The following is a 112,125-nucleotide window of genomic DNA, read 5'->3' as shown; positions in this document are numbered from 1 at the left end:
AGGCTTAAACCTTTTGATTATTTCATATTTTTATTTTATAAAAGGTATGCGAATAATTCATTTTAACTTTTAGATTGGAAGAAATATTTATTAACAATATAGCCTTAATTTAATTTCATTTAGTGTCAATAATGTAACGAGCACTCAATATTTAAAATAAATATTTTTTAATAATGTATAGTCCGCGCCAAACTGCTAGTCCGCTCTGAAGTTGTTGCGAGCAGGTTATGTGTTATGGCGACGCAATTCATTTCTATATTCAGAGGGGATTAGCAATTTTACGCGGACTTTTCTAATTACATTATATCATATATTTCCTGCTATCGGGAAATACCATCTCGCGTATATTACGTACATATAGCGTTCTAACTTAGTCCTCTAATTGAAATGTATCTTTGAACGACCTCATATGACCTGTTATATTGTTTGGTCGGTTAGAGATGTCGATGGGCTGCAGTGACCATTCATAACAACTAGGCTGCTAGATTCATTTTTATAAATATAAAGGAGACAATACACTTGCAGTTCATCTAAGGTTATGTTAACTGGTACACATGTAAATCTGTGGTCAACTTCAAATAGGATTGAATTTCTACCTCAGATCGGCTATAAATGTTACATTTGAAGACTAAATTATAGTATATAGCATGATATATACATACTGACATATTGCATACCCTTACCAAAGTTTAATTTAACCAAACCAACGTTAATACCAACGTTTACCAAAGTTAATAGACAATTTCACAGAATAAAGTATATTCGAGTAAAAAAAAACTGTGTACATACCGCACAAAATAATATTTATATTACATTATTTAAAAATATGTATATATTTTAAAATACGAAATATAAAGTGCTTGTTACATTATTAATCTTAGTTAAATTCAGCATTTTAATAGTAACACTATAATATTTAATAGTGTAAATACGATTCAAATTTAATAATTCAAATTTTATTCATAATAATTAATTTTATTACATCTTTACATTAACCGAGAGTTAATGTTTACAATTCAAGATAATATTAATTTAGAAAAAAATGCATTTACATTCCAAATTAAATTATTTCTCGCATTTCAATGAAAATTATTTTTCAATACTTAATATTAAAATGAAAATTTATTTTCTATTTTCAAATTCAATAAATACGTTTCAAAACAATGTTGATTTATTAATAAAAAAATGAATACATTACAATATAATAATATTTGATAATATTATACATAAAATAATTTTAAATTTAAATTCGAATGAATTTTCTGGTACCTTTAATTTGAATTGTCAATATGTCAATTAAGTATAGGAATAATATTGGCCGATCATACCATGTTAAGTCATTTACCCATGGACACCTGTTACCAACTCGAAATAGAAAATCGTACCGAAAATAGATCATATGCTTTGCTACCCTGATGACTAAGTTGGAACTTCATACTAACATTTACTAAACATACTTTATGTTGCCTTACTATCCTTAAAAACAGAACACACCAGCTTTTCACTGTTGTTATAAGAAAAATAATATTTGCCCTGTGCTGCTACAGTCAAATCTATATACTTAATTGTATTTTTTTTCTAAAACCAAACATTTTTCAGAGTACTCCTAGAAGACATGTTGCAAACGATACATGAGAAGTTCTAACTTAGTCCCAGGGTACTAAACTTAGTCCTGGTAATAATGTCATAGAATTTACAATCACAATATTAGAACGAGAGCTATATATTTATTTCTTCAAAAAAAAATGATATACAAACGGGATACGTTATACTATTCCTATTTCTTTATTTTCTCGATGACAGATAGACGACCATGCAATTTTGTGTTATTAACGTTAAAATGTCACACAGATAATAATATACTTCTTGGACAGGTAGTGATGTGCTACACATAATGATTACTATAGGAGCTATAACGATAAACGTAACACGATAACAGACCCTTTTTTTACAAAATGTAAGAAACTGAACTACTGCCGGATACTTTTGTACAACTTTATTAACTATAATAAATATTATATTATACATACTTATAATATTACATTTCATTACAAGACGTTACGCGTATAAATTTTTGCTTAATAATGCCTACTTCTTTAAAATTTTCGAAGCTGTTGTAAAATAAGTAGGTTTTTCTTTTTTGTTTTGTTGTTTTGTTGTCCTTATTTTTCTTACGGCGTAAGCTTTGTTGTATTTGTCTTTGTTCAAAATACATATAATAAATATATGCGATCGATATCATTGCTTATTTGGTCACAATACTACAAAGAACTATCATCGAGAAAATAAAGAAATGGAAATAGTATAGTTTATTCAAAAAACCTTTTGTCTGTCATATAAAATAATGTTCATGTCTCCCTGACTTAATACCAAAATAAATACTTTTAATAGTAGTAGTTAGTTACTAGTATCGGATTTTTTCTTACAATCTTTGTAACAGGTAAGCAACTTTTATACAGTTTGTTTGAGTTTTATGTTATTTTAAATATGTTCTCATTAAATGCCAATAAATATAGTTGTAAGCAAAAAATAGCTCTCGATCTGTATTATGTACTTCAGTATAACATTTTTTGAAATATTCAAGGACACGATTTAAACTAACCCACACATCGGTCTACATCTCTCTCTGTCACGCACATACGAGTGAATGAGACAGATATACTCGTTCTGTCATTCAGTAACACCAGTCTACGTGTATTTCTTTCACTTCCACACGAGTGAACGAGACAGATATACTCATTCTTTACGTGTAAAAGAGCTAGATCTAGCACTTATGCTGTACCTTGGAGCCGAACTCGTGCAGAATATCGCAGGCCATCTCGAGATCGTTCCGCGTGATGCCCAACGCTCGCACCACGATGTCTTTCGGATACCCTTCCCCCACTAAACGGGCGATGTAATCCAAATTTATATTTTCGTACGACACATTGTCGCCGTACTTGCGACCGTGCTTGTCGTGTGTTAGGGGGTTGATTTTCTTGGCTGGAAAAAGGAAAATTCATTTTAGTTTAGGATATAATTCGTATGGGATTCAGATTTGCGTGTGTTCTTGTATTAAAAACATAAAAATAGTGCCATTACTGATGAGTTGTAACAGCTAATTTCATACTAGTGTCTGTATTCGTGAAATCGATTTTATTTTCTTCTTTACCTATAATAGTGTTCTTAATTGGTCATTAGAAGCTAACAAATCGATTTTCATATTCATACCAATAGTAAAATCTGATCACAAATGCATATGTAATTCAAAATTGACGTAAATAATCTGTCAAAGAAACGGTATCGGTGTAGAGTAACAGATTAATTAGTAACTTACGAGCCACAGCCAGTTCATTCTTCTCCGCCCCAACATTCTCATACGGCGGGTCCTTTTGCTCTTCCGACGGGAACTTCGGCATGGTCGTAGATTTCGTCGGCTGTTCAATACTGCCACTGGTCGTGGACGGCAACGACCGCTGTCGTGGCGGCGCACGACTGTCGCGATCGCGGTATTCCACACGATCCTGACGGTTCTCGGTCAGTATGTTTGTGATTCGGTCGTCGGGGTCTGGAGGGGGTGCGGGTAGGGGGCGGCTGTTGGATTGGGGGGTGCAAGCTCGTCTGGGTTTTTCGAATGCTCTAGGGTCTGGTGGTACCTGCATGAAACATTTTTAATGTAAAAAATGATGAAGTGGTGTTATATGGTGCACAAAGATTTTTATACGTAACAGAATAGTGTAGGATCTAATCGCAATTTTGTAACTTCAGAACTGAGAGGAACTCTTGTGCTACGACATCCATTATTTCCTACCTTTAGTAATATTGTCAAAAAGACATACATAGACCTTTTCATATATAAATAAAATATTAAAAAGTCTGGCATGAAATTTTAAATTACAAAAGGTTATAACAGCCTGTAGGCAATGACAACTCTCAAGGCAAATAACATATAACGAAAAATCGACGAAGTGTGAGTAGAGCTCGTACTGAGGACTTCTTTCGTGTCATAACACCAGTTGATTTTTATATTTATATTTACTTCTGTAGATAAAATAGACTAAAGTTTATAAGCCCTTGTTTCAATATCAGCAAAGTGAAACAAACCTCATGTCTGGTATCAATGAGGCCTGTGATGGTTTCCGTGGAGCCCGTGATAACTGATGTGAGGCGATGTCGAGAGTCCGGCTCTGGTTCTAACGACGATCGACGTCGCGGTTCTGTAAGTAAATAGTTTATTTTAATACTACAAGAAATATATAGTCCGGAAACAATAATATAATTAATTAAAATGATAATAGTAAATAAAGCTGGAACGCCTCGGAAACGTACATCTCTCTTACCAGAGCCTTCAAACCAGAAGCAGCGCTTAACACTGCTGTTATTAGGCAGTAATCGGTGTCTGATAGAAGAAAACTCACCCATAGCTATAGCGAGCGAGCTAGCAGCAGCGATATCCTGCACACTGGACGCCGCTACAATAGTCTCAGCTGGGGACAGGCTCTTCCTCGGCGGCAGGGGCGGAGCCCGGAGCTCTCCGTACGCGTTCTCCGCGGGCGCGGGCGCTCGGCGGGCCGCCCGGGGCGAGTGCCGGGGCGAAGCGCCCGCGGACCTCACCCCGGGGCGGAGAGCGTCGATTGTAGATGTCGCTGCGTTGAACTCTGCCCAGTCCTGGAGGGAATTTGGGCTTATATTCCTTTTGTGTATATGAGGTTTGACGTCAAATATGATGTGAAATAGTATCGAGGCCTAAATAAAAATATAACAGTTATATAGTTCGCTGAGAACTTTGGTTTGGAATTAGTTTCTGATCAATTCGGAAAAATGCACTTAAAACACAGAAATAGATGTCAATTTACTTTCTTTGAATTAAATAACTTATTAAAAGCAGAAAACTTAAATACAACACGGTTAGAAGAAGACTTTTAAAAACTCGGAACTTTTAAAGACTTAAGACTCGTTAAGGGCTTAGTGCGTTATCTAGGCCGGGGCAACGATTATCTGGAGGCACGGCAGAGCCTTCGCCAAGTCGAGCCAAAAAAAGCGGCACGGCCGTACCATTCTTTTCTCGAAGCAATTCGGCCTACAAATTATTCAAAATATTATGGAGAACTTTGCTAAAGTTCTACATAATGATAACATTTCAATGTTTGAAGACTCACCTTTTATTAACACGAACATAACATTATAATATATCCACAGTTTTGGTCAAATTCTCATTGGATATTTGTAAATAATGGATGCAAGGTTACCTAAGCTTAGTATTTATATTCATTAACTGAGGATTTCATTTATTGTACTATATTGATATAAAAATAGACTACTACTACTTGAAAAATATTATATTCACGTGTCGGCCGATTGCTAAGTGTAGAATTGGCAAGGCCACTACTAAAAAAATATTCAATTATGTATGTATTCATATACAGTCCAATTTATCATGCGTCAAAATCCCATGCAACATGCTACATTCATGTCAAAATGCAAAATCATATGCGTTATTAAAATAAAACTTATTAATCCTTTCAATTTAATTTTACTAGAATAAAAAGTCAAAATAAAAAGAAAACAAAAAAGCACGTCTCAAAAAAGCGTATATTGTCAACATTAAAAATTTCACTTACAAATAAATAATTTATTGTCAAGGACAAAATATAAAAATAATTGTCGATATAAGAAAATATGCAAATAAACATAAGCTACAGAGCAATATTCCATGATCCAGTAATTGTAAAGTCAAATTAAAATTAAAATCATGTAAAAGTTTTGAAATTAATTTTTATCACACGAAAAAATGTTTCAAATTTCCTACAAATAAAAATAATCTTTATTAATTTTGTAGACAATATTTGTTTTTTTTTTCATAGAATATTGAATTATATATATTTATTGTATTAAATTTTATTACACATATATATTTTTTTTATAAAATTAGTTGATGATGATACAATTTTAATAAATATTTGTATTAATTTCAAAACCTCTACATATTTTTGTCAAAGCACATTTATATTACACTATAAATAAAACAAAATCAGAATTAAGTACTTTTCTTAGAAAAATACGTACATTCAATAAGAGTACACCAGTGGTTCTCAACATTTTTACCATGAATCACTATGATATTATAGTATTCGATCGTTCTATTTACGAATATTTAAGTAGTATTCACCGCACGGCAGTGTAACAATTTATTTAAAAAAAAAAGTCGATATGCCTCTTTTACTACTTATAGTGCGTGGACTACAGGTTGAGAGCCAATGGAATAGACGAACAAAATATATTATTTTGCGTAAAAACTATACACATACCAGCTAAGTTCATAAAATAACGCATTAAAAATTCCTAATAATTTTTGATCATAATTTTAAAATCACTGGCAGTAAATATAATTTTTATAATAATAATTTCATTAATGTTATTGCATTGTCCAATATGAAAATAATCAAAATAATACTAAGGAAATTATTTAAAGATGTGTACATTTATAATAAATACCTTGCCCAGAAGTGGGACTTAAGAAGGGTTGCAGAAATTTATAATCATTACTAGGATTTTAAGTGGTCACTGCCGCTTATGGACATCTAGATTTTGGCTTCAGAATAGCACCGAAGAACAAAAACATATTAAAATATTTAAAGAAAATCCTGTTAAATTTTCAAGAATTTTTCTATATAGTAGCCGTCACTATACCAAACTGACAGGCAGTCATAACATAATAAATAAATTAATTAAATGACGTTTAATTAGATTAATCTTCTGGGTCTGAGTGTTTGTGTATGTGGGTAGCATCCATGACGATAATCACGTGGGGCTATGAGGATAGAAAGCCAGTTTTTTTTTATTAAATATGTACGCATCTTTTAATTTCGGTTAAAGTAAGGCGAGCATGAATGAATATCGAATGCTTATCGTAATTCCTGCATTATAGAAATAGTTTTTCGTGGTAGTGGCACATACATATGTTACAAATTTATTTTAGATATCGTAGAAGTAAAAAACAAGAATGCAGCTGCTGGTAAGTAGCCAATGATGGTACCACTAGATGGCAAGTAGGACATCTACAATCAATCCCAGATAAGATTGAATCCTACCTGAGATCGGCAACATTTGTATTGACACCCCTGAGAACTAAGTTTAAGCGTCTCGGATAAGTATATCTGCAATACCTTCAAACCAGAACACAGCAGCGCTTAACCAGCCAGAAATAGGTGTGGCGGTGATGCCGCTGGAATCAAACAAAAGGTTCTACCACCTTTAAATAACATATACGCATAAAATAGCGGACAAATAAGATTACTCATGATGGAAACGAAACGATAGCGTTATCATAAAGCATTCGATAACCATTCATGCTCAACCAACTTAAGACTTTTTATTTTAAAGTTTAAATATTTCATTCTTGTAAGATCTTAACAATTAAATCATGTTTGTTACAACCTTTAAATTATAAATTAAATTAATACTTAGTTACGGTCGTTTTGTAGGTCGATGTCAAAATATTATATTAATAAATAAATAATATAATTTCAAATTAAAAAAGGCACCTAATTAAATAAGATGTATACATAAGTAAAAAAAAACATATTCAAAAATTATGATATATTTTGGGTAAAATATAAATACCCATTTGGATAAAAAATATTTTAAATTAAAAAAAAAACAAATTACTTGTTTGGGTCAAACTTCATGCAATTGGCCCAAAGGTTGACCAAAAATGATGTATAAACATAACACATTCAAAACAAAACAAAAGCTGTTTTTAAATAGAATCATACTTTAATATCGCACTACAAAGCGACCATAATTACGAACGAACACTAAAACAACGGAATGGAATTAACACAACGAGTCCCAAACGTCACCGACGCACTGCAACGTTACAACATCACGTATCATCACACATCATCACGTATCATTACTTATCATCACGGATTATTACGCGCCATCACGGATTATTACGCGTCATCACGTATTATTACACATCATCACGCTTTATTACGCATCATCACGTATCATTATGCCTCATTACGTATTATAAAACGTAGTGAAGTGCAATTATCGTTATCACGTTTTTCAACGTACCATTATAACGTCAACGTTACATAGCACAGTGCAACATGTTGCAAAGTTGCAAAATATTCTGCAATATTGTGGAAAACAAGGGCTTAATTTTTTTTAAGTACGATCCGAGTAACTGTTTTAGTTAACTGTGTTTAACTAACATTCTGAATATACACAAAAAACTTTCTTCTGCACGAAAACGCATAAAAATACCACAAGTGTGCTATCGAATTGAATGTCAAATATTTATTATTTTTTACCAATCGATCCACTAATACGATATGATACAATAACGTAAAATAATATGGAATTAGGAAATATCAGAGATTTCAAATAAGGACTTCGTGCGTAAAGAGTAAGTGGATGTGATTTGTTTTATATTGATTCATTATATAAAATATCAGACAACATTATGAAAATATATAAAAAATCAACCATCAGCAAGCAACATAAGAAAAAATTGCAGTACATTTTGCAACGTCAAGGCATACGTCACTAAAGCATAACATATCTTTTTTTTTCTTAAATAACACCATGTACAATGTTATATATAATGTTGTTTAATATTATTAACATTGCTCACTATCACGCATTAACAATAATAACGTTAATTCATGATAGTGATATTTTTTATCAACATTATATTTCCAAAATAATATAACATTGTACAACGTTATGTAACGTTATAACGTTATAAATAACGTTGCCAATTATAACGTAACGTGTAACGTGTTGCTATACAAGCACTAAGCATGCGGTGATTTTCTCTCGCGTCTCTGCAAAATAAACATTACAAAATTGAATAATGGTTCACATGCGGTCAGTTGGAACTTATCTGCTTTCGATACTACGTTTTTTTAAATATCTTGGAATAAAGTTTGAGATCCTTAGTTGTAAGCAGATAAGCTTCAACTGAACATGAAAATGTAACAAAATAAATAAGGCTGTGCACGCACGGACGATTACATGACCGGTAATAAAAAAAACGCGCCACAATCTATCACTACATTATAAAAGGTTAAATTGCCTCAGCGGTTATTTAAATGTCGGTGATTTTAACAAATAAATAATTAGTATTTTTTAAATGGAATTCGCTAAAAAAATCTACAAAATCACTATTGTTTGAATATTTTCTCAATTTGAATATCAAAAATTTTAAAAAGGAAATCAATATCAAACCTCGAAATGTTAACTTTAATGCGAAAAATCAAAAATGAGCTAACCCCTTATCGTGCAGAAGGGCGAAAATTACGATCAGAATTTTGATTCGTATGTAAAATAAAGCTTTTAAAAACTTTTTAATTAATATTTTTTGAAAACATTTCGACCGCCCGTGTGTGCATAGCCTTATAGATGACACATACAAATGACGTTAAAGCGTTTCATATAAAAAAACAAACATAAGTCCCAAAAAATGGCATCCCAAACAAAAGCATGCCAAAACGATCAAAAATGCAACCATGCGTGACACGATACAAGACAAGAACAGAACAACACAATAACTATACAATACCTAATACCTGAATAACTTTTATGTAGTTTTAATAAACATTTTATTTTGATGTAATTAAAATCATTCCTTCTTATTAAATTACATTTTACCTACAACTAATACATATTAAGCAACTAATAAATATATCTTTTAATTCGTACCTCTTATATTTGAGTCTCAAAAAATTTAGTTAGCAATTTTTTTAGTTTTTAGGACTTTTTTCTACTGAATCACTACTTAGCTAATTTTTCGTTTTTTTTTTCCACTTAAAACGTACTACTGTTAAGTCACGCATATAATTATGTGAGAATTTCGAGTATGTGTTGGCCTGTGTACAATGGTACACATGTGCGTACCTAGGGGCATTTTTGTTAGTATTGTCTGTGAATTTGTTTTAAGACATTTTCCCCACTTCTAGCATATTTTACATATGCACATGTGTGAACTTAAGAATAGGTACTGTACTGTGTACTATGGTACACGTGTACGTACAGAGCGGGGTTTACCTTCGCGTCATTTCACTTTCGTAACCAAATCACCTAGCCACGCATATATGCGAGAACTTAGAGTGGGTCCTGGCCTGTGTACTATGGTACACGTGTACGTACAGAGCGGGGTTTACCTCAGCATCGTCGATATCGTCCGTCAGTCCGTTGAAGGTGGTATTTCTCGATGACCAGCCGTTAGCGCCGCTTGTTATCGTTACGTCTGAACCTGGAAATATAAAATGGAGTTACCGGTTTGTGAACTCACGTATGTGTTAATAATCTCCTATCAATAGTTTATTCTGAATATGCTTCTTTACATTATACCATGTGACGAAAATACCATTGGAAATTACTTGTCAGGACCCAATTTTGGGTTATGTCTGAACCTAAAATATATAAAATAAAATTATCTGTATGTGAACTCATGTACATAAATATGGTATAACCTACTGTCAATAGTTTATTGTGAAAATATATTTGTGTATAAAATTTTATTTGAGGAAAAATGCTGTAGGGAACTACTTTTCAACATAAATTAACAACATAAATTTACATTTCTTCAAAGTTACTTATCGTATAAACTTCGAAAAAAAAATATGTACTTTTTGTTACTATATTTGCCACTACGCAAACAATATGGATGTATTAAGAACAGTAAGCATATTTCAAAATCATACACCTATTTGGTAATTTTGCTAAATGTACGTATGTAGATATGAATCTATGTATGTTCTCATACATTTGTGTATGAAAGTATGTATGAACTCACTTGAGCCATTACAACCGGACGAGCCAGACGAGCCCGAAGAGTTCGACGATACCGCCTTCACTGCAGTCTTTGTGTTTGCCATTCTGTAACATTATTGTATTAATTAAGAGAATATTTGAATTTCAATTTAATTGTGAGCATCAATATGCTATTTAACGCTTTGCGCAGGATTTCAAATTAGAAAGTGTCGAGAAAAATCTCTATAGCACAATATTTACCAAATTAATAATAATGTTAATAAACAATAATTAATGAAGGTGGTAGAACCCTTTGTGGTTCGACTCCGGCGGCACCACCGTCACACCTATTTCTGCCTAATAACAGCAGTGTTAGACGCTGCTGTGTTCCGGTTTGAAGGGTGTGGTAAGGGAGACAGATTTTTCTGAGGCGTTCCAGCTTAGTCCGCAGGGGTAGCGGCGCATCTGTGGCCGACCTCAGGTAGAAATATCTAATCCTATCTGGGGTTGATTACAGATGTCCATGTGCGGCAGTAGCCACTTACCATCAGGTGGACTGCATGCTCGTCTGCTACTCTTGTATTACTTATTAATTATTATTAAAAAAAAAACAAATTTAATGAAGCCAGGAAAAAGGTCGTATTATGAGACAGTATTTTGTATTTTTTTTTGCTTGTTATTTGATTTTCGTTTCATATTTTTTTACGTTCATCAGTATAAAAATGTGCGACTGAAATTTTATTCTTAATGCGGTATACTTCACACGAAAACGACAGCATAAAGTCAATAAACATTAATTTTTACACCTTTTTCTTTGCACATAATCTATCTGGCATATTTAGTATCAGATAGACTGTATCTCCTATTATTTTCCTAATATAATCACAAGTCATAAAGTATTCTATTATCTCAGACTATTTGGCCATATTTTATACATTTTTTTTGATGTGAAACATCTATAGCCGCACGTAAAACTGATTTCTGGCGTGGCGCTATACGATGGTATATATATACAGTCTATATGCAGTAGTGTGTACGGTGTGGCGACGCGTCGCCATGCGCAATCGAATTCAATAAATAGTCATCGTTATCTGGAAAAAAATCGTAGTATTTTATTTTATCATTATGACATATTTAGTTCCTATCATAATATGTTCTTTTCTGCATATTACTTTTACAAAATAATGTCGATGTTTCACATCTGCCAGGCGTCCCGTGACGGCTCACATTTTTTTTATTTTTATTTTATACTAACTTGACACATTTGGTCATACATTTTATACGAATTGGTTACAATTCATACTAACTTGACATCAGATGTGGTGTTCGGCGGTCGCGGCGGTACAAACGCATCGACCACCACCTGTTCAGTGCCCTTTATTTCCGCGCGGCAGAAAGGACACCCTTGCCCTTCGGAGTCCTGGAAAAAAGGAACACATTCTTTAAACACTTAAAATTTTGCTGAGAAGAAATTACGCGTCAAAAAATATTATTGCTTTAGACCAATCAAAACTAGTTTTTGAACCAAATGAATCAAAAGTGTAAAATAAATGAGTTTGTATTTGGCCGAAACCAACCGAAACTGCGGCCTAAATTATTTGTATTTGGCCGAAACCAACCGAAACTGCGGCCTAGATTATTTGTATTTGGCCGAAACCAACCGAAACTGCGGCCTAGATTATTTGTATTTGGCCGAAACCAACCGAAACTGCGGCCTAGATTATTTGTATTTGGCCGAAACCAACCGAAACTGCGGCCCAAATTATTTATATTTGGCCGAAACCAACCGAAACCGTGACCTAAATTATTTGTATTTGGCCGAAATAAACCGAAACAGCGACCTAAGTTAGTCTTCAAGCGAAACAGCAATGGCAGTGCTACAGTTTAGTCCAAAACTGGCAGAGACCAAACTAACCTAGTTATTTTAAAGTTTTAAACAAACCAAAACTACGTTTGGTTGTAACTGACATAAACCAACCGAACTAGATAATACTCCAAGTTCTAATGCAACTGGCCAAAACTAGTTTCAAAACCGGTTTAAACCAACCGAAACTAGTATACACTCAGAAATGATAGGCAAAACTTTAGATAGATTGAATATTAATAACTAGTGTGAGTTATTAATATAATTATTCAATATATCCAACATTTTGCCTATCATGTCGACATTTGACAAAACTTCAACAGACATTGTTAAATTTAGATCTTTGGTAGGTAACGATGGATAGATCGATTATTAATAACGAGCGTAAGTTAGAACATAAGAAGGAAACATTAAAATACTCACAATCTGCCACGCGGTAAGACAAGGTGTACACAAGAGATGCCCACACGGCTCTATCCTAATGTCCTTGTCGTTTTCAGCGCATATCTTGCATAGCTGGAACGTACTCCCTGTAACACGGAAATTTATGTGTTACAAGTATGGAATTTTGTGTGTTACTACAAATTTGAATTGTAAGTGTTACGACAAATATGGAATTTTATGTGTTACGACAAATATGGAATTGTATGTGTTACAATAAGTATAGATTTTAATGTGTTACAAACAAGTATAAAATATTATTTGTCACAATAAGTGTGGAACTTTATTTGTTACAACAAATATAGAATTTTATCTATTACAACAAATATGGGATTTTATGTATTACTATAAATGTGGAATTTTATGTGTTACAACAAATATAGAATTTTATGTGTTACAAATACTGTTAAAATACTACCAGATAAAAAATTTGGCCACCTAATTGATCGATCATCAGGAATATTTGAAAATGATGATTTTTCTTTTACTTTTTTACGTACTTTCATGTAACATAATATTACATAACATTATTTTGTTACCAATAAATGAGAAAAAATATAATATGACGACTAAAAATAATGTATAAAAATAGAATATATTTTAATACACATCTATCCTCAATATGTTTTCCTTCAGTATATTTGCAGTAAATTAGTTATTTAGTAAGTTAACTAACCCATTTCACAGTACAACTCGTATTGCTCCTGCGTGACTGTGATGTGATCCTCCGCGGGCGATATTATAGCGCTGCTGAGGTCCGGGTTCACATCCCGCCCGTCCGGATATAGGTAGCTGGAAAAACATAATATATCATTTAGTATGTTACTGGCACGGTTATAAATATAAAAAAAAATAAAGTATTTTTTATTTAAATATCTTTCTTCTCTTTCATGTGATGAAATATGTCTTTACTAAAAGTCCATGAAAAATCCTCTCAAGCATCGTCCAATCATTGAATCTCGCTGTCTTGAAAAGTTTAACTACAAAAAAATGTATTCAATTTTTTTTTAAAACAATATTTTTAGTTTTTCGTATTCTTCTTCGAACACCCTTTTATTTAATGGGTGTATAAAAAATAAATAATTAAACCAATATACTAGAAGGCCAAGCATATTCGATTTACAATGACGTCACTGAACTATTCCTACATTTTCATCCAAGCCAAATTAAAACTACATAATTACAGCTCAATCGCATGGTATTGACCGATTCAAAATTAGTCTCCAAGATTTCACTCCCAAATACACACGAACTAAAAACGAAAAATAAACAAAACCTTGTAACAAACATATACTCACAATCCCTCTCTGTATCCGTCTAGCAAGGCCTGCACCAAACTCTTATTCTGCGGTATCGTCTGTAGAATTTCACCGTCCACCGTCACATAGCCTATCGCCCATTGTCCTAACCGCGTACATGACAATCTGAAATCATATTAATAAAAAAATATTACAAGTAGAATATTTGTTAAAAAATAGTGGTCTCGACCTGGGTTCGACTGAAAGGGGGATCCGCGGTTCAGGGCGGCAAGAGTGGGCGCTCGAACTGTCCAGGAAGCGACCCCGTAAAGGACGGCGGTGTGGTCGCATACCGTCGTAAACATCATGGTGCGGCAGGAGTTAATGCTCCCCCCTCCCGCCAGGGCATAGCTCGATTGAGGAATCGCGCTTGGAGGACTCCGTTTGTGTTCCGTCGGAGATCTCCGAGTTCTCTAACAAGCGTTGACGACGGCCACCGGGGGGGTTTAGTGCGGTAAAAAAAACATATAACCCGGCGAAGCTGCGAAGCGGTCAGGTACCTTTTGAACGTTTCCCCCTCGTAAACAAAACAAAAGATCTCGAGGACCGGAGAGTTATCGTTAGTATGAGAGTTCTGGGTTGGATCCCAGTTCGATTCGATCAGCTGAAGTACGGACAATGTCGATTTCTTTTCTAGGTCTGGGTATTTGTGTATTTGCCGTAGACATGCTTTAAAAAATGTGACTGCAATTTCTATCGCTATATTTTGGGGCTACAAAATAGATTCTCAAAAGACGTTGCATATTTTTAACTTTGTAAACTTCTGATCTAATCTGATCTAAATGGGTACTCACCTGAACACATAACTGCCAGCCTTATGGATGTATTTCTGTAAGCGCGCCTTCACTTCATCGTACGTGAGAAACGCCACGTAGCCGGGGTGGGTCACGGCGAGCAGTTGCCAGTTCCTCAACAGCGTACTCCACGGCTGGAATAACCTGGAATTGTACAGGAAACTATGGAAGAAACTGGAATTTTCGAAGATTTTCGAATCTATATTAGTTGTAATAATACCTATAGCATGCGGTTAAGTTAGGTTAGGTTAGGTTCTTTTTCAATAATGCAGGAATTGTATTTGGTGGTAAATAATCTGCCGCTCAAGGAAATTTTCAATTAATCTTATAGGAATCTTACTTGAGTTCGTCAAGTAACGCGTTGTAACTTACAACAAAATGTTTAAAAAAAACCATTTGAAACGCTTGAGTCTTTCCTAATATCGGTTCAAACACACACACAAGACACAGACAAGAAACACATAAAAATATCATAAATGTACAAATAATATGGAAAATGTGTCAATTTTTTCAAAGCACAAACTAAATTTCTATAGATATTTCTCCACAAGACATCTTTCATAATTGCCTACTAATCGTACATCATACATAGATTACTCATCCAAGATGCACCGTGGAAAGGTGTTACGCACTACCGGAGATTACGTAGCTAATTTTACTTTCACATCAATCATTGGAATTACAACATGTTACACCCAAGTATCTTGCAACAATGTTGCAGTAACATAGGTTATTCATTAGTGACTGTAACCACTTAATAGTGGTATAGTCCGCGTAAAACTGCTAGTCCGCTCAGAATATAGAAATGAATCGCGGCGCCATTGCAAATTTTATGACTACAACTGCTCGCAACAACTTCAGAGAGGACTACCAATTTGGCGCAGAGTATACAATCCTCTTTGATTTGATTTTGGTGGTACGTGCAGCCAATTTTTTGTCTTACAACAGCAGTTTTAAGCACACCTCTGTTCTGCTTTAAAAGGGTATGATAAGGGGGAGGTGTTTCAACTTAATCCTCAGATAGCAACATCAATGCTTCTGTGGCTGACCTCAGGTAGGATTCCAATCCAATTTGGGATCGTATACATGATATCAATAGGCAGCAGCGACCTCTTATCATCAGGTGGATTGCATGTTCGTTTACTACATCTATTTTATATAAAAAAATGTATGTTTGTCGTAAAATCAAAAATACCTCTGTCATTAACAAAAAAGGTCGAAGTTTTAAACAAATTTGATTTATAAATCTCATCATTTTACAGGATGATATCGGGCATTTTTAAAACTATTTGGCTAGCTTACTAGACGATTCGAACTGATCTTCATTATATATGGAACTCCTGCATAAAACGTCAAATAAATGTTTTAAATAAGATAATGGCATGAAGTATGAACATACCTTGTGAACACATCAAATTCGAAATTAGATATGAAGTCGTTGCAGGTCAGATCTATCGTGGTCTTCAACGCCATGGTCTCCAGGCCAGAGGATATCGGGTGCACGTTGTTCAACTCCTCGCGGAAATGCTTCCAGGGGACCAGGGTGCTGGAACAAAAGTCATGGTTAATTAAGTTTGAAGGTTGAAGTCTTTGTGGCTCGACTCCGGCGGCACCACCGCCACACCTATTTCTGCCTAATAACAGCAGTGTTAAGCGCTGCTGTGTTCTGGTTTGAAGGGAGACATAGTTTTCCGAGGCATTCCAGCTTAGTCCTCAAGGGATAGCGGCGCATCTGTGGGATATCAGGTAGGAAGCTAATCTTATATGTTGTAGATGTCCATGGGCGGCAGTATCCACTTACCATAAAGTGGACTGAAAGCTCGTCTACTATCCCTATATTATTAAAAAAATTAGCGCCAGGTCACATTAGATTCCTACCTACCTACCTACAGTCGGCTACAGAATCACCGCTACCCCTGAGGACTAAACTGAATTGCCTCGGACATGTTTGTCTCCCTCTTACCACACGAAAAATTAATAGAAATATTTCTAAGAAAAATCTAATAACGTTGCAAAGTCCCAAAGGTCTATACAATACTGGCAATACACTTGAAAACTTTCCTAACATTGTTCGCAATACGTACTTTAATTACCCGAGCCCTATGGGAAATTAAATCGAGAAACAATTCCCCACAACAACAACAACGACAAACAATCAGGAGTCCTTCGGTGTTAATGCTAATTGATAGCGCTGTGTGTGGGTTTCAGGCTTGATGCAGACATGCGATTTCTCGATTATAACGCTAATTTTCGAATTTGTTCGACGAACACGGATGTCTGTAGAACATATGGTTTTGTGTTGCTAATTCTTAATTGATATGTACTTTAATGACCGACTCCTATGGGAAATTAAATGGAAAAACAATTCCCCACAACAATGGGGACACGACAAACAATCTAGGAGTCCTTCGGTGTTAATGTAGCCGCGTGTGTAGGTGTCAGGCTCGCTACAAACGTGCGATTTTTTAAAATTTAATAGCACATTTTTGAATTTGTAAAGTATACAAGTATGTTTATAGAACAATTGTTATTATATATTTTTTTTATTTACTGACGATTATATAATTTGACGTCTTGAAGATGTTTCTAACTATAGTCTGATTCATAATTAGGTGTCCAAAATGTAAACAAAGAAATGTCACTGTCAAAATTAACAAGAAATTTACATTTTAAACACCTAATTATGAATCAGACTATAGACCATTTTATTCCCTACTTTAAACTTCCCCTTTCACTTATCAAATATATACTCATATCTACACCCACGATTCATGGCCAGCGCTGATTTTTTTTAATAGAAACAAGGTATGTAGATTATGTTCCTACTCAAGTCAATATAATATGATTCATTATACAATTACCTTTACCTACTAACTATTGTACAATATAATTACACATAGCAGTAGAAACCATATCAGATTTAATTCCCTTATTAGATAGACATCATTAGGCATCACTTAGCACATTGTTTTTTTTTTTTTTTTTTTTTTTTATAATATAAGAGTAGCAGACGGGCATGCAGTCCACCTGATGGTAAGTGGCTACTGCCGCCCATGGACATCTGTAATGAACCCAGATAGGATTAGATATTCCTACCTGAGGTCGGCCACAGATGCGCCGCTACCCCTGAGGACTAAGCTGGAACGCCTCGGAAAAGTCTGTCTCCCTTACCACACCCTTCAAACCGGAACACAGCAGTGCCTAACACTGCTGTTATTAGGTAGAAATAGGTGTGGCGGTGGTGCCGCCGGAGTCGAACCACAAAGGGTTCTACCACCTTCAAAATTATGTTATATTGTTTATCGATTAATGAGCCACAAACGGAAACTGATTTCCTTTTGATTTGCATCTGGATGCTAATAGACCAATCGGCACATAATGAATCGATACGTTGTTTAGATTAGTGTATTAACTACTGTTAGACTAGCGATAGGCACGCGGATTGATCTATTGCTAACTGTAAACAAATTTAAAGTATAAATACGATTTTTAGGGTCCCGTACCCAAGGGGTAAAAACGGAACCCTATTACGAAGACTTCGCTGTCTGTCCGTCTGTCACAGGGTTCTATCTCTGAAACCGTAAAAGACAGACATTTGAATTTTTTACGGAGTATGCATAACGGTGGCCGCTATAAGAACAAATACTAAAAATAAAATAAAGTTGTATATTAAAGGGTAACAAACATACCATACAACAAACCGGTATTTTTCGGCAATTTTGTTTATTACTATAGCTGCTATTATAATAAATACAAATAGGAACAATAAAACATATTGTAATATGGTTATTTTATAAAAATAAGTAAAATATAACGGACATTTGGTGGTACGGAAGCCTGCACCTGCGAGTTCGACTCATACTTGGCAATTTTTTACACTCACAGTCCTACATTAGAATTCCCTGTGTGGTGGATGCCATGGCCGCACACAAAGACGAATAGAGAAAAAAACCCAGACCCAGAAGAGATTTCCAAAATACATTCAGATGTCTGTCTGACCGGAGATCAAACCCGGAACCCTTTGCTCGTAAGACCGGTATGTACTGCTCCAACAAGCAGGTTGGGGGGGGGGGGTAGTGCGGTACAAATCCCACATAAACCCGTGCCGCTCCCACGGCATGACGGCATAGGGTACCTTTTGAAGGTTTCCTCTTCGTGAACAAAAAAAAAGGTTGTAAGTAGGTACTGATATTTTTATATGGTAGCAGACGCTCATGCAGTCCACCTGATTTTAAGTGGCCACTGCCGCGCGTGGACGTCTCTAATCAACTCCAGATAAGATTAGATGTACCAAAGGTTGGTACAGATGAGTTGCTGCCCATGAGGACTAAATTAGAACGTCTCTTCCTAACGACACACTTCAAACCAGAGCACAGCAGCGCGTAACAATGCTGTTATGTAGTTAGGTAGAAATAGGCGATGGTGCCTCAGATGTCGAACCAACAAAGGGTTCTACTACCTTCAAAAATCCATTACCTACAATAAAGTGCTGTATAACAACCATTTAAGAAAACGATTTAGAACGAGATTTTTCTTTGGTGTTATAGCGATCGATAATTATATCTAACACACATATAAATTTTAAAACTGGCAAGAGATTCAACTTCCAGTGTTTTAAGTGCTAAATTAAATTTATAATGACAACACTGATCTCTATTTATTATTATTTACTTTATTACTGCTCTTTCACTACTAGGTATTTCTTATATCCACGTTAACAGAATTTTCCCAGCTTCTAAACTGGGTACGGACTACGGAACAAAATACGATTTGTGAAAGTGGGTCGCGTAAAAGTTTCCAATTTGAGCAAAATCACTGGATAGCTGTGAATTATTCTTGTGGAACTTCGTATTTGCGATCTCAGGGGGTAAATTTATGGGTACATTGAGTACATACCTATACAATACAAATCAAATCATCTATTGTTTATATAAGTTAGGAATAGCAAAGGACCGTGCAGTCCATCTGATGGTAAATGGTAAGATTATTTTATATGCACGACCTTTTGTCGGGTACAATAGATTGTCCTGACATACTGTCAAGTATTTCGTTCCGAGTGCCACCCTACCGCACACGGCACACGGCCCTTCTTGACGTTTGTCAGGCAAAGACAAGGTATGCTGCAAACTCTGCTCTTCGTTACACTATAACGTTAACTAGATACACTCCTTCTTTTGTATACTATTAAAAAAATGCATATACACAATCTACACACACACGCACACTCACTCACACACATACACCCACACGCACACACACACACGCACACTTACACACACACACACACACACACACACACCCATATGCACGAACGTACGCATAAACGCACACCGTCAATTGTCTACCTATATCTACTAATTGTGTAATCCTGTTTTGGCTTAATTTAAAACATACTGTATACAGAAAATATGATATCTATCGCTGTTGGATTACCTAATAAATAAATAAATAAATAACAAACGATAAGGCAGGCGGGCTACCTGATGGAATACAGTCACCATCGCCTTGGACATTGTAAGACCTGAAGAGTCGCCAATGCATCGGCTCTGAAGAACTCTTTTCTCAAAGAGCCCCATCTTATAGAGCTCAGGGAATATTTTGGGAGGAAGTCCATTCCATAATTTGCACGTATGAATGAATGACCGTGCAAATCGAATTGTGGAAGATCGCGAAAGTTTCTATATAGAGTATAAACGTAAAGGTGTTGTAGGGTGGTAAAACTAGTGTAGTTGGACTGGGGAGGTACCACCGCCACACCTATTTCTAGCGTAAATCAGTTCTGCGTTTCGTTGGAATGGTGTGGATGCTGATACATGAGACGACCATCTTAGTCTTTTTTTTTTTTATAATATAAGAGTAGCAGACGAGCATGCAGTCCACCTGATGGTAAGTGGCTACTGCCGCCCATGGACATCTATAATCAACCCCAGATAGGATTAGATATTCCTACCTGAGGTCGGCCACAGATACGCCGCTACCCCTGAGGACTAAGCTGGAACGCCTCGGAAAAGTCTGTCTCCCTTACCACACGCTTCAAACCGGAACACAGCAGCGCTTAACACTGCTGTTAGTAGGCAGAAATAGGTGTGGCGGTGGTGCCGCCGGAGTCGAACCACAAAGGGTTCTACCACCTTCAAGTCTTCAGGAATAGCAACACATCTCTCATCAGCTTCAGATAGAACCACTGATAGATATCGAGCTGGTTACAGATGTTCATTTTTTTTATAAAATAGGAGTAGCAGACGAGCGTGCAGTTCACCTGATGGTATGTGGCTAATACCGACCTTGAGCATTTGTAAGCATCCTCAGGTGTGACTAGATTTCTACCTGATGTCTTTCCGCTGGAAAGATGAAGCAGTAAGGGGGGCCACGACTCACCTCGGGCCGATGAGCCACCGGAATAAGTAAGTAAGTAAGTAAGTCTACCAGAGGTCGACCATAGATGCGCCGCTACCCCTGAAGACTAAGCTGGAACGCGCTTGATACTGATGTTTTAGGTCATGTGCGGCAGTGACTACTTATCAGAAGAACTGCATTATTTGCTATTTAAACTTTACAAAAAGTCTCGTTAAACCACCACCCCAATATGAGCATCCATTACGATTGCAGTATCAAAACTCAAAGCTTAACAGCCAAGTTCGCAAAGCCACCATTTGTATGAATCTCAGTCACAATGAAAGAGTAGTCATCCAGAATATTTTAGCATTAAACATCGTATAGTTAGGGTCATGTTTAAAACATGCTGAGTTTAGAGTTCCCTAGTAAAATTTGTAAACCCTAATAAATTCTTGGAAAAATATATTTTTTTATTAAAAATGCTTTAAAATAAGTTTTTACGTGATTGTGGGAGAGTTTTTAAAGTGTATGTATGAAAGAAAGTATATACCTATGTATCATTACTTTATTTTAACGTAATGGGTATGGTATATGGCAGGTACAAGGGATTTGAACATATGAGATGTCGTTGGATTTGTTTAAATTGTTTTAGTGACATAGGCTACGGTACTTCTCTTTTCATATTATTATTTATTAAGCAGTGATAGTCTAATGGTTAAGAAACTCGGCCTCTCGATCGAGGGGTCCGAGGTTCAAATCCCAGGCACGCACCAGGCACCTCTGATTTTTCTAACTTATGTGGGTATTAGAAATTAATGATCACTTGCTTATGAAGGTGAAGGAAAACATCGTGAGGAAACCTGCACAAGGGGGAGATTTATAAAAAAATAACTTAACAGTATGTAAAGTCTACCAATACGCACTTGGCCAGCGTGGTGGACTATGGCCTAATCCTTCTCATTCTGAGAGGAAACCACTGCCCAACAGTGATACAATAATCGGTTGATGATGAATAAGCGGTCTGGATTCTTGTTTTTATAATAATCACAAGTTTCACTCATATACCAAAGGTAATGGTGCTAATATCATACTAAATATATTAGAACAATTTTCTTATAAGAAAACCAATAATTACGAGTATATCCAGTACGCAACTCTTAAAGAACTGTAAAATAACGAGCCCGTCTCACACTTGGCAGACACAATTCAACTTGACAATAAAGCGTGACGTCACTTTTCATCAGACAAAGTGCTCTCCATGTGCTTTCAACAGACAGTATTTGTAGCCACCAAATAACTATAAAAATAATTCAAATGGGTGTCTTTTTTGTTCGTTTAAAAATCGTTGCACTTTACCGACTTCGAAAAAGGAAGAGGTATATATACTCGTACTATTTATTGAATAGAAATATTTAAAGGATTTTTTTATTATATTAAATTAGTAAACTAGCATACAACACTAAGTTGCTACTGCCGCTCAAAGAAGTCTGTAATCAATCCCAGATAGGATTAGATTCTTACTGGAGGTTGGCTACAGATGCGTTGTTGCCCTTGAGGATTAAGTTGGAATGGGTGGGTTGGGGAAGGATGGATCTTCCCACACTTCAAACCAGGAAACAGGAGCACTTAATACTGCTGTTAATAGATAAAAAAAATTTTGCGGTGGCACCTCCGGTATCGAATTATAAAGGATTCTGCCACACGAAGTATAACACAGTCGTGTATACATATATATACACACAATATTCTTAAAACTCACAAATATTTTCCGGAAATATACAACAAAACCGACATTACGACACACGATCACGTTTTTCGATATTAAACAGTATGTTTGTTCATCTTCCCCCAATCTCCCACACACGTAGGCAGAATCCTATCAAGGGTGTCCCCAACCCCTTTCCCCAAAATTAAGTTTGGAAAACGTTGTAATTATTTGCTTACGCAAAGGAAATGTGATTAGGAATACTTTTAATGACTTGTTCTACTATGAAACGCGAAACGATAAGCCATAATCACTTATTTATGTTTGGTTTTAATAATTCCGCAGATTTACATAGATTTAGAGATAACAATTAATTTACAAAAAAAACGTTGCATCACTACACCTACAAAAATGTTGCAAAACGCCTATTACTTCTACAAAAATAGGTTTTTGATTATTGAACAATTAATTGTATTAAAAGAAATCCGAATAAAAATAAAGGCAGGGCAGAGTTCAGAGATAGATTTCCGACCTCTCTGGTCATGGTCTGGTCTGGTCTGGTCTCTGGACATCCAAATTATTAACGTATGCATACCTACCTACGGCACGAAGAAGCTAGTGTAGCAGATTTTTTTTTAATATAGGAGTAGCAGACGAGCATGTAGTCCACCTGATGGTAAGTGGCTACTGCCGCCTATGGAAATCTGTAATCAAACCCAGATAGGATTAGATATTCCTACGTGAGGTCGGCCATGTATGCGCCGCTACCCCTGAGGACCAAGCTGGAACGCCTCGGAAAAGTATGTCTCCCTTACCACACCCTTCAAACGGAACATAGCAGCGCCTAACACTGCTGTTAGGTAGAAATAGGTGTGGCGGTGGTACCGCCGGAGTCGAACCACAAAGGGTTCTACCACTTTCAAAATATACAGATACTGTAGATACTGTAAGTATAGTCAGCGGTTTTTTTTTACCGTACCTACCGTTATTCGTCCATGGTGGAGAAAGTTTATTTAACGCGTGAAAAGTAAATCCTTACAAGTATTACATTGGACTTTGTTTAATTGAATTACAATTAAAACTTTGCATAACATTAGGTACCGATTCCAAAGTAGGTACCTATTTATACTGTACTAGCAGTACCCGCGGATTCGTCCGCTTTTTGTTCAATCATAATAAAATATAGCCTATATATAGCCTAGCACTCCTGAATAGTGTAGCTTTCTGATTGTGAAAGAATTTTCATGATCGGTTCAGTATTTTCGAAGATTAGCCCTTACAAACAAACAAACTAAGTTACAAACTTTACCTCTTTATAATATAAGTATAGATTTATATAAACAACGTTTCAATTCTGGAGGTTAAAATACCGCTTCAGAGTTGATATGTATATAGGACCTATCTTGACTTCGTCAGGAACCACTCATATGCATCTCATAACGGCAGTGTTAAGCGCTGCTGTGTTCTGTTTTGCGGGGTGTGGTAAGTAGAGACACTATTACGAGATATTCCAACAGTGCTTCCAACTTAGTACAGTAGCACTACCATGAGTTGGCATAGAAACGCCACTATAGAAATTGTAAATAGAAAACTATTGTCATTTTGCTAGTGAATAACATAACTACTATCGTTACGGTATTTCTTGACAACGTCTGTCAAATTAATGACTCATGGGACCGAATTTGTATGGCAATAGATCATAATGACATTCGCTAGCGATGTGATTTCGATAGGTTTTTTACGTATCGAGTTACGCCACTACGGATTTTAGTTCTACGAGTAACCACCAGAGGCGCTGTACAATTTTTCATATATTTATTTTACGCAGTCGCTAGCGAGTAATACTTTTGTAAACTCATGGTAGTGCTACAGAAGTCGCTATCTACAGTCCCAGCTCCACACTAGGATACCCCGTGTCGTGAGTGCCATGGACACACACAAAGACGAGTACACAAACACCCAGACCCAAAACAGATATCTAAATTAATCATCTTTGTGTGTGTCCATACCACGATACAGGGAAATCCTAATATGGGGCTGTGAGTGTAAATAGCGTTTATTTTTTAATTTATTATAATTAAAAAAATGTCAATAAAAATCTTATTAGGATTCTATTTTATTACTTCGTCCATGTGAATTTTATAAACCTACCTCATACTTACACGTGTACAGATCTCTTGTATCTGAAATAACATAAGCTTGTACAAGTGGGCTGAGACGGTAGAGAAAATTAAAAAAGTTTCGAACCTTTCGACGTAAATAGACTTACACGCGTTTCAAAGGTTTTCTATACATTTTCTCTTGGAGCTTTCGAGGTTTTATTTAAAAGTAAAATATATCAGTTTTATATTAGGGTTCCCTGCGTATGAAGACACTATGAAAAAACAAAACACTAGTACCCAAAACAAAAGATTTACATTCATAATTTTGACGTTTGGCTAGCCGGGGATCGAAGTATAAACCCTGATAGAACCACCACGCCCTATAATATTTCCTTCATTTTGCCATTTTTTTATCTTATATATAAAATTCTCGTGTCACAATGTTAGTTGCCATACTCCTCCGACATGACTTTACCGATTTTCACCAAATTTTATATGCATATTCAGTAGGTCTGAGAATCGGCTACTATCTATTTTTCATACCCCTAAGTGATAAGGGCTGTTCACCCTTACCATTTTTTATTTATATGGCAACACAAAGTTTGCCGGGTCAGCTTGTTCACTATAATGGCACACCAACCTAATCCTCAAGAGCGGCAAAGCATATAACACCTTTTCGTTATGGGAACCGACCTCAACTTGTTATCCTGAGAGGACACCTGTACCCTTAGTATGAGTTTTTAAGTTTTTACAAAAATGAATGTTTTGGTGTTTGTTTACGTATTTGTGGATTGTATCAGAACTGATTGGAAATCTATGGGAAATACGTAAATAAAATAAAAAAACAGTAATTTTTGTTAAAATGTAAAATCTCCTACTAAGGGTACTGTGCTCAGCAGTGGGATAGCAATGGCTAGATATATCGTTCCATTGGCTATTGTTTAGACGTCCATGGGTAGCAGTGACCACTTACCATAAGGTGGATTTCATGCTCGCTGTCTACTTCAATCCTATTTAAAAATGATAAGAATAAACATAACCTTTAATATAGAAAGTAGAGTTAAATTTAAACATATGTTTTACAACCGCAATTTTGCATATTAATATAGTCTCTACCTCTCTACTTTAGAACTCTACGCCCCTTTATGAGGTACTATAATTTATGCGAAAAATGTAGGCTTGCACGTACGTAATAATGCTCTACATTTTAAAAGGTATAAAAGGTAGGCGTGAGCGTAAAAAATCTCATTATTTTTATAACGTAGTCTAAAAATATTTCTTCAGAAATCAAATATCGTAAAGTATGTTTTATTATTTACGTAATGATCATTTTGAGATTTCAGAACATGTAGACCATTGGTTGTAGAACCCATTGCGGTTGGATTCCGGAGGCAACCACACTTATTCCTACCTAATAACATTTATTTATTTATTATTACATCATATTCACTAACATTACAGGAATGCCTAATTCGTTAGTAAATGTAGTCCAATGTGTTAGTATACATATATTATTAATTACTTATAATATTCATTCATTATCATTATATAAAAGTTTAATCGTTTTAGCATTTGTCAATATTGAGGTATACCTAAGTCAAATATAATATAAGTCAGTACAAGTTAAATCAAATTATTAGTAAATTATTATTGGTAACCCACAGTCCAAATATAATGTCAAATTATCAAATTATGTCAAAGAACTATACCGAGAACATTACCAATTCAGATTAATAAAAATACATTAAAATAAAAAATATTCAAATTAAAATTAAAAGTTAAAATTAAAATTAAAATTGTGGTCAAAGATAAATTATACTATTTAATTCTTATAACAATATATTAATGTCATTTGATTCTATTCAAAATTATTTACCTATTTAATAAACAGATATTTCTATAATTTCCCTGACCACCCTGGTGAACTCGTTTAGTGTACAGCTGAAAAGGTCAATGCGTTGCGCTACGGAATTAAGGATGCACATCAGTGTTAAGCTCTGCTACCGCTTTGAAGGGTGCGTTAAGGGGAACCATAGTTTTCCGAGGCGTTCCAACTTAGTTTTCAAGGGTAAACAACGCATATGTTGTCAACCTCAGGCAAGAATCTAATCTTATATAGGATTGATTGCAGATGTCCTTGGGTGGCAGCAGACACTTATAAAATTTTTGCTGTATTATTTAGCAGACATGTAAAGAATAAAGTATGTTATTAGAGTTGATTGTGTGTGTAATGTTATTATGATGGCTAGGTATGCTTCATGTCCCAGAGCTTGCCCTACACACACACACACACACACACACACACACACACACACACACACACACACACACACACTTTACGGCCAAATACGACCTAAGTAATATTAATCAAAAGAAACATGCAGTGGAAAAAGGATGGCAATAAAGGTTCCTATAGATAAATGATTCTAACACTAAGTAGGTATATACCTAGTAGTAATAATTAATTAATCAGCCTTTGAGGCAAGCATTTATCTTAGGAATCATCAGTCACTCAGCACCTCCCACAAAAATCAATCAAATCAAATGAATGATCAACGTTTCAACCTTTTCCTTCAGGGTGTTCTGTCATATATCAGCATTGAATCAGCAAAAGTAATCTCAGTAATTACTTTTATACTTTTCTTTTTTTTATGGAGCTCTATTTACTGGTTATCGACAATATTCAAAGTTTGTGGTTACCATGTAACACGAAACTCTGCGCTGACCACAAAAATCTTATTAATCGGATTTAATCAAAACATTATACGGATTCAAACATCATCATCACTCATTAAACTCATCAATATGTATGGGAACTCCCTTCCATTTCATGATATTTTTCTATTTTCACTTTTCTATGTATGTTCTATACTATCATACTTTCCTTCTTCTGGCTCATGGTACATCATACATATTTTTGGCTGTATAGCGTTAATTCACTTCTACGTTTTAGTTTAATCATTTTTCTTCCACTTTAGCTTAAACATTAAAATTAAATCGCTGTAAACAAACAAATAAAGTGCACGATTACTATTCAGCCCATAAACAGTCGTAGCGACACGCAGTCCCATCAATCCGACATAATCACCATATAAAGGCGATCGCTCATCAATATGTGTGGAAACTCCCTCTCGCATTAAGGATTTGGGTTAACGACGTGCAGTGTTTACTTTAAACGGCGTTGTGTACTTCACTTAACCCCCGTTTACCAGTATCGTGCTGTTTGCATATCTAAGTGGTGTTTAGCGATATAGTAAACGGTTGTTGGGTGTCGTTTATGATAGTGGGCGCGTTTACTTGTCTCACATGTGTGTGTGGCGTTTGTTGTCTATTGCACTGATAATGCTGAGGTGTAAGGTAATTTAAGCTTCATCGCCAAGCCATTATTATTCCGTTGTTGGGCACACGTCTCTTCTCTGAATGAGAATAGTTCAGATATTAGTTAGTACGCTAAGTCTGGATTTGCAGACAATCATTTGTAACATATTTTACAAACGTAACTTTTTACATAGAACCGTAAGATAAGAAAGATATGAAAGATCTGACGATATTTTTATTCGCCATTACAGTAATGAAATCTGATAAGCACATACTTTCGAAAAATCAGTAGTGCACGTCTAAAATTCGAACTACGGACCTACCGAGACCGGCTTTCAAACCAATAGTCTATTCTAGTAGAAACCAATACAGTGCGATTAAATAATTAAAATTGTCAGCGTCTTCTTCTATCCGTCCAAAATGTATTAAGCTCTTAATGTATGTATAGATGCCACATTTAGGATTCCGCTATAAAATCAAAAGACCACATTACACGCGTGCAGATTACATACCTACATGAAACATTATAACTATATTCATGAGTTTTACGGACGCCTGAACTCTGTCAACACAATTAATTGTCAACGTGTGATAAAAAATTATGCACCTGGGTATTCTGACCTGGTTTTAGGGTAGAACGCTTCTTGATTCGAGTTCAGAGGCACCACTATAATATACCTATTTCTGCTTAATAACAGCAGCGTTACGCACTGCAGTATTCCGGTTTGAAGGGTGTAGTTAAGAGAGACATGCTTATCCAGTTCCTTATTATCGGAGTTTCAAAATAGTCCTCAGGGGTAGGTAGTAACGCATCCGTAGCCGACCTTTTTTTTTTGTTAACGAGGGGGAAACTTTCAAAAGGTACCCGGTGCCGTGGGTGCGACACAGGGTATTATGTGGGATTCTTACCGCACTAAAACCTGCCCGGTGGCCGTTCTCAGCGTTACTAAGAGGACTCCGGGGTATCCTACAGAACGCAACCGGAGTCCTCTGAACGTGTTGCACCTTCGGGCTCCGCCCAGATGAGGGCTTCAGGGCTCGCCACACCGTCTAGTGTCTACGACGCTATGCGACCACACATACCGCCGACCTTCCCGGGGCCGCTGACTGGGTGGTTCGAGCTCCCACTCTTGCTACCCGCAACCCCGGAAGCCCTTTAGTCGCCTCTTGCGACAGGCAGGGGATACCGTAGCCCTATTCTGGTCCCGAAACTACAGGGACATCACAAGTTTTACCTACCTCTGAACATTGTCAACATAATTACTGAACATGTGACACAATATTTGCACCTGCGTTCTCATACCAACAAAACCAGTTCCGAGTTAACAAGAACATCCATCTTAGAGTCCTTGACAAGTATATCGTAGGAAAATTGATTAATGCATGTGCATTAAAGTAGTCACTTTAGATAGTTAAGTGTTGCTATGAGAACATTTTGTATCATTAAGTGGTGGACTTCGTGTTTGGACTGTACTGGCACCATCGTCGCACTGATTTTTGTTTTTAACAGTGTAAAGCGCATCTGTATTCTGTATTTCAGGGTGACTTGGGGTAGACATTTATACGTGATATTACATTAGGGTTATAATACACTAGCGACAGCCTACCCCGGCGACCACTGCCGATGGTCGGCGGCAATTTATACTTCAATTAGCGACCGTTAACATGATTAATCATAAATAAATATGATCACATCCATGGATGGTGGTGACCATTTATCATCAGGTGACCACATACTCGTATGCTACATCTATATTATAAATAAGGGTGCAACGCACGTTCGATTGTTCCTTTAATTTCATAAAAATAAATTGAAATTAATTAAGTTTAAAATTAGTACAGAAGTTTCATTTTATATTTACAATATTACAGCTCAAAGTCAATACAGTACTCGAGAGTAGAGATAGTTAGGGTAATAATGTAGCATCATTGTTTAAATTGTGGTCGAGTTCTATTTCTGAGATGGAGTAATATTTCATTCAAGTTCGTACAATATCAAGATAGATTCATTTATAGTTTCCATTCATATATATTAATAGAATTGTAAATGATTTTCTTCGGGTAATTTTATCAATATTTGTACGAAATTCGTGTTGTTTTATTTAAACGCGTTTCAAGAAAATACGATTTTGACCACAACTTTCAATATCTTTAGATATAAATAATACGCTTTTCTTTTAAACACGATTTTATTAGCTTGACCTGCATGTATGTATGTTTCTTGTATGTATGTAACGGAATCTTTGAACTCGTTTTTTACCCACTTTGGACGCTCCGATTAATTTAAAATTTTGAACCAATCTAGAACCGATGACACTACACGATTTAAATAATTTTATCCCATTCACCTCATCATCCTGAAATCCGTCAGGAATCAGGATTAACGATTTTCCTTGTGCGATTTTAGCGTGGTTTTAAATTTTTAAACTATAATAATTATTCAGAATCCGTTTCGCGTAAATAAAATCAATATCGGATATCACACACCAAAAACACACTTAACGTATCAATAATTGACCAAGTGCGAGTCGAACTTGCACCTTGAGGGTTCCGTATCTCAAAATTTTCATTTAGTTCTTATATTTAGTATTTGGTATCAAAACAGCCATAGGAGTGAATGCATTGTGTATATTTGTACTGTCTACATATTACGTTTCAATAGATAAAGCGAAAAACGCCGAAAAATAGCGGTTACTTATATGGCGACGAAATAAAAAAATAGGGTTTTTTATTTTTAGTATTTGTTTTTTTTCTTATAATATAGGAGTAGCGGACGAGCATGCAGTCCACCTGATGGTATGTGGCTACTACCGCCCATGGACATCTGTAATCAACCCCAGATAGGATTTGATATTCCTACCTGAGGTCGGCCACAGATGCGCCGCTACCCCTGAGGACTAAGCTGGAACGCCTCGGAAAAGTCTGTCTCCCTTACCACACCCTTCACAACGGAACACAGCAACACCTAAAACTGCTATTATTAGGCAGAAATAGGTGTGTCGGTGGTGCCGCCGGAGTCGAACCACAAAGGGTTCTACCACCGTCAAAGTTCTGACCAGTTCTTCTTGTTATAACGGCCACCGTTATACATATTCTGTAAATAAATCAAGTGTCTATTTATATACCTATTATAAATCCAGAGTATCGTATTTTGTTGGGATTAACCGACGCCTACTAATATTATTTGTAAACTGCGTAGTTATTGTCATTCGATTGATTGATCATAATAACACAGTAAATGCTAAAATAGAAATAAATAACACTATTATTAAAAAATAATATAGTGACAACCTTATTCTTCAATGGAGTGTAGGTAATTATTTTATCAACTAGGCTTAGTTTCCATACTGTTCCATATTTCTACCGCGCTTGTGACATACGGATAGACCGACAGACAACGAAGGCTAAGTAATAGCGTTCCGTTTTTACCATTCGAGTACGGAACCCTAAAAGCGTAGAGCTAATTAAATTTCCGAAAATATCCCAAAAGTAGACGCACGTGGGTATTACGTGGAATTCCGATGTCACAATGGTATGACAAATCTGTGACTGATAGATTCCTACGCTGAACCTACGCAGTGTGAGTAAACGTACGCAGGGAAAAGCGTTTGAAATTATTCTTTGGAATTAGTACTTTTGCACTTTCTTAAAGTAAAGACACTACATTACCTACCACATACACACACACACACACACACACACACACACACACACACACACATTCTACACTCACAGCCCCACACTAGGATTTCCTGTATCGTGGGTGCCATGGACATACATAGACAAATACACTAACACCCAGACCCAGAAACAGAAAACTAAATTCATAATTTAGATGTCTGTCTGGCCGGGGATCGAACCAGGGACCCTCTGTGCGTCAGACCGGGGTGGTGACCGCGCCGCCACGCTGGTCGTCAAAATAATATACGCTTCCTAAGGATTTTTCCGTACATTTCCGATATAGTACGAAGATCACCAACCAGGTAGGCTAACTAGATCAAAGACAGCGCCATGCGTCGGCAACGAAGAATCATCTGGGAGGAGATATTTAAGCTCAATTTTTATTATTTTTTGAAGGTGCTAGAACATGCTTTAAGGTTTGACTCAGGCGCTACACCTATTTCTGCCTAATAACAACAGTGTTAAACGCTGCTGTGTTCTCGTATGAAGGGTGTGGTATAGTTACGGAGGCATACTTATCTGTGGCATTCCAGCTTAGTCCTCAGGGGTAGCGGCGCATTTGTGGGCGAGCGCAGGTAGGAATCTAATCTTATCTGGGGTTGATTACAGATGTCCATAGCCGCAGCAGCTACTTACGAGTACTATGGGTACACTGCATTCTCGTCTGCTACTCCTATATTATAAAAAAAAACCATACTTCTTACCAGTTTCTTCTGACTGATTTTCTAATAAGGAAATGAATGCTACCAACATACCTACCTCACATAAAATCCTATGACAGATGGCATGTTCCACTTATCGACACCAACCTCCGCACAGCCTCCACACTAGCACTATATACCTACCTTAAATCGAATATCGAGCTACAAAACTAATTTGCATACGCCCACACAAATTGTTCAGTTGCAAGTGTCGGGTCAACGATTATCGATCTATTAGCTAATGGACCGCTTTATTTGTGATACTTTAGACCAGGGGTTCCCAACCAGTGGTCCACAGAAGCCAAAATATGGTCCGCAAACGATTTTAAATTTAGCACGCGGTGAGAAGCTTGAAGGGTAAATGATGATTTGTGTGTAGCTTTGAGTTAACAATATTAGTCCTGAAATAGCCAGTGAAGAAAGTGCTAACTCAGAAATCAAATTAATACATAATTACAAAATTTTATCCTATAATATTATTTTATGTATGTTCCTAATGAGTTTTAATTACAGATTAAAATGATTATTAAGTTTCAGCTTGATTATTACAGTTTATTTTTATTTCACCTACATAGTGGTTTCTGGTAACAGAAATTATGTAAAAGTGGTCCCTGACCAAGAAAAGGTTGAGAACCCCTGCTTTGAACTGATTTAGATTACTGTTTGACATTTGGAGTTTTTTATACGAGCATGCAATCTACCTGACGGTAATTGAGTATAGCTACACATGGATATCTATAATCAATCCCGGATAAGATTAGAGTCCTACCTTAGGTCGGCCACTAATGGATCGCTTTCCGTGCGGGCTAAACTGGAATGCGTCGGAAAGTATGACTCCCTTACTGCCCTTCAAGCCAAAACAGTAGCGTTTCATACTGCTGTTATACCTCAGAAATGGGAGTGGCGGTGGTGCCGCTGGAGTCGACCCACATAGTGTTTTACCCTTAGTCTTGATATGAATAAATATGACGTTGAAATGACTAAAGTAACTGACATGATACCTCCTTTTTTTTGTTAACGAGGGGGAATCCTTCAAAAGGTACCCGGTGCCGTGAGAGCGACACAGGGTTATGTGGGACTCTTACCGCACTGAAACCCCCCGGTGGCCGTCCTCGGCGCTGCGTAGAGGACTCCGGGATCTCCAACGGAACGCAACCGGAGTCCTCTTAGCGCGGTGCCCCGTCGGGCTCCGCCCAGGTGAGCATACCTCAATCTTAACTATATGAAACTCCCAATCAAGTTTAATATTAAGACTCTTAAATTACTATTAGACATACGAGTCTCGTCCAAATTATGTAACCGAATACATTCCCATAAGAAATGAGATATTTCTTGTGTCACATTACAAGTGATCGATATATAATCTAGACATAGGATATGTACTCGTATTATGTAAGATTATTTGATATTGACGAATTGTGATACAGTTACGTTTGTAATTTAAACCAAAGTAGATAAATTAAATTTATATTATTTTTTTACAAGATTGAAATAGCCATTGCCACGCAGTCATTTGGTAATGGTTAGTAGTCACTGCCGCCTGTGGACATCTGTAACTAACTGTCATAGATTAATAAAGTTTACTCACTCCTAACAAGAAAATGTAACCAGTTTTGACAATTAAAATTGTCACTGTCATCTATTTTAGTGTTTGAAAAATATTTAAAAAATGTAGTTTTTAGATAATTTACGAATGAAACGATATTTCTCCGCACTTTTTCTTGTGTTTTTGCACCACTTAACTGCGCTTGTTGGCATTGTTCCGCGTAAATCACACCATGACAGCCATTAGATGGCTGACAGAATTGTCAGCCGCTTAAGCCATTTAATAGCTTCCTTCAATTACAAGGCGGTGCTATAATCTATACTGATCTATGCTAACTCTATATAGGACTAGAAATTATCCATTGCAATGGAGAACAATTCATTGTTAAATTTCGATGCATTTTAACTTTGTATTTTTTTTTAATTGTGGACAAATTTTGACCACTGTACCGGGAGATTAGTATCGTCGTCTCGTCGTATCGTCGTCTTTAAAGTTACAAAACTATTCCAAAATTTAATCATAATCATAATCTTTATTGCATCATGCAGTTATCACATACATATAAAGGTTTTACAAATTTTGATACAGTGGCATGAAACCCTGTAAGGGTGTAGCAATTTAAATTAATTATAAGTAAACATACTAAGCTAATTTAACAATAATTTAAAATTTTCAATTAGGATCCGTTAATAATACAGTTTACATTTTCGTATGGTGATACTTGGTTATAGTGTCAATTTCAAATGCATTAAAATGATAAAGAATACAATGCCAAAAGCAATAAAATAAAAAAGGATACAACGTCAACAGTTTTAGCTCAATCAGTTTCGTAAACATACTTGAAATTTTTTGATACATTTACATTTTAAATCTACATACAAAGGTATAATACAAGACCAACTTACTCGTATATCAATCCTAATACAGCCGCGAATAAACGGACCGTGCCTGTGATAGAGATAAATATAATAATGTCTGACTCGATACGTGTCTGACACGTTCAGTGCCTGTAAATATACAATGGGCAATAATTGTAAGATTTTACTCATCCCTCGCAAACTCGCAATAAATATTACATTACCGTGCCTTTTACCGCAAAAATTTTCATCGTGGATCTCAAAAACCACTTAATTGCATGAAACGAGATAGGCGACGGTCTCGACTTTCGGAAAATTAACAAGTTTTAATATTATATTCGGAACGAGACTCTTCCTTGGTCTATTTTTGGTTTATGTGATTTTTTTTTTAATAATATGTGAGTAGCAGACGAGCATGCAGTCCACCTGATGGTAAGTGGCTACTGCCGCCCATGGACATCTGTAATCAACCCCAGATAGGATTAGATATTACTACCTGAGGTCGGCAACAGATGCGCCCGCTACCCCTGAGGACTAAGCTGGAACGCCTCGGAAAAGTCTGTCTCCCTTACCACACCCTTCAAACCGGAACAATAATAGCAGCGCCTAACACTGCTGTTATTAGGTAGAAATTGGTGTGGCGGTGGTGCCGCTGGAGTCGAACCACAAAAGGTTCTACCACCTTCAAATAGACAAAGGTACATACATACTCTTGTAAAAGAATTGTATCAAAAACTAAATTATGTAAGTTGTTATAACAATCTTTTTTTTTTCTTCTCGAGGGGGAAACCTTCAAAAGGTACCCGACGACGTGGGAGCGACGCCGGGTTATGTGGGATTTTTACCGCACTAAAACCCCCCCGGTGAGCGTCCTCAACGCTTGTTGGAGAACTCCGGGATCTCCGACGGAACACAACCGGAGCCCTCCAAGCGCGATGCCCCGATCGGGCTCTACCCTAGGGGAGCAGTTTTCGCTCCTCCCACAACATGTAGTGTTTACGACGGTATCCGACCACACATACCGCCGTCCTTCCCAGGGTCGCTAGCTGGACGGTTCGAGCTCCCACTCTTGCCGCCCGCAACCCCGGAAGCCCCCTTTTAGTCGCCTCCTACGACAGGCAGGGGATACCGTAGCCCTATTCTAGTCCCGGAACTACAGTGACAAATATAACAATGTACCTACTTTAAACTTCGAGATGACGTATATATTAATTTACTATTCTCATGGTCTTGTTTAATATAATTATGATTTCTAACAAAGATAATATTATTATATAAATAAAATATATGAATGAGATTATGAATTACGTAAATTATAACAAAGGAAATCCCCATAAAAGATATAGATTAATCCCTCTATCGATTACCTATATCAAAATTACTTACGGAAACTGTCAGTCATTCACAAATTACTTATCTTTTTAGATAAAAAGTATAATCATATAAATCCTATGAATATGATATACTAGCTCTTTCCAGCTGCTTTATGGTGCATTTCCACAAGAGATGTGGAATTACAACCTGATTTAGATGTGTGAAGGACATGGGGTAACGTAGGAGTGGTGGTCCCAAAAAATTCAGGGTTAAAAAGAAAAAAAAATCCGTCAAGTCTTGCAAAAATTTTGAAAAAAAATAAACTGCGATGATGAATCTGTTCTGCCACATTTTTATATACTTACATACTTACGTATAGATAACATATCACTGAGTTTTCGGTATTATTTTCAAGCAAAGATAAGCGGATGAAGTGTTGTCCATTCATCGCTTTTGTTATAAAAATATTGTTGTAAACGACATTAAGGGACTTATTAGGAAATTCGGATAAGAACAAAGAAATACTTCTGTACAGCGTAGCTGCAACTGTTTGTACTATTAAATAGTAGTAGCAAACAGAAAGAAAGAAAGAAAGAGAGAGAGAGAGAGAGAAAGAAAACATTTATTAGCAAATAGCAAACGAAACACGTAGGCTACTTCGTAGGTCACTGCTGCCCACGGAAATCTGTAATCAAACCCAGATAGGCTTGATATCCTACTCGAGGTCGGCAATAGATGCGTAGCCACCCTTGAGTAGGTAATAACTTGGAGTGCCCCACTTTAGTGACTTTTTACCACATCCTTCATACGAGAACACAGACTTAACACTACTATTAAGCAGAAATAGGTGTGGCGGTGATGCCTCCATTAGAAGAGTTCTATCATTTTAAAAAATATACATGTGACTAGCTGACCCGGCAAACGTTGTGTTGCCATATAAATAAAAAAATGTTAAGGGTGAACAACCCTTATCACTTAGGGGTGTGCAAAATAGATAGTATCCCATTCTTAGACCTACTAAATATGCATATAAAATTTGGTTAAAATCGGTAAAGCCGTTTCGGAGGAGTACGGTTACTAACATTGTGACACAAGAATTTTATGTACATGTTATTATAAAAGACAAAATAATATAATTACATTTCATGTAGAAGTATAGCACTTAGATAATTCACGTCTCGCAAATTCAAAACATCAACTCGCCATCGAATTTAGTTCCGACGAAATCTAATTATTGTATCTTCGTTATCCGAAATTCTCGGAGAAGCAAGTCAATGTATTTTACTCAGAATTTGCAACAGTATTTCGAGTCAGCAATAACCCGAATTAGAAGAGCCCGGATACTCGGACTCGCTTGTAGTAGCAGGAATACTATAGTAGTGAGAAAATAGAAATTTATATTACCTTGTGATAAGGTAGATTGAACACAGTCAATATGCGAGTTGAAAATTGACTAGCTAATAAATATTTCAGAAGTTGGCGCATCCATAAATTGCTAGCGCATTAATAATATATTCGATATTCTATGTATTTAGAATTTGTTTATACAATATTATAAGATTACTAGCTGACCCGGTAAATGTTATGTTGCCATATAAATAAAAAAAAATGTTAAGGGTGAACAACCCTTATCACTTAGGGGTATGAAAAATAGATAGTAGCCGATTCTCAGACCTACTGAATATGCATATAAAATTTGGTGAAAATCGGTAAAGCCGTTTCGCAGGAGTACGGTGTAACTAACATTGTGATACGAGAATTTTATATATAAGATGATATCAGTTTTTAATCAGACATTTATCTACCGATATTAAATATAATTTATACCATATAAATATAAGTTTCAAAATATTAACACAAATACGAGTACATAATTTATTAATATTTACGTTAAAATAATAACATCATTTACGATCTTGTCGATATGGAGGGTGGTATTGAGTGGTGGAGGATTGAGGGTGGTAGAACCCTTTGTGGTTCGACTCCGGCGGCACCACCGCCACACCTTTTTCTACCTAATAACAGTAGTGTTAGGCGCTGCTGTGTTCCGGTTTGAAGGGTGTGGTAAGGGAGACAGACTTTACCGGGGCGTTCCAGCTTAGTCCTCAGGGGTAGCGGCGCATCTGTGGCCGACCTCAGGTAGGAATATCTAATCCTATCTGGGGTTGATTACAGATGTGGACTGTATGCTCGTCTGCTACTCCTAATTTATAAAAAAAAAAATGGATAAATTTATTTGTATAGAGTCCGCGCCAAGCTGCTAGTCCGCACTGAAGTTGTTGTTACAATATTTGTTATGTCGATGCGATTCATTTCTATATTCAAAGCGGACTACCAATTTTACGCGGGTTATACCTGCATAATTAGTTCATATATTTTCCTTGTTAGTGTCACTACTACACTATTCTAATTACAAGGAAACTAATTGCTTCGTTTCATCTAGCTTGATTGCAAGTGTGCGAGCAGCTTAATGCTTAATGGATTCCCCTAATAAGTATTAATGACGCTTCTAAATTCTCTATTAACTTTCAATTAAGCCATCGATCTACATTAGTGTACATATATACCTTATTCAATTTGTTAATTAAATTGATTTTGAAAGTGATAGAAAGCTTTGTGGTTGGCCCCCGAAGACACTACCGCTGTACCTTTTGCTGTCTTATAGAAGCAGTGTTAATTATATGCCTATCGTAAGAGGCTACTGAAAGGGGACTGCCGGGGTTGAGGGCGGACGTATGTGTGGAAGCGGTACGTGTGGAAGCGATACGGTACCGTCGTACACACCAGACGGTGTGGCGAACGTCATGCTCCCTTAGGTGGGGCAAATCTGTACAAATAAATAAAAATGTCTGTTCATAATTTCGAAATAATGTTTTCATTACTAATTAATTACATATATGAAATTATATACAATACTTAAAACCGAAAATTATTTACTTAAAATTTACCTGTCTGTTTATTCCAGCTAATATCGGAAGGCGCTGGATCGATTTTGACTTTCACTGGCTATAACCTATTTTTATTAAAGTAATAGGAATAACTTAGGATTCTTTGTAAAAATTATTAGGGACCCGCGGATATAAAGAAAATCAAAGCCCGTGAAACCTCCCGAGGATATAAAATTCAAACTGCAGGGCACAGCACATCCAAAATAAAACCAAATCCAAATCCGGGTTCCTTTTCCAGTTCCCAGTCGATTACCTCAAAGACTAACGGATTTACCTTTGATCAGAAATTCCATGACAGCTTTTGAGAACATTCAAAATACTTGTAGTTCTATTTCCGTTTTCATATATGGCAATTCGCAATCCCAGCGGTGTTCCAAAATCTGGATTTAGTCCACAAAATAAGACTGAGCTCGATGTTGTGGCACTTAAATTGGAAAATATTTCAGTAGCATTTTCTTTTGACAGGATTTTATTTGACGACCCGCGTGTAGGGACAGTCACCTTACCGATCTGACGCGCAGAGGGTTCCAGGTACGATCCCCGGCCAAACAGGTCTGAATGATGAATATCTGTTCTAGGTCTGGGTATTTGTGTATTTAACTTTCACAACACAGGGAATCCTAGTATGGGGCTTTGTGTGTAGTATTCGTCCGTTATTTTTAGTGTCTAGTTTTTAGTATTTATCTTATATAATATGTAGGTTTTAAGATATAGAAGTTTAACATATCAATCTTACATTTTAATTTCAATCCTCGGCCACGGAGATTGCAGACATAGTTCTGTTAAAGGTCTGAGTTTCAGAATACCAGAACCTTTACGTCCATAGCACCCATGATACAAAAAAAACTATCGTGGCATAGAAAGTGTCATTTATCCAGCTATGTTATTACTTAGAAATAGAATAGCGTCAAATAGCACTAAATTTATTTACAGCAATATCGCATTCTGCAATTCGCAATTTCAGCATCTTCATCGCAACTGGAAGCCACGGTAGTAACTCGAGTAATCTGCGCTGCCTTCAATTGGACAAGAAAATTTAATTTAGTCTCAGATTACTTGATGCTATTTCTATTTTAGTTTTTGATTTTTTTTAACTTATTACATGTTCGGTATTTTTATATGGAACACTGATCTCCTTTCAGGGTTTAGGCTATAATTAGTCGTGGGTCAAATACCTACAGATTGGTAGATTACACATACCTTTAATAAATAACAACAAAAAAAAAACAGAACTTTTACGCAAGTACTCCGGTCTTTTATTTATACAAAATGAATCATGAGTTTTTATTTTCTCATTTTATTTTTATGGTATCCCTGTGGGGTTGGTTTTTATTTCAACATTTTTTTTATAATATAGATGTAGAAGACGAGCATACTGTCCACCTGATTGTAAGTGGCTACTGCCGCCCATGGACATCTGTAATCAACCCCAGATAGGATTAGATATTCCCACCTGACGTCGGCCACAGATGCGCCGCTACCCCTGAGGACTAAGCTGGAACGCCTCGAAAAAGTCTGTCTCCCTTACCACACCCTTCAAACCGGAACACAGCAGCGCTTAACACTGCTGTTATTAGGTACATATAGGTGTGGTGGTGGTGCCGCCGGAGTCGAACCACAAAGAGTTCTACCACCTTTAATCATCATCGGTTAAATCTTCCTGATAAGTGCATGTAATTTCGCTTATGATGTTGCCTATCATGGGACATGCAAATATAAAAGCACTTATGAATAATAAAGAAAATAAGACTTTGTAACATCTTACGGAGGGCATTTAGATACTTCGGTTTCCTTACTACGTCTTTTCTTCACCATTAAAAGAAGCGATATCTATTTCTACCGTGCACAAAATATAAAAAAAAAACAGAAACAGTTTTGTGTCTATAATTCCAATCCCGAAATCCGACACGACGCTTACTTAAGCAAGAACCACAAATTAAACATAAACTTACTACTTAGATATTCCTTAGACAAAATTGATAAATCGAAAATATCACAGGAAAGTTTATTTTCAGCTACTTAAATACCAAATCGTTTAATAAAGGTTTGGGTATATTTACCCATTTCACGCTTGAAAAATAAAATCAGGCCTAGAACGTTTTACGCTTGGAATTAGGGCTCCTACCTAATAAGGTTAAATATTATGAGCGCTGAAACCTTTCAAGGGAAATGTCAAAGTTATTTAAACTTGTTTCGAAGGACGTAGTGATATGAATTCTGATATTTTCTTCAAGAGCATAATGGTTTAATGTTTAGACTGCAAAGTTTCTAATTGGTTCTTGCATGGGCAGTGTCAGCATAGCCTAATGGTATTCAACTCAGTCCATCAAACGTAGGGTCCGGGGTTCAAGTCCCAGGCAATCACGTCAAAATTTACAGTTATTGCGTATTACAAATTGATTGGGAAATTTTAGGGTAGGAATCGCCGTCACACATATCACAGCATCTGTTGTTGTCGGAGGGGTGTGGTTCGAAGACACTATTACCAGTCGTTCCAACTTAGTCCTCAGGAGAAGCAACATTTATAACCGATCTTAGGTAGGTCCTCAAACCTATCTTGGTTAATCACACAAGTCGACGATCAATAATTTACCCATCAGATTGACTGCACGCTTTTGCAACTTAAATTTCGCAAAATTAACTACAAAATCACACTTGTATAAGGCAGTTCCTCTATATAACAAACTAGCTGACCCGGCAAACTTTGTACCACCTCAAAATATATTTATCAAATATATTTCATATAAAATATAGCCTATGTTACTCGTGAATAATGTAGCTTTCGAATGGTGAAAGAATTTCCAGTCGGTCCAGTAGTTTTTGAGCCTATTCATTACAATCAAACAAACAAACAAAGTTTTTCTCTTTATAATATTAGTGTAGACAATGCAGTTGTATATAATTAGTTGTATATAATTGTATATAATTATAATTAAATGCAAAGCTATCAACACGTGCCTTTAATCTTATCTCCTTTCAGGAGCATGGATTATCCCACACCGTACTTCCGTGAGCTTAGCTAGAGTAATGTATTAATTAAATTTGTAATTAATTTCCTTTTACGCCTTTAATTAACTTTTAATGTGAAATTAAAGTACCAAACGTGATGATATACTACCCACCATGAACTTCCACATGCACATGAAAGCGAAAAGAAGATTCGTGTGGCGGAGCGGTCACCATACCGGTAGATGCGCAAAGGGTTCCAGGTTCGATCCCCGGTCAGACAGACATCCGAATGATGAATTTGGGTATCTGTTCTAGGTCTGGGTGTTTGTGTACTCGCTTTTGTATGTGTCCATGACCACGACATAGGGAATCAAAGTGTGAGTCTGTGAGGGTAGAAGGCATCTTTTTAAATATAGAATTTTGATTGTATCATAGGTCGGTTTTGAAGGTGGTAGAACCTTTTGTGGTTCGACTCTGGTGGCACCACCGCCACACCTATTTCTGCCTAATAACAGCAGTGTTCGGAGCTGCTGTGTTCCGTTTTGAAGGGTGTGGTAAGGGAGACATACTTTTCCGAGGCGTTCCTTAGCCGTCAGGGGTAGCGGCGCATCTGTGCCCAACTTTAGGTAGGAATATCTAATCCTATCTGGGGTTGATTACAGATGTCCATGGGCGGCAGTAGCCACTTACCATCAGGTGGACTGCATGCTCGTCTGCTACTTCTATATTATAAAAAAGGGTCGGCCACGAATTTGCGAGAATTAAATTATAACAACATTACGTATAAATAAGTATAGGTCTGGCTAAGGTAAGGTAAGGTAAGGTAATTGCCGACCATGAAAATTAGAACTCAAGATAGTTTAGCTCAAGTAACTCAAGTTAAGTTGACTTTCCTTGGTTCCATGAGACCAAATTAGCGTCTCTCTCATCCTTCAAACCAGTTCATAACCAAGCTGCACATCTACAAGGCATCCATATAACTTTTATTAATCAAACTATGAGTTACCAACTCAACATTATGTCCCAAGTTAACCACTCACTGTTCATACTGCTATCTAATTTAGTCTAGTTAGTCACGTATGCAATAAACAAGAACCACTCTAAACTTTGCCTAAAGCCCGCAGTATTACACTCTCGACCTAGTTCCGAGCTGGGTAAGACTTATGTTCCAATTAATATTATATAATGAACCTTACATTTTCCGGGTGGCGACCATTTTTATATCCCAATGCTGGGGGCTTGCGGTTCGATTCCAAAGGCACCACTGTCACACTTGTAATACTGTTATTACCAGAACACAGCAGCGCTTAACACTGTTGTTAGTGCTTCTGTGTTCTGGTTTGAAGGGTGTGGTAAGGGAGACACATGTACACGAGTCGTTTAAGCTTACGTACTATTAGTCCCCAGGGGTATCAATGCTTCTGTGACCGAGCTCTGCTAACTCTTATCTGGCTTTAACAGATGTCCACGATTGGCAGTTGCCACGTATTATAAAGCGCTCTGCGTACCTGTTTCCTTCGTCTTATATATAAGAAAAGAACTGCTCTATAACTGCGGAAGACCGCACCGCACCGTTCCAGCGAAAATTGGTGCATAATAGTGGCCAACCATAGTAAAACATTTTTAAACCTATGCCTTTAATAAGGTTTATCTAATGATAACAACAGGGACCAACCGATTAGGGCACTCCGAAGAACAAAAGCGCGCGTACCTACTAACGGTCACCCATCCAACACACGACCGCGCCCAACGTTGCTTAAATTTGTAGATCGGACAACCTAAGCCGAGCTCCACGCCTACATTTTCAGATGGTATTGTTTATTCTCGTCACGATGTTCATCACCAGTGTTTGTTTAATGCAATTAGTTCGGCCCGATGTCAACTTAGTCTTAATTAGGGCGACATTGCCTTAATTAAAGTTTCACGTTTTAAAAGTGAATGGGTATAATGGTCATTTATGAAGCTTGCAGTTCATTTATTAACAGACTTTAAAAAGGAGGTTATACTTCGATCTTGTACTTAGTATATTCATAAAACAAAATGGCCCTTGTATATGTTTCACACACATAATAGAAAATAGCGAGAGGAAAAACTCCTCTCCCATTTCGGATTACAATATTTGAAAAAAGTTATATGTATAACGTATATGTTTAATAACCATAGTTTCTTAAACTCACGAACCCCTATTAGATTTTAAATATAACGGCGAAAGTTCAAAAAGCTGACTATAGATAGAACAAAATAAGGTTCTAGAATAACACACAGTCAAAAGTAACAATTGACTTGTGCATTAATGAACGTGTTTGCAGCCGCGAATTCCATCGTTTTTATTTTTAACCGACTTCCTTATAGAAGCAATTTTGCTTTGTTTTAGTCTCCTGTTGCAAATGCGAGTGAACGAAGTAGCCGAATTTACGTTTATTACTATAAACTGCCGTACCCCAAGGAGTACGCGCACACTTTGAGAAACCTTTCTTTACCTTAAAAATAAACACAATTGAAATTAATGGCCCGCTGAAATAATTGCACAATTATTTCTGCTGTGTATTTAGGATAATGATACAATTGACTTTGTAATTGGCGTCAATTAAATTGATTCAATACAATTATTAAGTAATTCTATTCAGTCATACCATTTTAAAGTACTATTAATTGGATGAAAAAGTGACATAATTATTAAAAAATATATTGGTTAAGTGCGACGTATGTAAAGGGGGTTCCGTTATTTAGGTTTAAGTGGGAATTTGAAAATACTTTTGTATATTTTATTTATAATTTTTGGAACTATACAGTTTAAAATTGCAAATATATATGTAACATATTTTTTTTTCATCAAAGCACCATTATGTTATAGATTTTGCCACTCATAGACTCTACCAATGGATATTTGTAATCGATTCTAAGAAGTCTCATAAAGCTTCTCTCTAATGACACTCTTTAAATCTGAACAGAGCAGCACTTGACGCTGCTAATAGGTGTGAAGATACCGCCAGAGTAAAACCCCAAACAACCCTTAAAAACCCAACCAATTTAAAAAGTCCATTCACATCCCTAACAATAATCCGAATGCAATTGTCTAGAGGACCACCAATAAACTTCAAATCCCTTACATCCCTTAATCCCTCAGAGGCATCTCATCCAATCACATCTGACAAGTACCTACCTAGCATTGGGTGTCAATGGAGGCCGTAAAACCCACCCCAAAGTAAACACGTGTTTCGGCCTTAACAACATTTCTACGCAATTTGTTGCGCAATAAACTGAATGAATGGATTCAATCTCGTTCATTCAATGGATGGCCTTAAACATATATGTACGGTGAATATTACTGTATATTATTTTTTATTATGTAATAAAAACATCGAATGAGGTTTCAGCTCATTTTATATTATATGTTCATTACCCATGAATTTCGCCTCAAAAACAGCAGAAGACTTATTTGAGATCGATCTTAAATTAGTCAGTCTAAATCAGAACATCCCAAATGGTTTAAAAGTCAAATGGTTTTCAAATCAAATAAAGCTTCGTGGTGGTGACACCACTAAGGCAACGTAATTATAGAGCCCTGTGAACGATGGGCAGATATCCGAAGCTTAGTAATAGGGACCCGTTTGTTTTTTTTGCTAATTAAACAATTGACCAAGTGGGAGTCAAATCAAACACAGAGCGTTCCGTAACAATGTTTTCATTTTTTTATTTATAGTATTTGTTATCATAGCAGCCATAGAAGTAAGTGCATTGTGAAAATTTGAAACTGTCTACCTATTACTGTTCAATAGATAAAGCGGAAAACGCCGAAAAATAGACAGTCAGAGGCTTAGTAAGAGGAGTTTGTTTTTACCCATTTCGTTTTTTCAACTAGGTTTCTGATTTTGTTTAAGGGAACTCTGTTTAACTAGAGAAGAAGCGTGCTAAACTATTACGTGTCAAAGGATATTTATATTGAAATGTGCGTTGCGAAAATTCCGTGAATGTAGGTGTGGCTCCATAGCCCTTGCTATGGCTGACAGATACCATTGAATCAACATGAGTCAGAACACGAAAGTGTGCCGTTCTAACAAATATGGATGCGTGATAACAATTCCTGAGGCATACCAGCAACCTTATACAGTTGTGGACTATGTACTAACTACTAAAAGGGGCTGGAAATGAGCCAATATCGCTTTAAGAGTAAACGTACTGAATCCTTGTTGTCTATATAATTATGATACTAGCTGTTACCCGCGACTTTTTAGGCGTAGACGATTGCATAACGTCTATTTTATCGGTTTAAGGTTTATTTGCAAAAACGTTCAAACAATTGATTAATTATTTATAACCAGAAAACCAAACACGTACAAATTTTTAGGCCTACTTGCAAAATTGGCAGATTTTCAAACAAAAATCCTTTCTTAGTGAACTGAAAGCGTCCAAATTTCATGGTTCTAACTTAAGTAGTAATTAACTTTGCGAAGATTAGTCAATCGATATGAGTGAGTATCCTTTCACTTTTATATACACAGAAGGAGACGGTTAGAAAGGTAGTGAACTTCTTCGTGTTTCGATGCAAGAGGTTCCACCACCATTTATTTGTATTATAACAGCAATGTTAAGCGCTGCTTTTAATTTAAAGGGTGAGATAAGGAAGAATTACATATACGAGGTGTTCCATCTTAGTCCTCAGGGGTATTCACGCATGCTCACATGGGCGGAGCCCGACGGGGCAACGCGCTAAGAGGACTCCGGCGTTCTCTGGAGATCCCGGAGTCCTTTACGCAGCGCCGAGGACGGCCACGTAACTAGTGCGGTAAGAATTCCACATAACTCTGTGTCGCTTCCACGGCACCGGGTACTTTTCGAAGGTTTCCCCCTCGAAATAAAAAACGGGTACTCACGTATCTTAAATTAAACTTAATTATGAATGTTGTCATATTTGAGGTGGTTGGGTATTTCATGATTCGTATAAAAAAAGATAATGTCGAAATAAGGCAAGGTTAAATTGTCACATTGTCACAATATGTACGTAGATACTAATACCAATGTATTTATAATCCTTAATCTTATTTAATTACCAAACAGTTTGACATGTAGGTGATATATATTTTTTATCACTGAATGCTTATTTATAATATCGTACATTCGTAATAAGTTCATAAAAAAGTGTTAATGCAATTTTTTGCAACCATAAATTGACCTGACGTATGTACTTAACTCATTTAAAAATATGCTTTTGTAAAAATTCAACCACGTTACAGGGTCGTACGATTTAAATTAGTAATTAGTAATTTTTGTTTATATAAAACAAAAAAAATGAGTCCTTCGAAATAATTAATTGAAAAGGGAATGATTACTACTATGTCACTCACGGAATTTAAATAAATCCAACGACACCTCATATGTTAAAATCCATCAAGCAGTTTGGGTTGCAGACCATACTAAAGAAAGAGACATACATACGCTCAAAAAACATTACCCTCCTCAGATGGACAAAAATATGCGTACGTATCCCATAGATTAAGGATTGGTCCACATGTCAAGATTATTAATTTTCTTTCTTTATATAAGAAACTGTCCCTAGATTGTATCTCGCCCTAGATGGCATTCATTTTCAACTCATTAACTTGAATACTGTCTATAAGTACCCGTTGAAAATAATGACTTTGTACAACATACATCACGAAGAATGGTTCAGTAAGAAAAAAAACAACATCGGAGAGATATACATACGAGTATATACGAACTTACTCGGCAAACGTTGTTGCCATATAAATAAAAAAAATGTTAAGGGTGAACAACCCTTATCACTTAGGGGTATGAAAAAAAGATAGTAGCTGATTCTCAGACCTACTGATTATGCATATAAAATTTGGTGAAAATCGGTAAAGCCGTTTCGGAGCAGTACTGTAACTAACACTGTGACACGAGTATTTTATATATAAAATTTAATAAATACATGTCCTACAAATATAAATTTAACAAAAAAAAATAAAAAGTATAATGTTGATGACCTTCAATAAAATAAATATGTGAACACATTATAATTTGCATACACTACACGTCGTGCCTCTTAATTATTCATTAACACATGCATACATTTGTCATACATATGTGGTATGCGTCAAAAAACTCGCATTTACAATAAAAGGAGTTCGTTGACATTTGAGCTCGAAATTTAGTATTCAACTTTATGTCGTTGTAAATTATTTTATTTGGATACTTAAATACCTTTTATATTGTCTCTATCAGAGATCTTAGTATTTATGTTCTAGTCGCAGTGGTCGAAATTCAATCATTATTTAGAACATGTAAAAAAAAACACTGAATAACACGAATTGCCTTCAATTTATTAAATTAAATCAAATACAATTTTATCTGTTGCAAAGGTAATATATTAATTAGGTATATTTCGTCATTGCATTAAGTTATTTGAAAAAAGAGCACCATATAAAGAGAAAATTTAGATTTGTAAAAACAATATTTTTTTGACTTACACTATAATACCATACTATATTAGAGTATGGATGGTAATCCTACTCCCAATCTAATATATAAAATTTTCGTGTCACAGTTTTCGTTGCCATACTCCTCCGAAACGGCTTGACCGATTTTGATGAAATTTTTTGTGCTTATCCGCTATCTATGAGAATCGGCCAACATCTATTTTTCATCCCCCTAAGTGATAAGGGTTGTTCACCCTTAACATTTTTTTATTTATATGGCAACACAACGTTTGCTGGGTCAGCTAGTACCAAGATAGTTTCGTCTAAAGAACGAAATAGTAGATATAAAAAATGAACGCAGTGGAATAGGCGGGGAGATAATTTTGTGTAAGTGAACTTGCACAAAAATATAGGTATATTTTCTCACAAGTAAGCAAAATATCAACTGCTAGTAACCTACAATATGAAAATATGAAGAAAAAAACGAGATATACATACATTGTCTTGTTACAGTATCAGTCATTATAATTATCATCATTTTAATTACACTCCACGTCAAAAAGACTTACATGTTACAATACCTGTTGTAACACATCATAATTATACCATACGTCTAAACAACTTATCGGGTAAATCACATAGTTAAACGTTGTCGTGCAACTGTCAATTGGGCAGATCGTGATATTACTAGATGCTTATATTTTACGAAATAAAAAGAAAATATTACTGAAGAATACGTAACTTTGCTTTTTAAAACGACATTAAGAGCTCTTTACTGTGTGTGTAGCAGGGCATTCGTTAATGCTTTCTTCTTAAGAAACATTCGTCACAGTAGACACTTCTTGTTCAACTGTAGAAGCAACACCGCCTCACTTATAGCAACAATGTTAACTTATAACAACAATGTTAACTTGTAACAACAATGTTAAGAGCCCTAGCACCTAGATACTTTTAGCATAGGTGATCGACAGTTTACCTGCATTTCGGAAGCTCGATGCAGTAATCGAACGCTCCACACCGAAGCATTAAAACGCCTGTAATGGCGATCGGCTATCTTTGGTCACCACTTCTCCGAAGGAGATCGAACGCAACTAGATTGCTTGAAAACTTGTTATTTGTTGAGTTTCTCTGGCATATTTTTTTCATAGCATTTTCACTAAATATCAGTACGATAATTTCAGGTAAGCTCCACTCAACATGAAATCGATTACAATTAACATGTAACGTTGGTATTAAAGCACAACAATTATAAGTTACGATGGGACATATTACCATTCTCCCCATACTAGAGTACGACGGCAACATAAACTGCCATAGTTTATTGATCGAACAAGCATCGATGCTAAGATGCGCCAGCGCCGGTACAACGGGACCGACAATTAATTGATCCGGCTTAACGGATAACGGCCTGCACCGACACTAACGCTGAATTTACTGCTACATGCATACATGCATAATTCATATACAACTTCTTTTCTTTCTTTTTGAACTATTGGACTAGGATGACATAGGTAAGGGATAAATTGTATGCTCCTTGCATAACATTTATTATTATACACACGGAATTTAATTATTATGTGTTACATGTATCGGAATAAAGATTTTATACTTTCTTTTTTTTTCAAATTACGTGTAAGTACTTATTAATTTGGATTTCGACTTTTTAACATTCCTATACATTTAAAGGTATTTCTAGATACATGGATACATATATTTTATTGATCGAACAAGCATCGATGCTAAGATGCGCCAGCGCCGGTACAACGGGACCGACTATTAATTGATCCGGCTTAACGGATAACGGCGTGCACCGACACTAACACTGAATTTACTGCTACATGCATACATGCATAATTCATATACAACTTCTTTCTTTTTGAACTATTGGACTACGATGACATAGGTTGTAATATAAACCCTATATCTCGGCAATAGCATTGTAATATTATTGCGTTTTTCTTGTGCTATTATATGCTTTTTGTAACGTTATTTAAATGATAAATTTAAAAAAAAAGGTAGGTAAGGGGTAAATTTTATGAAAGGACACACGGAATTTTATTATTATGTGTTACATGTATCGGAATAAAGATTTTACTTATTTTTTTTTTACAAATTACGTGTAAGTACTCAATATATTAATTTGGATTTCGATTTTTTTAACATTCCTATACATTTAAAGGTAGGCATTTTTAGATCCATGGATACATAGTTTTTACTTCTCAATCTAACGTGCTTCGTAAATTTTGAATGATTTCCGTGGAGTGGCTCTACAAAAAGGCATAATTACTAAATATTCCTATTTTCTACGCAAAAAAAATATCTTTAAAACTTTGTTTTATGAATGTAACTACAAAATTTAAAACTAACGATACGACAGTATTTTTTATCTACGCCATTTTACTTACAAAGCTGCTGAGCGTTCAACAAAAGGTGGACAGAATGCTCGTTTTACATAAAATTTACATTTACGTAATTTACATTAAAAATGCACAACGCCACTGCAATGCGGGTCTTTAGTGCACAAACATTACATTTCATAGTTCAAAGGCAGTCTCACATACATAAACAAGAGGCACTAAGTTCTGCATCCTAACTCCTTAATTACTCGTATATTCGTACGATTTCTTGATTGCGAGTGAGTTTGGGTATGGAAACATAGTTGTCTCCGAAAATTTATCTTTATCTTCTTACTAGCTGACCCGGCAAATGTTGTGTTGCCATATAAATAAAAAAAAAGTTAAGGGTGAACAACCCTTATCACTTAGGGGTATGAAAAGTAGTTAGTAGCCGATACACAGACCTACTGAATATGCATATAAAATTTGGTGAAAATCGGTAAAGCCGTTTCGGAGGAGTACAGTAACTAACATTGTGACACGAGAATTTTATGTATAAGATTTATCTTCTCAAGATGAAGTTCCCTTGGAAGACATGATACATAGAGCGAGTTCACATTAGTCTGCCCGATAGTTTACCGTTCGTTGGCAGTCGCTGTTCACACTAAGCTACAAGAGCGGCTTTTGTTCACATAGGTCTTACCGACAGATTGATTGTCATTACTATGTGAACAGCAAGATCTGTCGGCGAACGGTAAAACTGTCAGACGAGCCTTATGTAAACGGGCAAGTACGAGCACTAACTAAGAAACTATTCTTATTAATAATACTAGGATCGGAAAGCCCTGCCTATTAGAGTTCCCTAAAGAGCTTAGTCTTCATGGATCGAAATCATAACTTGGATGTATTGTTAACAATTTTTACTTTAAAATTTGAGGATTTTTTTTTTTTTTTTTTTGTTGACGAGGGGGAAACCTTCAAAAGGTACCCGATGCCTTGGGAGCAACACAGGGTTATGTGGGACTCTTACCGCACTAAAACCCCCCCGGTGGCCGTCCTCAGCGCTGCGTAGTAAATTTGAGGATGCTGTCATTTTTTTAAACAAAAAAGTATGTTAAGTAACAGCACGGATGTGCTATATGCTGCTTGGCTGTGTTTGTGTGCGTGGCTTATGTACACCGTATGGCACCTACGTACACCTTGGCTATATATCGAATTTTAAGTATTAGATGATTTAAAGTTTGAACTCACGAAATACACGAAAATAGGTTAAAATTGTATGTCCTTGCAATAAATAATGTACACAGGCAATTTTCATTAAAGGCTTTTCATATTTTATTTCTAGATCTTTTAAAATGTTCTTCGCAAGAAATGCTCTTGCAAATCAAACTGAGTCACTTTGAAATTAAAATTATCCGTCCACGGAGTTATTTACCCACCGCATTTTGCAATTGGAATTTAGCCCATTTTAAAGCTCATTCAGAAGTTAAATCGTTGAAAACGGTTAGCAACTTATACTTAACTCATACCTACTTTTATTAAATCCCAAAAGCGCTAGAATTCTTCGTGTTTCCTCCGCAGAGTCACCACCTATGTTTGCTTAATAACTAACGTGTTTTCAGGACTAAGCTCAAATGTCTCCGAAGAGTATGTCTCCCTTACCACACCCTTCAGACCAGAACACAGCAGCGCTTCACACTGCTGTTATTAGGCAGTAATAGGTATAGCGGTGGTGCCGCCAGAGTCGAACCACAGAGGATTCTACCACCTCTAAAAGTTCTGGAATGCTAACTGTTGATTACACACGTCCATTATCGCAGTGGGCATTTACCATCAAACAGACTCGATCTATTTACTTATTCACTTAAAAAATCTCCAACTAAAGATATCGTCAGATTTAAAATTGATAGCGTTTCAATTATAAATCATCACTCGAACGGACCACAAAAGGCAACTGAGCGATCCATTAATCATCCATGTCTATTCAAGGCAGACATTGATGCGAAACGGTCCATTTCTATTGAGGGGGCTCTAAAAAGAGAATTTTGTGCTAACGTTTTAATGTTAACATTAAGTTCGTACAGTAAAACGGTCGTAAAGTCGACTATCAAACGCTTCGCTGTAAAAGAACTTAGCGTCACGGTTAAGTGTATTCGAACCGACGTATATTGGAGGCATCCAGTTTAAGCCCACTGGGTCAGGTCTGTAAGACTTTTTTGTATAATAGAGCAGTAGCAAAAAAACGTAGAATCAACTTAAAGGTAGGTATTTATTGCCCATGCACATCAGTAATCAACTTCAGAAAGGTACAGTCCTGTGGCCAGCCACAGGCGTTGCTCCTGAAAACTAAGTAGGAACGTCTCAGATTAGTGTATATTCTTTATCATATCTTTCCAAGCGGATCACAGCACCGCTTAACACTGTAAGATGGGTGGGTAGAGCGAAGTTCGGACCAACCTATGTCGGATGTATTCACACCTCTGATAAGCCTAAGACCTCCGACAAGGTTTAACAACTGCTTCTAATTACAACCGGGACCGGTAGCGTCTCATTTCTAGAGAAGCACGAAAACGCAGATGAAATTTAGCCACTAGCGGTCACCAATCAAACAACAACCGACATTGCATAACTTTATCGGTTAGTAACCCCCTACTCTAGCTACAAGACGATGCGTTAGGTACCTACGTATATATAAGATTTAATAAACATAAACACATTTTATCTTTCATATTTTATTTCCACTGGCTGTATTACAGCAGAGTTGCCTGGTATCAGAGAAATTGGTAGTTACGCGTCGCATAACGAAAGCGTAACCGGCTGAAAAGCTGAAATACGTAATACGCCCCATGAATGTAGAGCGTAGTTGAATACAAAATGTTTTGTTCGGAGACAATTGTACTTTTCTCCGCCATTGTTGGGTAACGGGACCAGATTTTAATGTATCTTCCTGAATGAGGTACCTACTGTGGGTCACAGAACAGATATTTGATAAAAACGGCCTATCGACGTGAACAAATGCATATGTCATCTACTCATTTGACATCACTGTGTTTCCTGCTAGCAAGATGAAATGTAGATTGATAGATCACTCAAGACATAAATACAATGGCCGGTTTGGAGCCACTCGAATCTAGCGTTCCCGCTATCCTTTCCAGGTTATCAATCCACCAGACTTACATATTACATTTATTCAACTGATTTAAAAAATACACTGCCACAACATCCAGAATAACGTTTCGCTAAGGAATCCAGCCCACACCTCTCCAGAAAAAGCGATGAATATAACAAGTTCATGTCTTTCTATGTTACTTGGAACACTAACCTCATTTACAAAGGACGTTAATTCCGAAGATACTCTATTTATCGCTTTTTTGAGACTAGTAAAACATCACGTGACGTTTTCTTGAACCCACTCGATAGAACGATAAAATACGACATTAATGAAGCATCCGCGCCATAAAACTCACCTGCAATACCCTCAAGTAACGTAACTATAGTTTCCACCGTTAGCGCGATATGAGCTTTTTATGAGTATTCATGGGTCCGTGTTTATGTGCTAGTTCTTGTGGATCTAATAAAGTTCAGTCGAGCGTCAGGAAGGTGATTGGTATGTACAGTTGTTGTAAATTGTGATGATTCATGAACTAATTAGGTCAAGACATTCGCTTTCCAGAAGAGAGATTAAGTAATACAAGAGCAAAGAAAATTGCTGTTTATATATTTTTCCATAACCTTGTCTTCTTTATACAAATATGCCACAATTATGTCCATCTTCGGATTTCCTATAAGGAATATAATAATAACAAGTTTCTTGTCTTACACATGCTCACTAGACGTCTCTTTCATTTAATATGCGTCAACTGTATTTACTTGTCTTTATATATTGTGGACCAACACAATACAGGAAAAATTTCAAGTATATGACGGCAGATTGACTTGCTCAATTCTCAATTCACTGCTCAATTTTAATTTGCAGCGCATCCGATTTTCAAACAATTAGGCTATAGCTGTTCATTATTATTTAGATCATACAATTTCATATGAAATTCGGAAACGTACACACATCAAACACATCATAACGACCCGCATGGCAGAGCGGTCACCATATCGCTCTGACGAGCACAGGATTCCGGTTCAATACCCGGCCAGACAGATATCTGAATGACGAATTCAGATGTCTGTTGTAGGTCTGGGTGTTTACATAATCGTCTTTGTGTGTGTCCGTGGCACCCACGACACAGGGAATCTTAGTGTGGGGCTGTGAGTGTAGAAAGCATCTTTACATATCGGCAGACTATGACCTTGCACAATTCTCTTTTAATTTTAACCGCATTCGAATTTCAAATCTAGGTTACCACTGCCTATGATCCTTCATCATCTTTCCTTCTTCGTTATTTAGATCACACAGTTTCATATGAAATTCGCTAACACATTGAATATCCACAATATGTGTAAGTACTTCGTGTACTTTTCCGTGACCAGTGGTCATTACGACCCTCGCAACAGGAAACCTACACACATGTACACTGATACCTACATACATATATGATGTAGCACCCACAGAAATGACTCAGGCTGTTTACTAACGACTCGGAACATCACAATGCTTTTAATACCTGTTGGCTAGCAACATTAATATTTTTTGATGTAATTGGGTAAGGTGGCAACACTCGCCCCTTCCGCCTACGACACGCAAGCGAAATACACGTCTTTTTGTTACTCTCGAAGTTTTATTAATTGGCCGCAAGAAAAACCCCAAAAAAGAGAAATACAGTCCACAATCTAACATGGTCCATCGATCCTGAAGTGGTCCGTGCGCCGTTTCCCGATTAATCAAGAGACTTCAAGAAGAAGCCAGAAGTTGGTGCGACAGTTTTTCGCCATCTTCGGCCGGCTGTAATTAAAGGCGTCGTGTCTGGTTGGGCGCAAGATTCGCGTCGTCTTCGGGTGGTTGGTTCCCTTTACAAGAGGGAAGAAGCTGTACCAGCCCCCGCAACACATTCTACGCGTTATTACGCCGTGGCAGAAGAAGGACGCAATTGACAGAACATCCGGTTCCGGTATCAACGCGTCGCAATAGCATCGACGCGTGAGTGTCGCCTGCCGCCATTTTGTACTTGTCAAGTTGTAATCGTCCCGCGCGTGGCTGCCGCGTGCAGAAAAAGTATAATTTTAACTAGTTTAAGCACTAAAATTAGTATAACAGTTATAATAAGTTGTATTAAAAACTGTGCTGCATTAGGATTAACCCTACTAGCTTACTGGTAAGTGTCGTTTATTGTATTGTAATATAATATTGCTCGTACACAAAAATGGAGGATAAGGAATTAAAAAGATTGCGTATAGAGCGCGCTTATGTTAAAGCGACAATTTCGCGTATGCTTACATTTGTTGAACAATTAGAAAATATCTCCACGGAGACCCTATTAGCTAAACGTGATAGACTAAAAGCAACGTTTGTTGAGTACGAACAATATTGTAAACAGATTGTATGTATGGACGCTAAAGACAAAGAGGTAGAGGAGGTTGAGCAGGATTACTTCGCCCTATTAGAAGCACTTGCGAAGGAAATTAACAGTAGGAGCACAAGTGACACTGTCAGATCTGCAAAAATTAATTTACCTGCCATAAACATTCAGCCATTCACGGGTGAGACTACAGATTATGTGCCATTTATTAACCTCTTTAGATCCATGATACATAATGATAAGAATTTAGACTTGGTACAAAAGTTATATTACCTAAAATCTTTTTTAAGAAACGAACCTTTAAATGTAATTAAAAACTTACCTCTAACGTCAGAAAGTTATACTACTGCCTTAAAACTCCTTGATGATAGGTACAATAATAAGTATATAATAGTAAATAGGCACATTAATGCATTACTAGATCTTAAAGCTTTAGGGAAATCCACAGCCTCAAACTTGAGAGATTTCATTGCCATCATTAAGCAGGAAATCTCAGCAATTTTTAATCATGAGCCTAATGTAAAATACTGGGACACAATTCTTATGTGTATATTGTCTCGCAAATTAGACATTCATACAGCAAGAGCATACCAGCTTGAGCGCAACCCTGCGGTAGAGCCCAGCCTCAATGACTTTCTCAAGTATTTGGAGCGAAGAGCGCTGGCAATGGAGAATGCTGACCAGGGCCATCAACCGAGTCATCAGGTGAAGGAGTTGGGTCATCGGGTTGTAGCACACGCAGCTGCAACACAATGCTTATACTGTAAGTTACATGATCATAAAATTTATAATTGCAAAAAATTCCAATTGCTTCCTGCAGTAAGTAGGGTTGAATTCTCCAGAGAACATAAACTCTGCAATATATGTTTGGGGGTGCATCAGGGGAAGTGCCGATATCACTTCCGCTGCAAACAATGCAAAAAGCCTTCACACAATACCCTTTTGCATTGCGATACAATTGAAGCAACTCCTCCGGTCACATTGGCAGGCAATGTTAATAATAATAATAATGTTCTTCTCCCTACAGCGCGCATAAAGCTAATCGCACGAGATGGAACGGAATACAGCATCAAAGCACTGGTGGACACTGGCTCACAGCTGTCATTTGTGACCAGCAAACTCGTCCAACTCTTAGGATACTCACCGACACTTAGTGAGACTAGTGTGATAGGTATCTCCAATGCAAAGAGTCAAATAAAATATACAATCCCATTGGAAATACACTCATTGAAATCTCAGTTTAACATGATTGTAAACTGCAATATTATTGATCAAATTACTTGTAAACTGCCTCAAGCCAAATTCGATCCCTCACTGATGGACATTCCGGACAACATTGTTCTCGCAGATGATCAATTCTTCGTACCAGGTGAGATAAATATGCTCTTAGGTATTTTTACGTATTTTTTCAGATACTGCTGCCGCCCGAGTCATGTCCGAGGCAGCGCCGGGCCAGTGCCGCCGCGACGTCGCCGGCCAGAGCCAGAGCGTCCTCAGCGGACAGCGCGCCACGCGAGCAACTGGCGGAGCCGCCGCCTAGCCAGCCGCACACTATTAATACACGTTTTGGTCATATCGTAGGCGGGCAACTTCCGCAAAAGTGTCTTAATTTGGTTTGTAACAATCAGGTATGTTTAAAATGTTCTATTTGCAATGAAGAGGATTTGTGTCAAACAATTACTCAATTTTGGAAAGCAGAAAGCGATCCTGAACTATATTCAGAGAAAACTTCTGAAGAAGAGCTCTGCGAGTCCCTATTTCAGGAAACTACTGAATTAAATAATAATAAATTCAATGTTGCATTACCTCTCAAGTTACCATTGTCTCAGGTTAATGAAACTCTTGGTGAGTCATTCCACCTTGCATTAAAAAGATTTCTTAACTTAGAAAAAAGATTGCATTTAAATCCAGCGTTGTTTGTTGAGTATCAAAAATTCATTCATGAGTATACAGGGTGTTTTTTCAAAGGGTACCCAAATTTTTTTACCATATTCTAGACATCAATAATGTTATGTACAAAATGTCAAAACTTTAAAATCCCTTTTAATTATTTAATTACATTAATTCTAAGTTATTCCAAATTCTGCGTACATTATGGACAACCATTGCATAGTACGCGCAGTCATTGATAATGACACTAGCACTAACGCACACAAACTCGTAATACAAGTATGTCGACGCGCGGTTCTTCATTGAGACTGACACGCACACAAGGCCTTAGGACCATAATTAACAAATACACACTACCCACATTACGACTTTATTGTTTTAAAACGAATGTGCATGTTTAATTTTTATGGGGTATTAAAAACAAATTGGAATCAACTATTTACAACAAATTAACTTACCTAATTACATAATTATAGAACTTTCTTTAAGTCCCTTTGTAAAACACACTGGTATTTACATTGTCTACATATCACTGGTATTTCAAAAACTGTTCAAAGTGGAGTCCATTTCCCTCAATACAAAGCTGAGCACGCTTTCTAAAATTGTTTTTTAACATTATTTGTGTCTGAACACTTTTCACTTCACTAAAAGCTGTAATTATTTTATTGCGTAGGTCCTCATAACTCTGCACTTCCTTAACGTAAACAAGTCTTTAATTGCTCCCCATAAATAAAAGTCTAACGGAGCTAACGGAGTCTAACGGAGCTGCTAAAATCGTCCTCGTATTAGGTACTCTTAAGTTATTTCCATGCATTTGTTGTAAACGCGGTAAAGAGTTACTTTCATAAAGTCTTTGCGCACCATGTAAACTTTCACCATTTAAAATGTAGCACCGTACCATCTCATAATACTCGCGGTTCGTATAACTTATTTGATTTTGTGCCGCCATTTTCACTCATAAAAAATAGCAAACGCATTCGAAAATCGGTCACGGTCGACTGGCCGGCGGGCGGCGGTTGCGCATCACAGGTGTCTGCGAGGGCGAGGGGGAAAGGGGTTGTGCGAAACTAGGCGATCGCTAGCCGAATATTACCGATATCTCCCTGCATAGTTTTTATGTTTGTGTGCGAGCGCTCAGAGTAGTGTATGATAATAAATAGCAGAACTTATGAATGAAAGTTTTCGTTGTTGAAATCATGTCCATGAGTTCTGTATTTAGGGGATAAAATGGTTCAATATTTCTTAATATTTTTTTTATTTTTTTATTTAAAAAATCGGTTATATTACCGCTTCTGAACCATCTGTGTCAATTTGGGTACCCTTTGAAAAAACACCCTGTATATCTCTCAATCACGGTCATTACGTCGATATTGAAATGTATCAAATCTCTAAATTGCCAGTCTTCTTTCTGCCTCACACGGCAATAATAAATGAAAACTCAAAAACTACAAGAGTGCGCTGTGTTTTTGATGGCTCAATGAAAGCTTCTAATAAAATTTCACTCAATGATTTGCAATTAAATGGTCCTGTATGTCAGAGAGAATTGTTTGATATCATACTCCTATTTCGCCTAGGATGTTACACTTTCACTAGTGATATAAAGCGCATGTTCAGAAATGTTCAGGTCAAGCCTGAATACACCTCTCTTCAAAATATTCTATGGAGGGACAAACCCACAGAGAGCATAAAATGTATCAGACTGGACACTGTAACATATGGCTTAAAAAGCAGTAGCTATTTAGCCACACGGTGCTTACATGAGTTGGCCACTCGCTTCGAAAGTGAACTTCCGCTAGCAGCATCTATTTTAAAAAATAACACTTATGTTGATGACATTCTTTATTCATGCAATGATATTAATGTTGCGCTTGAAGCTAAACGACAATTGTGCGTTCTGCTTGCATATGGTAGCTTTCATACCCATAAATGGTCTTCCAATGATGCACGCATGTTGTCAGATATTCCTTCAAGTGCCCAGCAGTTCAATGATATTGAACTCAAAAGAGATGATTGCAATTTAAAAGCTTTAGGGCTCAATATCTCTATGAAACATGATAAATTTAAATTTTCTTGTCCCCAGTCATTCTATAATGGTAATAAAATTACAAAACGGGATGTATTAAGTTATATAGGCAAGCTGTATGATCCCATAGGGTTTGTAAGCCCTATCATTGTTATTGCAAAGGCTTTTATGCAAAAGCTTTGGTCTGCCAACATTGGCTGGAATGATCCACTCCCTGCAGACCTACACAATGAATGGTTGCACTATGTTAACTGCTTGTCAGATTTAAAATGTATAACAATACCTAGAAATATAAATGTAAGTAATTCGGACAAAGTTGAATTAATAGGTTTTGCAGACGCAGCAAGTTCACTGGCCTATGGATGCTGTGCTTACCTGCGTGTCACCAGTAATGAAGGTACAAAAATGCACTTGCTTTGTTCAAAATCGCGTATCAATCCTATTCAGAAAAAAGGAATGACAGTACCGCGCTTAGAGCTTAATGCTGCACTATTGTTATCAAAGATGCTTAAAAGAGTTTACGATGTTATAATAACAAAAATAAATATTTACAATGTTTATTTATTTAGTGACTCAAAAATAGTACTTGCATGGATAGGTACTGAGCCGACAAAATTGCAAGCTTATGTAGCAAACAGAGCAAGTGTAATTCATCACAATACTAGCCAGTGGCAATGGTTATATATCAGCACTTCAGAAAATCCTGCAGACCTGATAAGCAGAGGAGTGAGCCCCGGCGAGCTTGCAGATTGCAAGTTACGGTGGAGTGGTCCTGATTCTCTGAGTAATAGTAAGTATGAGTTTGTTTGTGATACTAACATGCACCTGCACGATGACATACCAGAGATGAAGCCCTGTCCAGCATTCTCCAGCAACACCGCTTGCCAGGACCCAAACCCGCTTGAGTATGTATATAAGCGCTTACTAAACTACTCCGATATTTGGAAAGCTGTTAGGCTGTTGGCTTATATTCTGAGGTTTTTGCATAATATTAACAAAAATAAGGATAAAATTGATACCAGCTTCTTGACAAGTTTTGAATTAGAGCGTTCACTAACATTTATAATTAGACATGAACAACAAATATATTTTGAGAAAGAAATTCATGCATTAAAAAATAATCACCCATTAAAAGGAAGCTTAGTTAATTTGCACCCATTTATTGATAGTCATGGAGTTTTAAGAGTGAATGGTCGCTTACACTATGCTAAAGTTTCATATACACAAAAGTGTCCTATCATTTTGCCAAGAGGTTCTCATTTTACCAATTTGCTTATTCGAAGTGAGCATGAACGATTGCTTCATGCTGGTCCTAAGCTTTTGTTATCAAGTTTAAACCAAAAATACTGGATTGTGAATGGCTTAAGTGAGGTAAAGAAAATAACTCACAGATGTGTGACTTGTTTCAGAAATAAAGCTACAGCAGCAAGGCAGTTGATGGGTTCTTTGCCGCCAAGCAGAGTCATTGCTACAACTCGCGCATTTGAAAAAGTCGGCATAGACTTTGCTGGGCCAGTAGATGTTAAGTTGTCGGGTATTAGGCGAGCAGTTATAGGTAAAGGTTATATTTGTATTTTCGTGTGTTTTACAACGAAGGCTGTACACATTGAGCTAGCCTCAGATTTAACTACAGAGACTTTCCTAGCTTGCTTTAGAAGATTTACTTCTAGACGCGGATTGCCCAGCGATGTCTACTCCGACAACGCGAGTACTTTCAAAGGGGCACAGAGCCAATTAGCTGAACTGTATAAGCTGCAGTCTTCTAAAGACCACCTGGATAAGGTGCAAAATTATATGGCACGCTCAGGTATTAATTTTTCTCAAATTCCATGCTACTCACCAAACTGGGGAGGTCTTTGGGAAATTGCAGTCCGCTGTACTAAGTATCATTTGAAACGAGTTGTAAAAAACACTCTATTAACATATGAGCATTTAAATACTATACTTATAGAAATTGAGGGCGTTTTAAATTCTAGGCCACTATGTCCACTTTCGTCTGATATAGACGACCTAGCATATCTGACACCAGGTCATTTTTTAATAGGGGGAACACTTACTGCATACCCAGAAAGAAATATTTCAAGCTTGTCTCAAAATAGATTAAAATTGTGGCAGAGGTGCACGGCATTAAAGCAGCAATTTTGGAACAAATGGCACAAACAATATTTAAATGTATTGCAAAATAGGCCTAAATGGCATAAAGATGAATGTAATGTTAAGCTAGGCTCTCTAGTAATTTTAAAAGATGATAACTTGCCTACCATGTGTTGGCCTATGGCTCGCATAGTTAAGCTTTACCCTGGGCACGATAACAAAGTAAGAGCAGTAGATGTAAAAACTTGTAATAGAAAAGTACACACTCGTGCTATTAATAAAATTTGTATACTGCCTATAGACTGCGACTAGTATAGTATATGTCTAAGAAGTACTTTATTAGTTATTTTATGTTTAAAGTAAAATTGTATGTGTAATACTTATAAGTTACATATAAGTTACTAGTAATATCTAGTTATAATAAATTGTATAAATGTTCGAAACGTCAAAAAACACATTGAATTGTAAACTGTTTATTAAGAGTTTAAGTTTAAGTTAAGTGTTTCATGCAAACCTTGTGAGGCCGCAGCATGTTGGCTAGCAACATTAATATTTTTTGATGTAATTGGGTAAGGTGGCAACACTCGCCCCTTCCGCCTACGACACGCAAGCGAAATACACGTCTTTTTGTTACTCTCGAAGTTTTATTAATTGGCCGCAAGAAAAACCCCAAAAAAGAGAAATACAGTCCACAATCTAACAATACCATTATCAACTGAGTGTTTACTTCATTATCCAATTTCATTTTGTTTCATAAAATTGAAAGAGAAAATTACATTACTGATATTTCTTCAGTTTTAATTAATGAAATGAAGTTTTGCTCTCTTTCAGGCTTATTAAAAATTTTAATTAGTATTTACATAGTATCTTAAACATACAAGTGTTATCAGGCAACCAACTATCCTGTTATTACAAAATCCAAAAGCCAGGAGGAAATCATGCCTATACAAAAGAAAAATATAAGTTGCTGCAGAAAATAACAGAGCTGGGAAAGAAAGAACAAAAAATTCTATGTTGACAGCTACTCATATGCCACCATACCAGGAAGACAGATACAGATACAGAATACAGACTTTACATTTCAGAGGTTAGCTAGTAGATAATTTTGTGAGCAATTAAACTTGCACATTTTTGTGCGAATCGCGAGAACTTTGCTATGTCAATACCAAACGACAATTTTGGGAAACTAGCTCTGGATGAAATAATTAAAAAAAAAAGAAATAAAAATGAAAGCGTTTAGTTCATTCAATGTCAAACGCCATAAATGAACAATTACAAGGAGAAACACGTGAAGTAAAAAGAACACTTTAATTAGGTGCTTGGGAAACTTGGCTATCATTTTAAATGAAAAAGTTGAAGCTTTTCAAGTTTTAATGCTTCCATCACTCCGCTGACGTCATTAGGGCCCGTCACTCGACGTTTTCTTAGAGGACCCACTGAATTATGTTCTGTATCAAGAAATATAAAGGAAACTGGAAAGAAAAAGTTTAATTTATATTCTCGTCGGTGTTAATGAGCAACTTGAAATTTAAAGCTTCTAAAGATAGGATTTAGTATTCAGGGGGAGCAACTCATTTGAGAATTTAAGCTCGAAACCTAGTTAACGTATTTTCTAGATGGGTTGCAGCGACCGCTTAATAACTAGGTCGGTTATCCTTTCGTTATTCATAAGATAATAACGTCATAAGTGTCCATAAACAGATATGTTACAGTAGTACGCCACGCGGGCCCATCCAGAAGACCTTAATAAATGGTTTCTCAAATTCAAAAAGACGTTTTCAAATCCGATTAATACTTCCAGAGCTTACAGAGTTTATCTAGCAATAACCTTTTCACCCTTAAGCTTAATAATATCAGTATACACATTAACTAGTGAAGGACCTTCCACATAATTTACCAAAGAGTAGTTACTTAACAACTTAGCGGCGCTGAAAGCATAGTATAAATCTCCACAGGGTGCACTAGAGGGGATTTATTGCTCCAGGACGCCTTAGAAAAGACTTGAATGGAGGCGAGGTAAAAAGGGTTTTACTTATATTTTAAAGGAATGTACGACGTACATAAAAGTGGGTCAACTTTTATGTACTGAAGAGAACAGGCGTAAAATTCAAGTGTTCTTTTGTGATCATTGAACCTATGGACGGAAACCCAAATACGAAAGTGTACCCAAAACTTGCAACGTGAAAAGAATCAAATTCAACGCAGGTAAGGTAAATGCGTTGCTTCTTCTGAGGGTAAATATGAACGCCATTGTTGTTTTATAAGAGAAACGTAGGGCAATAGTGGTGCCTGAGTTCAACCATAACTTTTACTCCCTCATAATATAAATTCTATCGTCTACGAGGAAATAGCAAAATAATGGCTTCGACATTAGTACTCTATCAGGCGATTAAAAAGTCGTTAAGTTGAGCTTAGCGCTAATTCCTGCAAGGTCGTAGAGGTTTATAAACATCCTGCTCGATTCCCATGAGTATACATTATTGCTTAAGTAACATATAGGTACTTACAATATTATATCATCATCATCATCATCATCATCATCATCAACCTATTACTGAGCCACAACTGGGCATGGGTTTCCTCTCAGAATCTCAAAATGAGAAGGATTAAATTATAGGTCAAATTTTTGCAAGTTCGAAGGGATCTTAAGCAACTCCCATGATCGCGAAAACATTGCTCAAGTCAATCAGCTACAGTACAAATAAAAGGAAATATTGTAAAAAAGTTCTAAATCTAAAAATGAAGTGCCTACAATACCTACAGTATTTAAATTTTCACCATTAGTTAGTCCTAAAGGTAAACAACCGACAGTTGATGGAAATAATTACGTAAAAGCACAAATCTTTTTAGGTAATTAACTGAGTACACTGAACCGTATTAATGACCTGAGGGAAACTGTTTACTAACGCTTGTTGTAAAGCGTTGTACATACGCAAAGGTTTAAGTTTTTTAAAATATTGAAACTAGTATATACCTGAAGTAGACCCTACCCGTAGATATAACATCCTTAAGATTACTTAGAACTTCTGATACTGTACTTCCTTCCTTATATCTGAATGATGACGTCCTCTACCCGTGCATTTGTAAACGTATCTTCGATATACATTCGCTTTCCTTTACCATAATACCGAAGAAGAACGTTAAAATAATTAGGTACTTCCAAGCCATCGACTCCTTTGGAAATCACTAAGATAACAGATCTGAAAACAATTAGTACACCATCAATTTGAATACGCTCTTATTTTCATTTTACACTCCGCTACGTGACACAATCTAGAAACGCAACAAATTTAGCAAACAAAACTCGAACCGTTTTTTTGTATAATATAAATTAACTTCACAACTTTATTTTTCGAAATGATGATTAAATGCGTACAACCAATCAGACAGATTTGAGAGGCTTTATAATTCTGAGAAAGTAAGAAATAAGAGAAAAGAGGCATCTTATGAAGTCATTTATGTTAATAAACACTTTGTGAATGACATCATTTTCAATTTCAATAAAACGCCAAGATGTTACATATTCGAGACCAGATTTAAAGATGGAAACCACAAAACAAATACAGGTCTGTGATGAAAACAGTAAGTGTGAACAAGTCACAAGTTGTAATTACTTACATGGTGTCGCAGAGGAAACATTAAGTCCATTGTTACACATAAAACGAGGAAATTAAAAGCAAGATTAGTATCGACGTCAACAACATTAACTGTACAATTTACCTGTTAAATACTTACTTATAGAATAGAAACTTCGCAAGTCTCATTTCTTACTTTCATCTAACTTAATCAAAACATAGTTCTTTGAAAAAAAAAAAATATCTTCATCATTTTTACATTTTACACATTTTTATACGTTAACTGGGTCTTCAAAATAGACACTTATGTATGTTATACGCCCTAAGTAAATACATTATCTATCGTATGCTCAAACGTGTTTACTCTGTTTCAGTATAATTTTAATCTCGCATAATATTTATTGACCTAGTTAAATTGTTTCGTAAAAATATCAAGTATGTCTTGTTTGCCTTAAACATTGAAAGCAAACCAGACTTCGAAAAGAAAGAGCAGTGTATGATTTTTATAAATATCAAAGACCTTAATATCAAAGAGGGAAAATTTCACAACTTTTTAATAAATAACAAACCGTACAAAATTAGGGTCAACAGAGAGAAAATTTTGATTCAACCACATAATGAAACTTAATGGATAAACGCTTTAAGCGGAAAACAATTCTTTGTTCTGCAGAACGGGGTCATACGGATACGGTAATTGAATTTTGTTAAACTCAATACTCAACAACGTATGTACGTGACTACTTCGATGACTCATTACACTCGCCCACAAACATTGTCAATAACTTGAACTTTCGAAACTGCAAACCTTTTATATATCGTGACTAGGTATTGTATTGTGAGATTAATTTAAGGATTTACATCCTAGTGAAGCAATAAAGCTACTTGAACGTTTAAAGCCAGAAGATAATGTCATGCACGATAAAGTTTTTATTATAGAAGTAACAACCGAGCTTCCAGAGGTATTTAAGTAGGCAGAGAACGTAGAAAATCAAACGAGGAATTACCTGAAACATTATGAGCTATTTGCTTCATCATTTCCACGAAAGACCGAGAGACCACTTAAAGTCGTAGATACCGGGAAAAGACACTGCTCTTTTGCTGGTAATGATGGCATGTATAACTCAGGTACTTGTAGAAATATGCTACAATTTTACCTTTATAGATGTAACTGTAAGCTTCTAGGTAATAGTAGGAAACATGAGGTCTTCAAGATAACAAACACATCAAAATCCTAAATCAGGTTATCAAATCAAACAGTACGTCTTTAAAATCAAAGCAACAAAACGCAAAGAAACATTATCCATCCCAAATGAAATTCTGCATAATAAAATATTCGCATTAGAAATAATATTTATTCCGTGTGATTGAGGAAGGAACTCATCCTTTACTTTACGTTTGTAGAATATCTCTCATGAACCCGGTTTGTATCCGTGGTATCTCCGAACGCCCCCGGGTAGACGATTCGCGAATTATTCATATCGCAAAGGAATGAATTGAATGCCTTTGCTGTCAACTCAATTTACATCTTTAAATATGAATTCTTTTTGAGTAAAGGATACGTGAATATGTTTCCATAATTTGTCATCCCAAGAGTCATGAGTATGTTTAGTGTAATATGCTCTTGCTATACATTTTGAAATCGTCATATTTTATTCGATGTCTGGAAACCAGTCTAGGTGTGTACCGACACTTTTTGTCTTGGTCACATTTTCTTATCAAAATCTGTCTACGCCAGAGGATCGTTAAATTCTAATATTAATTGGAGCAAGCCGACCCACCTTTCTAATAAACCTTCCGTTCTTTATTCAAACACAAAGTAAGCGTAGCTGTGAAATTGTGGAATTTTCGTCATAATGATTGAATCGTGAAAATCCCGGCTTTGACCTTTAGTGCTTTGTCCCCTGTAGCCAAATTGGATTTTGGGAGCATCAAAGACGGGGGCATGATGAAATCATTATTAGAGATTATTTATATTAACTGCCCTGACGACGGTCGTAGCATTAAACAATAATTATTATTTATTAAGTAACTAAACGATCCAGTATGTTATATATTTGCATATGTACTTACATTTATAATCCTTCTTTGATATCATTGATATAATTGGTAAATCATAAATAGGTACAAAGAAATAATGTAATTAAACATTAAACAGCTTCAAAGCAAAAAGGGTTTATGTTTTGGGTCAGATTAGGTTCAACGACCTCAGTGCGCCAGGTAATAATAACGTTGAAATAGATATACAAAAAGATTTGAGGTCAGAATTAAATACATAGTAAACTTTGTAAAATCAGAATGTAAAGTAAGAATTCTAAAAAGATACATTCAAAATTTCCATATGTGAATAAGGTAAATTTTAAAAGCCAGATTTTATAATGAACTCTGATTAGATTTTCTGTATCGATCATTTATAACCGTAACCTTTCGACTTTAACCTTAATTTTGATACTACTTAGAACGTTTGCAAAATTAAAACGAATAGGAAACAACGTCAACATACAGATTGAGATCTAATACTTACACCCACACACTGGCACAGCGAACTCAAACTTAAATACTCGTAGAGTTAAACTAATTTATGGTGACAGAATAAAATAAGTTATACGTGGGCGTTTACTACTAGTAAATTTACGACAACACAAAATGCTTTTAAAACTCTAAGGTCTAATATCTTCATCGTATGATATCACAGTTTTCAGTATCCTTAAATTGTGCCGAAAAAAGCGTATCACAAACTGACAAACTATTCTGACGTAACGACCCATGTGGCGGAGCGGTTACTATACTGATCCGTCGCGCAAAGGGTTTGATTCCCGGCCAGACAGATATTTGAATGATAAATTTAGATGTTGTTGGTATGGGATTTTGTGTATTTGTCTTTGTGTGTGTTCATGCACCCACGAAACAAGGAATCCTAGTGAGTGTAGAAGCGTCTCCTTGCAATTCAAAATTTGGATATAATATAATATTACTTGCATTCAACTTAATCTGTAATTATTGGATATGTTTTCATTCATAACCAACTTCTAAAGAAGCAAAGTATCTTGTTACACTCAGAGAAGTTAAACAAAGAAAACGTTATAACTCAAAAAAGCTTGCGGATATTGTATTTTATCCGCTTTCAAATTTACCTGTTCAGATTATTGGATTTTTTCATAGTAATTCTCTTGCAAGAAGCGAGCCGTCTCGTTTAGCAAACTAAACAAAGAGGATTCCTTACAGCTCTGTAAAGCTTGCAGATATTGCATTTTATCCGCTTTTCGTTTAACCTGTAAAGCTATTCGAACTATTTACACAGTCAATTTCTTGTAACAGGCATACGCTCTTTTAAGGTGGTAGAACCCTTTGTGGTTCGACTCCGGGGGCACCATCGCCACATCCACACCTATTTTTCCCTCGTAACAGCAATGTTAAACGCTGCTGTTTTGGTTTGAAGGGTGTGGTAAGGTAGTCATACTAATTTGAGGCATTCCAGCTTAGCCCACAGGGGTAGAAGTGCATTTGTGGGCGAGCACAGGTAGGAATCTAATCTTATCTGGGGTTGATTACACATGACCGTGGGCGACAGTAGCCATTTACCATCAGGTGGACTACATGTTTGTTTGCTACTTCTATATTATTATTAACTCGACACAAAGAAGATTCCTTACAGGGCCTTAAAGCTTGAAAATATTGCATTTTATCTCCTTTTATTTAACCCGTAAACTATTCGGATTTTTTCACAGCCAATTTCTTGTTAAAGGCACTGGTTCTTCTTACGCTTGGCAAAGTACTAACAAAGAGAACGACTACTCCTTACAACTCTAAAGTTTGCAGATATCGCATTCTATCAGCTTCCTATTTCATTCGTAAATATTTATTTCCTTCGTAGTCACGATCTTGCAAAGAGCAGGAAGTCTCGACAAGCTCAATTTTAAATGAGTCATTGTGAAGATTGCTTTTGTCATCAAAACTACATCGTTTCTGTTAATTTTACATCTTTTTACAAGCTTTTATTTTTACTTTGTACATCAACGTACGAATTAACTGCTTCTGCGATATCGTCGCATTTCTTTGCTGTGGGATTTTTTGTTACTCCAATTTAAACGTGAAATATTATCGTCTCTAATACGTTAATATTATTTCGATCACAATAAACTCTTCATCAATTACTTTTCAGTGTCCCAAATATCGCATATGATTGATAGACTATACAAACCCCTAAACTACTGTCGTCAATAAATTACTTCCTTTTATTGCACCGTTATTTGTATTGGCAATAAAGTTCTCTAGAATTTATTTTATTTATCGCTATAAAAATATAGGAGACGACGATAAATGACGTCAACGACGCGAAAGAAAGGAAATTGCCGCGTTGGTTACTTCACTCCAGTGGTTTGAAATATGATTACGTCTTAAACAAATGAGATTTTGTACGTCGGATTGTGTTTTGTTGATGTAATTTTATATCAATGTCGCTTACCCCTCTATATTAAATAGCCACTTTTGTGAGCCACTTCCCTTTGTGCATAGGAAAAATATAATTTGTAAAAGACTTCTATTGAGTGAGTCGCGACCCAAATTAAAAATTGTAGAAACAGAAAATAAGATTTTGTCTCAAATTTATGTTACTACACGACAAAACAGACGTGATAGTTCTTCTTACTTCTTGGGGTGACGTTTTTGATTTTTAGGTTAGACTTTAAAAATCTACTACCAATAATATGTTGTATATGTAATTATAACTTTATCAATAATGACGCATGTACCATGCACCGAACAGACCATGTCAGTCAGTCACGGAAACTAAATTGTCCACAAAGAGCTACAGTAACGATAACCACATCTTCACTATTAGAAGAAAATTGTGCATTCACTCAAATATTTACCACCGTCTCTTAATTATATTTCAATAAGCCTACCTAAGCAACATTCATGATATGTTTACTGTCGAAACATTTAACACAAAATCGATGCAATATCATACCATCGATCTTTATTCATTGCTTTTAAACAATCGCACTAAGCGTCGAACAATGCTCTTGTGCAATGGTGATCAACCGTCTGCAGGTGTTGCGAAATGCCATTTGGTATTTGAAGATTCGATTGTTTGATATTGTGTATTACTTTGTAGACTTTTGGTTGCTCGAACACTGGGTCACTGTAGTGTGAAGGTACCACAGCTTACCAGCAATTGTATTCGTAACTTTTCATGTAACATTTCAACGATGAGGAAGTTATGTGTTTAAAATTAGTTCCCGATTACGTATATAAATGAATTTGTGACCAATATTAATGAGAATCCGGTTCCTTTTGTATTTAATGACAGACATACATATATCGCAGTAACATTAAGCGGGCTAAACGCTAATAAGAAATAATTTAAATTGCATTTTGCAGCAAAAACCAAATATCTGGTTAACTGTAATTTGTAGCAATACTATATCTCTCGTGAAGCTTATGATGGATGTTTTTGAAGGCAAAAAAAATTATTCTCGCCTTACAATGGGAATATTATTAAATATATCAATGCAATAATTCAGAGCATTGTGACATAAAATAAATCATAGCAAAATAGTGGAATAGCAGAAATCAAAGAAATGTGTTACACGCGTAATACTACCTACTAGCAACTAGTTACTGCTCAAGCAATTAGAACATGATTACTAAGATGTATCTAGTTACAGAGATAAGATAGAAACTCAACATTCTTTACAAATATTTTTATAAGACTTGTAAAAAGCTTTAATATATTTATAGATATTTACTTATTATATCAAGGTTTTTGTTGTGTAAAATTGACCACATAAATTGTCCAAATTTGATCCTTGGTAGACAAAAAATGGATGATTCATTAGCATTCAAGAACGTATAACAATCCTTCTTCTGTCATAAGTTGGTATTAAGCAGATCTAATTTCACATCCATCATTTTGAATGGAAACATCAAACAGCACGCATTTCATTTAATGTTAAGTGGTCATTGCCACCTAATTACCTCACAATAGGTAGAAGATTTACTTAAATCTAATCCCAAAAACGATGCTTTACTTAAAGTCTACAACACTTTTAAATCAAAAAATCAAATAAATTAAATAAAATCTTACGCAATGCTACTTTCCACAATGTATACCTAATTCTCAATGGCCGGATAAAAAACTCTGTTGAAATTCTCCGTAGCAAATTGTGAAATTGTATCCATTCAGGCACCTTCAAGCACGTTGCTCTAAAAATAGAACCCTCAAGTTTCCGAGACACGTAAAGGAGAAGGAAATTTCTTTAGTTGTAGGGATTTTCCTTTAAATGTACTTACGAAATGGACGGAAACAGTGAACCATTGAAATTACCTGTAAAAGAAAAAAAGAGGTAAGAATCATTTGAAATAATAAAAAAGTTTTTAACAAAAATACAACCGTATTTAAATCACTATGAAGTAAAAAATTTTTAAGCGTTGTTTTTTTCTATAATATAGAAGTAACAATAGAAGTAGCAAATGCAATTCACAGCAGCTATTAAGACGGTTGTTATTAGATAGAAATAGGCGTGCCGATAGTGCTTCTGGAGTCGAACCACAAAAGACTACCACCTTCGTAAGGTTGAATAAATATCGAAGTCGAAGTCGAAGTCGACGTTTATATTACTATTAACCATAAATTAACAAGTGATCCACCGTACTTCTATGTAATTGTATTTCAAAACATAAAAGCGGTTGTTAAGCTACCGTTCAAAAAATGAAATAAACTGAACCATAATATTGAGGTTCGATGATCGAAATAAGTATTATTATTAAAATACATAAACAATCCAGTCACGAACCAATCGCAGTTTACAAATTTACAAATTCCCAGAATTTGCATCTTATGGCTCACGTTTGCCAAACCTTCACAAATTCCAATATGGATAAAGCGTGTGACTTTGTGTAGGTTTGAAAGCGCTTATAGCACAGCCTTTGATGAAGCCAAATATTTGTAGAGAGTTTGTTGCCAACACCAAGCGTGCGTTCGCAGAAGATCCTGATGCAAAAATATCCCAATTAGATCGCTAATATCATTTAACTGGAACAAAGAACGCAGCTCATCATGATCACGCAAGTCCGTTCCCATAGCCGTGTCCGTCTCCAACAGGACGAACTGGACACTTTAATCGCCATGAACGAGAGCGATTTCCAGACAAATTAGCAAAGTGCTTTATTTCCTTCGAATAAAACTACAAGGAAAAACATTGGTTCAAGTAAATTGTTTTAAATATATCATTTGTGTAAAGTGTTTTAAATAGGTACATTATTTGCCTATGGATTGCTCTCGTTATTCATATTGATAATGGAACACATACGCCCGTTATTAATAAGCCATCTATCTGATTTTTAGCCAGAACATCGAAATTTGTCAAATTCCCCTAAGTATTTATGAAGAAGTTGTCAAATGTCAATCTTTGATAGTCAAAACATTGGATTGATGGTTTGTTATATTATATGGCCACTTAGTACAAATAGAATTTGATGAACAATTAAACCCACACATTAGAAAATACAACGTTCGAGAAAATGAAATTGACGAAACCAAGTATTGTGAGGCAAAAGTTACGTTACACGGAATGCACTTAAGCGTAGTAGGTTGTATTTGTCAAACAATTGAACCCACATGAACCTAATGACTTCGTAACATTAAAAAAAGCTAAGCTTCCAAGAAGGAAATTCTCGTTCTCACGTCTGGAGCAAGTTGCCATAACAAAAATAGAATGGCTCGTTAAATGGCGATTTAATTTTTTATCGATAGGCATAGTCATGGAAGCTAATGATGGAGTGAACGAGCCGTGTCGACGAGGCGTGTGTTTCACCACCAACACTAATGAGTAGAGATGAGATAAGGAACATTATCGAAACAACACATATTGAACCAATTTACGTAACGAAATTTCAGGATATTGGTAAGTTTAAAATAGTCACCGTCGCGGTGATCGAAATTTGAAATAAAGCTAAGTTTAGTTAAACGTAGATAGGGTGTTATTTGAAAAATATCAAAGATAGGTAGAATTATATTTAGTTGGCTAAGTTGCAGAACCCCGGCCATGCAGACATCTGAATAATGATAGCACCCACGACATAGGGAATAGTGCGGGGCTGTAAGTGTAGAAAGAAAAAAGTATTTTTATTTCCATTTCTATTCATAAAATTATTTTTCTATGCTCTTTTATACAAACTTTTATTAAAAAGGTAAAATCAAGATCACATCATCAACATTACTATTTTTGGTCCCCTATCATAGTAGGTAGATCTGCAGTTATAGCCCTGATCAAGTGCTGATTAAAGAGCTTCATACATTTTGGCCAAATGGACAACAATGCTATCCTTCAAAATATCAAATCAAATCAAAATCAAATGAAAATTATTTATTTGAATACGGCCATGGCTTGAAATCTAAATCTAAATCCCATGGCTCTATTTGACTATAAACTAATCTAAACTGAAAATGAATATATCTTCACTGCCAACAGAAATTGCCCGATCGCAGTGAAACAACCTGGCAAGTTAGCAGCAGTTACGACCATAAACAAAGTTAATGGACGCCCTAATGATTTGTTAAGCACGCATGCGGGCTGGCAAAAGAGCTTGATTGATTAAACTGGTATATTATGCAGTTATCTACATCATAACAAACTATGTTGCCTCTATACCGGATATAGGAGTCTATCATGTTGCCTCTTCTGATTTCAAGATACTCTCATCAGCTTCCAGCTTCAAGGTTTCTATTTTTATTTTTGCGTAGGATCCTATTCAAATAAACAGTAATGTAAGCCTAAATTACTCCTTATAAAATCAGTCAGACCCGTCCAAATAGGAACATCAGAAAGGAAAGGAACATTTTTTAAATAAGCCGAAAAAACAGTCAGACAGACAAAAAAAATGGTTTTTTTTTATTCTAATTACCGTATAGGTACACTTTTATATGCATTTAGTTAACAGCTGTCATTTTCACGTTACAAGCAGACACGCAAGCAGACGCTTTTATTTATTTGTATAGGCACTACTAGACATACGTTAAACTACTACGATTTTGAAGGAAGTTTCACAAAATTGAAATGTTAAAAATGTAGAGTCAATAGCCTTCTTGCCGGGTACAAAATAACAGGTGCGTTGAAATTCGCTACGGCAGATGTATTTCTCTCCCTTCAACTATCCTGCATTCCATAGCTTGATACCTGATAGCCCTGATAAATTGAAATAACTTACACCGACATCACAATAACTTGTCAACAGATGTATGTACCATAAACGATATTTGTCGTCAACCCATTATTGGTCCACTGCTGGGCTCCTCTCACAATTGCAGGAGTGGGTATTGCTATTAACTTTTCTTTGTAAAGAATTCTCAGCCAGCACGTCATAATACATTAATTAAATACTCACAAAACATTAAATCAGAGATGGCCTGTGATTCAACAAACCTGGGACCCCACGATTGTGAGAAAGAGTTCCACATAATTAGAATATCACCGCTAATTACATTACTCGTCATTAAACTAGAACCTTAACATTTAGAAAATAAAGAAGTAGGTACACGTGCATTTCTTGTTTTTCTAAGGTTCAAGATCTCTACGCAAGCAAATAAAAGTTTTCTCTTTATGTTTTAGGGAACACATTAATTTGTATTATCAAAATAAACACATATTCACAGAGCAATAATTACATCCATACAAACAATGTCCTCATTTCATCGAAGCACACTAGACTTGTAGAAGAGAACTGCAGAAATGTATGAATGTTGCAATAAAAACCAGTTACATGTAACCTATAATCCGGCTATGAACAGCAATTAGAACGTTAACCCCATCATTGTTCTAGGTATTCTGAAATGCTTTTACCTAGGGATGCTGTGGATATGGAATTTCGGATCAAAATATAGAATTTTTAAAAATATTATATTGGTTTCGGATACTGTTACGGATATTACATTTTAAGCTTTTTGTTATAATGGAAGAAATATGTGTTGTTAGTGAATAAAATAGGTAATGGTTTGAATGTATTTGTAAATAAATTGAACAGCTTCGGCTCATGTCCTTTGTCAATACTTAAACCTCCCAAAGATCAAAAATGACAATTTCTAATCTGCAGAAATTGTCAAAGGTCAATGAAATTTAAATTAGTATGCAAAACATTGGAGATATTGATAATTAATAACGGACGTTGCTCAGGCGAAAACTTTTTATAATAGTGTGGTCATTTATACACCTCTCTTAATCGAACTTTTGTATCGGTTTCGGATCAGATCCAATAGTTTCGGTTACGTTACGATCTCCGTAACATCCCTGCCTCTACCTCACATAGCAAGCCTTTCGACGCGAAGAAAGTTTAATGTTCTTAGAAATTTATATTATTGGCTGGATATCGGTTTTATGTGTTAGGTGTTGGTATTTATTGGAATAGTTTCGTTTGCAAACAAGTTGTACTTCAATAAATAATTTTGAGCTAATTCAGCTTAGCAAAATAATATATGAACAGGAAAGAAAAACTAGAGACTCATTATAAAAAGAAAAAACTCGACTGCTTAAAATTACAACATAAGTTAAGACAATTAAGACGAATCCAACGACACCTCATAGGCTGCAGGGCGTACCAAAAAAAGCTCTAACAACATTTAACACTAATAAAATTTTAATCAACCATAATGTAAACATTATTGTTAATTTAAAAAAGGCTAATAACTACAGAAGTCATTCATGTCACATGGTATGTGATAGATCCTTTCAACGCACTCATTACAACAACAAAAGTGAGAAACATCTAAAGAAAGAAAGGATGGAGCCGATAAAACAACAAAACGGTACAAAACGGAAACTGTGACTGACTCGTTCACAGGGGACCAGACAACAGATGACGGCCGGCCGTCATTACCGGTCCCGCCTTTTTGCCCTTTTGGCTGCATGGATGCGTGCGCGCATACAGTGCATCGACCACCCTGCTGGCAAAATTATCAGTGAAATGTTTAACAAAATGTTTCTCATATCTCTAACGTATTATAACGAATGTTTTAAAGGTGGCAGTTATTCATGGTTCAAGTTCGGAGGCACCTCTGTCATATATTTCTGTTTAATTAACCTTAAGATATTTTGTCCTGGATTTAAGTGTGTGGCTTACTATAATGAGAAACTTATACTTATTCAAATTAGTACTCAAGACTAGCAATGCATCTGTGGTCAATCTTAGATAATATTCCAATCATATCAGACGTTGATTACCGATGTCCATGGGTGGTAATGACCACTTACCAACAGATGTACTGCTCCTTTACTACTTTTCTCTTATAAAGAAACTCTTAAAAGCTAAGACAAACAATATCAAGCCGTAGCCGAGCGCATAGCTGTCTAATGAACCGTGAAGATGGAGCAGGCGTAACGAAAGAAAAAACAAACGCTAAGCAAACAGCAATTAACCGAGCGGTTGGCGAAACAGTTACGAACGGTATAAACTATGACAGATCGGCAATCACTAGCAACAACAACAACGTCACGGTCGTTGATGGTGATTGCCGTGAGATGGTAGCGCACCGTACCAATGTCAATGGCACCTGTGGAGAAACTCAACTCGCATGCAACGAACGCGTGAGACTTGCCGCATTTAGAGATCCGTTCGTTTATAAGAATATTTGTTAATGACCATCTGAAAATATCCAATGTTGTTCGGTACAACATTTTCAGTTTCGTAGTGTGGGGAACAATTATTTACAGTAGTATAAGGGAGCTACCGTATTCGTTGATCAAAATTATTTTAATATCTTTAACATGGACTAATTTAACAGATAATAATTAATTTATCAATATTGTGTAAAATATTAAAACCAATAGAATTATAAAGAGTATATATAACTTTTACAAAAAAAAAAAAAACTATTAGGAAACACTGCTGAATCACGATTAAAATTAAGGAAACAATATGTTATCTCAACCTTTAGGTCATCAGTAGATAAAAGCATATAATTATATTGCGTGGCACATGAACGGATTATTTTGAAAAAATACCAAATATGAACTAAATTTCAATATCCCGTCAAGACTCTACAAGGCATCATCAATCTAGAAGTATCTTCCGCTACCCGTCTTTGGTTCCAATACCTTATTCGTCCACAAACGGGATCCACTGTCCCGTCCTGGATGATATATGTGCAAATTGAAGCTCAATAAGGAACTAACAAGAAACTGGTTTGCATTTGCAGTTGCTCTTAGACCTTGAAGTCGTTAAGATAATATATCATCGACATTATTGATAAATTACTTTGAATTTACTACAAATAGAATAGAAGAATACATAGTATTCATATTCATATTTACGTTCCACAAGAAAGTGCTCATAAAATTGTCGCATCTAAAATTTACAACAGTATATCCTTCCAGTTAGAAATTGGGTCACGTTGTGTTTTTAACGGCATAGTTATAAAACCAAAGGTCAAAATGCATGACGGCATGCAATTTGCAATAGCAAATAGCCGTGGCTATGAGGATTCGAGTGGCATGCATAATCTTCACGATACAAAGTCGCATTCAAAGCTATAAACGGCTAAGACTTCAATATCCGTAAGCTTTTATAGCTTATACCGTTATATTTAATGTCGGAGCGTAGCAAATATTTATGATCGTTTATGGTTGTTTGTATTCTTTTATTCGCTATCAATTCCAAGGTTTTATTTAGCAATAACTTTAAAATCATAACTGCCATTCAAATTTGATCCTCATCAAGTTCAATATTTTCAGATAAGTTTACTATTGTCATCGTATTACGTTCAAAGTTTATCCATTGAGCAAGGGCGTTAAAGATTATTAGGATTAAGATAAATCGATTATTTGCATATTATCTAGTAACAATAATAGGTCTCCGATCCTAACCCTTACGTAACACAGTAACAGCCAAACCGTTTGAGTCAAGCCGGTCAGTTTAATGACCGACTAAACTTTAAATAGTAGTTAGCGTCCGATTGGCGGGGATCTACGAGCAAGGTTACGGGCGAAACGGCAATGTTGGCGTAGGGCCATTCATACACTTCATTCATTGGATTGAGACTGAGACGATTACGTTGATGGCGTCGGAATTTGATGTCAGTCGAATTCCATATTTAGAAGCACTTGATAAATGTTATCTTCAATGTATTACGTTGTTGCTACTATGAATAGAATGCGAAATGAAATCGAATTTGAAAATAGTCCATCTGTGTTATGTTAGGTTATCAATCTCGCCTATAGGAATTTATAATCATCCTAAAATAGATAATAACTTACCCGTTTATCTAAAGCAGTTTCCAGATCCGTTGCTATTAGAATATTTACTGAACAATAGTTGTTAGAAACACCTGCAACTCATAGATTCAAATCTAGATTTAGATTTGGAACAATTAACATAAACAAGAAGCTTATCGATAAATCATAGTCACTTTAGATATCACGATTAGCGATATTTTTCTATGATAGTATTCATCGTATCTTGAATTGTTAATATAACCAATCTTATCTGCAACCAATTCAATAATTCAAAGCGATTAGTTACAACACACGATCAATGTATTGATAAGGAAGACCTATATCTACTGAACGTTTCAAATACTTTCCGGTCACATAAATCTTTACGTTGCAATCGATTTAATACTGTGTTCAATGAAGCGAGATCGGTACAAAAACATGTTTTGAAAAAGGACGTAAACAATAAACAGCTCCCACGCACAAGTGGTTGTTTTTATCAATGGCAGCATCCTGAACTCTGGTACAATAATTCATGTGGGAGAATTTAAACCTTCCGAAGGGTCGATTAAAGCTCTGAATCATCGAGAGAAACTTTTAACACGATAATCAATAAAACTTTATCCTGTATTATACATATATGTATTCTACTGTATTACGCGGTATGAATTAAATTTATAGGTACTTTTACATTATACATTATGGTAAGAAATTCCTAACTATGTAAATCCAAATTAATTAAGTGTGACGAACATAGCACAACAACAAATAACGCAATAACACAATAACAAAACATGATTAGTATAATGAATAACAACAATGTAACTGATTTGGTTTTAAAAACAAGATTAAAATTGCAGATTGCCAACCAGATATAAAATATCAGTCGAATTGATAGACATGAAGAAAACAACAATTACGCATACGATTGTCCATCTATTTGAAATTCAGAAACGGAGCCAAGTCATAATAAAGTCAGAAGCTATGAGTTCCACTTCATAGCAGGCAATTGAATAAAATCGTTCGCACGGTAAACTCGCCCAAGTGCGAAATTAATTCAGTAATTGATTGCTTCAAGAATTAAACGGCGATGTTGATTTGCATTAACAACAGCATTCACATGGCATTTATACTGACAACAATACAGCTAATCTAAAATAAAACGAAGAATATGACACGTTTGTATAGCTGTATATTGTTGTTTCATATCAAAGGTCGATTGTCAGATATGTATGTGAGAACGTGTTCTCTTCTCACACCTTGAAAACTATGAAATAGATGCAATAGGCATAATCATAACAATAGAAATCCAACCTTCAAAAGAACATATGACCTCTACTGCACCGAGTGTGGACTACTAAATTGAAGGCCAGTATAGAAGAGATATGTTTCCAGCTCTTAGTTGCCTTTAAAAGGCAGTTTAAGACTCATTCTTATTCAATTCTTCCATCCGACTAATTTCTTACGCGACAGTAACAAACCATTAAAGAAGTTACTTAGTTCGCTTTTTTATTATATTCGCCATAACTGTATCTATATCGATATCATTCCCGGATATTACTCCGATCGGTTCGAGTGTCTGAAAATATTGCGTACCTAAGCAAATACGACTTTATTTGAAGTATGTACTTTCATCTTCGTTGCAAGAATTCTCAGAGGACTTGAAGACTTATATGAGCAATCGACTTTAGATATAAAATGGTCTACATGTTTCACGTAACATAAAACATCTTAAATATTGATCGATAGAAAATTAATACACATAAGAGAAAAGTATATAGAGTAAGTTTAAGTCGAAATCATTTGATTACATGATACAATTAATAATGCAAGAATATAATTAACCTTGAAGTAGGTACGCTGAATTATTTGTTTACGAAACGGAAGTTTGTGTTTGGGGCAAAAACAAAGCATTTCGCCAGAATTTATATTTACCGCAAAATAACAAGGCAGATATTTTTTGGAAACAAGCGGTTAACTACAGTTACTCTTCTAATTAAAATTTCAATATTACTTTGAACGCTTACTTCAATAAAATGGTTTTGAATATTTATTTATAAACATTCAGATATTACGCATTTATTACATAGACTGTAATAAAACCGTTTAAATTAATGTCAACAGACAGAAGACTTAGAAAATCACTTTGTCAACATTTCTTAGACTTTAGTTTTTGTTATACCTTTAACGTAACTTATTCCAAGGTAAAAAAAATCAATATTACATGGTTTTTCTGCGAAGTGTTTTTATCGATCGAATATTGGCAAATGAATAGCCTCTGATGACTTGAAAATTGATAAGAAATTGCTAACTACATTCCCATTGAGCAATCCCATTGAGATAAAAATAACGTACATTCCCATTGAGCAATACGCGATGTTTCCAAAATACGTTTAAACCAATTAAATAAAGTACCACTTGTAAGAGCACAAACGCAAAATGTCTTTAGCTTTCAACAATGTTAAAATTCTGTACATGCACACTCAGTGTTCTCGGTAATATTAATTGAAAATTTTTAGCGCTCGCGGTTGTTCCATCAAAGGGACCGATTTTCTTCTTGGAAGTCATTCTCATAACGATACTTGTTTTCCCCGTTTTATTTACGTTTCAAGTTTAATATTTAGGTCCTGAACGTTCTTTTGTTTTTCGTTTGTGTCAGATAAAGTATATTAAGCCAACGTCAAAACTACAAAATGTGCATTTTGTAACTTACTTTCTCATTGTGCGATCGAAATGAAAGCTTTTAAGAAATCAAAATAGTTTGGCAACAAAATCTTTGAATCAAACGTGTTGGAATTATCGAAGTTACCAATTGTGACGTAGTCTATCACATTGGCGAGTCTAGTTCTAAAATTGTCAATGATCCCAGATAATTTTAGATCTAGGGCGGTGGGAGCGAAGAAAATTCTTAACGAATACATATAATGTAATCTGATTATATTATATTATATTATAACGTTGAAGAGCCACGAGAGTATCAAAAGATTATTTATATTCAAAGTCAAATCCCAAATAAAATACAAACGTTTTTCATCACGTGGACAGCATCCAATACGTGAAGATATAAATACGCTAGACACGCCCATTCGGCCCGTATCAATGAAACTGCGTACCATTCATAAATTACGTGTACGTGAGCGTTCAAAAAGACGAATGTCGATTCAAGGGCACTGTGATAGACACGATTATGATTGTCGCTTCCTGTCTAGCGCGATTGTCTTTATCAGCTGAATTCTGTTTCGTAACTGTGTTTGAAATAAACGATAACGATGCTTAATTACTTATTTCTTAAGTCTATAGATACAATGTTCGACGTAATTAACGTTTACGCTATTATGTAACTGAGCTGTTCGTAAAATTTCTCGTATGAGACACAAATGTTTATTTCTGAAACAAAATTCTATTTTTACTCAACTTTCATCTACAACAAAATACTTTTAAATTACAAATTAACTTTGTATAACTATAACTTAACAGGTTACTTTTTCGTGAGAGATAAAACGTAGCATTCACACACCTGTCTTTCCCGTTTCCTGCAACCATAAACGCGAAAGTAATTAAAACAACTAATTGGCAACTTATACCATTCAAGAACAACCTGATTGGTCAAGAGTAGCCACTTGAATAATTCATAGCTACATTGTGTACGTTTAAAATAAGAAACGAAAAATCACAAGGTCTCGCAAAAACTAAAGATGAAAGAATAAAAGTGGCAATTGTATCAGTGTTCGATAAAAACAGAATCCCTTGGCACACATCCAGTGTTGAGCATGTGAAAGTGCCCACAAAGGGAACAAAAATAAATCCATTCAAGAAAAGTAAGATGGGAAATAGAAATAAAAGGAAAACGGTGCGTCGCCGAAATCAGGACCATAGCCTCAGGGGCGTTAAAGACGAAAATCGTAATATTGGAGTATCGATTGATTTGGGCGCTTTCCATTCAAGAGGTAAATGTAAAGGGAATTTATTTTAGGCTAATAAAGTTGATATTTGATTGGTAACTGGATATAAAAATGCGAATGGAGTGTATCGAGCGTACCAAGGGGTCAAGTTCGTGGAGACGATCTCAATTGGTTTATTACCTAATGGATGTCTGCTGATAATTTTAACTGTAGGCAGCGAGAATTCATTAATAACAATCATCCAATCAGAATTATTCTGTTTAAATATAGATTATATTATAAATATGATTTCAGATTGAATACGTCATATCGTTTAAATATAGATAGGCAAAGACAACAGTTCTGTACTTTTGTCCCTACTATAGGGAGCATGCAAATACACATGTGGTCAAATTTGGGCCACCGGGGCGACGCTGGTACTAGGCACACCTTATTGATTACATAACTCGCAGAAAAAATACAATAAAAGTATGTGTGTGAAAATATGTCGTGCTCTTACCAATTACTCGTAAAAATCAGTAATCAATGTCGCCCTTGATATTGCCGAAACACTTTGGCCCACTTCCTGTGGCACCGCATTTCTCTCAATACGTGATACGGATTCCAATCTGCCTGTAGGTACTACCGTGAGAACTTCCGAAATAATCTCGACGAAGAAATTCATGAAGTGACGCTACAAATAGCAATTCATGAATAATTAATCCGACGTTCTTTAGCTTCAGTGCCGTAAAAACCGTATAAACATTTTCTTTTATTACCCTTATATATATCATGCTACGAACAGTAGTTGTCCATACAACTTTTTACTATCTTGTCCACTTCAATAAGCGCATAATCTATGTTAAAAGGAGTCTGGACATCTCAAATTTCTTCTCGACGAAAACCAGTTTCGGTGTTTCTAAATTTATTATGTCTTTGAAAATAATTTAGAAAGCAACCTGACTAGTTATCGTTCGGCGACACATTCGAATGTATGAATATATCCATGAATCGATAAGAATGATTGAAACTGAAACATGGATAATACACCGGATGGGAGCTATCACATTGCCAAATCCTTTCTGACAAGATTAGATAAATTGTGATAGTGTCTCAATGAAATGAGTAAACGACTTTCCAAACATGCTCGTCATTCACACTTTTTATTATGGAACCAACGTAATTTCAAGCGAATCTCGCTGACTTTATATAGTCACTTCAAGCCATTCACACTATGTCACTAGTATGAATCAAATTCCAATAAAGTTTGTTACAAATGCACCACATCATTAACGGTGGAGTCTTATGTTGCATGTCTTAAATCGAAGGCAGGATATATGATTGGAGTAGCAGGCCAGCTTGTTGTCCAACTCTATAAAGTATACTCGCTTGTTCCAGCTAAAGCCGATCATAGTTGCATTGCATCTATTGAGGACCAATATAAGGTGCATCTAGGACTAGAACTTCTCCACGCTAGAAATCAGTGTGACGTCAAACCATATTGGCTCTATCGCCATTCAAACCTTTTACCTTGTGTTGTGTGTTTGTTTGTAACTCAAATAGACGCACACTTGTCTTTACATTTCCATCACGACAGGAGCATATATAAACATCAATGTAGGTACCGACTTAAGCTATCTTCATTATTTGATTCCCTTTCGAATTTGACGATTGGAAATGTCAGTCGGTATTCGACTTTTGACCGATCACGAAACAGTCGGTATTTTGTTTTGTGCGTTACAAACTAGTTTAATAATATATCGGATTAATTGAAAGTGAACTGCTCACGAAATCCTGTTTGTCAGACACTATTTTTGGACTTCAATAGCAATCTTTCGGAGATCAAACAAAACCAACAATACATCCAATTTGCATATTGTATTCGCTTGCTGAAAGGTCTTGCACATTTTCAATTTTCGACGTAATCTTATATGAACCATGTATGAAGAGTAAGATTGGATCGTTCTAGGAGCGCACTGTAGGAGATTTTTATGAGCTGCGAATTTATGTTTCTAGAAAAAATAACTATACATTTTTATTACTTGGGTTAATCATAGCCAAGTAGATACACTTTCAAAAACTAAAAAGAATAAGGTTGAATTAGTTTAAACGCTAAGGGATTAGCTGTCACTACGGGACATCTATCTATTCGTGTCGTTTACCGCAAACAGTGCGGGGTTAATATAAACATGACGCGGGTGGGGATTACTTTCAAAACGTATCAACTTTCGTGTCCAAACCACCGACCATTTCATACGTTGTCATACTCATAGCTGATACGTGGACGAGGTATTTTGTGTCGTTTTCTAAACTTTAATATGAGGGAATCTTAAAGAAGAACTTTAAGTAACTTTTAACTATGAAGTTATCTAATTTACAAAAAGATTTCAGTGAAAATGGAAAGGTGTAGTGGAATCTATAACAATCTATCCCATTGATTCAGCAGTTGTTTTGGCTTCCGCCATGCAAAAAGGTGATCTTGCCGGAATCTTGTATCGGAGTAAAAATAGGGAAAGCTTTATTGGACAAACAGTACTACGTAGATATACATATCACAAGAAGAGTGAGAGGAAATCTTAATATACGATGATAAGCGGTAGAAATAGGTATCGAAATAGAGCCGAGATAAAACATAATAAATAATTAAAAGTAACACATAAATAAGGAAAAGGTAAGTAAAATATAAACCTCTCAGTCCAGTCAACTCCAAACCCATAAATAGTTAATGCCTTTCTACACGATGGAGAATAGTGGGTCTATTTATTTGGGCAGAGAGCCATGAACAATTTTATTCAAACAGCAAAGGAAATGGAAGCAATATATTTGGAAATAGCTTAAGAGTATTCATAAAATGTGTTTCTCTTTGATTTTTCCATTTCCCTTCCTTCCTAACACGTTTTTGACAAACAGAAAATAACGATTATGTCTCTGAAGAGCAATAAGTTCAAGTGTCACATGCCGGTGAATATTTATTTTAGGATATCAGCGTTCCGGTAATAACTTTTCCATTACATAGGTCTATCATCTATCTAGATCAAATAGAATCTTTAAAAAAAATATTTTTAAAGACCTCTTCACAACGGGTTTTATGTTTAAAGAAGAAGCGGCAAAAGAAACAGCATTGTTTTCCATAAAAGTATCATTTACAATATTACCTTACGCTTAAGGCATCACTAAAGCTGCAGCTATTTCAGACCACATATTTTTATCGTTTTATTTTTAACCACGTATTTTATAATACGCTTCGCTTTTACACGGCATTTCTTTAATGAACTGTTTAAAACTTTTTTTCTGACACAATCGTTAGACGATTAGATAGTTTAGCATATCGCCATGGATCCCATTCCTTAGATAGTCAATATCCAACTCAACCCGTATGTTAGTTTAAAGTGCCCTTCCTAAATTCAGTTTGAATAGCGACAAAACTTTCACGCGTAAGTATGTAAATTCACGCAGTTCCCTTCGCAATAATGAAACCGGCTCCAGAAATAGATTGTGTACAATCGTGTAAATCAGAGGAGCGTAGGCAACGTTGTGAAGTTCGCGACATTATTGAGAAACCACCACAAAGTAACATATCATCAAAGACGTAATATCATCTTCAAGTGACTTAGTAGTAATCTTGATAAATGTGTTATTGAATGAGAAATAAATATAAATATGAAGTGGTTAGAAATTGGCCAAGTGATTAGAAATTCGGTGTCTTAATCAGATGGTCCGAAATTCGAATCCCAGGCTCGCACCTGTGAAGTTATATTCATATGAAAAATTAATGATGCTTAACGTTGCTTAAACGTTGGAAGGAAAACATCGTAAGAAACCTGCACGCTTGGGAGTTCACTAAAAAAGTTCTCAAGGGTGTGCGAGCTCTACCTATTCGCACTTGGCCGCTTTTTCATCTACATCAAAATCCGCGTACCGGGCACAAAGAACCTAAACCATTCCACGGTAGACCTGCACCCTTAGATAGAATGGAAAATGGAAAGCCGGATTTGGAACGGATGAAAGAGTGCCCTTTTGGAACGATATCGGGAGCGTACCATCCGCCGCTTCAAAACATCCGGCAGACTTAACGACCCCATTGAGCGTCGCTCGTTTCGTTGTGACGTCACTCGGCTGCGATATGAAAATGTTTGTCTCGTATACATAATATGTAAGTAGATTAATTGGCGTTGTTACCGACGAGGTGGTTTTGCTCCGAGATTTTTCTTCTTACTAAATATTCTGACTGTCCTGTGTAGAATATATACATAGTGGACTTGATAATTATTCCACCACACACAGACAGACAAACTAATAAGGAAAGGTTGTTTTTTTATTGTGTTAGGATAACAGTCGCTCAGTTTTTATTAGCCGCAAAAAAGGAATAAAACGATATCGATTTAGAAAATTCATAAAAATAATTGAAAATTATTCCAATGTAAAGATAATAATCCTTAGTGACTGTTCTATCCTGTGGCAAGAACAAATGATGCACCACGCCCTTGTCTTCACATTTGGTAGAACTCCACGTGCTTTTTTTGGTTTTAGCTCGTGTGGTAGTTTCCGTAGGGATGAGTGAGCTTTGGTTTCCGCGTCATAACCATAAATCCATGATTCGATGACCCTCTGGAGCAAATTTGGATCGTCGCGGACAGAGTCCAACAGGTCCGTAGCAATGTTTCTCGTTGAAATTGAGCAATTTTGGTACGAATTTAGCGGCGACATATCATGCCCAAATCAATAGTAAAAATCGAATGGCACGAGCCAAATGATAAGTTAAGGTCCTCGGTAATTTCTCTAAGGGTGATTCGACGATTGGCCAATACTATTTTCTTAACTGTACCAATATTTTAGTCTGTTGCGTGCTCGGGTGTCCAGTATGCTCTTCGTCGTTCACAACTTCTCGGTCCTCTAAGAAAAATTTGGACTACCGATAAATGTTACTTTGATCAAAGGTAGTTTCCTCATATGCCACAATCAATATTTGAAATGTGTCCGCGCACTTAAATTTGTTTTTACACAAAATTTCATACAGATTCTTTGATCCATTTTTTGGAATAGGCAAAAATCGAAGAAGAGCCGAAACACGTCCAAGCAAAACAGTTCAACTTAGAAAATTAACGGAACATTCAAAATGGACGAAATCTTCGCTGTAAATGAGACATATGACCCTACATAACGCCATAAAAAATCGTAAATCGAATATACATAACCCGCAGAATTTCTAAATTCGCGATACTTTTTGAACATACCTCGTATAGTACTCATTAGTAAAGATAAAAATTTTGGTACGCGCAGAGATGATGATGACCGTGACGTAAGGGATGGTCAATTAATTAAGAGCGGAACTCTAATTAATAATTCAATTGCACCTAAATCACCCAAACGAAGACGAACCGCCAGTCCGAGGTAATTCAATTAAATAGCTTGCGAAATAGCTCTTGACCCGTTACCTAAAGTTGTTATAACCAAGTTCAATGTTCGATTTAGTATTTTAGATATATTTAGTTTGATAGATTTAGTCTAGATCCACCTACTAGATCTGAATACGATGTCGATTCAATAATAAAAAATCCACAGTTATATCAGTCTTTGTTCGACGGTCAGACTATAATGTAGATGTTCTTACAAAACAACATATAAGTCAAAATTTGCATATTGAAAAGAATTGCAAAGTTCAAAGAATGGCCCAGACTAATTCAATGTGTGCAAACTAAAATTTATTAATATTTTGATGAAATAATTATGTTACATATTCCCCAAAATATCACAATTTGCCTAAATGTAAAACACACTTCATCAAAAGCCATTCAGAAAAACCAAACACAACGTATTTAAGGAAAAACGTTGTTTCCTGTAATCTACACCAGTAAGTCGATTAAAAACATACATTTTAAACGCTACATACTAAAAAATTAAGTCAGGTTGCTCATAAACAAAATGATAAAATCTACGGCGATATTTGAATACGAATGAGACTGCAAATATATCTAGACCTGATACAACAATGATTCATTCAAAGCTTAGTCCGCGAACATTGAAAGCGATACGCCTTATTATCTATTAGATTCCAGGAAGTGGATTAAAATTTCAAATTCGTAGTCATGCATCAGTTTTTCTGGCTCTCTGCAATTAAAAGCTATGAGTAATCAAGTTGGGCGAGTAATTAGACTGGCATGGGACAAAAAATTATGAAGTTTCTACTTATACAAGATCACAATTTATAATAAGCCGATCGAAGATATGGTAGGATTAATCTCAAGCCTTCCATTTATAGCTATCTTTATTATTTTCTTTCCAGTATTAATATTTCTTATTCTTTCCATTGTTGCTGCAAGAACATTTTTTTGCTTCAAGTAAAGCTTTCGATGGAATACACCGTCTGCCTTATCGCTAGTTTTAAGTATATAAAAAGCTATCAACAATTACTAACCAGTAAGACGCAAGAATTAATATTGAAATGAAGTACATAGTATTTATTATTTCAAGACGATGAAAGATAATTTACTTAAGCTTGATATAATGCTGACGTCGAAATAATGGATTCGCCCAGTTTCAGTGTCATTGTCAGTTTAAATAGACTACAAATAAATATTTAAATAATTAACTTCAAATCAATATATTGTTAGTAATTCATCATCATCATCATCAGCAACCCATTACTGTCCCACTGCTGGGCACGGGTCTCCTCTCATAATGAGGATTAGGCCATAGTCCACCGCGCTGGCCAAGTGCGTATTTGTGTAGACTTCACATACCATTGAGATTTTTATTTATAAATCTCTCAGGTATGCAGGTTACCTCACGATGTTTTCCTTCACCGTTTTAGCAAGTGATAATTAATTTCTAATACACACATAACTTCGAAAAAATAGAGCCTGCCTGTGGTTTGAACCTCGGACCCCTCGATCGAGAGGCCGAGTTTCTTAACCACTAGGCTATCACTGCTTAGTAATTGATAGTAATTGTTTCTCCGCAAATAAGCGAGTATTTGCAGTGAACTTGGATCATAATAAAGTAAATACAAAGCTCCAACAAGCATAGTTATGTGAAGCCATGTGTATCCAATGCAATTCAATTACGAAGCGCCATATAACCGACGATACAGTATGGAGTTTGTCCAAGATAAGGAGTTCTCTGCATCATCATATTGTTTCTCATTATATATGGAAATCCTAACTTCATGCACATATCAAATAATATGTTAGATTAAATTTTAATAGAGAATGTACTTCGAAAAATCAAAAATATGAAAGTCGGTCTAATGATTTTATCCATATTGTTTCTGAGTAGTGTCTATTTTCGGAAGCTAATACAAACCTATTTTTTGAAACTAGGTGGAAGAAGTCCAATGAAAAGGATTAAGAGATTTTAAAAAGTTTTTGAATCTGTGTGAAGTCTACCAATGGTCACTTGTCCAGCGGGGTATGGCGCAAAGCCCTTTTACTTTGTCCAGCAGTGGAACATCAATGAGTTGACGACGAAAAAGGGATCGCCTAAAATGACCTAAAAGTATAATGTACATACGATTCGCGAAGCTTCGAACAAACCCTAAATCCGACGTACGTTGAGTGGTTCGTGACACATACGGCCTCTGCCCTTTATCACAATAAACAGAGGTTTAATTATGCTGCCCGAGTCTTGACAACTAGAGATGGGACATATCGAAGTTTCGATAAGATCCACCTCTAAATATCGAATAAGAAAATTATATTTAGAAAAGAAAAAATTTAATACCGATGTCGGAAATTTTATATTAGGAACTGCCTCCATGTCACCTAGTCTTCGGCTTGCCTGAGAGCAGCTGTCATCGGGAGTAAAGGGACAAGGACAATTTCCAAAAGGAGTCCATCAAAATTACATGATTTTTGATTATTGTTGGCGAAAAATTTCTATCGTAGTTAAATATTTTATGTAGAATATTTTACGAATTATTATCAGTACTATCAAAGGAAATTTTCTATATGGAAAATATATCTATATTATCAACTATCGATATTCTCAAGATATAGACATATCGATATTTTCATTAACTTTCATTCCTATTACCAGCGGACACCAATTGTTGAGTGAGAATTTTGGCACGGTATTTTTAACTACCCACCCGCTGTTTATGTAGGGCATCCCTCAGGGCATTGTTTAGGACCGGTCTTTGCGTTTTGGGTGAATTAAAGTATTTTTAATGATGTAGTTTTGTGTGCTTCGCTAAATAACTACAGCGCTTTGTTTGCGTCTGTGGAAACGGCTTTTGTTCCGTATTTCTGAATGCCTCGAGTTTCCGGCGCGTGTCACTTCATCAGCTCGTTTGAAACTGTGTTTTCGAACGATATGTTGCTAGTAGGTCGCCCTGGAACACGTGGAATGAAGTTATTATTATCGTTTGCACCTGTTTTTATGAGATCGTAGTAGCAAAAACGAGTTAGCAATCCATCTGATAGTAAGTCACTGCCAGTAGACAGTTCTGTCTTTCTGAATGCCTCGAGTTTCCAGCTCGTGTCACTTTATCAGCTCGTTTGAAAATGTGTTTTCGAACGAAATGTTGGTACTAGGTCGTTTTGGAACACGTGGAATGAAGTTATCATTACCATTTGCACCCGTTTCATACGATTAGCAATTCATCTGAGGGTAAGTCACTGCTGCCAGTGTACATCCGTGACTAACTCCATCTAGAACAGACCATCTACCTAAATTCAGCCACAGTTACGTTGCTACGACTTGCTATCCAAGGATCAAGTAGGAACGCCTCGGATAGCTATAATTTCTTTACTACAAAAACAGAAAACGCAACGCTACACTGCTAAGGCAGAAATAGATGTAGCCGTGGTGTCTCCGGAAGCGAATCAGAAAGTGTTTTATCACCTGCAAACAGTAACGGTCGAATTCTATTATTCGACAATTGTTTCAAACATATGTATCCACAAAACCTATAATTCAGCCATGCTTACGTCACGGCCGGGCTTGCCACAGCATTTGATGTAACTTCCAGTCCAGGAAGGAACTGGCATATGGCGTACAGTTTGCGGTCACTAACTGGTAATAATTTGTATCCTTTGATGATTCACAGGAAGCATGCGCTGCCAATTTTATGCTTACAAACACTACGGTTTGCTGTAGAAATAAACTGTATCATTTCATACATTAGAATGTATTTTTATTGACGACTTATAGATACAACTTGCTGACGAAGCTAAGATCAATATTATTAAAACAGCGAAACTAATTTTCTATTAGGATGATACCTACCTAGACCGATTATGTCTCTAAAACTTGAAAAAAAAAACCCACTCAGTTACTAGCCCCATATTCATAGTTGTAGTCTGAAAAAATATTTTAACTAAGAATTCGTCAGGAGTGGACATTTGCAACACCGGAGGAGTCTCCAGTACGTCTGTGAACACCTCGTTTGAAGGCTCCTATGTCAAAACTTGATAGTTGATAGACCAGTACGGTTCGACCAGGTACCACCACCACACTTATTTCTTGCGTAAAACATTTCTGCGTCTCGATGGGAGGGTGGATGGAAAGGGTGCCTACTTACTTATATATGAGGCGATCATCTTAGCACCCTGTGGAGTTACTAGCAAATTTTGGGATAGTCCCATTAATTTACAGGATATCCTTCCTCGTGGACTCTAACTGGTCACTTTTCACAGCGGATTCCATTTAGGCTTGACGGAAAAACACAGTTATATTTTTAGACTAGTTCGAATATTTGCTGTCGGGAAAAATGTTTCACGTGAATATTGAATTTATGTAAACTTTTGAGCCAATGTTTGGACAACAGAAGCCAGGTGCAGAAAGCCATTCTATGAGCCTATAGTTTGATTTACCGTTCACAATTGACGCTATGGAATGTTACGAGGAAGTTTTCGTTTGATCATAATTACAAACAGTGGTATCGAATAGTGAATGTTTGCCACACAACACTTTATTACTCCGCTAGCTTCGTCTTGCGGCTCCTTGTGCATGCATTTGTTTTAGGTATGTCTGTATAAGAACCTTTAATTTTATAGGCTAAAATTATGATATGATATGTTCTAGTCTTTCAGTGAAAACCTCGACCAAATTTGTTCAAAATTTCGATCAAAAATTTACTTCAGGGATGTATGTACTTTGTACTTTGTTGGCGAATACTTAAATATTCTTTAAATTTTCCCGGTCTATATGTAAGACGTGGATGCCCAGCCGTCGATATTTATATCGATAATTTCACAAACTTACATCCCTAATTGATACTATAAATGAAGTCTGTATTTTTCTAAGGAAGTTCTATTTTCAGTAATAAGTAAAAACAATTATATGTGGACAAACACCCATTTGTTTGTCCACATACAATTAGTTCTGGTTTATATAAGCATATACGCTTAAAATCGTCAATTAATATCAAATTACAGACAAACATAAATTTTACTTATAAGATTAAATCGAAATCGAAACGTAAACGGTTGATAGAGCACAAACAAACACATAACAATAACAGTTACAACAATAACACTATACAACAATTTGATACGCTTCCGCTATAACGCCATGGTGAACTAATTCATGGGATGAATGGAAGAATTTGTAGCTCAAGGTTTTCATGTTGTGTCGATAAATCATTATTTACAAATAGGATGTATTGTATGAAAAGGTATTTTTTTTAAGTTACACCATGAAATATAATACGAATTTAACCTACCCGTACTACGAACACTTGTGTAAGCGTAATTAGACCAATGTACGTGAAGGTGGTAGAACCCTTTGTGGTTCGGCTCCGGCGGCGCCAACACCACACCTTTTTCTGCGTCATAACAGCGCTGCTGTGTTCTGGTTTGAAGGGTGTGGTAAGGGAGACATACTTTTCCGAAGCGTTCCGGCATAGTCCCAGGTAGGAATATCTAATCTTATCTGGGGTTCATTGCAGATGTCCAGGGACAGCAGTAGCTACTTACCATCAGGTGGACTACATGCTCGTCTGCTACTTCTATATTATAAAAAAAGGTTTAATTTTTTATCCAGCCTTCATATTTACCATAAATATTTTTACAAGCTTTAACTGGCCTTGTTAGTTCGTTAGTGTGTGAGCGTTAAAGTTAAATCAAATCGTCGGTCAAAAGAATTTCAAACTAATTAGCCCCAACCGATTGAGCTGAAATTTTGCATATGCTTTTGGTTTTGACAATGCATGATTAGCTTGGTGACGTCTTAAGTCTATAACGGCAACGTGCTAAATCGAATAAGGCAGAAAGATTTGTTTTTATGCACCCATGCATAATACGGATCAAACAAATGTCTAAAAATAATACGAAAAATGCTACTTCAACAGCTTTGTTTTAGTACTTATAAATTTAATTTGGGTATGAGTGTTTATGTAATCTTAATAGTATTCTAACAAAGTATAGTACACGTAAAACTGTTAGTCCGCTCTGAATATAGAAATGAATCGCGTCGCCATATTAAATTGTATGAATACACCTCGCAACAACTTCAGAGCGGACTAGCAGTTTGGCGGGTACTATACCCACGCCACGAAAATATTGAATGGCGATGAAAAAACGTAAATTCTCTATTCTGAATGGCATTTTCAGTGTAAATCGTATTAATGAAATACCCAGTACCAATGAACTTTCCTAAGCCGATAGTCCTTATATCAATCCCTTATCAATGGAGGATGTTGTGTTATCAGCACACGATAAAATCAATGAGTCCACGTATCGATAAGGATTTCCATTCACAACACCGAAGGACGCTAACAGCTGATATAAGGCCGATATTGTATCGTTCATGTACCTACCATATCGTGATAAACCGATAGCTAAGTGGTCTGGATTCGATTCCAATGTATGCGTCGAACATACCTCGTAAATTTACTTGATTCAGTAAATAAATTTACAACATATCGTTTTTTAAAAATATTTTTATTTAGTATTTTTCTCCGAAAACCCTTTCATTTGATAAAAATAGATCTACCAAATTGGGGCGTTCGACATATTGGATTCTAGAACACCAAGAGCTCTTCATAATATTCCACAAAGACTAGTATGGTATTAGGAGTTACAGACATTTCTAGGGTCAAACAGTTCTCGCCTTTTGATGGAAGGGTTTTGATGCCGGCCGACTCACCGACTTACATATGAGGTGTTCTTGTCCTCAGGATTGGTGACGTATCTAAGATAGCCTTCAGATAGAACCCTGTTCTACAGTTAAAAAAATATTTCTACAGTCATAACCTTTCTCTAGGAATTCCCGTTTCGTGGGTGTCATGGACACTTACAAAGACAAATACACAAACAGCCAGACTCAGAACACATATCTAAATTCACCATCCAGATGTTTGTCTGACCGGGGATCGACCCAGAACCCTCTGCGCGTCAAAACAGTATGCTAACCGCTCCACCACGCGTGTTTCAGTTAGAGATATCCATGAGCGGCGGTGACCACTTTCCATCAAGGGAACTGCATCGCATATAAAAAAATGCATTTGAAAAACGCAATAACATTCCTTCTCATCTGCAGATAATCGAAGCGATAACTATAAGTCGAAAGTCATACGAGCCTTTCTTGAGCCAACGACTAATGGACCACTTGTAATCGACACCGGACACTTAGTAATACATCTTCAGTTCTGGCTCCACTAACATGAACTAAGTAAGACCTAGGCAGCTTTAATGGAGACCATTAACGCGACTCAATCCTCCTCATTCACATGTTAGTACGTACTATAATTAATAAATAAATTGTAGATATTTTCGACTTTTTTGCTTATCGACTTCGAAAGCACATCACATTTATTTCTGCTTAAAAACAACGGCGTGTAAGTAACATATTATACGAAGCATTATAAGTCTTCAGGAATACCAAATAAATGTATGACATAAGTTTAGGTAGCTTTTTATCAGATGGACTGCATGCTCGTCTGCTAGTCCTATATTATAAAAAAAAAACAATATGTAGGTAATCCACTGGTCGGGGGTTGAAGAAATTATCACCGCTACGATGGTTCGTTTAATTAACTTGGGGGCAATTAGAGGGAGGAATACGGCGAGACAAATGGACAAAGAAATATACCAGCCGTTTATCAGTGGCGTGGATTTAATATAGTGGCCACATCTATTTCTGTCTCATAGCAGTAATGTAACATACACGGTGCATTCTAACTTTCTAATTTGAAGTAAAACTTAATTATAAAGTTTTTACGAGCTTGGACCTGATGTCAAGTAGTCACATCTATACTTACTTAATATTATAAAGAGGAAAACTTTGTCTGTTTGATTGTAATGAATAGGCTCAAAAACTACTGGACCGATTTTAAAAATTCTTTCACCATTCGAAAGCTACATTATCCACAAGTAACATAGGCTATATTTTGTATGAAACATATTTGATAAATAGATTTTGAGGCGGTACAAAGTTTGCCGGGTCAGCTAGTCTCTAATAAACTTCAAATAGTAAGAACCGTGGAGACCAATTTGGAATGCCTCGTGTCTCTGTTATAACACCATTCTGTTACCACCACCACACCACCATTAAAATGTTACATTTTTTAGGCTTAGCATGGTGGTATATGGGGGATTATCTATGAAGCTAACCACAAGTTTAGGGGTCGCAACCCTCGTCCCCGGGTCGTCATCTTGAAAAAGGGATACAAATCGTTTTCACGGTCTATCGTACAGACTATTACATCTTTAATACCGAACAGACGAGCGCATGCTCGTCTGCTACTCCTATATTATAAAAAAAATTGTATAGTCCACCTGATGGTAAGTGGCTACTGCCGCCCATGGACATCTGTAATCAACCCCAGATAGGATTAGATATTCCCACATGAGGTCGGCCACATATGCGCCGCTACTCCTGAGGACTAAGCTGGAACGCCTCGGAAAAGTATGTCTCCCTTGCCACACCCTTCAAACCAGAACACAGCAGCGCTTAACACTGTGGTCATTAGGCAGAAATAGGTGTGGAGGTGGTGCCGCCGGAGTCGAACCACAAAAGGTTCTACCACCTTCAATAGCAACATATCTTTAGCAAAAGTTTCTTCAACATGTTTTTCAACACCGTTAAAAAACCCAATTACATATACGCACTTAGACCAAGTCTCAAAGGTCAAACCCTTACGCCACTAGAAACCTTAACAAAACATCGTGTGTCAAATGCACGAGTACCTCCTTCAAATCGCAAATGTAGCGAAGGTAATTTCACCTACAAAGGTCATTCCGAAATGAATTTGACTTTCGAACAATTTCACGTTAAATCTAGAAAACCTTAAGGAGAAATTTGTAACTCTAAAGTCTAAATTGAATATTGAGGTGTAAATGTGATGGTGCTACACATTTTTGTAATTGATTGAATTGTTAAGGGAGACATACTTATCCGAACCGTTACATCCTACGCCTCAGGAGTACTAATATATCTGTGGTCGACCTCAGGTAGGACTCCAATCTTATTTGAGGTTAATTACAAATATCCATTAGCTGCAGTAGTCACTTACCACCAGATGGACTGCATGCTCGTTTACTTTTTTTATAATATAGGAGTCGCAGACGAGCATACAGTCCACCTGATGGTAAGTGGCTACTGCCGCCCATGGACATCTGTAATCAACCCCAGATAAGATTAGATATTCCTACCTGGGGTCGGCCACAGATGCGCCGCTACCCCTGGGGACTAAGCTGGAACGCCTCGGAAAAGTCTGTCCCCCTTACCACATCCTTCAAACCGGAACACAGCAGCGCCTAACATTGCTGTTATAAGGTAGTAACAGGTGTGGCGGTGGTACCGCCGGAGTCGAACCACAAAGGGTTCTTCCACCTTCCAACTTCTATGTTATACAAACTTACTTTTTACGTTTACTACTTCTATTTTATAAAAAATAATAATAACTGGAAGTAATACATAGCATGCACCCTAAGTGGTGATAACTAACTGTTCCCCTTGGACATTTATAGTCACCAAGTACGATTGGATTCCCATCTAGGTCAACCACAGATGCGTTTCTACTTATGACTCTGCTATTTATATTTCCTTGATACTCATAAACTGATATCTCCACTGTCTTTGGTTTATCGTTTTGTATCACCCATTTAAGGCATTCCATGTGTAAACAGCGTCCTCATTTAGCCTACATAGATAGCAGTAAGTTACTTCAGACAATCTTGTTTCATTATGAGTAGGTCGGTCTACTTAACCGTACCGTGCTAGGAGAAATACAATATTAAAAAATAATATTAAATACATAAATCAGTACTGAAAAGTATGACGATGTATGCACATGCCCGTTCCGTCCCTGACCGTCATCAACCATTGCTGTCCCACTGCGGGGCACAGGTTTTATAACAGTGAGAGGTTTAGAGCATAGCCTACCGCGCTGGCTCAGTGCGAATTGGTAGACTTCATACCTCTGAAAACATTTTTTTAAATCTGTCAGGTATGCAGGTTCCCCACGGCGTTTTCCTTTACAGTTAAAGCAAGTGACAATTAATTTCCAATAAGCACATAATTTTGAAATATCGCATGCCTGGAATTCGGATCGCAGATTCTTAACTATCACTTTTAGTAAATACCAGGCTTATAAAACCACGACCATATTCATATGAAATGTATACATGTAAGCAGTGATAGCCTAATGGTTAAGAAACTCTCGATCGATGGGTCCGAGGTTCAAATCCCAGGCACCTCTAATTTTTCAAAGTTATGTGCGTATTATAAATTAATTATCACTTGCTTAAACGGTGAAGGAAAACATCGTGAGGAAACCTGCAAACCCTAGAGATTTATAAAAAAAAAATCTCAGGGGTATGTGAAGCTTACCAATACGCACTTGGCCTGCGCGGTGGACTATGGCCTAATCCTTTTCATTCTGAGACCCGTGCCCAGCAGTGGGACAATAACGGGTTGATGATGTATACATTTCCATACAAATGTTTTTTTTTCCGAAGACAGTATTAGCACGGTCATGGTGACATGGTGGTTTAGACGACAGTGACCACATCCGCTCCCTGGTCATGTACCATTAAGCGTATTACACCGAAATAATCTTTCTCAATGGTCCTCTATTATATTCCCTTGTGTCACCATGGTTGTGATGCGTAATAGTCCAGTGACGCCACACCATGGCACCCACGCCCAATCTAATCATAATAAATTGAATGATCATGAAAAACATCGCAGTGACCGCGAACCATAACCGAAAATAATAGCTTATACAAATATACTATATCTACATACCATGAATAAACAAGATAATAGATAGATTTCAATGTAATGTAATTGTAAACGAGCACGCATCCCACCTTGTATTAAATAATCACAAGCATCACTACTAGATTTGGTAAAACCCTGTGTGTTTCGACTCCGGCGGCACCACCGCCACACGTATCTCTGCCTAATAACAGCAGTGTTAGCGCTGTTGTCTTTTGGTTTGAAGGTGCTTTCCCATACTTTTCCGGCGGCGCAATTGTTTCCGACTCCAGGTAGAGATCTGAATCTTTCAGGTAGAAATGCGAGAAAATGACTGTTTGATATAAAAACTAGACGGCAAATACGTAAAATTTAAGATCCTTAAAAATGCAAGGGTAAAAAAACAATTAATTTGTAATACACACTTAACCTGAAATTTTAACCCTAAATTTCAAGAATCAGAGAACGATTTTCATTTTAAAATACAATATAATATTTAAATGATTTTCAAACAGGAGTGCTACTGTTACAAGTAACAATAGCATAAGCCATCAGCGCATGCGCAGGTGTATGACAATACGACGTCACACCCCAACGACCATAATAAGTTAATACATATTACAGATCAATTGTGTTTAGTTTAACAAAAGATCTTTACGTCATTGCATTGTATACTAACGGTCCGAATTTTTCGAAAAAAATCCTGACAATGTGCGCGTAATATTTTCGTCGTTATAATATGGAAGTTGCAAACGCTTGCAGGTGATGATAGGTGGCTGTTGCCGCCCATGGATATTTATGATGAAACCCAGGTAACATTAGAGCCCTACCGGAGTTCTGAAGACTGTATTGAAACAGATTATGTCAGTATGACTCCCTTAGCACATCCTAACCAAACTCAATACAACAGGAGCAGCAGCAATGTAAAGACACTGGCTGTTATTAGGCAGAAATAGGAATAAGTTTGACAAAAGCGCATTGGAATTTACAATACTTACATTTTGTAATTATTAATAGATTAGTAAAGATTACTCACTCCTTACAAGAAAATGTAACCAGTTTTGACGATTAAATATGTCACTGTCATATATTTTCGTGTTTGTAAAATTAAAAAAAAATATAGTTTTTAGATCATTTACGAATGAAACGATATTTCTCCGCGCTTTTTTTCGATTTCGTGTTTCCGCACCACTTAATTGCGCATGTCGGCATTGTTCCGCGTAAATTACACCATGACAGCCATTAAACGGCTCACAGAATTGTCAGCCGCTTAAGCCATTTAATGGCTTCCTTCAATTACAAGGCGGTGAGATATCTAAACTTATCTATGTAAGTATTAAAGAAAACCAGTGTATTCAACATATTTATACCAAGAATTGAAAAATATATTTTAAAATCTAACAGTGTCTATATGTTACCCTCAATATGTTATTATATTTGTAATTTTCCTTTCAGATGGGTAAATTATGAAATTAATATTGTTGTGGTCAAATATCCATAATTACACGCAGGCTATTTAATCAAAAATTATTATTGACAAATATTCAACCATATTATTTTAGTGACCCATATATTATGGTAGTGGTCATAACTATCAGAAACAAGTGTTTTTACCACACTTTTATTACCTTGACCTGTATGTATGTACGTAACTTACAACGGTCTGATTAATTTAAAATTTTGAACAGCTATCACGCAGCAATGACAATACATGATTTAAATAATTTTATGCCGTTCACCTCATCAGGATCGTCAGGAATCAGGATTAACAATTTTCCTTGTGTGATTTTAGCATGGTTTTTATTTTTTTAACTATAATTATTATAATATAAGAGTAGCAGACAAGCACGCAATCCACCTATTGGAAAGTGGCTACTGCCGCCCATTGACATCTTCTATATACCCCAGATAAGATTAGATTCCTATCTGTGGTCGGCCATAGATGCACAACTACTCCTGAGGACTAAGCTGGTACGCCTCAGATAATAATGTCTCCCTTGCCACACAGTTCAAAGTAGAACACAGCAGCGCTTAACATTGCTGTTATTGTTGTATGAAGAATTCCCATTGACAATACACCAATAGTAACTATAGAATGTTCCCATACATACTTCGAACAGGTAGTATTTTTTTCTTTAATAACCATTCAATTGTCTCTTTGTTATCAAGTATACACAAATACATTCCCACACACACTTCCTCATTGATTAAAAAGTACTTGTCAGTTATAAATTATAATTGTCGTATTGTTTGCATAGAAACAAGTCATACCTATCAGCCTCTTGCCGATAATGTCAAAGCTTCTGGAAAAGTCACTACTTCACAGAATATCACACGTCATTGAAGAGAAGTCAATCATCCCGGAACACCAGTTTGGCTTTAGGAAAGAACACGCGACTGTAGAACAGGTACACAGAGTCTGCAGAGTGATTAGAAGATCAATGGAAAAAAAAGAATATTGCTCGTCAGTCTTCCTGGATATACAACAAGCCTTCGACAGAGTTTGGCATAAGGGTTTGCTATATAAAATAAAAGCAACATTACCACACACATTCTATAATGTCCTCAAATCGTACTTGTCTGATAGATTGTTTCAAGTCAGGGAAAGTGACTGCACCTCATGTTTTCATGAAACATCTGCAGGCGTCCCACAGGGCTCTGTGCTGGGACCGATCTTATACACGTTGTATACGTACGACCTACCCCAAAACGATGATGTTACCATAGCAACCTTCGCTGACGACACAGCTCTACTTTCATCGAACAACTGTCCGATTAAAGCTTCTAAGGTCCTACAGAACAGCCTAAATGAAATTGAAAAATGGCTAGCCAAATGGAGGATTGCAACTAGTGTATCTAAGTCAGTGCACGTAACATTCACACTCCGAAAGGGCGATTGCTCACCAGTCAGCCTAAATGGCGTCCAACTACCACACCAAAACACTGTAAAGTACCTCGGCATGCACTTGGATCGTAGACTCACTTGGAAAAAACACGTCCAAACAAAAAGGGACGAAATTAATTTAAAATACAAGGGTCTCTACTGGCTACTTGGACGAAACTCAAAACTATCCACTGACAACAAGCTGCTCATATACAAAACAATACTGAAACCCATTTGGACTTATGGTATACAGCTGTGGGGCACGGCAAGTACCTCTAATGTCATGATCATCCAACGAGTACAAAATTACATCTTAAAACAAATATCAAATGCACCTTGGTTTATTAGAACAACAGAGGTCCATGAAATCCTGAACATACCCATGGTAAAAACAGAAATAGAAACTCATGGAGAAAAATATAAAAAACGCCTACATAGGCACCCCAACCGACTGGCGGGGCAGCTGGCAACTGCAGTCACTGAACGTCGCCTAAAAAAGCGGCGGGATATGTTCGATGACGCGTGACTAATAGTCCGAAAACAAAGAAAGGGTTGGCTCCGCTGGGAGCAGTTCCCTACAAGCCTTATAAGACTCACAAAACATCTGTTTATAGTCGCAGACAGACTGATCGCAGATGCTAACACAAAAAAAAAAAAAAAAAAAAAAAAGAAACAAGTCATATTGAAAGAAAAGTTGGTTGGAAGCTTCTATTAGGATAATTAAGTGATAGCCCGGTTGTTCAGAAACTCGGCCTCATGATTGAGGGGTCCGAGGTTCAAATCTCAGGCATGCACCTCTGATTTTTCAAAACTATGTGCATATTAGAAATCAATGATCACTTGTTTAAACGGTGAGGAGGGACATTGTGAGGAAACTTGCATACATTCATAGTGAAAAATTATGAAACCATAGTGTTTGTAAGATTTGAAAGATTTCGCCCTATTATAATCCCTAAGATGTCACTCAAATATTTTGTAAGAAATCTGTATATCTGTCTGATTCCATCAAAAATACTTATCTAATTTTAATTCCTTTTTTTTTGCAAAATTTACAAATTCTAATTCCAATTGCAACTTTGTAATAAGGGACGGGGGAAGACTTTTGCTTCAATTTCAATATAATATACAATATGAAATACTGTTAACGTTTATGAGATTGTTTGCTTATTAATAACATTCCCAAGTTTTACCTACTACGGTTAAAAAATTGACAATTGAAGTATACAAAAATTGACAACTTGAAATTTTTTCTACAAAAATTGGTTAAGATAATTTTTACTATGGGGCATTACCAACTTGCTATAATGATTGAATAATAATATTAATTATTAGGAAGACAAATACACTGTCATTTTATGGAACAAGGAAAATAATGTGAATTAATTATTCCACACAAATGAAGTGACATGATGTTGTTATAAATGCTTACTTTTATGTAATAATAGAACTATGCATAAATGTTAGTTTACGAATTTATAACTATAACTAAATTTAATAGGAGTGTTGTTTATGGTCAATTAAAGGCAGTTCTGTTAGCCATAAGGGCACTTAGGGCTTGTAACAAGGGCCTCTGGATTAAAAGGGCCCTCGAAAGGGGCAATATAAGTATTATCACAAGGAAAATATGAGTATAGTGCAATATTTGATTATATGTCATTTAAAAATACAATTGTTAATCTATTTTTTTAGACTTTTTGTGCATTATTAACTGTTTACTTTGTTAATATAGTTATAATTTTTTTTTTTACCCACATTGTAATTGGCACATATTGTAATGATGCTGACATCACAGTTAAGGTAGAACCTTAATTATTATTTGTTACCTAAGATGTCACCTAAGATTACTTGATTTATGATCTAGATAAAACTAGCCATACTTCACTGTAACTTAATCTGATATTTATTTAGCATACTCCATGGAACATACTTTCTCTAGGAAAATACATCATTCAATTTAATACCTACTTGGAACTATGTTATCATGGGAACTTTAGGACAAAAAGTATGTACACTGTTAAAAAGAAATGCAATGTTATGTAAAAAATCAAATCAATCTGTGAACTCATTTTGGAGTCTTGTGGCACACATTAAAAAATTGAATTTTTTTATAAAACATTTTTTGAATAGGGAACGAGACTATAGTTCCACTCCACAAGTGGACAGAAGTATAAATTTGCGAGGAACCAGAGAATAGTGTATTAGAATAGTCCTTACCTGTTCCCGAAGTTTGTGCGCCAGAATTCGGCGGCGTCACTCTTCGTGATACGAAACTGGTCGCCAGCGAAAGTTCCGTTGGGAAACATTGCTTTCAACTCACTCAACATATGACTGAACACCAAACTAAGCTTCGTCAGGTTGCGTCTATAATGAGAGTTCTCATCAAACATCTTTTCTTTACCTTCCTTAAACAACTTTATCGCCTGCTTACATTTACGTATCAAATTAATTATAAACATGTTAAAATGCTCGTTATTGTTCAACTCCTGCATATTATCCTCGTACTTCGAGTAAATAACCCGTAACCGCTGGTATGTGTCGGGCAAAATATCTAAAATGAAAGGCGGGCTGTTTTTCAAATTCATTTTGTGATGTTGACACAGCTTCACCACCTTGTCCATTAACTTCCATGTCTTATCCAGAGTCCTTTTGTCCGTCGCTAGCTTCGTAGGGCACACGGCATCAGAAAAAGCACCGTGCAACTTCGAAAATATCGAAGATATATTTTTCTGTTGTGATTTGTGTCGAGGGGCAGCCATTTTGAACGGTCCAATGACATACAAATGAAAATAACTATTTTTAACAACACACTCAACTTAAAGCACTTTCATCACTTAATAATTAGGTAGTCTAGCGCGTGTTTTCTCATTATCACATGAATGAGCCACATTTACGACACGATTTTACACACCAAGCGACAAGCGCTCGCTCACTGACACATCGTAGACGCGTATGACAATTTTGTTTGACAATCACTGACAGGTCACAGAAAGGAGGTTTGGAGGTTGCTTGGTTTGGTGCAATCGGTGTTGCTTGCAGTGATCTTGTAAACAATGATAACGGCACTTTTTAAATAATATTTACGCATTTATACGAGTGCGGTACGATGTGTATCGAGATGGTTTGCATACAGTGGGTAGGGAAAAATAAGAGACAATTATTATTCGACTTTTATGCCATATTCTTTATATTATTAATGAAAAATTAATGGACATTCGTGTTATTTTTATATACAAATATTTCACGAATGTATTCGTTTATATTTCATTTGTTATATAATTTAAATAGTGTTTTTAAGCATTTTAATATTTTATGCAAAAAAAACTTTTTTATCCCTTGCAATGTTGTTTAAAAGCGTTAAGTTACTGCAACAGCGCTGCCTGTAATGTTTTATTTTCATTAATGAGTAGCGTCTAAATAAATAAAACAAACAAAAACAAACAAAATTGTAGTTAATTTGAATAATTCGTGGTAAGTATAATATATAAAATATTACAAAATCATACTTAGTTTTAAAATGGTTCGTAAAGCGACATCTATTGGCTACTTTGTAAACTACTTGCTTAGGTTGTCTCGATACTTCGTATCGTAAGTTTTAGTGGCGCTAGTCGTTTTGTCGAAGTCGTTCATATAACAGCCAATAGAGGGCAGTGAAAGTAATAATATAATCGTAACTTTTATTAAGAACAAAAACCTCACAAAACTAACAGTTGCATTATAGTCATTATAATTACAGTATACTATACATATTTATTTATTCCTCTTCTTCTTCTTCGGTTGGTTCAGTAGTGGTGGTTGTAACTTTCTTTTGCTTACGTCGTCTGCTATGCCTTTTTCCTTTCTTACTATTCCTAAAAATAAAATGTACTTATATGCATGCACCAATATAAATTGATTGTATGAGTCAAAAATAATTTATTTAAGGACAATAAGAAAAGTTTTTTGACAATAATAAAATACTTTAAAATACGAAGCACATTATTTGAGGGAAATACAACTACGATACAATTTGAGATCTTTAGAAAATAAATATTTTTTCAATTATTGGTAAACGTGGCTCAAATTTGAACCTAGATCTCGAGAATTCTGAATGCTGAATTTTATATCGCTAAGTTATTAGTTTTACATTGATTTTTTATAGCATGCCTCATCAGCATGTTTGATAGGTATTTGCCAAAAACTCCAAACCTCACAAACGTTTGGCTTGATCAAATGGTATCCACACATTTGAATTTGTGACGGTTTGGCAAGCGTGCGAGCGCCGGCATTTTTGTTTTGAAATATTATCAATAATAGATTAAGGCTGCCACATATAAAAACGTTGCAGTGCCGCACTGCAAAAATTACCGCTCGTTACAAATAAAACTGCTCCAGAATTTATGAATTTCGGCATTTGTTTGAATAATGATTTTGAGTCTGTTTTGCGACGCGCATCCACAAAATTCGACGCTTACCAGCGTCTTGCGGCATTACCATGTAACGCTTTAGTATGTGTCGGCCCTTAGATTCCCATTGTTTATTGACTCAGTGTAGGATATTATACAGTTACAATTATTGACATAAACAACAAAATAAATATAAATCGAAACTCATCTACTTAAAACATGCGACACATATAGGTTAATTTACTCTAAGAAATAAATAAGATATTACTTAACACACATTCCACATTAATATAACTAACTATATCATACGTTTACGCACATTTAGTTAGTCACAATAACATTAAAACAGAAAAATGTTTACTTTTCGTAATCACTGCACGGATTTTTATCATACGCATTGAATTTCAAAATGGCCCCTTTGACCCCAATGAGGACATTATCTGCGGAATCCATCGCAAAAGTATTAACTCCGGTAACATTGAATGTGCCTAAATGTCTTGCACTTGCGTCCTCCACGTCAACAACATATAAGTTACTGGTTTCATCCATCGCGAAGATTTCGTCTGACCTGCTGACGAAAACACCAGTCATTCTATCGCTTGGTAACCCTTTGATTTTGATTGGAATGTTCTGTCCATTCTTCAGGACATACGACGTTTTAGTCGCTACGAAGAAAATGTTATTCCTCGTATCAATTGTAAGTCCATGCCCATTTGGAATCGCCGGAAACATTTCCTGCTTCTGACCATCATTCGTGATCTTGTGGACTCGATTCTGTGGCCATGTGGCTATATACATCGTCGCTCCATCGTTGTTCACGGCTATATACATTACGTCTTCTCCCAATGCGGTGTACAGTTCGATGGATCCGTCATCTTTGTACTTGTAAACGCCGTTATCAGTTGCTAAATATACAATATCGTTGAGGTTATCGACAGAGGTTGACTGACCTAAGCCAGCTACTTTAATAGTTTCTGATTCTCCACTCGGTCGTAGTATCTGGAGACTCATCTTCATCTCTTCGCTGATGAGGGTATAGAAGACGTTCCCAGTCTTCCAGTTGATGCTCATGTCAGCGGGTATCCCGCTTATGTTTTTCTGCTCGTCCAATGAATAGAAAAAGTTGTTGAAGTTAAGCAATGTTGAGCAGAATTGTTCTTTGTTCTTCTGTCTGAGTAAACTTTGTCGTGTCATCACGGGACTGCATATTGTTGTAGTTATTAGTGATAGCAGTATTGTTGCTATTTTTCTGTCCATCTGAAAATTAGTGAAATGGCTTAGTTAACAAGTGAAATTGATGAAGAAATTAAGTACAGATATGTAAGGAAATAGTTTAAATGTTACGAGGAAAATTTGGTGAGGAATAATTTGTGTTGTTCTAGAAAGATTTATGAAGTTGTTGATCTTGAAATTTAATCCAACTTGAAAGTTCACAATTTAAACATTGCAAGAAAATGAAGACTCTCCTTCTCCCCCTCTTCTTTAGTTTAATGGTGCACACGGACACTGTCTGGCACATTAGCATCCAAGATGATCCATTAAGCCTGACCTTCGCTTCCTACCCGATATGCCATCCTGTACCCTAAGGGTGCGTTACCATCAGAGAGGTACAAGTAGCCACGTTATGGATTTGCGTCAAGTCCAACAATATAATTAATTATTTTTCCTTTGTTTAGCTTAGTTACTCTGGCTAAGTTAAATAATAATAATAATTTTTAAGGGAGACTTATCTGACCCGTTCCAACTTAGACTTCAGGGGTAACAACGCATCTGTGGTCGACCTCAGATAGGAATGTAATCCGATCTAGAAATAATAACAGAATGTCCATCCATCAGATGGATGTAGCTCGTTTATTAATTCTATATTACAAAAAAAGACAGGCGCGTACCTTAACACCTTTTCCAAACAATAAACGAACTATTTTCGAAACTATTTTCAAAAGTAACACACGACTCTCTCCCAACACAAAATAAATAACACTAAAATATCCAGCACTCTCAGCTGTTATATATAATAAATTATGATTTATCACGAATGTATGCGATTACAAACAGTTCATACCACGAACGTAAATATAAACAAATTGTTATCTGTTTTGTTATTGTGTTTACATTTTTGTTGGGTAGTAAACATTCTATTGAAGTAGGTACTTATGAACTTAGAATATTGAATCGTAAATAAATTAAAATAAAAAAATACAAACATGTTCCTTTTTACAAATTGCTTTCATTTAATAATCATAACATGCGGATGCATAATAAATAATCGATTCGCCATTTTAGAGCGCCCGCCATATTGTATTCTGGACGACGTCACTATCCTAATTATGCATTATAATTCATTACAAGGTGGTAGAACCTTTATGGATCGATTCCGGCGGTACCACCGCCACACTTATTTCTGCTTCATAACAGCAGTGTTAAGCGCTGCTGTGTTCTGGTTTGAAGGGAGTCATTTTTTTCGTAGGCATTCCAGCTTAGTCCTCAGGGGTAGCGGCGCATCTGTGACCGACCACAGGTACGAATATCGAATTCTATCTGGGGTTGATTACAGATGTCCATGAGCGGCAGTAGCCACTTACTATCAGGTGGACTTCATGCTTGTCTGCTACTCCTTTATTATAAAAATAAGCATGAGAAAGATTCGTTTTGAATATTACGTGAGATACTTGAAGACCGCTTTTCCTATATTGGGGAGCTTCGCCATCTCGTTAATAGTAGTTTCCAGGACCGGTATACTTACCTCATCCTCAGTCTTAAAACATTTATAGACCCCAAATCCATAGTTTAAAGATCAATTAACATCAAGTATCTATCAGGTACCTATCTACGAAATGCGGAAAACTGCGGAGAACGCAAAGGATAATGCAGCGAAAAACAGACGTCGCTAAGTAGAACAAAGAAGTAAATTGCTCGGTGCCACTATCTCACTTCTGGTACCTTGAAATTTCCATAATACTGAAATTAAGGTGTCCACTGTAACTTGGACGTCTTACCTCACCAACCCCTTGAGAAAACTTGGCTATCGAAGCTCAAATTAAACCGGTCATTACTACCTTGTTACGCTCTACAGTTCAAAAAGTGTTGAAGGTCCTTAAGTTTAAGGCCGTAAGAAGCTTAATGTATTTCTGGAGAGTTGCGGGAATTTGTCAAGAAAAGGTTTCATTCATTACTGCCCATGACGTGGGCCGTGAAAAATGATGTCCCTCGCTTTACCCTACCTTTCCAAGTCTAAAATGTATCGATGTACCTCTACAGGCTATGTAATACTTTTGAAGGTGGTAGAACCCTTTGAGGTACGACCACGGCCACAATTATTTCTACCCCATAAAAGCAGTGTTAAGCGTTGCTGTGTTCTGGTTTTAAGGGTGTGATACGGGAGACATACTTATCCGAGGCATTCCAGCTTAGTCCTCAGGGGTAGCGGCGCATCTGTGGCCGATCTCAGGTAGGATTATCTATCAGGTGAACTGCATGCACATCTGCTTCTCCTATATTGTAAAAAAGTACTAGTTAGTACTAAAAAGTTTCGTAATCTAATAAATAGTGAATGAACGTATGTCACAAAACAAGCAATCATAATTTCTTGTATGAAGTTCAGTAGCGTCGATGAACAAGTGTGTATTAGATAAAATTAAGGTTAAATGGTCATTACAATAAGGTCACATGTCGAATAGGACTCCAGAAGGCAAGAATTTCCGGTATTCTTATCTAAGTTCTCATCTATTGTTCTCATGTGTACATGACTGACTAAATTCTGAGGTAACTATCTCGGCCCTTAGGACCCCCGAAGTTGGTTACATATCTCTAGTACACTGGTAGGCAGTGATCACTTACCATCAGTCGAACTACAAACTTGCACTGCAATCTTGCTACTGCAATCTTATAAAAGCAAACTAGCACGCAGTCCACCTGATGGTAAGTGACATTTTAAATCAATGCCATATAAGATTGGAGTCCTGTCTGAGATTTGCCAAAGAAGTATTCCTAACTTGCTACTCTTAAGGACTAAGTCGAGTCATTTCGCATAAATCTCTTGCCACACCCTTCCATTCAGAACAGAGCGCTTAATACTTCTCTTAGCAGAAATGACGGTTGTGCCTCTGAAATCGACCCACGAATTTTCTAGGTACAACCCTCAAAATGTCGGTTTAATAGTTCATTATTTGCCAATCAATCAAACATTTATGAAGCAGAAACAAATTGATTGATCTCAAACGTTAAATTGAATGTCATATTGCATTGAGTTGATGAAAAATTATCAATATTGCTTCGTTACGTATATAAATTTATCAATAATACTTCATTGCGTATAAATTGAACCAATCAGAGTTCAATTACTTGCGATTACGGAGAAATGGGAATACAGTCGCATGTCGATTTAAAATTGATTATGCATGTTACATTTGACGGCATAATCCGCTAGGGATGTGGTATGTTTGCGCTCGGGAATACGATTTTGCGATTTTACGACTTTGCCAGACAAATATTACACATGTATGTACCTATGTGAATAAGTAACCAATTTGTAATATACATATTCGTGGCATAACCTATGTTTACCGACCTATATAAATTAGCTTTAGTAAAAGTCGCTTCAAATCGGTTATTTTACAAGATTAGTGCATTTACAAAGGTAGAGAGAGAGAGAGGGAGGAACAGACAATACATTTAAAACAAGTTCAAGCAGATACTATAAATCCTCATTAAACACCTATGGAATTAAATAAAATTGAAGGCTCAAATTCTTTTTAAAATACACTGATAGGTACGAGATATCTCTTAACTGGGGGAAATTTACCAAACCTTAGTGGTCAACTCATTACTTGTTGGGCAAAGGCTTCCTCTCAGAATGAGAGGAAGTTTATGTAACATAACATAACATAACCCAACAACTCTCATTCTGAGGAAGTTTATGTTATATTTCACCGCGTTGGCGAATAAGTTGACTTCACATACTCTCGAGCACTTTTTATCTCAAAGTAAAATATGAATATAAACGCAAATTCGTAAAAAATAATACTCTTGCATGAAAACATCTTTACATATCCGCGTAAATCCCACGAAACAAATGAATAAATTACACACACGAGTAATTACCGACATATATTATCATTTTCTGTTGAAAAACCCTTAATTAAACGTATTATTTTGTTGTTATTTATGTCTAAGCAGCTATACACTAAATACCTTCTTATCTACACTAATATTATAAAGAGGAAAACTTTTTT

General features: G+C 36.1%; 2 protein-coding genes and 1 long non-coding RNA gene across 4 annotated transcripts; 1 reads left to right on the top strand and 2 right to left on the bottom strand.

Moving 5' to 3' along the window:
* Positions 1–1,240: 1,240 nt before the first annotated feature.
* On the bottom strand, positions 1,241–105,491 carry Cbl (E3 ubiquitin-protein ligase CBL). Of its 2 annotated transcripts, XM_073077794.1 has the most exons (13): positions 104,727–105,491; positions 16,543–16,689; positions 15,144–15,287; positions 14,350–14,475; positions 13,728–13,843; positions 13,034–13,140; positions 12,054–12,166; positions 10,790–10,872; positions 10,155–10,246; positions 4,398–4,647; positions 4,084–4,196; positions 3,317–3,635; positions 1,241–2,982 (listed from the first exon to the last, which is right to left on the bottom strand). In XM_073077794.1, exons 1-13 carry the CDS (start codon positions 105,266–105,268, stop codon positions 2,765–2,767), a joined length of 2,370 nt encoding a protein of 789 aa, XP_072933895.1. In that variant the 5' UTR covers positions 105,269–105,491; the 3' UTR covers positions 1,241–2,764. The 2 variants fall into 2 exon arrangements, with proteins under 2 accessions (XP_072933895.1, XP_072933894.1); XM_073077793.1 differs by lacking the exons at positions 1,241–2,982; positions 3,317–3,635; positions 4,084–4,196; positions 4,398–4,647 and adding an exon at positions 8,169–8,816 and having other exon boundaries at positions 104,727–105,488.
* LOC140745859 (uncharacterized) lies at positions 56,509–58,767 on the top strand. Its single transcript, XR_012102708.1, has 3 exons — positions 56,509–56,619; positions 57,392–57,586; positions 58,236–58,767. It is a non-coding gene; the product is annotated as an uncharacterized LOC140745859 (long non-coding RNA).
* A 737-nt stretch (positions 105,492–106,228) lies between the features above and the next one.
* Positions 106,229–108,888, bottom strand: LOC140745720 (uncharacterized). The gene is made up of 3 exons (XM_073077615.1): positions 108,784–108,888; positions 107,256–108,151; positions 106,229–106,360 (listed from the first exon to the last, which is right to left on the bottom strand). Exons 2-3 carry the CDS (start codon positions 108,149–108,151, stop codon positions 106,264–106,266), a joined length of 993 nt encoding a protein of 330 aa, XP_072933716.1. The 5' UTR covers positions 108,784–108,888; the 3' UTR covers positions 106,229–106,263.
* Between the last annotated feature and the right edge of the window lie 3,237 nt (positions 108,889–112,125).

Source organism: Epargyreus clarus, unplaced genomic scaffold, assembly GCF_041222505.1.
Source record: "Epargyreus clarus isolate Ecla_fem2 unplaced genomic scaffold, WU_Ecla_fem_2.2 ptg000011l, whole genome shotgun sequence".
NCBI lineage: Eukaryota > Metazoa > Arthropoda > Insecta > Lepidoptera > Hesperiidae > Epargyreus > Epargyreus clarus.
The sequence above is the reverse complement of the archived record's forward strand: the minus strand, read 5'-3'. Positions and strand labels throughout refer to the sequence as shown.

Excerpts from the sequence above, each read along its gene's own strand:
- Cbl (XM_073077794.1), bottom strand. The coding sequence starts at position 105,268 with ATGGCTGCCCCTCGACACAAATCACAACAGAAAAATATATCTTCGATA. Across the intron at positions 13,844-14,349 it reads GACGGATACAGAGAGGGATT|CTACCTATATCCGGACGGGC; the intron begins GTGAGTATATGT and ends ATGTTTTTCCAG. Across the intron at positions 12,167-13,033 it reads GTCTTACCGCGTGGCAGATT|GACTCCGAAGGGCAAGGGTG; the intron begins GTGAGTATTTTA and ends CCTTTTTTCCAG.
- LOC140745720 (XM_073077615.1), bottom strand. The coding sequence starts at position 108,151 with ATGGACAGAAAAATAGCAACAATACTGCTATCACTAATAACTACAACA. Across the intron at positions 106,361-107,255 it reads CCGTGCAGTGATTACGAAAA|GAATAGTAAGAAAGGAAAAA; the intron begins GTAAACATTTTT and ends TTTTATTTTTAG.